Genomic DNA, 144,179 nt, shown 5'->3' on the forward strand with positions numbered 1-144,179 from the left:
TTGTGTGATGTAGTCTGTCGGCAGTAGTGGTCTAGTCCTGTCACGGTCGCTAGTGGGACGCAGTCGAAGGCGTCGACATGGGTCTCTGGTCAAAATGCTGAATGAGGTATATTGTCAATTAAGCTGCATTGCGCACATCAGATAATGTAAAGTTTATTTATTGTAATTAATTTTCAACAAGTGCCCCAATAATAATTTTGATTTCAAAGCAATATTTTTAACAAAAGAACTGTTTAATTGAACGAACGATTTCCTTCCATTTCCTTTAAAGAAAAGTTTCAATTAAATTTCAAAAAAAAAAAAAAATTACTTGCGATGCAGTTCCTCCAAGCAGTGGCCAACAATAAGAGCAGAAATTTGACATGCAGTTTCAATGAGGTAAGAAATTAATTATGATTTTTTGCACAGGGCCAAAGACCGATATTTCGGTTTAATAGAGTTTACATTGTCACTGAAGTCTCATTAGCATTGAATTGTTTTTCATTATTTTCGTGACAGCTTACACCAGGAGTCAGATTACGATTCTCATTTTTATTGTCATTAAATTTAATTGCTAGGGACCTTACGCTTGGCTCCCATTCATTTATTATTTCTGTCTTTTAAAATTTCGGTGGGGAGGTTACAATATAACAAAAGCAATTAGTCAGTAAAGAGGAAACATAGTACAACATATCAAAGAACACATATAAAAGAAAATACACTTTATGCAAAGCATAATTAATTAGAAGAAAAAAATTACATAACATCTTACTATGGTATTACAATTCAAATAAACATGTTGAGATTTAGAACGTCGTCCGAAAATAGCCAGTACGAATCCGTGTGAATGAAAGTGAACTTGAAACTAACACTTCTTCCACAGGATGAATTTAATAATTACATTGTTACGGACAATCCTTTCCGACATTTCACGTACCCACCTCGTAGGAGAGGGAAGTGGAACGAGGGAAGCCAGACCTGCTGCAGTAATACTTCCAGACAGCAACAGATCCAGACTGGGGTGCGGCGACGGAAGCTGACGCTCCATCCAAGCGGTCGGGGGCATTCCAGCAGCGGTCTCCACCTACCTTAGATCCAGCGGCTCGACGTGGGGGCGGCTACACGACGTCGTCGGGGAATGGTCATATGAAGTTTTGTTACTTTGAACTACATTAACTTTTCATTTTCGTGTTAAACCCCGCTGAAAGAATCCTTTTACCACTGATACAACTAAACAGAAACATAAATACTTGTCGCTATTTTGTCGAAAGTCGACATGTTAAGAAACGTGGCTGTTGTACTTAAGGTTTATAATTTATATAAAAAATAGGTACCAGCCACATGTATGGTTTAAAAAGGTTTATTATCTTCAGACCATGACCGGTTTCGGATTTTTCTTTACAAATACATCTTCAGATGGCAGATTACAAGCATTCTTAGTTGGACCTAGTTTTGTTTATGTTATTGTGTTCAAAATATTTTCTGTTATAATCATGTCAAGCCTGACACATAAGAGTAGGTAACAGTATTCTCTTGAAAACCCTTTGACGGTTTTGTTTCCGGTTTTCCGGCTCCAGCGAGCTCATAGGGGTGGGGGAATAAGTTAATCTGGGAAGTCTCAACGCATGTTACAAGATCTCACAGTTACTGAACTCATGTACACAAGCACATCAACACTAATTGTGTCATACGTTACTCAATGTTAGATCTGAAAATTTTCACAATGAGAACAGTGTGTTAATGAAGTGAAAGTGAATAATAAGTAACAGGGATGTGGCGGTATGGAAAAAAAATTATGTACAATACCATATACCGGGCCAAATATCTCACGAAATAAGCGTCAAACGAAAAAACTACAAACAACGAAACTTGTCTAGCTTGAAGGGGGAAACCAGATGGCGCTATGGTTGGCCCGCTACATGGCGCTGCCATAGGTCAAACAGATATCAACTGCGTTTTTTCTAAAAATAGGAACCCTAATTTTTTATTACATGTTCGTGTAGTAGGTAAATAAATATGAATGTTTTAGATGAACCAATTGTTTCGTTTTGTGATAGACGGCGCTGTAATAGTCACAAACATATGGCTCACGGTTTTAGACGAACACTTGGTAACAGGTAGGTTTTTTAAACTGAAATACAGAACTTAGGTACGTTTGAACATTTTATTTCGGTTGTTCCAATGTGATACATGTACCTTATCATTTCTGAGAACGCATGCTGTTACAGCATGATTACCTGTAAATACCCCATTAATGCAATAAATGCTCAAAATGACGTCCGCCAACCTCAATGCATTTGTCAATACGTGCAACGACATTCCTCTCAACAGCGAGTAGTTCCCTTCCGTAATGTTCGCACATGCATTGAGAATGCGCTGGCGCATGTTGTCAGACGTTGTCGGTGGACCACGATGGCAAATATCCTTCAACTTTCCCCACAGAAAGAAATCCGGGGACGTCAGATCCGGCGAACATGCGGGCCATGGTGCTTCGACGACCAATCCACCTGTCATGAAATATGCTATTCAATACCGCTTCAACCGCACGCGAGCTATGTGACGGACATCCATCATGCAGTGAAACATCTTGTAGTAACATCGGTAGAACATTACGTAGGAAATCAGCATACATTGCACCATTGAGATTGCCATCGATAAAATGGAGGCCAATTAACCTTCCTCCGCAGGCCGGAGTGGCCGAGCGGTTCTAGGCGCTGCAGTCTGGAACCACGCGACCGCTACGGCGCAGGTTCGAATCCTGCCACGGACGTGGATGTGTGTGATGTCCTTAGGTTAGTTAGGTTTAACTACTTCTAAGTTCCAGGGGACTGATGACCTCAGAAGTTAAGTCCCATAGTGCTCAGAGCAATCTGAACCATATCCTTCCTCCCACAATGCCGCACCATACAGTAACCCGCAAAGGTCGCTGATGTTCCACTTGTCTCAGCCATCGTGGATTTTCCGTTGCCCAGTAGTGCTTATTATGCTGGTTTACGTTACCGGTGTTGGTGAATGACGCTTCGTCGCTAAATAGAACGCGTGCAAAAAATCTGTCTTCGTCCCTTAATTTCTCTTATGCCAGTGGCAGAACTGTACATGACGTTCAAAGTCGTTGCCCGCAATTCCTGGTGCATAGAAATATGGTAGGGTGCAATCGATGTTGATGTAGCATTCTCAACACCCACGTTTTTGAGATTCTCACTCAGTTTGTCTGCTACTGATGTGCGGATTAGCCGCGACAGCAGCTGAAACACCTACTTGGGCATCATCATTTGTTGCAGGTCGTGGTTGACGTTTCACATGTGTCTGAACACTCCCTGTTTCCTTAAATAATGTAACTATTCGGCGAACGGTCAGGACACTTGGCTGATGTCGTTCAGGATACCGAGCAGGATACACAGAACACGCCCGTTGCGTATTTTGATCACAACAGCCATACATCAACACGATATCGACCTTTTCCGCAATTGTTAAACGGTCCGTTTTAACACGGGTAATATATCACGAAGCAAATACCGTCAGCACTGGCGGAATGTTACGTGATAACACGTACTTATACGTTTGTGACTATTACAGCGCCATCTATCACAAAGCGGAAAAAGTGGTCCAACTAAAACATTCATATATATTTACGTACTACACGAATATGTAATAAAAAATGGGGGTTCCTGTTTTTAAAAACGCAGTTGATATCCGTTTGACCTATGGCAGCGCCATCTAGCGGGCCAGCCATAGCGCCGTCTGGTTTCCCCCTTTGTAGTTTTTTCGTTTGATGCTTATTTCGTGAGATATTTGGCCCGGTCACAATCAATGGACCACCCTGTATATTAAATTACTCAGTCCTAAGAATAGTAAAATGCCTAAGTGGGGAATATTCAGATTTTAATATTTTCAACATTTCGCGGCCATGTCAGCAACTGTATAAATATTAATTTTAAATTAACAACAGCTTCAGTTGCAATGTTCACCTAGATTTACCTAGGTCTCAGTTAGGATAACACAAACTTCTTCAGAATAAAAGGAATAGGGCGTCTTCTAAAGAACCAGGGGTTCAAGACAATTTTTTCTACGGATAATAGCCTGCAGAAGAACCTGATTCACACTTTAAAAAAGCCTAAAGATAAATTGTCATTATCCGCAGTTTACAAGATTACATGTGGCAATTGCCGAAATTTTACATCGTCCAAACAGGATAGCCTTACTACCAAGATACAGTGAACATACCCCTACTAAAGTTGGAGATGTCACGCGTGGTTCGACATTCGCTGAACACTTAGTGCAAATGGATCATGCACCTAACCCTCCGGATAATAATCAGCTCTTGCACTGAGAAGTGAAGGATACGAGGTTGGATATTTTGGAAGAATTGCAAATTTTTAAACCCTTACTATATGACAAAAATAACCTTCTTAACGACCAGCTGCAGCTGCGAAACAAAAACTTTTTTGAAGGTTTACAACCGTTGCTCCATCCGCCATAATTTTAGGTAGTAATCATTATACCCTTGCCAACATGTTTTTAGCAGTCCCGTTTGTTGAATAGCTGGGATTATTTGGTATTTCAAACCAGTAGTTATTTGTCCTCATGCATTCAATTTCGATTATTGGCCCGAATAATCAAGGTTGGCTTCAAATAGTAAACGCATTGCTCCCTTCACTTTTGACGTCCAACAAAAAAAAAAAAAAATAAATAAATAAATAAATAAAATAAAATTACAAATGTTAAGACAATCGATATATCTTTGTTCCTTGCAGGATGACGTACACTTCAATTTCGTTAGTCGCACCTGGTTATTCATAAAAATTTTTAAGTTTAGGAGTACATGTTGGTACCAGTGTTAACAAGTACGCATGACACACTATCGCGCATGCGCTCTCGAGACTGCAGCCGGTTTCAGAACAACACCCGTTTCTGCCGTACTGCGGTCGCGAAGTGGGGCGTAGGCTGTTTCCCAGATAAGTTATTGCAATATGACGATGTATTACTATATTAGTCTGAAGTTTTTAGTTTTTGACGTTGTCCATTATGGACAAATCGTAGTTCCTTTTATTCCGAAGAAGGTTGGGTTATCCCAACGAAAACCTAGGTAAATCTAGGTAAACATTGCAACTGAGGCTGTTGTTAATTTAAAATTAATATTCAGATTTTGTCAGAAAGACAGCTTAGAAACCGCTTGTCCATATTTATATATACTCTTGGCATCTTTGGTTTTATATGAGTTTTCTGCGGGGAATAAACTGTCTTTCGTTTTTTAATTCAGAAAACTCGTAAACTGTGAGCCAGTCGCGTCGTGAACTTACTTCTGGTGTCCTTGGCTATATTCATCTTCTTCCGCCATAAGTATTTATCTATTGACCGTGTCTATAATTGCTATTAATCGGGCTTCCTCTTCCATTTAAGATTGCTGACATTGAGATGATGCGCGGAAGAAAGGAAAAACTTTCGTGGTTTTGCACAAAGTTCGGTGGCAGGAGGAACAAGAATTTTGGTCAGATGAATACAGGGTTAAAAATACAAAATCAAATAGGGGTAATGCAGGAGTAGGTTTAATAATGATTAAAGAAATAGGAGTCCGGGTAAGCTACTACAAACAGCATAGTGAACGCATTGTTGTGGCCAAGATAGACACGAAGCCCATGCCTACTACAGTAATACAAGTTCATATGCCACCTAGCTCTGCAGATGACGAAGAAATTGATGAAATGTATGATGAGATAAAAGAAATTATTCAGATAGTGAAGGGAGACGAAAATTTAATAGTCATGGGTGACTGGAATTCGATAGTAGGAAAAGGGAGAGAAGGAAAGCAGTAGGTGAATATGGATTGGGGGAAAGAAATGAAAGAGGAAGCCGCCTGGTAGAATTTTGCACAGAGCATAACTTAATCATTGCTAACACTTCGTTCAAGACTCATGAAAGAAGGTTGTATACATGGAAGAACCCTGGAGATACTAAAGGGTTTCAGATAGATTATATAATGGTAAGACAGAGATTTAGGAACCAGACTTTAAATTGTAAGACATTTCCGGGGGCATATGTGGGATCTGACCACAATCTATTGGTTACGAACTGTCGATTAAAACTGAAGAAACTGCAAAAAGGTGGGAGTTTAAGGAGATGGGACGTGGATAAACTGAAAGAACCAGAGGTTGTACAGAGTTTCAGGGAGACATAAGGGAACAATTGACAGGAATGGGAGAAAGAAATACAGTAGAAGAAGAATGGGTAGCCTCGAGGGAAGAAGTAGTGAAGGCATCAGAGAATCAAGTAGGTAGAGGACGAGGGCTAATAGAAATCCTTGGGTAACAGAAGAAATATTGAATTTAAGTGATGAAAGGAGAAAATATAAAAATGCAGTAAATGAGGTAGGCAAAAAGGAATACAAACGTCTCAAGAATGAGATCGACAGGAAGTGCAAAATGGCTAAGCAGGGATGGCTAGAGGCCCATATCACTAGGGGTAAGATAGATACTACCTACAGGAAAATTAAAGAGACCTTTGGAGAAAAGAGAACCACTTGTACGAATATCAAGAGCTCAGATGGGAACCCAGTTCTAAGCAAAGAAGGGAAAGCAGAAAGGTGGAAGGAGTATATAGAGAGTCTATACAAGGTCGATGTACTTCAGGACAATATTATGGAAAGGAAGAGGATCTAGATGAAGATGAAATGGGAAATACGATACTGCGTGAAGAGTTTGACAGAGCACTGAAAGACCTGAGTCGAAACAAGGCCCCGGGAGTAGACAACATTCCATTAGAACTACTGACAGCCTTGAGATAGCCAGTCCTGACAAAACTCTACCACCTGGTGAGCAAGATGTATGAGACAGGCGAAATATCCTCAAACTTCAAGACGAATGTAATTCCAATCCTAAAGAAAGCAGGTGTCGATAGATGTGAAAATTACCGAACTATCAGTTTAATAAGTCATGGCTGCAAAATAAGAACGCGAATTCTATACAGATGAATGGAAAAACTGGTAAAAGCCGACCTCGGGGAAGATCAGTTTGGTTCCGTAGAAATATTGGAACACGTGAGGCAATACTGACCCTACGACGTGTCTTAGAAGATAGATTAAGGAAAGGCAAACCTATGTTTCTAGCATTTGTAGACTTAAAGTAAGCTTTTTACAATGTTGACTGGAATACTCTCTTTCAAATTCTGAAGGTGGCAGGGGTAAAATACAGTGAGCGAAAGGCTATTTACAATTGGTACAGAAACCAGATGGCAGTTACAAGAGTCGAGGGACATGAAAGGGAAACAGTGGTTGGGAAGGTAGTGAGACAGGGTTGTAGCCTCTCCCCACTGTTATTCAATCTGTATATTGAACAAGCAGTAAAGGAAATAAAAGAAAAATTCGGAGTAGGTATTAAAATCCATGGAGAAGAAATAAAAACTTTAAGGTTCGCCAATGACATTGTAACTCTGTCAGAGACAGAAAAGGACTTGGAAGAGCAGTTGAATCTTGAAAGGAGGATATAAGACGAACATCAACAATAGCAAAACGAGGATAATGGAATGTAGTCGAATTAAGTCGGGTGATGCTGAGGAAATTAGATTAGGAAATGAGACACTTAAAGTAGTGGATGAGTTTTGCTATTTGGTGAGCAAATTAACTAATGGGGGTAAAGTAGAGATGATGTAAAACGTAGACTGGCAATGACAAGGAAAGTGTTTCTGAAGAAGAGAAATTTGCTAACATCGAATATAGATTTAAGTGTCAGGAAGTCGTTTCTGAAAGTATTTGTATGGAGTGTAGCGATGTGTGGAAGTGAAACATGGACGATAAATAGTTTGGACAAGAAGAGAATAGAAGTTTTCGAAATGTGGTACTACAGAAGAATGCTGAAGATTAGATGGGTAGATCACGTAACTAGTGAGGAGGTATTGAACAGAATTGGGGAGAAGAGAAATTTGTGGCTCAACTTGACTAGAAGAAGGGATCGGTTGGTAGGACATTTCTGAGGCATCAAGGGACCAGCGATTTAGTATTGGAGGGCAGCGTGGAGGGTAAAACTCGTAGAGGGAGACCAAGAGATGAATACACTAAGCAGATTCAGAAAGATGTAGGCTGCAGTAGGTACTGGGAGATGAAGAAGCTTGTACAGGATAGAGTAACACGGGGAGCTGCATCAAACCAGTCTCAGGACTGAAGACCACAACAACAATTCCTGGTTAACTTCAGAGTCGGTCTCGCGATCGTTATCGCATTTGTTCACAAAATACACCGTGGAATATGAATACTGTACTATGACACGGTGTTCTGGGTTTACTTTGTCATACCTTTTCGATGTGGTAATCAGGCTGATAGAAAGTCTTTGGTCCGTCACAAAGAAATGGCAGTTACCATTACCTATGTCTATTTGAGTTTTGTAGGTTCTAAGTGTGTCCATACCTATCAAGCAGTTGACTATAAGTTTGTCTACTATTAAAAAATTACACTGCACAGAAAATTGTTCAATGTTGACGGTGATAAGAGCTTGGTATTCTACTAATTTTGTTTTGCCACCTGTAGCGGTTTGTAGTTTGCAGTTTTGCACTGGCAGAACAGGTTATTTATTCCGTCTTTTTAATTCAGTTAAAAATGCTTCATACATTAAATGAGTAGTGGACCCTGTCTCAAGTATTAACTGTATGTCTATACCAAACATTTTCACTCTGATTACTGCTTGCACTTGTTCTTCCAGTGTATTTTTCGCCTATATTAGTTCATATTGGTATAGTACGTCCTTTATGTCTTCTTATTCATCGAATCGTACGAAACATGTTTGCAAATCTGGTTTGCCCCCATCGCTTATAAGGACTATAGTATGCGGCTCAACTACGACCTATTCGGGTTTTCCTGCGGGCTAGTCTGATCTACTTCGATACACGGGACATTTTCTGTCAGTTGTACTGTGTGATTGTTTCTACAGTGTGTATCATTTCCAGTTCGCAACAGTTCTCGTGTGTTCATATGGCTGTTGTGAAATGTTGCCGTATTGTGATTTTGCTGCACAAACGTTGGCTGCGGTTCAGCGTGTTGTATGTTATTGTTGTTGTAGCACGCCGGGCACCGATGCTCGAAGTCAAATGGCTCTGAGCACTATGGGACTCAACATCTTAGGTCATAAGTCCCCTAGAACTTAGAACTACTTAAACCTAACTAACCTAAGGAAATCACACACACCCATGCCCGAGGCAGGATTCGAACCCGCGACCGTAGCAGTCCCGCGGTTCCGGACTGAGCGCCTAGAAGCGCACGGCCACCGCGGCCGGCGGCACCGATGCTGCTGACTGTTTTCATTTACACGCGGTGCATAATTTTGAGAGGAAGGACTGAAATTAGCTTGTGGATTTTAATAGTTACTGTTACACGGGAAGTTTTGTTTAAATCTCTTGTTCCTACCATTTCCATCCCCGCATCCATTACCACGGTTAATGTATCCTTTCGGTTGAGCGTACCAGCTTTCCTATGGGTTCGTGTCTGGCTTTTTGTATTGACCATTCAAGTTACGTTGTTGTGGTGTTTGGCTGTCTGACGCCCTTTTTGTTACTACTTTCTCTTCATATATTAGGTAGATTGAATTTAAAATGGATAGAAAATATTCTGTGTCGTGCTCAGGTGTAGTAATTAATTTTTCACAAATGTGTGATAGCAAACGACTTTTTAAAATTTTTAAAACATCCAATAACGGGTTTTGTTGAGATACTTCTGAAAATACCTTCGCAAGCTACCATATTTGCTATTAAAAGGTGCGGGGTTAAAAAACTCTCGCCAAAGTCTCTCCTGTACGGCTTCTGACCGCCGGACATTGTGGCCGAGCGGTTCTAGGCGCTTCAGTCTGGGACCGCGCGACCGCTACGGTCGCAGGTTCTAATCCTGCCTCGGGCATGGATGTGTGTGATGTCCTTAGGTTAGTTAGGTTTAAGTAGTTCTAAGTTCTAGGGGACTGATGACCTCAGCAGTTGAGTCCCATAGTGCTCAGAGCCATTTGAGCTTCTAACCAGTATTTGTCAACAAATGCCCGTTCAGATTGTAAATATCTGGTACAACGCTCAGCTACCTCGGTCACCCACGAAAGTACACCGCCTTGCATGTACCCTACAACAAACCTGATCTTTTGTGCTTCCGTCCAATTTCTAGGAAACACATGTCGAAAAGCACTAATAAACACAACAGTATTCAACTTCTTACCTTCACTCGCAAATGTTGGAAATTGACGGTGTCTTAATAGACCTTCCTCAGAAAATATAGTGGACAAGCTGTTTACATTTTGTGCTGTGTTTACAGAACTGTCATAATTATTTACACTTCTCGTAGGTACTGGTTCTGGTGTTATGCCATGTAAACTTACACTCTGCGTTCTGTCATTACTACTGGCATTGTTTGTAGGGTTCGCAATGCTCTGTCTGCATACATTACTTTGGTTTGATGTGGCTGGCAATTTGTTTATGTGTACAACTTGTGTCTCTGCATCACTTTCACCTAAGTAGTTGCGTATCCTGTGCTCTGTAGCTTCCAAATTGGTGTTCACTTTGTCGATAATGTCATTTTCCTTTTGTTGAATAACCCTTTCAACTACATCATTGATTAATTTACATCCCTTCACTACCGTTTCCGCTGCGGTACTGGTTTTGTCTAAAGTACCTGCTTCAGTTTGTGAAATTATACGTCAGATAAATTTTCATTAATTTTGTCTCTTTCCTTTTTATCACAGACTGATTCGATTTCAAGTGATGCTATATTTAAAGTGAGTTCATCTATTGCTGCTTGTATATTTTCGTAATCCTTGTGCAGTTTGTTTACTACGGTAGAGATGTTCTTTACTGTGGAAGTTAACTGTGTTTGTGTAGCTTCCAGGTTCATATGTATGTGTGTCTTTCATCGCTTATATTTGCTGCTCTACTGTATCATTCTGCTCGTTAAGTGTGTCTAATTTCTGTTTTATACCCGTAATGTCATTGTTTACTTTGGAAAGGTCATCTTGTTTTAGGTATTTTTCCGTGTCTTTAGAATTTACATTCTTCTCCCCGCCAAAATTGTGTGTCTAATCACTGATCTGCTGTGTGAATGTATCCTCAAAATCTCTTAACACTTGTTTCAGCTCTTGCTTTATTTTGTTTATGTCTGTGTGAGTAAGGTAAGGTTTGGCGACAAATGTCAAATTGGTGTTCATGTTTTTTATTTCTGCACGCAAACTGCTGTTTGTATTTTGTATGTCTGCACGCAAATTGCTGTAATTGGTGTTCATACTACCTAGTTTTTGAAGTATTACGGCAAGTGCGTCATTTTGGTTGCTTTTTAACGTATTTTGGTTGTCTGTACTGTACTGTACTGTACTCTGCAAATCAATATTTGACCTTCGTGTGATGGGTGATGGTAAGTGTCGTCAAAAATCATGTTATCTGCGCTTTCTGTTTTCCTGTGCGAACAGAATGTTGCTCGCAGAGATACGTGATGTAATTTCATCTATTGTCATCAACGTATCATCAATGTTAGAGCTCTGTGTAAGCTCACTAGCATTTATCATTTCGGTTATGTTCATCTCTGAACTATGTAATACGACTAATTGTGGAAGACATGGCGCTGGCACTTCTGATGTTCTGTCCTGAAATGGTAAGCCATCTTGGCTCATTGCGTTTTCGCCATTGTCAACAATAATGGAAACTGACTTTTGTGCCATTTTGTTTGAATATTACAATTAAAACTTTTGGAAAACAGAAGATTTAAATATATTATTTTTGTGAATTTAAACATACGATTTACGTGTCGTCAAGCGTTATTTACATCCTTTTATGACGCACGAAATGTTCTAACACAAAAAAACTTCGAACTCTTCTCTCGTTACTCATTATGTAAAATTTCTAAAAAATTGACCACAATGGATTTAGGAAGGGAAATTAAGGAAAGGGAAGTCTAATTACAACGCAAGAGGCGCTACCAGGCATAGCTGAGCAAGCGGTTGCGTAGCGGTCTTACCTTTGTTGCCATAAAACAAATAGAGTATATCCAAAATTTTCCGCAAATCCCGGTTCCTTTTTGCTTCCTTTTTGAATTGGTTTTCTTCACAAGAATTTTTTGTTCTGGTTCTTTTGCTCTCAGTCGTGATGTTGCACATGAAAATTTGAAAATAATTAATACATGCAAAAAAATCTCGTACAATGTCATAAATAAGTTTGAATAATTTACACAACTGGTTTCATGGCCTTCTCAATGTCACGTCACAAGGTCGCCAGTTGTGCAAATTTAAATACCGTATACAGGGTGTTACAAAAAGGTACGGCCAAACTTTCAGGAAACATTCCTCACACACAAAGAAAGAAAATATGTTATGTGGACATGTGTCAGGAAACGATTACTTTCCATATTAGGGATCCTTTTATTACTTCTCTTCAAATCACATTAATCATGGAATGGAAACACACAGCAACAGAACGTACCAGCCTGACTTCAAACACTTTGTTACAGGAAATGTTCAAAATGTCCTCCGTTAGCGAGGATACATGCATTCACCCTCCGTCGCATGGAATCCCTGATGCGCTGATGCAGCCCTGGAGAATGGCGTATTGTATCACAGCCGTCCACAATACGAGCACGAAGAGTCTCTACATTTGGTACCGGGGAAGCGTAGACAAGAGCTTTCAAATGCCCCCATAAATGAAAGTCAACAGGGTTGAGGTCAGGAGAGTGTGGAGGCCATGGAATTGGTCCGCCTCTACCAATCCATCGGTCACCGAATCTGTTGTTGAGAACCGTACGAAAACTTCGACCGAAATGTGCAGGAGCTCCATCGTGCATGAACCACATGTTGTGTCGTACTTGTAAAGGCACATTTTCTAGCAGCACAGGTAGAGTATCCCGTATGAAATCATGATAACGTGCTCCATTGAGCGTAGGTGGACGAAACTAAAATGAGCTCTAACATGGAAATTAAGCGTTTCCGGACACATGTCCACGTAAGATCTTTTCTTTATTTATGTGTGAGGAATGTTTCCTGAAAGTTTGGCCTTACCTTTTTGTAACACCCTGTATATATAAAATATATATATAATTAAACAAATTGCTTGTATATTCTTGGCATATTTGATTTTTTATGAGTTTTTTGCTGGGAATAAATTGTCTTTCGTTTTTAATTCATAAATCTCGTAAATTGTGAGCCAGTCGTGTCGTGAACTTACTTCTGGTGTCCTTGGTTGTATTCATCTTCTTCTGCCGTGAGTATTTCTCTCTTGACCGTGTCTATAACAGTTCTGAATCGGGCTTCTTCTTCCGATGCAGGCTGCTGACATTGAGATGATGCGCGAAAGAAAGGAAAACTTTCGTGGTTTTGCACAAATAATAATTATTATTCAAACAAGACAAATGGCTCCCACACACATCTTACAAAAATACGTCATCTCCACTCGAGAACTAAACACAGAGTCTCTCTACTAATTGACAAAAAAATTGAATGAGGTTACCCTCATTTGTTACCGCCTTCCGTCGTAGTAAAATACACCTTTTGCTGACGCTTACAGCGGTCGCGCAAATTTTTTGTGCAAGTGATTTTCTTACGTACCAACACAAGCTGCTGAAAGAGAGGCGTGTGAAATACACTACTGCCCATTAAAATTGCTACACCACGAAGATGACGTGCTACAGATGCGAAGTTAACCGACAGGAAAAAGATGCTGTGATATGCAAATGATTAGCTTTTCAGGGCATTCACACAAGGTCCTCGCCGGTGGCGACACCTACAACGTGCTGATATGAGGAAAGTTTCCAACCGATTTCTCATACACAAACAGTAGTTCACCGGCGTTGCCTGGTGAAACGTTATTGTGATTGCCTCGTGTAAGGAGGAAAAATGCGTACCATCACGTTTCCGACTTCGATAAAGGTCGGATTGTAGCCTATCGCGATTGCGGTTTATCGTATCGTGACATTGCTGCTCGCGTTGGTCGAGATCCAATGACTGTTAGCATAATATGGAATCGGTGGATTCAGGACGGTAATACGGAACGCCGTGCTGGATCCCAACGGCCTCGTATCACTGGCAGTCGAGATGACAGACACCTTATCCGCATGGCTGTAACGGATCGTGCAGCCACGTCTCGATCCCTGAGTCAACAGATGGGGACGTTTGCAAGGCAACAACCTTCTGCACGAACAGTTCGACGACGTTTGCAGCAGCATGGACTATCAGCTCGGAGACCATGGCTGCGGTTACCCTTGACACTGCACTACAGACAGGAGCGCCTGCGATGGTGTACTCAACGACGAACCTGGGTGCACGAATGGCAAAACGTCATTTTTTTCGGTGAATCCAGTTTCTGTTTACAGTATCATGATGGTCGCATCCGTGTTTGGCGACATTGCGGTGAACACACATTGGAAGCGTGTATTCGCCATCGCCATAGTGGCATATCACCCGGCGTGATGATATGGGGTGCCATTGGTTACACGTCTCTGTCACCTCTTGTTCGCATCGACGGCACTCTGAACAGTGGACGTTACATTTCAGATGTGTTACGACCCGTGGCTCTACCCTTTATTCGATCCCTGCGAAACCCTACATTTCAGCATGGTAATGCACGACCGCATGTTGCAGGTCCTGTAGGGGCCTTTCTGCATACAGAAAATGTTCGACTGCTGTCCTGGCCAGCACATTCTCCAGATCTCTCACCAATTGAAAATGTCTGGTCAATGGTGGCCGAGCAACTGGCTCGTCACAATACACCAGTCACTACTCTTTATGAATTGTGGTATCGTGTTTAAGCTGCATGGGCAGCTGTACCTGTACACGCTATCCAAGCTCTGTTCGACTCAATGCCCAGGCGTATCAAGGCCGTTATTACGGCCAGATGTGGTTGTTCTGGGTACTGATTTCTCAGAATCTACGCACCCAAATTGCGTTAAAATGTAATCACATGTCAGTTCTAGTGTAATATATTTGTCCAATGAATACCCGTTTATCATCTGCATTTCTTCTTGGTGTAGCAATTCTAATGGCCAGTAGTGTATTTAGGAAGTGTGCCATGGGGGACTTCCAGGGAAAATAACTACTCGTCTTCGAGTAGATGACTTGCATCCTCTAACAGACCAGATTCCTACCGACTTCCCCACTCTACACTTGTCAATAGACTATTTTTCAGTCGATTTTGGGGCTACCGTAGGCTGCCCAAGAGCAGGGCATCATCGGAATCGCCAACTGAGGTAGGTTCTGCGGCCTCACTCTGCGATTCTCTGTCTTACTCCCTCTTAAAACTCGACAGGGTGCGCTAGAAGTGTGGTCCCAGGTGTGGGGAGACTAGTTAATTAATCGATAATAGAGGCAATTCCGAGTGGAGGAATAGGTAGAACGAGAGTGACGCAACACTCCATCGCAGTATCGAGAAGGACGTCACCGAGCGTCCTTGTAGCACAGCTCCAAGAAGGCAGCACAACGCGCCATCGCTGAACCACAGAGCCATCGCAGCACGCCAGCACAGCTCCGAGACGGCGCTGCACCGTGCTGCCGCCGTGGCGTCACTTCACGCTGGCACTGCCACACGACCGTGAGCATTCGACTCCCACATCAGAGGGAACACATCAGGCCGGCAACATGAGCACCAAGTCCACCACGCCAACGACAATCGACAAGGTTAATGACAATGGAAGACAGCGATAATCCCTGTAGCACAACCGCCAGGGACGTGACAGACGAAAATGCTCTTGATAGTGCTCCAGCAACCGAGAGGGGTCAGGTGTACCTGAGTTACAGTGAAGCAGCTAAAACAGTTCTGAGAAAATTTGATGGAGATAGGGACCAATTTTCTGAATTTATAGACAACTGTGATAATGCCTATAGTTTAATAGAATCTAACGCTAGGACAGTTTTCTTAAAATATACACTACTGGCCATTAAAATTGCTACACCAAAAAGAAATGCAGATGATCAACGGGGATTCATTGGACAAATATATTATACTAGAACTGATATGTGATTACATTATCACGCAATATGGGTGCATAGATCCTGAGAAAACAGTACCCAGAACAACCACCTCTGGCCGTAATAAAGGCCATGATACGCCTGGGCATTGAGTCAAACAGAGCTTGGATGGCGTGTACAGGTACAGCTGCCCATGTAGCTTCAATACCATACCACAGTTCATCAAGAGTAGTGACTGGCGTATTGAGAACAACAGTTAGTGAATGTTCACAGTAACTCACGCTCTGTCCTTCCTTCCTATTGATATCGAATCGTGCTCCCATTCTACCGTTTTCTGCTGCTGTTGATATTACCTTACATTCATTTGACCTTTCCATTTTACTTCACTGACCCTTACCATATATAGAATGATCTTGAGTATTTTCCTTTTCAGATATTCTTCCTTCCCTACCACGTTCAAATTTCTGACATTCACGTCCCGGTTCTTAGACTGTGACTCTTTCCATAGTCACCTCTCCATTGGCAGTCCCCTCTCATAGATCAGAATTTCTTGCCAATGGACAGATCATCATGACAGTTGTTCAAGTACAGGCCACATATCGTGTGGATACACGTTATGCAGCTGTTGCACTGTAGTTAAAATACACTTGGGGCAGAAAGACATAGGTGGAGAGGATCATATTGTGCACACTTTATCTATTACAAATTACGTCAGTTCTATTACGTCATTCGAGGTACCTCGTAGCTGTGTAAGTACTCCTAATAATTTTATGTATTTTTTTCCGCAACAAAAATCCTGTAAGCAACTCTGTGAGAGTTTGTGCTAGTCTGTACGACAATACTGAGCCAGCAGCAGCCACGAATTACTAACGGTAACAACTGTTCCAAAAAGGGACACTCCGGAGCGGGACGGCATGGAGGAAAAAGGATCAGTTTGTGACTACAACAATGTCATTCGAGGCACCAGACACATATATATATATATATATATATATATATATATATATATATATATATATATATATATATATAACTGCCAGGACAAGTTTTTCGTATTTATCGATAGCAAACTTCTATAATCATTACTGATTTCTAACCAAAGATAACGTATAAGAACTACCAATCCCTGATTTTTCTTGCAAAGCCATCCCTAAAATGCTAGATTGGGTGACATCGAATTCAGATCTTTAGCGAGTTACCTATTGTCAAACAAAGGTGCTGCGTAGCACTGCACTAGAGAGAAATACACACCTTCTATTCTCTGTCAAATTACGTTCAGTAACACCACTCAAGTTCTGTTACATCATTCGAGGCACCAACCAGATGTCTCACAATATTTATTTACGTATTTATCCGCGTTTCCGTATTATTTTCCATGATTCTAAAAAAAAAATCCACCGATAAACAAGAAGAAACACTGCAAGCCGTCGCTTGCTTTAATCATAAATATACATCCTAGTGATGGTTAATCTTATTATCTTTATATAAAGAAAAGTCTTATCTTCTCAATAACCTTCAAATCGTGAGCTACACCCTTAGTTTTTGTATATGAAATTAGATAACTTACTCATGGCAGTTTTGTTGCCTATATCTGCGGTCACTTTCAGAACTAAAATTAATAAACAAATTAACTCATTTAATAAAATTGAACCTTTAACTGCTGGTGTACCCATGTATCAGCACAATAAAATAAAAACAGTGAATAGTTGAGGGGGTAAGAATGAGAGCAGTGGCGTATTTAAATTTATCAAAATAATGACAAGTCTTTATTAATCCTTTTATAACTACAACGAGCTGATAAATCTTACAAAAAATGAGAAACATGAATCAGGAAAGGGATGGTACTTTATTGGCAAAGCATTCATTGGGGTGGAAGCTATACCCGGAATTAATCCCTTTTACAACGCAATCTCACCCGAATTCCATTCAAATGGAATCAACTACGACCAAGTACACCACAAACTGCGGTTCACTGGAGAACAGGGAGTGGTGAATCTCATTTAACAACCCTACGCCGCTGCAGCAGTATTTTACTCTTCCACTTTGATTCAGGCGGCAGCAGAAAAAAGCGTGCCGTGAGCTAGTGGTGACGCGCTACGGCAGCTGTAACGTTCTGACGCGTCCACTAAAACTCACAGACTATGCGGACTGGTGATCTGATTACTAGAGCGCGGGAAACTTTCAGAGCCCTGATATTCCTGCACATTTCAGTGTGAAGTGCACCCGATCGCTGGTGTGGTTAAACCAATTTGACTCACAGGCACAACGGTGCGTGCTGGAATTGTCAAATGTCAGACTGTCGACTCAGGACGAATAAATTCACTATCGTGACGTCTAACATGTCCGAGATGACTTGCGGATACACTGTCGGTACAGCTGGAAACTGCCACTGGCTCTTAGTTCACCACAAGTTGCATACCACAATTCACGCCCACCAGCGAAACACCTGAAGTTCTCCACCAGGGGAGGACCGGAAGACGAAGAAAGGCAAAGAATCACAACCACTTTTCACCAAGCCTCGGTACGGGGGCCGAATTAGCAAAAACGAAACGGCTTCCACATTGTACACACCAACTGAACTATCACCTACACACTGAATCTCCCTTCTTGGCAGTTCTGTTGGACCGGTAGCCAATCCAGACACAGCACTGGTGTTCTTACGCTGGGGGAGCAAGCCTACACCTCTCATGGCCTAAGAGGAGCCAACCAAAGATTCAGAATTTCTCTTGTCTGAAAAAGAAACATTTTAAAGTAGGGAGGCTTCATTGTCACGGTAAACATGACCATCTTTCGGCAAAAAAAGTCTGCCTAGACGGGACCGCAGTCCCTCATAGGAGATTTTAATCTTTCCAGGTCGACCTTCGAGTTTCTGAAAGAAGGCTGTTAAGCTTCCAGACAGTCGTACCCGTGAAATACATATTTTTGCCGCTCGCTAAAAGGACTTGACGACTTCCTAGCGTCAGGGGAGTTACAGCCTTGTCTCCACTAAACATGTCCAACAACTGCTCTGTCCGTATTGTCCCACGTTCTAACGTGAGAATGCACAGAGTTTTATAGCCTGCCCACAACAGTCCCTCTTAAATGACTTCCTCCACCCACTTTTCACCAACTGATCATCTTCGCAGCAGACTGTTGCCTGGCGCAGGTAAAATGTTTTGCGAACTGGCACCCTCCAGCTCTGACAGTAAGTGGAAAGCAGAGAATGCCATGGCCCAAGGTCCCTCTGCAGGTACAATCCACAGATCTCCGCTTCCCAGAATCACTCGCACAGCCAAGTCGTTGGCTTCAGCATATATGGCCCGCAATCCATCACCCCCCCCCCCCCCTGTTCTCTGTCGACGCCCCTATGGCCCCTAAGGTACAAGTTCCGTATAGACTAAACATGCAGTTATATGAACATTCTTGCCACAATTTCCTAATGTAAAAATGGTCGTAAACCACAGATGCCAAAAGTAGTGCTGGGGAACACAGGAACCATGATCCAAAATACGAATGTTAATCCGACTGACAGTGTTTTTAAAGTGAAAGAGTGGTGCGGCCCCTCTTTACACAGTATCACAAACACTATAAGTAAAGTACCACGAGACTGTGTCCTATGGTCTGCCCAGGACCACAATGCAATAGCACTGCCGCGTACTCCGCTGTAGCCGTAGTTATGCTATTATGTATCCCAACCATAGAATAGGGTGTGAAATGCACTTCATTTTAAAAAAGAATATATGTGTCGCAGTCCACAGACGACTCTGGCGGCATCTGGCTGTAGAAACAAAGAGAGAAGCAGTCACTGTAGGCTTCGGCTGAAAAAATAGAGGAAGCACAGAGTCACAAAACAATACAAGCAATGAATCAAAATACGCACATGCTACTTTCTCCGTGGATTATACGTCAGTTGCCCTCTCTGCCCAGCCACAGTGTAGAATAGGAAATGTACTTCATTTAAAAAATACGGTGTGAGGCAATTAAAAGTGGCCTGGAGAACAGAGTTCCAGGGAAAGGAAACAGAGTACTATTTATTTTTATTTTTTTATTTATTTATTGCCAAATTATAGACCTGTTACCTGATGTTTAAAACAGGTCGTACATCTTACAATTTTCGTTTTTCATCTTTTTACAGTTTTCTTTCCTTTTATTTTATCTACAACATTTACACAGAATGATACTTTTCAAAATAACAATAATTTAAGGTTGAAATATAAATAAAATTTCGTTGTTTATGACTGACGGTGAATACCTCGGAATGGTTTCTCCGAGCCGTTGACCGCCAGTCACACACACACACACACACACACACACACACACGCAAATGGTTTTTAGTAGAGAAATTATGTTGCTTATCCTATTTATTACTAACCCTATGTATTAACTACTTTAGGTGCCCATCCATGTACAGCATTTGGTGTTTTCTTTGCTAGATTTCCAGCACTTTTGCTTATTTACTGTCACATCTCAGCTTCCTCCTCCTGTTCCTCCTCATTGTCACTATTTTCGTTGTCACTGTGGGTATCGCTGTCCATCCTCTGGAGACTGCTGTTACGCTGCACATAGGCATGTCTGTAATGTCGTGTCCGCCTATATTCTTCATGTGTTGTTTTTGAAATACTGTTTGTCAGTGCGTTTAATTGTGCCCATTGTTCTTCGTCTCTTATTGCTGCATATATATCTATGTCTGTATCTGTGTAATCTAAGAGTAGTGTATGTCTATTGTTCGCGTATTGCCCGCAGAAAAAGACAGTGTGTTCTGGGGAACCTTCTTCCCCGCATGTGCATGTAGGTGTCTGCCTCAGACTCACGCGGTTTAAGTGCGTGGGATAAGGTCCGTGTCAGGGTTAAGAAATGTACCATGCCGCGGCTGGGATCGATATGTTTCATTCTCAACCGCTCCCTTATGTCAGGGAGGAAGTCGCGCAGTCTACGTCCCTTATCACTTACATCCCACTCACCTTGCCATGTATCCAAACGCCAACTTTTAAGGTGACGTATCGTCTCTATGGGCACACCGGTTATTGTGTGTACCTTATCTAGTCTCCCCACCTTTAACCAGTACCTTGCAGCTCTGTATTTGATAGTGATATCTATGGGGCATATTCAGAGCACCACACACAGTGCATCTGCTGAGGTGGTACCGAAGGCTCCAGATAGCCTAAGTAGGACACTTCTCTGAATTCGTCTGGCGGATGCTTTGTTGGTGACCACGTTCAGTCTATGTGCCCACGTGTTAGCTGCGAAGCTGAGTACTGATTCGAAGAGCGCACAGTGGTATGTACGTATGACTGGTAGAGGTAGTCTGTACTGTTTTGAATTTATCCTCATCAGTTTGTGGAGTATTTTTTCTGCTTTGTCTGTTGTTAGCCTTATGTGTTCGTGGAAATTCAAAAAAAAAAAAATGGCTCTGAGCACTATGGGACTTAACATCTTAGGTCATCAGTCCCCTAGAACTTAGAACTACTTAAACCTAAGTAACCTAAGGACAGCACACAACACCCAGTCATCACGAGGCAGAGCGTGGAAATTCAATTTTTCATCTATGTGTACCCCAAGATAGCGCGAAATGAGTGCTCGTTTGATGTTTGTGTCCCCAATTTTAACCGAAGGATTCCTTTGGAGTGATCCTTTCAGTATAGTGTATGTTGTTTTGTTTTCGGCTATCCTGAGTTTGTTGTTGTGACACCACTGAGTAATTGTTTGTGGTAATCCACTGGCTTTCTCTTCTAACTGGGCTCTGTTGTTTGCAGTGACTACAACTAACAGGTCATCTGCGTAGGCGAAAATTCCGTCTGACCTGTCATCCCCATCCAGAAGTTGTAGGAGGGGTTAGATTGTTATGTCCCAGAAGATGGGGCCGCAGATCGACCCCTGAGGACAGCATTTTGTAATTCTTTTAATTACTTTCCGGCTGTCCATCTGCCATTCGACTACTCGGTCTTTACAGTAGTCTAGAAAACTGTTGTACAGTGACTGCGGTACCTCCAGATGTCTTAGCCTCTGAAACAGTGCGGGCCACCAAAGATTATCAAATGCTCCGGCAAGAGTACTAACCAGACTTTGGCAGATGTTGAAAGTGACCTGCCGGCCGGGGTGGCCTAGCGGTTCTAGGCGCTACAGTCTAGAACCGCGCGACCGCTACGGTCGCCGGTTCGAATCCTGCCTCGAGCACGGATGTGGTTGATGTCCTTAGCTTAGTTAGGTTTAAGTAGTTCTGAGTTCTACTGGACTATTGACCTCTGAAGTTAAGTCCCATAGTGCTCAGAGCCATTTGAACCATTTTTTTGAAAGTGACCACCATTCGTCTCTTGGCACTTTTGGGCCCTGGTCAGCAAGTTGCCGAAGGTGGATCGAAGTTGGGCTGCTGGAATTGCTGCAGTCTCATCCGAAATGTTCTGCTGCAATTCATGAAGAGTATGAGATCTGTTGCCGTACGCCTCAAACTTGAGAGCTCCCCACGCAAAGTAATCGCACACTGAGAGGTCAGGTGACCTGGGTGGACAGCTAGGGCCACGACCAGACTGACCTCTGCTAACAACTCTGTCAGGCGTGAAGACTGTGTAAATGAGCTCCAAGATTCGACCGGCTGCATAGGCAGTTCCTTCATCGTGTTGGAAATAACTATAGGTCTTTCTTTCCTCCGTAATGCTCCCACAAATTCACGTCCAATCGTATCCACTCGTGCAGGCCACTTTTATTTGACCCATCTCGTATGTACGTCGCAGTCCTCGCCTGGCCCTTTTGGCAAGCTGATTGTAGAGAAACTGATGCAGTGTGCTCCGTCCGTGGACGAAGAACTCTCTGCTCCCTGACAGTGGGCACGAAGCTGCCAGTCATAAGAAGCACAACGCTACAGGCGTTAACATAAACTGTATGAAAACGTTAGTAACTTCTTATTGCAGAAATCTGTTTGTCACACAAAATGAAACGGTGAGAGGGAGAGAGGCAGCCTACGCGCAATAAAAATGTCATTTTTTGCAACAGAATCTACGTATGTGTATTTATCCTTTAACTGAGTTTGCTTTTTAAACGTACGATCCGTTCTCTGTACCGTTGTAAGATTCAACTGTGGAACAAACTGGTTAGCATCGATTCATTAGAACATCAAATGTACTATAAACTTGAGTGCTTGGTCTTGGGTTACACACACACACACACACACACACACACACAGTGGAATTAAAGTTCTATTTGATTTTAAGCAAACGAATGTTAAGAATATGGAAGATTCTAGTAACAGTAATTCTGACAATGCCAAGGTGAGCCCCATCTGTCTTGCCTTCCTGATTCGTAAAGGAGGGTTTGTTTGTCGAGTAGGCTTTAACCCATTATAAGGAGCTGGCTTATAAGGAGCTTGTTCGCCCGATTCTTGAGTATTGTTCATCTGTCGGGGATCCCTATCAGATAGGACTGCTAGAGGAGATAGAGAAGATCCAACAAAGAGCAGCGCGTTTCGTCACGGGGTCGTTTAGCTGGCGGGAGAGTGTTACGGAGATGCTAAACAAACGCCACTGGCAGACATTACAAGAGAGCCGTTGTACATCACGGAGAGATTTAATACTGAAATTTCGGGACAGCACTTTTCAGAAGGAGTCAGACAATATATTACTCAACATATATCTCACGTATAGACCACGAGGAGAAAATTCGAGAATTAGAGCCAATACAGAGGCTTACCGACAATCTTTCTTCCCACGCACTATTTGCGAGTGGAACAGGATTGGAGGGATCAGATAGTGGTATCGAAAGTACTCTCCGCCACACACCATTACGCGGCTTGCGGAGTATGATGTAGATGTAGATGCGTTAGCAGTTATGACTGACAGGTGTGTGTTATATGTCACCACAAAATGCTAATATCCATATAATGCTGTAAATATATACCTTAGAGTCCATAATTACCACATGCATTGGATCCTTAGGATTTTCGTGGTGTGTATTACGACAAAATACTTGATTTGATCAACTGTCGAATACACTTGTCAGGTTGGATTAATGGACGTGGCTGCCTCCATCGAGTCTATTTTAGTGTTTGCACAAGCATAATACGGAGCAAATAGAAGGCACATATTCGATTACCTGTATCGTAGCAGCACACACACAAAACAGCGTGTAACTGGATTTTCATGACCATTCACGTTTAGAAGGTGTGACCAGAAGAAGATGATATGTCGTCATCTTCTTGTCATGCTAAGACATAGATAGTCCTGTGTCTCTCCTACAGAGAGTTAAAGTACATACAACTGATTTCCACTTACAAATACAATGTATGGCTGTCCACCACTGCTATTTTCCTACATTAAATGCGAGCCCCCCCCCCCCCTGTGTTTAAACCAGCATGTAAATCTACATCGTATCCCTCCAACTGTAGTGTTTATAGTGTCCCTTAATCCAGTAAACGGTCTCGACTATAGTGCATTCAGAATTACTTAAGGATTGACAGTTCGGAAGTAGCACAGGTGAGCGTGGAACAGAGTTGTCAAGTCCCGCACAGAACTCTCGCGTAATCTCATTTTTCATTCAACTCGCTCACAGACACGAACTAGATCTTTAAATGTGGTGCCGACTGTAATTCGTTGTGAAATAGTTTCACTATGTGATGGTTTCAATTTTATTTTTAAAAAAGTTTATGTAGACAGTAAAACGACAGTTTTCAAAAACAACTTTCCGACGACATTATCAAATTTTCTACATGCGAGAAAGTTTTTTGTTATTGAAGTTAGGTGTACACATTATGCGAATGAAATGTCCAGAAAACATCAAATTTTCATCTGTTTCAAACCTTAGCGGTGTCGAAGATTCCTAACGCAAGATACAGGACTGTAAATAATATGACGCGCAATCGTCTGCTCGCGTACTGTAGCGACAGGCAACAGATCTCTACATTTGTAAAGACCTGATATATTTCTGATATGCGTCCTTATTTCTAAAACAACAAAAAATAAAATAATGTTTGTTTGGTATCTTAAATAGGACAACATCTATTCTGAGAAACAAAAACAATACAAAAACGGCCAATGTATTGCAGACATTATTTTGTATACTGTAATATTTATGCACAGATTCTATTCTGGAAATGTACTTTCTTTGGAATTAATATTTGATAATGCCGACATATTAAAATTTCAAAACTTAGTGTGAATTAATTTAGTTATGCCAGTGCTTACAAGTGCAAACTGTGCACTCCAAACGTGGAGCTGAATCCGTTTGTGCTGCATCTCTATGTGGATAATGGTAAAACTCCATTGACATCGCTCACGTCGCTATTACAGACACTTGAAGTTTCACTGTCACTATTGTCATTGATAATCATCTCTTCCACTGAAGTCTCCAAAGCACCTTCATCCAGCCATGCTCTTTCCATAATGTTGTGTGTGTGTGTGTTTGACGGCTTTCTTCCAGTCTTCAGAGGTAACGTGAGTAATAGCTTCTTTAGTGCGTGCTTCTACTGCGGAGAGCGTAAATTTTTTGTTCTTCGATATAAAGAGGAGGAGACAGTGTGGTACGAAACCTTGTGAGGTGCCTGCATGCAGTAGAATCAATCTGCCCCCCCCCCCCCTTACCGGACGGCGTCTGCATTGTTCCTTTCATCGAGCCAAACCACGTCATTAACATTTATGCTAAATATTTCCCTTAAAAATCGGCATCGTTATGCAGCAATATCCTCCGTTTCCATCAATAGCTTACGACCGCAAAACTTTCCGTAGTGAAATCCTACGTTGTGCAAAGCTGTGAATAACGATGTTTGACTGCCCTGAAAAAGTCCTGATTCTTCAAGTTTCACCAATAACTTTGAGAGTGTGGGATATTCCTCTCTGGGACAATAATCGTAAACATGTCGACGAATTGCATCCTCTGCAAATGAATCTAAATTGGTAACACACTTATCCATAGAACGTTTCTTCCTGGGAGTACCAAGTTTGGATTGTTCTCCAACTTCCTTTTCTGTCTCGAACAGTTCCTTCCCAATTTTTACGACAGTGTTTCGGTTGATATTCAGGGCTGCTGTCATGCTGTCTACTACCTTGCTAACGGAGAGAGTGGGCCACCATTAATTTTTTTATTCTCAAAGTAAGCTCTTAAGGAACAAACCATTTCTCTACACTGTCCTCGTAAAGCAATGACCTGTCAACGAAAACGACGTCGAACTTTGCTACTTCTTACTTTCGATGTACTTTCTTCTGGCATGTTAAATAAGACAGAACAAATGTCACAGAAACAATACGGTAGCTCCTAAACTGCAGCCGGCCGGTGTGGCCGAGTGGCTCTAGGGGCTTCAGTCTGGAACCGCGAGACCGCTACGGTCGCAGGTTCGAATCCTGCCTCGGGCATGGATGTGTGCGATGTCCTTAGGTTAGTTACGTTTAAATAGTTCTAAGTTCTAGGGGACTGATGACCTCAGATGTTAAGTCCCGTAGTGCTCAGAGCCATTTGAACCTAAACTGCAAAGAAACAAACACAGCGCGCAGCGATCGCACTGACTTACTCACTGCAACTAAATCGCGGCACCAGCGGAAGTGTTGTGGACTGAGATTTGGCAACTCAGGGATCACGTGCCCGCTGGGCTGCGGCTACAGTCATCACGGGATTGGCTGAATCCGAGCCGTGCCTCCGGCGCGGCATTCTCCCTACCACTTCCGTCGCAGCTATCAATACAAAAGTAATTTTGAATAGACTATACAACAGTTTTGATTAGCGCACAGTGTAACTGCAACTACTGCTTTTATATCTATGCACAGGGCTTAGTACATGACGTACTCTGATTCCCGCAATAAGATCGTCGTCACGTTTAGATGCATAAATTGTTTTTTCTCGTGTGCCCCTGCAGGTAGTAATCGTTTATGATTCCAAACGGTAGTCCAACTACTAGTAGCAGCTACTAAAGCTGGCAAAAGCATCGCTGGTTTTCTTTGCTAGTGTTAAGAATAAGGACAACTATCTAGTTGGAGAAATGTAAAGACAGCTGACGATAGGTCACCACAGCATTATGAACCGGTTTTAAACTCTGCAAACGGTTGTTATGTTTTTAGATGTACAACATCTCCAGTACAACAAGTCCAGATGTGTGTGGAACATTATAAACAAAGTTTTGTGTATATACCTTAATATGGTAAATGGTCTCAGTTCTAACATTTTTCACTAGTGCACTAACATATGGCCGCCCACCACTGCTGTTTATAGTATTTGCCACGAACTACCTGTTTATAGCTTTAATAGTTAGTTTCAGTCCTTCTTGCAAATCTTCTACCTGAGAGCATTCGGGAAGTTTAATTCACCCTCATACCTCCTGCATAATAGAGCTGTTAAAGCACGCCACGCTGCCAGCTCTTTTGTAGTTCATTCTTGAGGAATATCTACACTCCTGGAAATTGAAATAAGAACACCGTGAATTCATTGTCCCAGGAAGGGGAAACTTCATTGACACATTCCTGGGGTCAGATACATCACATGATCACACTGACAGAACCACAGGCACATAGACACAGGCAACAGAGCATGCACAATGTCGGCACTAGTACAGTGTATATCCACCTTTCGCAGCAATGCAGGCTGCTATTCTCCCATGGAGACGATCGTAGAGATGCTGGATGTAGTCCTGTGGAACGGCTTGCCATGCCATTTCCACCTGGCGCCTCAGTTGGACCAGCGTTCGTGCTGGACGTGCAGACCGCGTGAGACGACGCTTCATCCAGTCCCAAACATGCTCAATGAGGGACAGATCCGGAGATCTTGCTGGCCAGGGTAGTTGACTTACACCTTCTAGAGCACGTTGGGTGGCACGGGATACATGCGGACGTGCATTGTCCTGTTGGAACAGCAAGTTCCCTTGCCGGTCTAGGAATGGTAGAACGATGGGTTCGATGACGGTTTGGATGTACCGTGCACTATTCAGTGTCCCCTCGACGATCACCAGTGGTGTACGGCCAGTGTAGGAGATCGCTCCCCACACCATGATGCCGGGTGTTGGCCCTGTGTGCCTCGGTCGTATGCAGTCCTGATTGTGGCGCTCACCTGCACGGCGCCAAACACGCATACGACCATCATTGGCACCAAGGCAGAAGCGACTCTCATCGCTGAAGACGACACGTCTCCATTCGTCCCTCCATTCACACCTGTCACGACACCACTGGAGGCGGGCTGCACGATGTTGGGGCGTCAGCGGAAGACGGCCTAACGGTGTGCGGGACCGTAGCCCAGCTTCATGGAGACGGTTGCGAATGGTCCTCGCCGATACCCCAGGAGCAACAGTGTCCCTAATTTGCTGGGAAGTGGCGGTGCGGTCCCCTACGGCACTGCGTAGGATCCTACGGTCTTGGCGTGCATCCGTGGTGCGTCGCTGCGGTCCGGTCCCAGGTCGACGGGCACGTGCACCTTCCGCCGACCACTGGCGACAACATCGATGTACTGTGGAGACCTCACGCCCCACGTGTTGAGCAATTCGGCGGTACGTCCACCCGGCCTTTCGCATGCCCACTATACGCCCTCGCTCAAAGTCCGTCAACTGCACATACGGTTCACGTCCACGCTGTCGCGGCATGCTACCAGTGTTAAAGACTGCGATGGAGCTCCGTATGCCACGGCAAACTGGCTGACACTGACGGCGGCGGTGCACAAATGCTGCGCAGCTAGCGCCATTCGACGGCCAACACCGCGGTTCCTGGTTTGTCCGCTGTGCCGTGCGTGTGATCATTGCTTGTACAGCCCTCTCGCAGCGTCCGGAGCAAGTGTGGTGGGTCTGACACACCGGTGTCAATGTGTTCTTTTTTCCATTTCCAGGAGTGTATATACAACTTTAAGTTTACAACTTTTGCAAACGATTGTCCATTAAATGCAGTTATACCTTGTACTCTCCAGTCACAGTCACATTTCTACATACGCTGTCTTTAAAGCAGTATGTAAGCCTCGTCTGCAATAGGTGCCTCTTTTTCTCTAATTGCTATTTATATTCAGCGCTCTAGACATATACACCAGTTTTTGTTGCAATGCACATAACACATTAACTCGAGGGATAACATTTCTTGTGGTAGCCAGAGCTAATTCGAAAATGTCTATATTTGATGGTAGCGTGGAAAGCATTGTTCTAGACTGAGATAAATATGCCACCCCTGCTTTAATATATCAGTTCTGTGTAGTACGTATATCGTCTTTGTTGGAGTTGATGTTAAGATTCGCCAAGTAGTCTGCTGGTAGATAATTAAAACTGTCGGCAGTCAGGACATAATTTATAAGCTTATCTGATATGTGCATAGCAGTCAATTCTCGTGTTTTCTTATTACAGCTGCAGAACGTTAATAAACACCGTGCTGCAGCTATTCTGTAAGATATTCGTTCATTGACGCCACCTGGAAGCAATTGGCTTGGAGTACATTGTAAATACAACGTTCTTTTTTTGAGCAGAGGAGGACATATAAGTTTCTCGTAGTCTGAAACACTTTATAAAATCTATCAGGAGGTTACCGACAACTTTTCTCACTCCCAGGTTTTTGATTTGATATATAAATTTGTTATATATCTTTAGTCCGCACCTGGAGCTTAACCACATTACTTCACCTGCTCTGTACATTAGTAAATACTGTTTGTCAGCCTCTAATACATTTCCACAGTGAATTCTCTTCTATTGGGTTGTGGGCTGGTAGAGAACCACTAGCTCAATATTGTGGGAATTACATGTCTTTCTATTCTGTATGGGACCCATGTGAATTCCCTTCTATTGGGTTGTGGGCTGGTAGAGAACCATTAGCTCAATATTGTGGGAATTACATGTCTTTCTATTCTGTATGGGACCCATGGCGGATCTCATCCACAGTCACCATTCTCGCAGTATCGCATTTACGAATTTACGAGTCTTATATCATCGTCACAAACTAATAATATTTCCGGGTTTACTTGTGTAAATATCTACTTGTTGTAAGATGCGATGTTACTCATTATTCTTAGTAAACAGATAAATTTTCGTAGCAAATACTGTAGTGTCCACCGCGTTTCTTTGGAATTCTATGCATCTTTCGAAATTACTTTAAGAACGATCATCATACTCGGTTGTGGCCGACAAAAAGGAGTGCATTTCTCACGAAACACTATAGGGAGGGAATATATTCGACGAGTATGATTCCAGAAGAATATAATAATTCCAATCCCAAAGAAAGCAGGTGTTGACAGATGTGAAAATTACCGAACTATCAGTTTAATACGTCACAGCTGCAAAATACTAACACGAATTCTTCACAGACAAATGGAAAGACTGCTAGAAGCCGACATCGGGGAAGATCAGTTTGGATTCCGTAGAAATATTGGAACACGTGCGGCAATACTGACCTTACGACTTAACTTAGAAGAAAGATTAAGGAAAGGTAAATCTACGTTCCTAGCATTTGTAGACTTAGAGAAAGCTTTTGACAATGTTGACTGGAACACTCTCTTTTAAATTCTAAAGGTGGCAGGGGTAAAATACAGGGAGCGAAAGGCTATTTACAATTTGTACAGAAGCCAGGCGGCAGTTATAAGAGTCAAGGGGCATGAAAGGGAAGCAGTGGTTGAGAAGGGAGTGAGACAGGGTTGTAGCCTCTCCCCAATGTTATTCAATCTGTATATTGAGCATGCAGTAAAGGAAACAGAAGAAAAATTCGGAGTAGGTATTAAAATCCATGGAGAAGAAATAAAAACTTTGAGGTTCGCCGATGACATTGTAATTCTGTCAGAGACAGCAAAGGACTTGGAAGAGCAGTTGAACGGAATGGACAGTGTCTTGAAAGGAGGATATAAGATGAACATCAACAAAAGCAAAACGAGGATAATGGAATGTAGTCGAATTAAGTCAGGTGATGCTGAGGGTATTAGATTAGGAAATGAGACACTTAAAGTAGTAAAGGAGTTTTACTATTTGGGGAGCAAAATAACTGATGATGGTCGAAGTAGTGAAGATATAAAATGTAGACTGGCAATGGCAAGGAAAGCGTTTCTGAAGAAGAGAAATTTGTTAACATCGAGTATAGATTTAAGTGTCAGGAAGTCGTTTCTGAAAGTATTTGTATGGAGTGTAGCCATGTATGGAAGTGAAACATGGACGATAAATAGTTTGGACAGTAAGAGAATAGAAGCTTTCGAAATGGGGTGCTACAGAAGAATGCTGAAGATTAGATGGGCAGATCACATAACTAATGAGGAGGTATTGAATAGAATTGGGGAGAAGAGGAGTCTGTGGCACAACTTGACGAGAAGAAGAGACCGGTTGGTAGGACATGTTCTGAGGCATCAAGGGATCACAAATTTAGCATTGGAGGGCAGCGTGGAGGGTAAAAATCGTAGAGGGAGACCAAGAGATGAATACACTAAGCAGATTCAGAAGGATGTAGGTTGCAGTAGGTACTGGGAGATGAAGAAACTTGCACAGGATAGGGTAGCATGGAGAGCTGCATCAAACCAGTCTCAGGACTGAAGACCACAACAACAACATGATTCCTGTACGTTGCCACCATCGTATACCTGATGTAGCGATCACATGCGAGAACTTCTCGATAAGGAGAGCGCCATTTTGGTATAATCTGTGTTGTCAATGTCAGTAACACGTCAGTCCTATAATAAATACAATAGAAAGCATTCCACAATTGATGTCAGTAATTACTTTCTGGTTCAGTGTTCGTCGCACGTCGGAATTAAAGGGCTGACTACCTAGCAGGGTTGTTTGAGATGCAGTTCATCTCTCTAGATGCGTATTTGGTAGCGCTGTGAGACGCAACACAAAGTATCTTCGGTAGAAAGCGTAAGACTTTTTATTTTTGTTTATTCCCAGCCGATGTGAGAATGTTTCTTTAACACATACTGCTATTGACGGGATGGCTTTGTTAGAGTTTTTACACCGTGTTATGATATTTCTGCTAGATCTTCGCCTCTAAATCACTGTGATTGATGGATATGCTGTAATACATTTTTTAGGACATGGCTTCGATTATCGACTATAGGAATACTATTCTAGCAGCGACAATGTGTTATTTCCGTTTTATTTTGTGTGAGAAATAGCGGGCTTTAGTAATAAGAACTTAGTAACGTCTTAACACGGTATACGTTCACGTCTGCAGCGTCGCGCTTCTTAAGACCAGAAGGGTCAATCCGACTTATGACGGCACTGCTAGGGGGCACATAGTTCAGGGTCCACAGTCGAGCTGAGCCTGTCGGTTTCTTTCCAGCCAGCCCAGCTTACCAACAGGAACTGTGAGGTACATATTTTTTCAAAAAAACAAATTGTATTTCCTATCCTATGCTACGGCTAGGGAAAGACAGTAGGGCTGACTGAATATAACCCACGGAGAATGTAGCAAGTGCGTATTCTGGAGCATTGCTTTAATTGTTTTGTGACGCTATGCTTCCTCTTGCTTCCAGTCGAAGCCTCAAATGACTCTCTCTCTCTCCATCTCTCTCTCTCCCTCCCTCTCTCTACAGCCAGATTGCCAACATGGTCGTCCGCGGATTGTGGCATACATATTATACATATTCTTGGTTCAAATGGCTCTGAGCACTATGGGACTTAACTTCTGAGGTCATCAGTCCCCTAGAACTTACAACCACTTAAACCTAACTAACCTAACGACATCACACACATCCATGCTCGAGGCAGGATTCGAACCTGCGACCGTAGAGGTCGCGCGGTTCCAGACTGTAGCGCCTAGAACCGCTCGGCCACCCCGGCCGGCTCATGCATATTCTTTTCTAAACGAAGTGCATTACCCATCCCGTAGTAAGAGTAGGAGACATAGTGGCATAGCTGCAGCTACAGCGGAGCGCTGATGCGATGTTGCGTTCAGCGGAGCAGAGGACACGGTATTCTTGTTTATCAGTGTATTTTTCGTTAGTCCTTTTGGTAGTAGCCAACGGCCTTGCCGCAGTGGATGCACCGGTTTCCGTCAGATCACCGAAGTTAAGCGCTGTCGGGCATGGCGGGCACTTGGATAGGTGACCACCCGGGCCGCCATGCACTGTTGCCATTTTTGTGGGTGCACTCAGCCTCGTGATGCCAATTGGGGTGCTAATCGACCGAATAGTAGCGGCTCCAGTCAAAGAAAACCATCGTAACGACCGGGAGAGCGGAGTGCTGACCACATGCCCCTGCTATCCACATCCTCATCCGAGGATGACACGGCGGTCGGATGGTCCGGATGGGCCACTTGTGGCCTGTGGAGGGGGTGCGTTTTGGTAGTCCTTTTGTTTATACGCCACGGGGGTTAAAGAAACATGTATAAATACATAAAAAATATTGTGAGAGTACTTATACACCTGCCTAAAGCCTCGAATGACATAATTTGTTATAGACACAATCTGATCCTCTCTCGCCTACGCTGTTCCGCTCCAGAGTGCTCTTTTTTAGAACAGTTATTAGCGTGGCTATTGCTGACCCAATAATGGCGAGCAGACTGGTGCACACACGGTGCGATAGTGCTTATAGAATTTTTCCCATGGAAAATATTACGTAAAATAGTTGTGAATACTTACACATCTACCTGCTACCTCTAATGGCGTAATAGAACTCAAGTTACGTATTTTGTTATAGACACAGTCTGATCCTCTCCCCCACATACTGTTCTCCTCCAGAGCACCCTTTTAGTTGGAATGTAACAGCTATTACTGCTAGTAAATAGTGGCTTTTGGTATGCTGTTGTCGAACATATGGACTCTCAACTGCAGTGTCAGCGTATATAGGATTATGCTATGAATAAATATGTAAACTTGTGGGAGTACATACTTTTCTGCCTCGTGCCTCGAATGATGTAGTAAAGCTCAAGTAATGTGTAATCTGTTACTAACAACAAACAGACACTTGCCGATTCTCTCCCTAGGCTCCCTTACTCCAGAATGTCCTTTTTTATAACAGTTATTGCTGCTAGTAGGCCGGCCGGAGTGGCCGAGCGGTTCTAGGCGCTAGAGTCTGGAACCGCGCGACCGCTACGGTCGCAGGTTCGAATCCTGCATCGGGCATTGATGTGTGTGATGTCCTTAGGTTAGTTAGGTTTAAGCAGTTCTAAGTTTTAGGGGACTGATGACCTTAGAAGTTAAGTCCCATAGTGTTCAGAGCCATTTGAACCTTTTTTGCTGCTAGTAGTCCGTGTCTACTGGTACCACAGCACTGTCGAACAGTGAGTCCACTGCCTGATACAAAGACGCAATTGTAGTAGAGAACGCCAAATAATGCTGCCCTTGCAGCATTTTTTGTTTTTTTGTTTTTGTTTTCGACCCACAAAAAAATGGTTCAAATGGCTCGGAGCACTATGGGACTTAACTTCTTGTCATCAGTCCCCTATAACTTATAACTACTTAAACCTAACTAACCTAAGGACATCACACACATCCATGCCCGAGGCAGGATTCGAACCTGCGACCGTAGCGGTCACGCGGTTCCAGACTGAAGCGCCTATAACCGCACGGCCACACCGGCCGGCTTCGACCTACACCACTGTGCGTTAGCATTACTGCTCCTGACAGGTGTACTGTCATACGAAAGACTATTAATTTTTCAGCTACCAGCCGGCACCACAGTCGCATAATGACAGGTAGTGAAATACTAATTGTTTTCAACCACCTGGCTACGACACTGCATGTTGTAGCGAAAGTAAATTGCAGGCAGTGCCTCTCGTTGCTAACCCGGCTATATTCCCGATGCTTCACGCTCTGACATCCCGCTGCTGCTGGTGGAAGCAAAACTGCTGAAGTAAACAATTATAATAGCAACAGTATCAATGAGAAACAATGATAATAGCAACAATATGACTACCACATTTGACAAACATTTACTGACTACTGTTGGTGCCCAAAATGTCTTTTGTTGGTTTTGGAATTTATGTGGCTACTGAAGCTGCTGATAATGCTGACGTACGACTGGCGCTATCAGCACTCATCCGGCCACCAGTGTGAAATGCTACTCTCCACGCGGTGTCCCTGGGGTCAGGAACCCATTGGCCAATACTCAAACACTATTGGACTCCGCCCCCCCCCCCCAAAAAGAAAATAACACTAGGGAGTGATTGAGAGGAGAAAAGACGAGTGTGATTGAGAGGAGAAAAGACAGAGTGTGCTGTTACGTAAGAGACCAATTAGTAACCAATTATTCAAGTTGTTATCCTATCACGTTCTAAGCAAAGAAGGGAAAGCAGAAAGGTGGAAGGAGTATATAGAGGGTCTATACAAGGGCGATGTACTTGAGGACAATATTATGGAAATGGAAGAGGATGTAGATGAAGATGAAATGGGAGATATGATACTGTGTGAAGAGTTTGACAGAGCACTGAAAGACCTGAGTCGAAACAAGGCCCCCGGAGTAGACAGTATTCCATTGGAACTACTGACGGCCGTGGGAGAGCCAGTCCTGACAAAACTCTACCATGTGGTGAGCAAGATGTATGAAACAGGCGAAATACCCTCAGACTTCAAGAAGAATATAATAATTCCAATCCCAAAGAAAGCAGGTGTTGACAGATGTGAAAATTACCGAACTATCAGCTTAATAAGTCACAGCTGCAAAATACTAACACGAATTCTTTACAGACGAATGGAAAAACTAGTAGAAGCCAACCTCGGGGAAGATCAGTTTGGATTCCGTAGAAACACTGGAACACGTGAGGCAATACTGACCTTACGACTTATCTTAGAAGAAAGATTAAGGAAAGGCAAACCTACATTTCTAGCATTTGTAGACTTAGAGAAAGCTTTTGACAATGTTGACTGGAATACTCTCTTTCAAATTCTAAAGGTGGCAGGGGTAAAATACAGGGAGCAAAAGGCTATTTACAATTTGTACAGAAACCAGATGGCAGTTATAAGAGTCGAGGGACATGAAAGGGAAGCAGTGGTTGGGAAGGGAGTAAGACAGGGTTGTAGCCTCTCCCCGATGTTGTTCAATCTGTATATTGAGCAAGCAGTAAAGGAAATAAAAGAAAAATTCGGAGTAGGTATTAAAATTCATGGAGAAGAAATAAAAACTTTGAGGTTCGCCGATGACATTGTAATTCTGTCAGAGACAGCAAAGGACTTGGAAGAGCAGTTGAATGGAATGGACAGTGTCTTGAAAGGAGGATATAAGATGAACATCAACAAAAGCAAAACAAGGATAATGGAATGTAGTCTAATTAAGTCTGGTGATGCTGAGGGAATTAGATTAGGAAATGAGACACTTAAAGTAGTAAAGGAGTTTTGCTATTTGGGGAGCAAAATAACTGATGATGGTCGAAGTAGAGAGGATATAAAATGTAGGCTGGCAATGGCAAGGAAAGCGTTTCTGAAGAAGAGAAATTTGTTAACATCCAGTATTGATTTAAGTGTCAGGAAGTCATTTCTGAAAGTATTCGTATGGAGTGTAGCCATGTATGGAAGTGAAACATGGACGGTAAATAGTTTGGACAAGAAGAGAATAGAAGCTTTCGAAATGTGGTGCTACAGAAGAATGCTGAAGATTAGATGGGTAGATCACATAACTAATGAGGAAGTATTGAATAGGATTGGGGAGAAGAGAAGTTTGTGGCACAACTTGACCAGAAGAAGGGATCGGTTGGTAGGACATGTTCTGAGGCATCAAGGGATCACCAATTTAGTATTGGAGGGCAGCGTGGAGGGTAAAAATCGTAGAGGGAGACCAAGAGATGAATACACTAAGCAGATTCAAAAGGATGTAGGTTGCAGTAGGTACTGGGAGATGAAAAAGCTTGCACAGGATAGAGTAGCATGGAGAGCTGCATCAAACCAGTCTCAGGACTGAAGACCACAACAACAACATCCTATCACGGGTCAGCGTCAAATCGCAAGTCGGATAAAACTTATCGTGGAACATACACTGTCACTCTAGTGAGGCACATATTGCCTGTAACGATGGATGCGTAATTGTGTTGAACCGTTGTGCCTTCCAGAATGACAAGATCATCCAGGGAACGCCATTTTAACATTTCCCAAACCATAACACTCCCTGCTGCAGCTAGGTCCCTTCCAACAGCTGTTGCAGGGTGTCTGCTTTCTGTCCGACGGAACACAAACCTCACTCATCTGAAAACGCGACCCCCCACCACTCACTTGGCGTCCAGTTGCGAATACTGGAAAATTCCAGACTTCGTCGCCGATGAACCGTAGTCAGCATGGGTTTGTGTACCAGACGCTTCGGAAGCCCGTGTGTAGCAACTTTCGCTGAACGCTCGCTGAGGAGACACTGTTGGTAGATTCTTGGTTCGTCTGGCATCCTCAACACTTGCACCTCTATTCGTCCCTACGCATTGTAAGGTGGGCACGTCATTTTCATTTTTGTAAGTTATTGATTTGCACGTCAGAGAGAGAGGAAGTTATTTTAAACAGTCATTGGTCTTGTTTCGGCACAGTCTTTGCCTCTGCGCAGTCTGACACACTCGTAGTTGACGTGTGGCAGGTGCCGGACGTATTCAGGAGTGCTCTTTTGATTTGTGATGGTATCTGTTAGATGAAGAAAGTCAGCTAGTTAACTTTGTTCACTTGCTCAGAACTGAGAGTAAGACCACCCCACTTCCCTGAGTCACCCAATCAAATATCAATTTATTAAGCTGTTCTCTGTTGACATTTTACTCTTTTTAAATCACTGTTCACTTTGTTCAGCGTAGTATTGTTCAGACTAATGTTATGTCTCGAGATCACGAGAAGTATTACTCTGTATTTTTGAATACATATGGCATTCTGAATCGTTGTCTTGGAATATCATTTCATAGGAATAGTTGCTCTCCCCATCCCACTGTTTATGATTACATATTACCACATTACACCATGTGGTAAGCAACATTTTGAATACTGTTTGGAAATTTCATTTAGAAATTTCAATCTAGCTTAGCCGCTCCCTGATAGCTGTTTGCTTTAGAGAAATCTGCAACAGTGTTGTCAAGACGCGAGGTAAATGGAAATTTTGGTTTGGACTACGTAATTGTTTTACTTCAGCTGTACATTTAATATAAAGACAAGTTGTATTCAGATCAGTTACAGTTCCATTCAGGTTATTTGTATTTAGTCAAAGGTTAGCAGACGAGTTTAAGTTGGATAACATTTTGTTGTTTTGGTAATAAATAGACCTTTTATATAGTGGGAGGTAAATTTCGGATAACTTTCATACAGGAACACGTAGTGGGGAATGTGAACGTAGGCTTTCGCGGCCGTTGTCGCAGTCAATAAAATTCTTCTGGGTTTGAGGCCGCATTGTTAACTGTAACATTGCGACGTTTCGGCAACTATTGCAAGATGCCTCCGTCAGGGTGTATTGGTAACTACTGTATGAGCACTAATTTGGTTATTTATATACTATGGAGGAGTGCTGTCATTGGATATGAGGCTGAGGAGGAAGGGCATTAGGTGTTCTTTTATTGGTCTATGCATTGCTTGTTGTCATTGGCGCAAATAGGCGTTTTCCATTGGAGCTTCCTTCATTGCTTGCCACTGGTGGAAATCGGAGAATAGGAAACTGAGCGGCGACTGCAGCTCAGCGTTCTTTACTAACTGTCTAGTGTTGACTAGGGCGCGTCAGCGGTGGAGGGTACACAGAGTGCTGACGCGCTCTAGTGGATGCTAGACTAGTCGATGCTAAACTAGTGCTCATTCAGCAGTTAGCAATACACCCTGAGGGTAGCGCCATTTCGCCATGCACGGTCTACTTTAACGACGGCAGCGGCACGGAAATGCTTCCAGCTGTGGCCCGAAATCCAATGATGATACTCTTTCGGACGTCAGATAAAGCACTCGGTTCACGCATTCCGACAACGACTTCACTGCTTTCCGCGTTCCCCCCCCCCCCCCCCCCCCCCCCACACACGCGCTTTATGTACCCACCACTGCTGGTGCTGCCAGCTGCTGTCTGTGAGTGGTTACTGCCCGCTGAGATCGATCATAGCCGGTGATCACATTAATGTGACTGGACGGTGTAGTTCAAAGTGATTTTATTCAGTTACCTGTCGTTGTTCTGTGAATTTTATTCGTAACTGTACGCGATGGCCTTAAAACGTAGTACGCTACGGCGCACAAGTCGTCTGGTAGTAGATACTTAATGCTGCCCGTATGAAGCCGGGCCGGAGTCACTACTTACCGTGTGTTTTTAACCTCATCAGTTTTCGCTAACTCTCCCTTCTGTTCCGAGAAAAATAAAAAAATAAAAAACAACAACATGAAACGTCGAAAGTGATGGAGTTAACTTGTGGTGTCATCGCGTTCCCAGGTACGAGAACTTCTCAAGGCCAGCCACCTTGCGTGAAAAATAAGAAGACGGGAAAGCACCGCCGCTGAAGTAATGGCTGCTGCTGCTGCTGCTGCTGCTGCGGTGTTAAAAGCGCGCGCCGCTCTGCCCGCTGGTCATTATTATCCTGTGAAGCACCGGCTGAGCAATGCGCGCATCCCGTGTCCTGGTGTCGGCGCTGGCGCTGATGGCGGCGGCGATCGGCGTGGTGGAGGCAGCGCAGGCCATCAAGCCGCTGTCACCCAGTGCAGGTGAGCCCCCGGCGCTCGTACCGACCACAAACAGATTAACACTACGAGTAAAACCACAACTTAACCTGCCACTTAATTATGATTTACAGTGCGCTCCATCTACCGGGAGATCAAAAAGTCAGTATAAATTTCAAAACTGAAAAATCACGGAATAATGTAGATAGAGAGGTACTGCAACGTAACCTTCCAGTACTGGTGGTGGTATAAGTCCACCTAAGTAGGTAGATTACCGTCGCTTTGACATGTCCTACCGCTCTTGCAAGCTACCGTCTGTAGTAAATGGTTTCTTAAATTCGCGTGGTCCACGAAATTACTGACCCCTGCGAGTTATTGCTGGGTATTAATAATTTCTAACGGACGGTTTTAACGAACCGGTAGATTTGAACGCAACAGATAACCCATTTTTTTGAACCACTACAGAAGGCACCTACACAGGGCTTAATAGGCATTATATAGCTTTTATTTGCTTTCATGACCCAGAATTCGACTGTGGTACTGACTGCCGCCTATTCTTTATGATGGAAGGAGTAAATAATCAGTCGAGGGTAGAGATTAATTGATATTTATTCAGTACCGATGGTATTTCAACAACTAGTCGTGTTTCTCTTGCAATGTACATCATCAAAACTGGTCTCTAGTTAACATGGTTCAGTTTCGCCACGTAATTATGGAATGGGACAGAGGAGCGCAGACCTGGTTTCAATCTAATTCTATACAACCGCACAATTATACCTAAACCCTCGGTCATTACATTCAGTTACTATAGATTACTCAGAACAAGTTCCGCAAGGATAATACAAGCAAAACTAGATCAGGGTGGAAGAGTATTTTGCAAATCTTTATCAAATCAGTGGGCATTAAAATCCAATACTTTTCCTAGTGGAACGAGTATTTTACTTAACGCACAACATCGCCAACAAATCAACTCGTTATGGGGGTGCGCAAGAAACATCACTTCAATGCTGTTCAACCCACATGGCCAAGTTTCAGTAGCCAACAGAAACCCAGAAAAATATGGACACACACGATTATTCCTTCCCTATTTTACATTCGCTCACTATCGTATGATTATTCATCGTGTACAATATATTTTCAGACCGAAACTACAATTTATCAATGCGGCGGTTGCTCCAAACGACCACGTGGCGCGAAAGCAAGTTCACAAAGAAAACATATGGAAAATAAATAAAAACCCCCAAAATATTACTCTAAATGAAAGACCAGATTAAAATACATTGAATGAGTGAATTTCCGTTAAGCACAGAGCAATAACGTGACCGTGAGCTTAAGGCACATGGTGCGTTGCCTGAACAAGGCACTAACGCAAGGTCTGCTGAAATTCGAGTAAATTAAGAAAATCCATTCCCGTGTGGGGTTTCAGTGGTAATTTCGCACCTGATTTCAACATCTGGACTTCATTACAGAGCAGATTTCAGACAATCTAATACCTACGTTAACATTACCAAAACGAGAGCTGCGTGTCCATGTCTGTCCAGCACCACGACCCAGGAACAAGTGCTCTTCCAACCGAATTCGCCTAACCGTTCCACCTACAAACATGGTGGGGGTGGCACGCCAACCTGACAGAGCCAATACGCGCGCCTACGTGTCATCTTTGCCCTGACCTGCAAACTTGGTCTCTGCTAAACTTGTTCACGCTTGGGAGGTTGGTACTACCCTACCCCAGAAAGACCATTCATGCAGTGTTACAATCTGTGCCTAAAGCTTTCTGCTAGTTCACACACTCACTCATTTATACCGTCCAAGCCACACAAAGGAAAGGAAAATGGGAAACGAGGTACACAACAGAAAAAAATTCAATAAATAACAATGTTTAGTCCATTCTCTCCTTTTGGATACCAGCTGAGGTATTACCATCAAGAGAAGAAACTCTTGCTAATAATTTCTGCGTGCTAGAAATTTAATAAAACATTGGAGCGGTACAACAAGTTCTGTTTCAGTACAAATTGACACACATGCTTGAAATAACATGGGGTTTTATTAGAACCAAAAAAATGGAAACGTTCAAAAAAATTTCCGACAGATGGCGCTTCATCTGATCAGAATAGCAATAATTAGAATAACAAAGTAAGACAAATCAAAGATGGTGTTCTTTACAGGAAATGCTCAATGTGTCCATCATCATTGCTCAACAATAGCTGTAGTCGAGGAATAAAGTTGTGAAAAGCACTGTAAATCATGTCCGGAGTTATGGTGAGGAATTGGCGTCGGATGTTGTCTTTCAGTGTCCCTAGAGATGTCGGTCAATCACGATACACTTGCGACTTCAGGTAACACCAAAGCCAATAATCGCACAGACTGAGGTCTGTGGACCTGGGAGGCCAAGCATGACGAAAGTGGCGGCTGAGCACAAGACCATCACCAAACGACGCGCTCAAGAGATCTTTCACGCGTCTAGCAATACTTTGTTGTTGTTTTTTGTTCTAATAAAACCCCATGTCATTCCAAGCATGTGTGTCAATTTTTACCTCTCTATCTACATTATTCTGTGGTTTATTAAGTTTTCAAATTTATACTGAGTTTTTGATCACCCAGTAGATCCACACGTACTCTGCAAACATGGCAGAGCATACCATGCATCACTACTAGTCATTTCTTTTAATGTTCCACTTGCAAATGGAGCGAGAAAGAAACGACTGTACAAATTTTTTTCAGTAACACAGTAGTGGAAATCAATGTAACGGCCAGGTTCCTACGCATGTATGAGGGTCACTCCAAAAGAAACGCACACTATTTTTGTAAAAATACAGTTTTCAGTCTGCATGTGTGAAAGTTTTACAGTGTGTAGATACATCCTTCCCGCTTGTTTTCAAACTTAGTTCAACCTGTTCCCGTGAGTGCCGCCGTCACAGCATGTCTTCAAGATGGCTGCTACACTTCGTCAGAAGCAACGTGCTGTCATAGAATTTCTGTGCTGTGAAAACGAGACAGTGGAAAACATCCACAAGAGGTTGAAAAAATTGTATGGAGATGCTGCTGTCGATCGCAGTACAGTTAGTCGGTGGGCAAGCAGGTTACGTGATGAAAGCGGGCACGGCAATATTGAGAATTGTCTTCGCAGCGGCAGGCCCCGTACTGCACACACGCCAGACAATGTGCAGAGAGTTAACGAATTGGTCACTGCTGACAGACGCAACACAGTGAACGAATCGTCATGCTATGTTGGGATAGGGGAAGGAAGTGTTCGCAGAATACTGAAAGTGTTGGCGTTAAAAAAGGTTTGTGCCAGGTGGGTTCCCAGGATGTTGACAGTGGCTCACAAAGAAACAAGGAAAACGGTATGCAGCGAACTTTTGGAACAGTACTAGAATGGTGGAGATGAATTTCTTGGAAGAACTGTGACAGGTGATGAAACATGGCTCCATCATTTTTCACCAGCGACAAAGAGGCACTCAGTGGAGTGGCAACATGCAAATTCACCCAAGGAAAAAAAATTCAGAACCACACCTTCTGCTGGAAAAGTTATGGCTACGGTGTTTTTCGATTCCGAAGGACTTTTGCTTGTGGACATAATGCCAAGTGGAGCCACCATAAATTCTGATGCATATGTGACGACACTGGAGAAACTTCAAGCTCGACTGAGTCGTGTTCGACGACATCGGCAAAAGGAGGACAATGCACGGCCACGTGTCAGTCAAAAATCCATGGAAGCGATCACAAAACTCGGATGGACAACACAGTCCTGACCTGGCTCCATGTGACTATCATCTCTTTGGCAAACTGAAAGACTCTCTTCGTGGAACAAGCTTTGAAGATGATGACTCCCTTGTGGACGCTGCAAAACAGAGGCTCCAACAGGTTGGTCCAGAATTTTAGCGTGCGGGTACACAGGCGCTGGTTCCAAGATGGCGTAACGCAGTTGAGAGGGATGGAAATTATGTGGAGAAATGAAAGTATTGTTCCTAAAGGATGTATCTACACACTGTAAAACTTTCAAACGAGTAGAATAAAAGATGCATTAAAAAATAATAGTGAGAATTTCTTTTGGAGTGACCCTCAAAATACACAATGTCTGAAGCATACATGTATCGAATTTATTGTGAAAGTGGTCGCCTGCTTCGCTATGTGCTTGCCTACCATGCAGAGGGCCCGGGTTCGATTCCCGGTCGCATTGGAGATTTTTCACCACTCGTGGGCTGGCTGTTGTGTTGTGTTGTGTTGTCCTCATCATCTGCTGCAAGGCGCCCAATGTGCCGCCAACTTTGCACTTGGCGGCCAAACCCTAATGGGACCTCCCGCCCAACAATGCCGTACGATCATTTCATTTTTTTTCTTTCATTGTCAAAGTAGTAAATACACGGAAGACATAATCATGACGGAATTACGTAGTTCGTTTCATAAAACGAGTTACAAGATAAGCTGTTTGCATTTCTTGGATGGAAATTGATATGAAGGCACTCACTGTCCTGTTGAGTTATTGCACGGTTCGTAGCAGGAGGGTTCCTGTGAAGTTTGGAAGGTAGGAGACGAGATACTGGCAGAAGTAAAGCTCTGAGGACGAGGTCTGAGTCGTGCTTGCGTATCACAAAGTGTTGAGTGCTATTGACCAGGGATTTCAAATTGATTCCTTATTTCTGGATTTCCGGAAGGCCTTTTACACCGTACCGCACAAGCGGCTTGTAGTGAAATTGCTTGTTTATGGAATATCGTCTCAATTATTTGACTGGATTCTCGATTTCCTGTCAGAGAGGTCACCTTTCGTAGTAACTGACGGGAAAACATTGAGTAAAACAGAAGTGATTTGTGGCGTTACCAAAGGTAGTGGGATAGGCCTTTTGCTGTTCCTTATCTGTGTAAACGAGTTTGGAAACAATCCGAGCATCCGTCTTAGGTTGTTTGCAGCTGACGCTGTCGTTTATCGACTAGTAAAGTCATCAGACGATCGAAACAAATAGCAAATCGATTTAGAAAAGATATCTGTATGGTGCGAAAATTGGCAACTGATGCAAAATAACGAAAAGTGTGAGGTCATCCACATGAATGCTAAAAGGAATCCGTTAAACTTCGGTTACACGATAAATCAGTCAAACCTAAAGACCGTAAATTCAACTAAATACTTAGGAATTACAATTACGAACAACTTAAATTGAAAGGAACACATAGAAAAGGTTGTGGGGAAGGCCAACCAAAGACTGAGTGTTATTGGCAGGACACTTAGGAAATGTAACAGATCTACAAAGGAGACTACACTATGCTTGTCCGTCCTCTTCTAGAATACTGCTGTTAGGTGTGCGATCCTTACCGGATAGAACTGACGGAGTACATCGAAAAAGTTCATAGAAGGGCGGGACGTTTTGTATTATCGCGAAATAGGGGAGAGAGTGTAACTGAAATTATATAGGATTTGGGATGGACATCAATAAAACGAAGACGTTTTTCTTTCCGAAGTAATATTCTCAAGAAATTCCAATCAACAACTTTCTCCTCCAAATGCAAAAATATTTTGTTGACACCGACCTACATAGGGAGAAACGATCATGATAAAATAAGGGAAATCAGAGCTTGTACTGAAAGACATAGGTGTTCGTTCTTTCCGCGCGCTATACGATATTGGAATAACAGAATCGTGAAGGTGGTTCGATGAACCCTCTGCCAGGCACTTAAATGTGATTTGCAGAGAATCCATATGGATGTAGATGTACTTTGTCCACCCTCTGTTCTTTCTAATTACGTCAAAAATTCTCTTCGATATTGATTTTTGCTAAGGTAGTGAAACTGTCACTTTTCTCGTGTCGTTCACTTCAGCTCACATACGGGTTCAGATTGTCTTTTATTGCGACAAACGCGCCTTGCAAGTATTTCACAAAGGTTTGCTACGGGTTTCGTATCCAGGCTACGTGCAAGCCAATACAAGACATCGATATCTTTATCTTCAAACCACGTTTTTGTTGTACAGAAATCTGTAGAGATCCATTATCTTGTTGAAAAATTAGACTTTCGTCCCTTAGTTGCTTGTACATTCTAATCCATTCTGTCTCGAGAATCTCAGCACATATTACAGTTCATTTTAGTGGTCACCCAAGCAATGCGTGATTTACATTTAGTGCAGAATGCTGCCGAAATAATAACACTTCCACTGTTCATTTCTACCTGCTACTCTGCCCACAAATGACGTCAATCATATTTAAATTCATCCTACCTATCTAAATTAAACTTCTTGTTATCACTGAAGATGAGTTTGTCTCATTTTGAAGTCCAGGGCACACGTTTTTCAGCAAACTCCAATCTAACCTGTTTAGTTTTGGTGTTATACTAGATTTCTGCAACGTTTCTTGAATGCAAGATGTTTTCATCTGACAAAATTTGTCGTAAACGTAAGGCAGTTACTGGCAATTGTAAATGAGCAGCTAGTTGAGAAGAATAACGGTTTGTTGCCCTTACTTTGCGCAAAAATAACCGTTTCGATGCTTGAGATAATTTATTACTTTGCACATATTTTCCGTTTTGTCCGTATCGTGGGCCGAATCTAACCAAATTATAAATCACTGTATTTGAACGGTTCAAGAGTCCCATTGTCTTCCACGCACCGATTTTTGATTTTCCATTACATGATAATTGTTTTGCTAGTGGCTACGTCACAATCGTTGTTTGTGTACACGATTCGCAATGTCACTAAAGGTGTCTATTTCCTATCTGCAGGAAATGCATGTACGCACACACTAACATCGCACGGAGCCGACTGCCTTTATACTAAGTTCCACGTTCTGACATCTAAATCGTTGAGTTCTTGTTGTGTACTGTACTACTGACATCAGTTGCGATACTATCTGACTGCATTAGTCAGTATACTGTATCTCATACTATTGCAAATACACTGCGCGCAACTATCCCAACCGACAATGTTAATTTTTCTGGAAAAATCCATACATTTACACTATTTCCCACTATTGAAACTGCTGCCAGTCGCCTTTTTGACGCTACAGTTTTTATTTTCCCATTACGGGTTTCGAGTCGCCCACCGACCGATCATCAGATAGTACGCAGTTCTTAGTGATTGTAGCATTGTCAGCGTCGTTGTGTAGCTGCGGCAAGACGGGAAAAAATTTAAACAAATAAGAATTCATTGTGGTGATCTGAAAATATTTTCATTGTTAGATGGAGCTGTGGCAGTAATTGTAACTCTTTTAATTCATGGGATTAATCCTGCCACACAAAAATATTTGGGAAACATAGTTTATATTTGCTAGTTATGTTAATTACGCGGCACTGCATAAACTTTGCCATAGGTAACTGATTTATTTAATTCCGGTAATTTCAGGTGAGGGCTGTTTATCTGCCACTTTTTTCAAAAAACTAACAACTGACTAAAACACCTGCCGTTATTTCATGCAGTACAACGCAAGAGTACACACTGCAGATGCGTGTATAACAGTACATTATCTGATCAAATGGATCCTGACACCTGTTAGTGGACATTAATGTAGGGCCTCTGCACCCCTTGGCTTTATGACGGCTTGAACTGTTCTGGAGGCACTTTCAACGAGATGTCTGAATGTCCATGGAGAAATGAACGGTCATTCTTTCTCAAAAGCAAAACTAGAGAAGGTAAGATGTAGCAAACCGGTTTCGGGAACGAAGTCGACGTTCTAACTTATCCGAAAAGTGTCCTGGGCAGGAACATGTGTAGTTGTGCAGGCCAGTACATTTCAGGAACGTTACTGTCGAAAAACCATAACCTCACAGGTGCTGCTTTACGGCATCATGCGCTATCACGCCGATTCGAGTACAGTCATTGTCTCCTCTACCATGCGCGTAACACTATTCTGTAAAATGTCTTCATATCCTTCAGCATTTAGCGTTTTGTTAAGCGCAGTTTGGACACCGCGAAAACTCGCCGTACAGTAAACTACCCCTTCCGTACTTCACTGTTGGCAGTACACATGATGGCAAGTAACGTTTCCCAGGCATTCACTAGACCCAAAAACTTCGATTGGACTGCTACAGGGCCTAGCGTGATTCGCCATTCCAAACCACTTGCTTCCAGTTATCCATCGTTCAGTGGCGTTTACTTCAATCGTCGCTCAGTATTGAGTACAAAGATGTGCGGCTTATGAGAAGCTGCTCGAGAACTGTACCCCACTTTTCTTAACTCCCTATATAGTGTTCCTTTCCATATATTTGACATGAACAATACAAAATAACTACAAAAGAACTATACATGCATAATGTTGTGTGAACTTAAATGCCTAATTATAATACGGACAAAGTGACGAAATAACTTTAAAGACAATTTATCGATTCTGATAATAGAAAAAAGACATTATTCTCCGTGATATAAGATGAAATGTGTAAACTAAAGAACACTATAATCTTTGTTATATTATTAAAGGACGGAAAGACAATGAACTTAGTCGTCTTCTGATGTTTTCTTGTGTCTTAGCTATTGTTTGAGTGCAGAAAGTACGATTGTATTGCGATAGCTTTTGTCTTGCTCTCGTTTAATTACTAGAACAGAATTGATGTGTAAAAGAGTTACGAAAATATAATATCCTAATCTGGAGTGCAGAGTAATCATTTAAGGAACCCACGCAACATTTGTTATAACGTAAGAGTTTGTGTAGCATTTTTTGCAGCTGCTGCGGAGCTAGCTGCGATCATCTTTGACTTAGAAAGTTGGCCGCCATTACGCGGCGCATTTAAACTTTTTATTTCCACAGGAAATACGACGAAGCCGGAGCAGAAGAACTTATTTAAAAATACTATCAAAATTAATTAGCATCAAATCACAAGATTTATTTTATCATAAAGTGACTATTTTCAGTGATACAATTTATTAAGCGTCGGGTGCCTCTTTGCATAAATTTTATTACGCTAACGTATGTGCTATTATTTGTAGGGAACCTGGTGCTCGTTTTCAATCAGAATTTAAAGTTTAATTTGGCAAACTGCAAATATAGTATTGCTTATTTGTAATTGTTTCTTACGAGGTTTTATGAAAGACAGCTTTACGAAATTTCAACTTCACGAACTTAATAGAATCCTCATATAGCTTATAGCAGAAAGAGACATTACACCTACATACTGTCGTTGTTTTAACTGGACTGCCGTTGACGCTTTGCAACTCACGAGCGATTATTTCCATTGATTGTATCCCGTTTTTACATTCACCTTCAGCCGCGCTCGACAGTCTGTGTCCTTTAATAGGTGAGGTCTGTCTGATCTCGATTTAGCTGCAGTTGTTCCTTCGCATTTCCACTTCACAGTCACATAGCCAACCGGGCAGCCTTTACAGTGGTTGAAATGTCCCTAATAGATGTGTTACCCCGGTGCCACACAATGTCTACTCCACGTTCAAAGTCACCGAACTCTCATAAGCGACTTATTCTGCTCTTTCTGATTTTCTACCCTCAACACAATACTCTCCGCCATCTTCTGCACTGACAGGTCCTCCTCTCGTGGAATCTGGTGGCCAATATGCTCTACGTAGGGGTGTCTGGATACTTTTGTACAAATAGTGTGTTACGAGCTTGTTATCACATGGTATCTCCGAAAAAACCATGAATAATAGAAAAAATAGTCCATCTGATCAATGGATGAAGGAAGTAAAAATGTTCAGCGAAATTCAGCAATACAGAAATACTGTACAAGTCAATTGGGAATGAAATAAATCAGGAGCACAGGGCAGCTAAGGCAATCATGAAAAAGGTGAAGAAATCGAAGCAGAAATTACTGTTGGAAGGACTGACACAGCATGCGGAGCAGTCATAACAACCTTCGGTGAAATTAAAAACATTGATGGTAACGTTAACAGTGCAGTGAGAATACCACTATTAAATGCAGAGGAGAGAGCGGATGGATGGACGGGTTACAATGAAAGCCTCTATGAGGAGAAGACGTGTCTGGTGACTTGACAGAAAAAGAAACAGAAGTCGATAGCGAAGAAAAAATGGTTCAAATGGCTCTGAGCACTATGGGACTTAACATCTGAGGTCATCACTCCCCTAGTCCTTAGAACTACTTAAACCTAACTAACCCAAGGACATCACACACAACCATGCCCGAGGTAGGAATCGAACATGCGACCGTAGCGGTCGCGCGGTTCAGGACTGAAGCGCCTAGAACCGCTCGACCACAGCGGCCGGCGATAGCGAAGAGATAAGGGATCTAGTATCACAATCAGAATTTCAAAGAACTTTGAATGACTTAGCGCCAACGGCCCTGCCACAGTGGTAACACCGGTCCCCGTCAGATCACCGAAGTTAAGCGCTGTCTGGCTGCGCTAGCACTTGGATAGGTGACCATTGGTCTGCCGAGCGCTGTTGGCAAGCAGGGTGCACTCAGCCCTTGTGAGGCAAACTGAAGAGCTACTTGATTGAGAAGTAGTGGTTCTGGTCTCGTAAGCTGACACGGCCGGGAGAGCGGTGTGCTGACCACATGCGCTTCCGTATCCGCATCCAGTGACGCCTGTGGTCTGAGGATGACACGGCGGCCGGTCGGTACTGTTCGGCCTTCCAAGGCCTGTTCGGACGGAGTTTAGTTTTAGTTTGGTTTTGAATGACTTAAGATCAAACAAGGAAGAAGATACAGATAACAATCTATCAGAATTTCTAAAATAATTGAGGTAAGTGGCAACAAAACGATTATTCACGTTCGTGTGTAAAGTCTATGAGTCTCGCTATATACCAACTGACTTTTAGAAGAGTATCATCAACACAATTCCGAAGATGACAAAAGCCGACACGTGCGAAAATTATGGCACAGTCAGTGTAACAGCGCAGACAAGAAAAATATACAGAAAAGGAAAAGAAAACTGATCTGTTCGATGACAGCCAGTTTGGCTTTAGGAAAGGTAAAGGCACCAGAGAGGCAGTTCTAATGTTGCAGCTGATAATGGTAGAGGTACATAAGGTAAATTAAGAAACGTACATAGGATTTGTCGACCTGGAAGAAAGCGTTCGACAACATAAAATGGTGTCAGATGTTCTAAGGAAAATAAGGGTAGTCTATAGTGAAGGACTGGTAATATACAACATATACAAGAACTAAGACGAAACAACGAGACTGCAGTATCAACGACGAAGTACTCGGATTAAAACGAGTATAAGACAGGGATGTTGTCTTTCACCACTACTGTTTTAAACTCGTACATCGAAGAAACAGTGACAAAAGTAAAAGAAAGGTTCAAAAGTGGGATTAAAATTCAAGGCGAGAGGGTGTCAATGATGAGAGATTCGCTAACGACGTTGCTATCCTTAGTTAAAGGGAAGAAGAATAACAGGATATGCTGGATCGAGTAAACAGTCTGATGACAACAGAATATGGATTGACAGTAAACCGAAGAAAGACGAAAGTAATAAGGAGTATCGGAAATGAGAACTAAGAGAAACTTAACATCACAATTATGTACGATGCAGTAGACGAAATCGAGGAATTCGTCTACCTAGGCAGCAGAAATGGTTAACCGACCAAGGGGGGATATAAAAAGGAGACTCGCACTGGCAAGAAGGACGTACCTGGCCAAGAGAAGTCTACTAGTATCAAACACAGGCCCTAATTTGAAGAAGGAATTTCTGAGAACGTGCGTTTGGAGCACAGAAATATGGACAGTGGGAAAACCGGAACAGAAGAGACGTGAAGAATTTGGGATGTAGTGCTAGACATGAATGCTGAAAATTATGCGGATCTGCAGAGGTAAGAAATGAGGAGATTCTCCGCAGAATCGACAAGGGAAGGAACTTCTAGGAAACTCTGACAAGAAAAAGGGACAAGATGATAGGACATCCGTTAAGATACAAGGTAGCGACTTCCATGGTATTACAGGGAACTGTAGAGAGTAAAAATTGAAGAGGAAGGCAGAGATTGGAATACATGCAACAAACACCGAAGTACCAGGCAAAGGGAGGCAAGTGGGAACCACCCTTCAGTGCTCCTCACCATGTCACCGTCTGTCTAGGGGACATGCTTGGCTCTTTTGCTCCCAGCAAGTCCCTCCAGCTATTGTCATACACATACCCCCCTCCCCCGTCTGGGTATTTTTTCCCGCTTAATGCCACACATAGCACTAGCATCATACCCGATGCAGCCTGTAATTCTAGTGTTAACTATAATTTGGCGACTACGAAAGAGGATTTCTGAGGGAAGCAGAAGAAGCAAATCTGGCCCCTAGATACACAGCAACCCCCCTGTGAGCAGGTATCGAAACCGCTGTTTCATGCTTCCATGGAAGCAGAAGTCACAAACTGAAGTACAGATCGCTCATGTATTGTTCGTAATCGAAACTGAAATTATCTCATTAACGACATGATCAGCGAATTTATTAATTGCAACAATTACATGCACTTACTAAATGGAAAGCAAACAGTACCATATAGAAGTAATACTATCATTTTTTAATGGGTGATCCCGACAGCCCGAAACAAGTAGTGCATATAAATATAGGGAGTCCTGGGTATAAATGTACATATTTCTAATGATGACTGAGGTCGGTGTCTTGGACAACATTACATCAGTATTTACGCCGTTTGCAGACTAATAATTACAGCTAATACAAGTTTTGTTTTTAGGTTGGATAGTACCTACACGTACACGTGGCACAGGCAAGCCACTAATGCTTGTTTTCCCATGGACAGAAGGTCATGTATTGAAATGTGGACGTGTGTACGCAAAACTTACTTAGAGGTGTAGTTTCGGCAGTGCAGAAAACGTCAGGTCCTGAAGTTTCTGAAGTGTTTGTGTAACAACTTTTCGAGAAAGACCAACCAACACACTGATGTGCGTACATATTAAGGCTTCAAAGTGGTTCAAATGGCTCTGAGCACTATGGGACTTAACTTCTCAGGTTATCAGTCCCCTAGAACTTAGAAATACTTAAACCTAACTAACCTAAGGACATCACACACATCAATGCCCGAGGCAGGATTCGAACCTGCGCCCGTAGCAGTCCCGCGGTTCCAGACTGCAGCGCCTAGAACCGCTCGGCCACCACGGCCGGCCATATTAAGGCACCACGTATAAAAATATCTGTACTTACACCTGTTACACCTTGTATTTCAACTACAGCCTGATGAGTTATGTCTTTCTTCAGAGGTAAAACTTGCAACACAGTGCATGGAAGACGTTTTCCCTTTTATTGAAGCTGTCATACTTTACATACTGGTAACTTTGCACAACCATTTCACTTTCAGTCGTGCTTAGGTAGCTCAGACGGTAGAGCACTTGCCCGCGAAAGAAAATGGTCCTAAAATCGAGTCTCGGTCCGGCACAAAGTTTTAATATGCCAGGAAGTTTCATTTCACTTTTACCATCATCCACTTGCGTGTGTGTGTGTGTGTGTGTGTGTGTGTGTGTGTGTGTGTGTGTCTGACTCATCATCACTTACTTCAGATGTGATTGTTTTCAAGATAAATTCATCGACAGCAATATAGTCAACAACAGCCCAGCGTTATTCCTCTGTCTCTTGCACGCTTTTTGCAGTATCCGTCACAATCTTCAGCAGCAACTGATGGAAAAGAAGTGTCTACGAGACTCCGTACATTTGCGGCAGACACGTACCCTGATATGTTGCGCACCCTAACAAGCCCTTTCTTTTTCGCCGATGCTAATTCTGTTACGTTTAGACCGCAATTATAAGGCGACGAGTGTCTTCTTTCAGCCAACTAGTCCTCAGCATATGATTTTTCAGTTGTCCTATTCTCATAAACTAATACACGAAGTGAAATGATAATTAAATGAACACCCTAGCTGCAAACAGGCGTTGATGTTCTTCATTGGGGACATATTGAAAATGTGTGCCCCGACCGGGACTCGAACCCGGTATCTCCTGCTTGCATGGCAGACGCTCTATCCATCTGAGCCACCGAGGGCACTGTGCAACAAAATTAAAGGATCACTCACTTGAATGAACCCTTCGACGTACAGATTTTAAATTTGGCTCAAAGATTCCGAAAATCTTTCTCTGTACGCGTGGGGCCCTACGGCGTCACCCTCGGCCTCGTCGATGCTTCTAATAGTCAGGTGTCGACACATGCAAAGAAAAACCACAGCTCGTAAATTCACGTGAGCTGTAAAGTGAGTTAATGATGTCACATTGGCACCAAATTTTACTACAATTCTGCCCAACGCCACAGTGCATGTGTCACACGATGAGAAAGTTGTCAGAGCTCCTGTTACACACATTTCACCTCTTCTTCTGAGGTCCGAACAACGACACCCAGCCTTGAAGTCACGGAGCTTGCTAACGAGTAGAAGAGGAAAAAATTTCAGACACACCGCCGCTTAGAATCGACATGAAAAGGCCTCAGGAGGTGGCATAGATGTCCTCAATAAAACCACCCCTGGCCCTGGGGCGTTGGTTCCCACAACAGTTCGCAGAGTTTTGTGTGACAGGAAGATGTTCTTGACAACTTTTGGCACCGATGAAACCCTAGGGCGTTTCAACCCTTCTCGAAAGACATTGTGAGGCTGCATTCCAATTGAACGTGTTCACAATTTCTGCTCTCGTGTACAGGCTGGAACCACTATAGAGCGTTCAAAACCATTCAACGAAATATTAACGTGATCCGAAGCGGCAAAGGGTACTTCAGCTTTTTCAGCCTTCATATTGTCCGGTTTGCTGTGGTGCAACTACGCGGGAGTCCAAGATGAAGACGTGTGTGAATGAAACGACAGAGGGTCCCTCTAAGACCCCCCCTCCTCCCCCACCCACACCCCAGTACAAATGTACCTGTCAGAAACTTTGACACCAGTTTAGCTTCGCGGCTGCTCTAGCGCCTGAAGTCAGGCAAATCCCACCAAAGCGGTATCGGTTGCCAAATCCTCAGGCACCAGTCCTGAAACCAGGCCATTTGTTGTCGAAATTCCTGAAGGTACATTTCTAACGTGCTCAACAGTGGTGCGTGGGTGTTATCGAACAGGGGGGCGGTGTTAGAGGGAACCTTTGACGTTTTATTCACACACAAATTAATGTTTCACACCCGTGCGATCACGCCACAGGAAGATTGAAAAAGCTTAAGTGCCCTTTGCTGCTTCGGTTCACGATAACATTTCGTTGATTAGTTTTGAACGGTCCTTAGTGGTTCCAACCTTTACACGAGAGCAAAAAGAACAATGGGGATGCAGCCTCACAATATCCTTCGACAAAGGTTGAAATGTCAGACGTTGTCAAGAACTTCTTCCCTTCGCTCAACGCACTGCGAACTGTCGTTTTCAGCTACGAAATGTGCTGGAAACAACGCCCCAGGGCAAGTGGTGCTTTCATTGACGCCATTTATGCCACACTCTTAGGCCTTTTCGTGTCGATTCTTACCGGCGGTACGTCTGAGACGTAATCTTCTGCCACCCATTAGCAAACCGCATGACTTCTACGCTGGGTGTCGCTGTTCGAACTTCCATCGTACAGACGTTAAAAGAAGGAGTGAAATCTAGGTAAGAGGGGCTGCGACGAGCTGCTCATCGAGTGAGATCCACAGTGTCATTGGGCAGAATTATGGTGAAATTTGGTGCCAATGTGACATCATTAACCCACCTTACAACTCATATAAATTCCGATCTGTGGCCTTTTTTTCACAAGTGTCGACATCTTGCTGTTTGAAGCATTGTCGAACCAGAGGTTGACGTGCGGGATTCTACGCTTTTCTACTGTTACAGTAGAAATGGGAGGCAAATATTGGGTTTCGAAAAAGTGAATCTTGAATTCAGTTGGGCAGTGTACATATTCAGGTCTGTGGTGCCTATCACCGAATTTACAGTTAACACACTGTATACACTTTCAGATACCCCGGCTATTGTTTTAACTTTTCAATAAAAAACAGTGTCAAGAACTCTAAAATGAACCTTTATCTCAACGATGATCCCCTCATTCGAGCAGGATTTTTTACCACTGACCCATTTCTTCATAATTTCAGTTCTTCATATTTTAGAATGAGAGCACTTAGTGACTTAGAACAGAGTTTACGCATAATTTCAAAAAATTACGATACCTTTTTCTCGACGACGACCTCCAAAAAATGATGAAAGCAAAGAACTTTATTGCCTACTACATTTTCGTGGTCTTGCAGAAAACTGCCGTATTATGCGTGACGTTTAAATTTATTACTTTTTTTTACTACTACCGCTAATCACGACAAATTTTGCAGATTGTATTCATATGCGCCGCTAAATATTCTTTAAATACGAAATGAATTAAGCGTGTGGAATCGTTGGCTGTGAGGCCCCATCCGGGGAACTTCGGCCGCCAAATGCCAGTCTTATTTCAGTCCACGCCACATAGGGCGACTTGCGCGCCGGTGATGGAAATGAAATAAGGATGAGGACAACACAACACCCAGTCAACGAGCGGAGAAAATCTTCAACCCAGCCGGGAAGCGAACACGGGCCTGCTTGCACGGGAGGCAAGCACGCTACCACCCAGCTAAGCAGGCGGACAGTTACAAACTATATCGCTGTAGGACACATAGTTCAGGAGATATTACGTCACAAACTTTGAGCTGTGTCAAAACGAAACTGCAGGGCAATATTCGCTAGCGATACAGATGAAATATGAGTACAAATATCTGTGAAACCTAGACTACTGGCCATTAAAATTGCTACACCAAGAAGAAATGCAGATGATATACGTGTATTCATTGGACAAATATATTATACTAGAACTGACATGTGATTACATTTGCACGCAATGTGGGTGCATATATCCTGAGAAATCAGTACACAGAACAACCACCTCTAGCCGTAATAACTACCTTGATACGCCTGGGCATTGAGTCAAACAGAGCTTGGATGGCGTGTACAGGTGCAGCTGCCCATGCAGCTTCAACAAGATACCACAGTTCATCAGGAGTAGTGACTGGCGTATTGTGACGAGCCAGTTGCTTGGCCACCACTGACCAGACGTTTTCAGTTGGTGCGAGATCTGGAGAATGTGCTGGCCAGGGCAGCAGTCGAATATTTTCTGTATCCAGAAAGGCCCGTACAGGACTTGCAACATGCGGTCGTGCATTATCCTGCTGAAATGTGGGGTTTCGCAGGGATCGAATGAAGGGTAGAGCCACGGGTCGTAACACATCTGAAATGTAACGTCCACTGTTCAAAGTGCCGTCATTGCGAACAAGAGGTGACCGAGATGTGTAACCAATGCACCCCATACCATCACACCGGGTGATACGCCAGTATGGCGAAGACGCTTCCAATGTGCGTTCACCGCGATGTCGCCAAACACGGATGCGACCATCATGATGTTGTAAACAGAACCTGGATTCATCCGAAAAAATAACGTTTGGCATTCGTGCACCTAGGTTCGTCGTTGAGTCCACCATCGCACGCGCTCCTGTCTGTGATGAAGCGTCGAGGGTAACCGCAGCCATGGTCTCCGAGCTGATAGTCCATGCTGCTGCAAGCGTCGTCGAACTGTTCGTGCAGATGGTTGTCGTCTTGCAAACGTCCTCATCTGTTGACTCAGGGATTGAGACGTGGCTGCACGATCCGTTACAGCCATGTGGATACGATGCCTGTCATCTCGACTGCTAGTGATACGAGGCCGTTGGGATCCAGCACGGCGTTCCGTATTGCCATCCTGAACCCACCGATTCCAAATTCTGCTAACAGTCATTGGATCTCGACCAACGCGAGCAGCAATGTGGCGATACAACAAACCGCAATCGCAATAGGCTACAATCCGACCTTTATCAAAGTCGGAAACGTGATGGTACGCATTTCTTCTCCTTACACGAGGCATCACAACAACGTTTCACCAGGCAACGCCGGTCAACTGCTGTTTGTGTATGAGAAATCGGTTGGAAACTTTCCTCATGTCAGCACGTTGTAGGTGTCGCCACCGGCGCCAACCTTGTGTGAATGCTCTGAAAAGCCAATCATTTGCATATCACAGCATCTTCTTCCTGTCAGTTAAATTTCGTGTCTGTAGCACGTCATCTTCGTGCTGTAGCAATTTTAATGGCCAGTAGTGTATATGACGCGTGTATATGCGGGGAAAGGCATGTGAAAAAAGTCGTTCTAAGCCCGTGAATCGATTTGAACCAAACTTGCTACACATATTGCCTACCATCCAGAAAGAAATACTGTAGATGTAACTACCATCTACCTCTTATTGTACTGGGGGTGTTGACATGGTGAGAGAGAAAGGTGGGGGAGGGAGGAAGAGATGTGAAGAAAGAGGGACGGCGGACACTGACACAGATGTGAAGTGGGTGGAGAAATGAACAGAGAAAGGGAAGAGGAGCCGATTGGCAGATAGAGAAGGGGGAGAAATAGATTGACAGAGGAAGGAAAGAGGAGGACATGGATAGAGAGAGGAGGAGGAGGAGCAAACAGAGAGAGAGAGGGAGCAGGAGATGGTTAGAGAGATGGAGAGGAGAAAATGGATACAGAAAAGGCATAGTAGATGACCAGAAAGAGAAGGCATGAGGAGATAGTTGGAGAAAGGGGAGAGGAGATGTACGGAGAAAGGAGAGAGAAGGAGTGAGGAGGGTGTGGGGCGGGACTCAGTGGGAGGAGAAGGAAATCGGCAGAGGGGAAGCAGCAGACGGACATAGCAAGTAGGAGGAACAGATGGAAATTGGAGGAGATGAACAGAAAGAGGGGAGAGGAGATGAACAGAATGATGAGGGAAGAGATAGACTGAGAGGTGGGAAGAGGAAATAGGCAGAGAAATAGATGAGGAGATGGAGAGAGAGGGAAAGGAGAAGGAGGTGACAGAAGGAGGGGAGGTGGACAGAGAGAGAGGTCAGCAGGTGATGGAGGCAGGGAGGACCAGACGAGGCAGGAAGAGTTGGAGTCAGAGGAAAGCAGGAGATCTACAGAGGCATATGGACAGAGAGAGTGGATAGGAACATAAGTACAGAGACATGGTGAGTAGGAGATGGACAGAGAGGAGGAAGGTGATGCGCTGATAGAAATGTAATAAATACATACCCAGTCAATGCTGGGCACTCAGTCACCAGGCTAAAGTACCGAGCAGAACATGTCGCGTGTTCCTAGGTACACTATCCTCTAGGTACAACACTCTCCCATACTGAAAATCGACTCGCATAAGGATGAAAGTTTAATTAATAGACATCTCAGACATGGAAATGCTGCAACATTAGTTTAGTGACGTTCGGTCGAGGTGTCCATGGTGCGATATTACTGATTACCGTCATTGTAGAACGCCTACTTGCTTTAACACCAATGAACAAAGATTACAGCATTATGTATAAATCCTGCAAACACTGTATAATTTGCACCACAAACGTTTAGTGATAAATGCTTTTGTTCGAATGTCTCAGAATTCGAGTTGAGCAATTCAGGGAGAAAGTGCGAGTCTTTGAATGTAGTTACTACTGAACGTGATTCTCTTTCTAGACGATTTATCTCTCAAATCATTGCAATCAAACGACGCAAATATACGTAATTCCTGCAGCTACCGTGAGATGAAGGAAGCCTTCGCGCCACGACGCGGAATGGAATTTTATTCTGTGGTGACTTTGTTGTCGACGAGAGGTTAAACCTCAGTCTTCGTTTTTCGAAGTGCTGTTTGTCACGTGGCGAGATATTGGTTATTAGACTCACAACGTTCGTTTTATCTTTAGAGTAAGATGGCGTGTACATATGTGTTGACAATGAGATGTTGTAATGCTTATTACCGGGAGCTACGATTTATTACTCACCGACTCACCTCTGCCCTCCACAAACCGTCCAGTTACTGGCGCCAACTTTCGAAACAGCTGACCTTCGCTATTATTAGAGGCTGATCGCAGCAGCATTTCACGGTTAAACCCCACCTCTGAGAAATTCCAGCTACACGCTCCTCGGCGTCTTGTTAAAGTCACTAAGAAAACAGCATGAAAAATACTACCGTGATGCTTCAGAGACACTCTCTTCGCCTTATTTCTGAAGTCACTAACATAACAACGTGAAACACTTTAATGCCTCTTAGTTCGTAAATATTTAAAGAACGTAGTGTTTTACCGCCAAGAACTGCTCATAAAACGTATTTAATGAACAAGCAGTCTCGGTCCACAGACCATTATCAGATTCATAAAACGTTTGCAACATCATACCAGGCGATATAAAAGTAGTGGAGAATTCATCCATTTTATTGTTTGACGCATTGTTTGATGCAAATGATTTATGAATTTGATGGCGTTCCGTGGACCTAAACCAGCTTTTCAATAAAGAAACTTCATCAGCAGCTCTTGCCGGTAAACAGTTTCGTTCTTCAAAGAACGAAACGTACTCTTGTGTCCAACATTCTTTTCCCATTGACACAGGACATCCACAATTTTCCGTAACAGTTTTGTGAATGCCAGCTCCAGTTGCACCAAAAAAATTTATACAGTCGGTTATTGCCCCTTATGCAATTTTTGCTTGTTCGCATCAGACGACAAAAGGCAGAAAAGAAATATCTTCTTCTTTTCTTGCGTTACGGCCTCTGTAGGACCACGGGTGGACTGCATTTTCCTCTTCTTCACCCAGAATCTCTTCATTCTTTCTCTTCTTCTCTCCCGCTCTTCTTCCGAGATCTTCAGTGTCCGTTTCCCCTTCAAATGGTTTAAATGGCTCTGAGCACTATGGGACTTAACATCTATGGTCATCAGTGCCCTAGAACTTAGAACTACTTAAACCTAACTAACCTAAGGACATCACACAACACCCAGTCATCACGAGGCAGTGAAAATCCCTGACCCCGCCGGGAATCGAACCCGGGAACCCAGGCGTGGGAACCGTTTCCCCTGTCGACTCCACTGGTGACACTCTAATCTTTTCCTATATTCTTCTCTGTCATTGATCTCCGTCATATTGGTCGGTGTATATTTGTTCCTCCAATTTTCCTATCCTTCGATCCTGATCCCCAGTTCCAGCCAGTCCTTCCGAAGTTCAAAAACACACTTGGTTCCTGTCTTTCCCCTTGTCCTCCTTGTTGTTTCCCACACGCTCTTCGTCATTCTGTCCATACTCATCCTAACTACATGTCCAGCAAATCTTGCCCTTTTGTGTCTGATTTCCTCGGATAGTGTTCTCCTTCTTCTCGTACAATTCTTCCCTAGGTCTTCGCATCAACCTCTCCCCACCTCTTTTGGGACGTAGTATTTTTCTCAGTATTTTTCTCTCTTCTTTCTCTAGTTGTTCTGCCCCATTTCTCCCCAGTGTCATCGTCTCAGCAGCATATAATACTGCATTCCTCGCCGTTGCCTTGTAGTGGCTTATCTTTGCCTCTGTGGATATATTCTTTTTATTGTATATCTCTCTCGTCATGCAGAAGGCTGACCTCATCTTCTTTATCCTCTCTGTTATTTTCGAAAAGAAATATCCTAAAGAAATGCGCTTTCAGTTATTTGTGGCATACTTAGCATTAATGTAGCGTGACATCTCGTCTTCACTGATACACCTCCCTTGAACGTGCTTTTTGATATGGTTCATGAACAATTTTAACATGTAAAGTCTCTGTTTAGACATCGAAGCAATTCAGAGGCGTACTGCTATATTTGGTACTGGTAGGTTCGAACAACACGTAAGTGTTACGGAGATGCTTTGGAAAGTCAAATGGGAATCCCCGAAGGGAACGCGACGTTCTTTTAGAGAAACACTGTTGAGAACATTTAGAGAACCGGCATTTGAAGCTGACTGCCGAATGGTTCTACTGCTTCCAACATGCATTGCACGTAAAGACCACGAAGATAAGTCCGCCCCCGGTAGCTGAGTGATTTGCGCGGCGGACTGCCACTTGAAGGGCCCCGGGTTCGATTCTCGGCTGGGACAGGAGAGTTTCTCCGTTCAGGGACTGGGTGTTGTGTTGTCCTCATCACCATTTCATCCCCATCTCCGACGCACAAGTCACCCAATGTGGCGTCGCATGCAATAAGTACCTGCTCTCAGCGCCCGAACTTCCCCCAATGGGCGACATCCGACCCACAATGCCGTCTTTCTCTCGCTCTATTTGCGAGTGGAATAGAAAAGGAAATGACTAGTAGTGGTACAGGGTATCCTCCGCCACGCACAATATGGTGACATTCGGAGTAGCTATGTAAATGTAGATGTAGATGTAGATATGTCACTTTCAAACACTGTCCTATTTATACAGGGTGAACCAGAACTCCACTGTCAAAATTTCGAACGTTGTTCAGGGATATTTTTCGAGTATCTCAGTAAAAGGGACTGCGGTCTCCGGTGGCTGGTTATGAAGTAATGATTTAATTATCATTTTTTTGGTTTATTACCTCAGTTATCTTTATTTATGGGAAAATATCTTCACAACAGTGAAAAAGTCTGTAATACGATAGCACAAGACAAGGAGTAATGCAACAACAGACCAACAAATGCAAAAATAGGATGGTAGGGTTATGGCCGAGGGGAGAACGTTGTGACCGTACGTCTCACAAATATAGACATTTTTATCGGTTGGAAACAGTGAACAATATTGTTAAGGATGAACCAAAAATTATTTCTATTTTACGTATTTGTATTTTATGAACATAATTAGTACAAAAGATACAGTTAATGTTCTTGAAACAACTGATATGCAGCGATAATTTAAAAGTAGCATCTTTATTTAAAACATGTCTATGAAAATAAAAAGGGATAGTAAAGAGACGCGATTGTACGACCGCGGAGGAAGGACGTACTTTATGGTACTCACACTGTTTTGTTTCGCGATACGGAAGGCAGCCATTGAGCGGCTATACATATTTTATGTAAGTTATTCTGTATTGTGCTAAAATTAACTAATTATTGTTATCACAAAATGAATTTATTTGTAACAGTTGTCACCTCAAATGGTCACAGCGGCTAATTATTTTTAATAAGCATTGTTTTCAGTAATTTGTGCTGCGGGAAGCTCAACTTCCGATGCAGCCTCTGGTCGGCCATTACGCCCGGAAGTATGAATTTATTTTTCAAAGTGTTAACAGTAACTGTAATTGCGAGAGATTTCGTTGTAAGAACCTTTTTAGATTGCAACAGACAATTAATTTATATTAAAGTTCATTTTTTAAATTATACAGATTCCATGAGTTCAGTAAGTTTCATCTTGGCCGCTCCACGGCAACAATCGAAATTCTCTCAAGCCTTGGTTTGCAATCAATAAATAGAAATTAACAAAATTACATTCAATTCAGTTAACGGCAACTATATTTTAGTCATCACGTCCAAAACCTAAAGTTGGTACATGAATAACAGCGGCCCTCCAAGAACCCGTTTCACATTTACTTATGCACGTAAGTAAAGGTGATAACAAAAGATAATATCCCTGAGAGAAAGAATATGCTCTAACAAAAGAAAAATTCACCTGATAAATTAAAAATAAATAAAAATTATATATATATATATATATATATATATATATATATATATATATATATATGTATACAGGGTGAGTCACCTAACGTCACCGCTCGGTATATTTCGTAAACCACATCAAATACTGACGAACCGATTCCACAGACCGAACGTGAGGAGAGGGGCTGGTGTAATTGTTTAATACAAACCATACAAAAATGCACGGAAGTATGTTTTTAACACAAACCTACGTTTTTTTAAATGGAACCACGTTAGTTTTGTTAGAAAATCTGAACATATAAACAAATACGTAATCAGTGCCGTTTGTTGCATTGTAAAATGTTAATTACATCCGGAGATACTGTAACCTAAAGTTGACGCTTGGAACCTCCGACGTTCAGCTGCGTATTGTAACAAACACGGGCCACGGTCGGCGAGCAGCATCTGCAGGGACATGTTTACGATGACGACCGTGTTTACGAGTGTGGCTGTAGTGCACTGTTGTGATTTGGTCTAGCTGTCGCAGTGTCCGCATGTAGCGCTTGCTGCTATTATTATTCTGCATTCGTCTCCGCACGCAGACCAACTGTAGTACACCGTGTTACCAGACGTCTGTGATAGTGTAGTGTTGTAGGAACTGTGACCATGGTGTATTCGAACTCTGAAAAGGCGGAGATGATACTCATCTACGGCGAGTGTCGACGAAATGCAGCTGAAGCCTGCAGGTTGTATGCAGAACGGTACCCGGACAGAGAGCATCCAACGTGCCGCACATTGCAAAACATCTACCGCCAACTGTATGCAACAGGTATGGTCGTAGCACGCAAACGGGTCCGTAACAGGCCCGTCACAGAAGAAGCGGGTGCAGTTGGTGTGTTAGCTGCTGTTGCCATGAACCCACACATGAGTACACGGGACATTGCGAGAGCCGGTGGACTGAGTCAAAGTAGTGTCATGCGCATACTGCATCGTCACCGCTTTCACCCGTTTCATGTGTCGCTACATCAGCAATTACATGGTGATGACTTTAATCATCGAGTGCAATTGTGTCAATGGGCATTAACAGAGATTGCGTTGCAGTTCTACCTGTTTACCGATGAAACGGGTTTCACAAACCACGGGGCAGTGAATCTACGGAACATGCATTACTGGTCCGTGGACAATCCTCGCTGGCTCAGACAGGTAGAGCGACAGCGACCGTGGACTCTAAATGTATGGTGCGGAATCATTGGCGACCACCTCATTGGTCCTCACTTCATTGCAGGGGCCCAAACAGCTGCAACATACGTCGCGTTTCTACAGAATGATCTGCCAACGTTGCTCGAAAATGTCCCACTGGAAACGCATCGACGTATGTGGTATCAGCATGAGGGTGCACCTGCACATTCCGCAATTAACACTAGGCTGACCCTTGACAGGATGTTCGACGGGCGTTTCATAGGACGTGGAGGACGCATAAATTGGCCAGCCCGTTCTCCTGATCTTGCACCTCTGAACTTCTTTCTGTGGGGTACGTTAAAGGAGAATGTGTACCGTGATGTGCCTACAACCCCAGAGGATATGAAACAACGTATTGTGGCAGCCTGCGGCGACATTACACCAGATGTACTGCGGCGTGTACGACATTCATTACGCCAGAGATTGCAATTGTGTGCAGCAAATGATGGCCACCACATTGAACATCTATTGGTCTGACATGTCGGGACACACTCTATTCCACTCCGTAATTGAAAACGGAAACCACGTGTGTACGTTTACCTCACCCCTCATGGTAATGTACATGTGCGTCAGTGAAAAAGACCAATAAAAAGGTGTTAGCATGTGGACGTAATGTGCTGCTCCAGTCTCTTCTGTACCTAAGGTCCATCACCGTTCCCTTTGGATCCCTACGTAATTCGGTGCTCTCCGATACACACGATCGAACAGCGGAGGAGTGGTACTCAAGCGTCAACTTTAGGTTACAATATCTCCGGATGTAATTAACATTTTACAATGCAACAAACGGCACTGATTACGTATTTGTTTATATGTTCAGATGTGCTAACAAAACTAACGGGGTTCCATTTAAAAAAACGTAGGTTTGTGTTAAAAAATATACTTCCGTGCATTTTTTTATGGTTTGTATTAACCAATTACACTAGCCCCTCTCCTCACGTTCGGTCTGTGGATCGATTCGTCAGTATTTGATGTGGTTTACGAAATACATCCAGCGGTAATGTTAGGTGACTCACCCTATATATATATATATATATATATATATATATATATATATATATATAATTTTTTATACATAGAACGTAACAAGTGGCAACGTAACAACGTCTTCTTTTGTCGCTCTACCATTGAATTCAATGAGACCACTCACGAGCTGCATTTTAGCAAACTCGTCATCATTAAACCTATCCGTACTGCTATATACCGCTGTTAACGAACAACTAACTCAGAACCTAGCAGTACTAAATGCAGTCTAGGGGTTGTAAAGCAGGCTTCACTATTGTCAACAAGTGCCGTGAGTGAACGGAATATGTTTTACCAAACAGGACACACAGTGTGTACCGCCGACATTTGCAGTGTTATACTGATATTTTCAGTGCATTACAGACACAAATATAAATGAGGATAAGAAATGGACCAAGCTCCTTTCGAATAGGCATTGAAGGCCCAACGGAACCGACCGACCGCCGTGTCCTCCTCAGGCCACAGGCATCACTGGATGCGGATAAGGAGTGGCATGTTTTCGTGACGGGAGAAGCCACTTCCTACTCAAGTAGCTACTCAACTGGCCTCACAAGAGCTGAGTACACAGCGCTTACAAATAGCGCTCGGCAGTCCGAACGGTTACCCATCCAAGTATGCCCAAGCCTGACATCGCCTAACTACGGTGATATTACGGGAACCAGTGTTACCACTGAGGCAAGGCCGCTGGAGTAATAAACGAAATGAAGTGCAATTACTCTGTAACGAGCCAACGAAAGGCACGGGTTCCGTATACCAAGGTATTCGGAAAATATCCCTGATCAACCACTGAAATTTTATCAGTGTGGTTCGGTTCACTCTCTATTATATTGCTGTAACGTCATGTGATTTTAAATTGTGGTTGATAAGATTTATCTGTACTCAACTTTTGTTTAGTCCGATTTCTCTGCCCTCTGCTGGCTCACTCTGCTATTACCTTTAGTCGTTATTAGTATAACAGCTTCTCCTGCTACACCAAGCGCGTTTTCAACACTTCAACTGACAAAAGGGCTCCCGTTGTCTAACTTTTATAATTTTGTCAATACGCATTGTACTTATAACTAGTTGGACACATATTTTACTTATGATCAATTGTTGTGCAACATTATGCAAAATAGCTGTTGCTGATTGTTTTGGGATACTTGTCTGTCTTTTAAAGTCAGTTATGAACTCTTGAGAATGACCTAAGGGCCGGATCCGACCTTGTAAAATTTTATTTTTCAAGTAGAGCCTCCATTCGATAAGAAGAGAATGAAAAGCATTCCTTGTAAGGATAATTTGCCGACGTAGTAATAGTTAACCTGGAAGCTATATTGCACAGTACGGGAAGTATTGTTCCATTCATTCCAGCAGACAGCACTCACGATTTCTGTTTGTATATGACCCAGTCTTCCGCAGATGCGACTAGCAGAACCTGAAGTAAGAACATTCTTTCCGTAAGAACACTACCGATTGGTTGCCTGAGATGAAGGCTTCACTCTATGTAGTGTCACCACCCCCGGATATTTTGTGCTAACATTAAGAAGATTCTGAGGACACTGAGGCCAGAGCAGTGAAAGAGACAAGAGAATCGCCTTCCTGACACATGCTGGCGCAGCCTCCGAAAGAGCGTCTAAACAAGAGAGGAACCGCACCCATCTTCTGACCAGTTGCAAAAATAGAAAATGATTTTGGCACTGTGAAAAATAATATAGAGCTTCGGATAACTAGCTCTATTGCATTCCTTGCTAATGCATCAAGTCTTACTTCGGCTTGACACACTGCAGTTTGCACTGAATGTAAAAGTAACGTAAGACTCGTCCTGGTACGTAATTCGTCATCGGCTGAGGACAGCTCAACGGAGGAGCACTCATTAGATTTCGATGAGACCTCTGTTACGTGTCCTACGATTCTTTTCTTGGCCAGTGTTATTTAGGAGGCAACTGAATTGCGTGTGATACCAAATCTTGTTAATTGTGACAGGGGTTTCACCCTCAGTGTAGCTTGGCAACCACCGTTCGAAGAAATAAGGCGGAAGCGACGACAAGCTTCTGCATTTCGGTGTCCAAAGTGGATGGTATGACAGACATCTAAAGGATGTGCGTTCGTAGGCTTTTCGGGCGTCATAAGTCTTGAAAGTCTCTTCGGGTTTGCTGCCGGATCCTAAAATAAACCCGATTCAATATTTCGGCGATCAACTGTTCGCCAACTTCAGGAGAAGGCTGCTGCTGCTGAGTCCTGCTGAAAACTGATGCCAAGGCTTTTTTTTTTTTCTTTATTGCATTTCAATTCCCCATCGGGGCGGGCTGGCAGCAACATATGCGCTGCTCTTCAGCCGAAAGACATAGAACATACATAGAAGACATTTAAAAATAACATAAAGGAAAAATATGGTGTACATAGATATAAAAAGAGAGGGGAACTTTGTGGAAGGCAACAGACAAAAAGAGGGTGACTGTAAAATGGAGATAAAAACCGTAAATAAGTAGAACACACAAAAAATACACACTGTGACAATTAAAAGAACACAACGCGAAGTATCACCGGAGCATAGAAGTATTGACGGACGGCGTAGCACATAATAATCGTTGACAGTAACACTACGTACAAGTCCAGCACACAATTAAAATCACAGCTCTCGACGCACAGGAGAACAGCACCAAACACAACACTGAAGTAGCACACTGATGACGATGAGCAAAACACAGGATCTGCGAGGGGCGTGGAGATGAGGGAGATGGGGAGAAGGGTGGGAGGGGGGTAGAGGGTAGAGGGGGAGGGAGACTGGCGAGGGCGCGTCGAAGATGGCTGGGGAGGGAAGGACGTGTGAGGGACGCAGTATGCCAAGGCTGCAAATCGACGTCCTATATACGCAGTTACTACCTGCCTTCCGCATGGAACACGCCTATCTCACCAATGACTACTAGTGTTAGACACATACGGTTGCTGTCAACAAGTATGGGCCAGAAGATGATGATGTAACAACATCGAAACTAGTTGCCAATAAAACCAACACCTTAATACAGCTGGAGGAATTTTCTCATTTTTTAACATATATTACACAAGCTGACGTCCCAAGTCGTTCGTTTCAATTTTGGATATACGAAGATCCTATATAGGCCTCCGTACCGTACACGGCGCATGCGCCCCCCAACCACAGTTGCTGTCCTCCAAGACTAGGCAAGTGGCGCCAGCCTAGTACGAGGTGCATTCAAGTTCTAAGGCCTCCGATTTTTTTTCTCCGGACTGGAAAGAGATAGAAACATGCGCATTGTTTTAAAATGAGGCTGCGTTCATTGTCAATACATCCCAGAGACGGAAACACCGTACGGCAGATGGAATTTTAGCGCCAGCGGCGAGAATGAGAACTGTTTTAAATACTTAAAATGGCGACGTTTTCCTTACTTGAACAGTGTGCAATCATTCGTTTTCTGAATTTGCGTGGTGTGAAACCAACTGAAATTCATCGACAGTTGAAGGAGACGTGTGGTGATGGAGTTATGGATGTGTCGAAAGTGCGTTCGTGGGTGCGACAGTTTAATGAAGGCCAAACATCGTGTGACAACAAACCGAAACAACCTCGGACTCGCACAAGCCGGTCTGACGACATGATCGAGAAAGTGGAGAGAATTGTTTTGGGGGATCGCCGAATGACTGTTCAACAGGTCGCCTCCAGAGTTGGCATTTCTGTGGGTTCTGCGCACACAATCCTGCATGACGTCCTGAAAGTGTCATCCAGGTGGGTGCCACGAATGCTGACGGACGACCACATGGCTGCCCGTGTGGCATGTTGCCAAGCAATGTTGACGCGCAACAACAGCACGAATGGGACTTTCTTTTCGTCGGTTGTGACAATGGATGAGACGTGGATGCCATTTTTCAATCCAGAAACAAAGCGCCAGTCAGCTCAATGGAAGCACACAGATTCACCCCCACCAAAAAAATTTCGGGTAACCGCCAGTGCTGAAAAAATGATGGTGTCCATGTTCTGGGACAGCGAGGGCGTAATCCTTACCCATTGCGTTCCAAAGGGCACTACGGTAACAGGTGCATCCTACGAAAATGTTTTGAAAAACAAATTCCTTCCTGCACTGCAACAAAAACGTCCGGGAAAGGTTGCGCGTGTGCTGTTTCACCAAGACAACGCACCCGCACATCGAGCTAATGTTACGCAACAGTTTCTTCGTGATAACAACTTTGAAGTGATTCCTCATGCTCCCTACTCACCTGACCTGGCTCCTAGTGACTTTTGGCTTTTTCCAACAATGAAAGACACTCTCCGTGGCCGCACATTCACCAGCCGTGCTGCTATTGCCTCAGCGATTTTCCAGTGGTCAAAACAGACTCCTAAAGAAGCCTACGCCACTGCCATGGAATCATGGCGTCAGCGTTGTGAAAAATGTGTACGTCTGCAGGACGATTACGTCGAGAAGTAACGCCAGTTTCATCGATTTCGGGTGAGTAGTTAATAAGAAAAAAAATCGGAGGCCTTAGAACTGGAATGCACCTCGTAGAACACATGCGGCAACGACATATCGCACTCAGAGACTATTTTCGAACACTCGGACTGGCCGCACCGGGTAGTACAGGGTTCCACGTCCTCTTAAAAGGAAACCCATTGTCTCAATTAATCAAGTTATCTGCCAACCTAATTTCAATTGTCTTTTTATGAACACTGTAACAAAAACCGGAAGTATTGGCAACAATCACAGTTTCGTCAAATTTCATCCCGTGTCCCTCGTTTAAACATGAGTCATCTAAAGGCATTACCGTGAAAGCCATTAGTTATTATGAATGCATACGTACTTCCAGCATATTTCCTTCAAAAGTGGATGATAGCTAAAGTTATTATAGTCCAAAATCAGGTTAAGACTTGAAGCAGTGTTTCAGTTATCGTGCGATTAGCCTTCTAAACTCAAGAAAGATTACTTTAAAAAGAATAAATGTCATGTTATCGGAAAACGCTTCTATCCGTGCAAAACTGTTCGTATTTAATAGAAAACTGTCACAGAAATGTAGGTTCTTCGCCTTAGAGAACAGATAACCATCAATTTCAATGAATCAAGAAATGCTCGGCTCTTTTCCCAAACTGGGAAAGAGTATACGATAAAGTGTGGCGCACTCTGGAAACATCTGAAGACTGCAAAGACAGAGTAAGTTACCACATCATAGAACAGAAAGCCGGCCTCTGTGGCCGAGCGGTTCTAGGCGCTTCAGCCCGGAACCACGCTGCTGCTACGGTCGCAGGTTCGAGTCCTGCCTCGGGCATGGATGTGTGTGATGTCCTTAGGTTAGTTAGGTTTCAGTAGTTCTAAGTCTAGGGGACTAATGACCTCAGACGTTAACTCCCATCATGCTTAGAGCCATTTGAACCATTTAAAACAGAAAAACAGAACTAAATTAAATGCAGACATAACCACAGCGCTATATTTACCCAAAAAGGAAAAAGAATGTCCGCAGCTAAAACAAAATCTCCGAATATTAGACACAAACACCCATGGTCATCATCTGTTAATACTTAGGTAGCATATCAGACGAACAACTGTTTCTGTGTACAAAAGGCCAGTACACGTCGCCATTGTTCCTTAGCCTAGATCTTAAAACGAGAACATAGCTTCGTCTCTACAAAGTGACAAAAGTGCCTATCATGTTATATGGGTGTACAGTGTATGGAATCACATTAAAAACCCCAACTGAGCCAATTACAACAGATCGAAAACATCGAACTGTGACGGATTTTGAGAGCCTATCCCTGGGAGACATAGCAGAAGTACGTCAAGTTGTAGGTATATTGCACTGGTTATACAAATCAGAACCGTCACCGCAAAATTTTATCATAAGTTTAGATTTTAATTAGAGATAATACTAGTACTGAATCATTAATGCCGCCAAGCACAAAAACGAAACAGTGGTTCAAATTGCCAGCAACAGTGGTAAACCAGGGTCATGAACAGGAAAACAAGAACCACATACCGAGAAACCAGAGGACTTAAGACAGGGATCCTTGCAAGACACTCTCCTTTCTCTCCACAGTTGGATCCATACCCATACGTACTACACAGTCCGGTCGCATTAATGTGACAATCTGTAAAATGCCTGAATAACAACCTCTTGCTACGCGGACGTGCTGGAAAAGAGTCAGTGAGGTTCTGGAAGGTTCCGACAGGAGTATGGAGACATACAGACACTAGTGCCATAGGCAGCTGCGCTAGGTTTCTCTTTCGAGGACCCATGGCGCAAACAGCCCGACCGTGGTGGTACCATGGATTCTCGACTCGGTTTAAATTCGGGGAGTTTGTTGACAAGGGGAGTACGGGAAACTCATTCTGGTCGCTTGTGCTTTTCGAATAACACACGCACACTGCGAGCAGTATGACAAACGCTGCGCTGGTAGGTGTCATCGTGCCGAGGGAAAAAGACACTATTTTTAGGAGTGGACATGGTCCCCAAATATAGATGCATACACTACTGGCCATTAAAAGTGCTACACCACGAAGATGACGTGCTACAGACGCGAAATTTAACCGACAGGAAGAAGATGCTGTGATATGCAAATCATTAGCTTTTGAGAGCATTCACACAAGGTTGGCGCCGGTGGCGACACCTACAACGTGCTGACAAGTTTCCAACCGACTTCTCATACACATACAACAGTTGACCGGCGTTGCCTCGTGAAACGTTGTTGTGATGCCTCGTGTAAGGAGGAGAAATGCGAACCATCACGTTTCCGACTTTGATATAGGTCGGATTGTAACCTATCGCGATTGCGGTTTATCGTATCGCGACATTGCTGCTCGCGTTGGTCGAGATCCAATGACTGTTAGCATAATATGCAATCGATGGGTTCAGGAGGGTAATACGGAACGCCGTGCTGGTTCCCAACGGCCTCGTATCACTAACGGTCGAGATGACAGGCATCTTATCCGCATGGCTGTAACGGATCGTGCAGCCACGTCTCGATCCCTGAGTCAACAGATGGGCACGTTTGCAAGACAAAAACCATCTGCGCGAACAGTTCGAGGACGCTTGCAGCAGCATGGAGTATCAGCTCGGAGACCATGGCTGCGGTTACCTTTGACGCTGCATCACAGACAGGAGCGCCTGCGATGGTGTACTCAACGGCGAACCTGGGTGCACGAATGGCAAAACGTCATTTTTTCGGATGAATCCAGGTTCTGTTTACAGCATCATGATGGTCGCATCCGTATTTGGCGACATCGCCGTGAAAGCACATTGGAAGCGTCATCGCCATACTGGCGTATCACCCCGCGTCATGGTATGGGGTGCCATTGGTTACACGTCTCGGTCACCTCTTGTTCGCATTGACGGCACTTTGAACAGTGGACGTTACGTTTCAAATGTGTTACGACCCGTGGTTCTACCCTTCATTCGATCCCTGCGAAACCCAATATTTCAGCAGGATAATGCACGACCGCATGTTGCAGGTCCTGTACGGGCCTTTCTGGATACAGAAAATGTTCGACTTTTGCCCTGACCAACACATTCTCCAGATCTCTCACCATTTGAAAACTTCTGGTCAATGGTGGCCGAGCAACTGGCTCGTCACAATACGCCAGTCACTACTCTTGATGAACGGTGGTATCGTGTTGAAGCTGCATGGGCAGCTGTACCTGTACATGCCATCCAAGCTCTGTTTGACTCAATGCCCAGGCGTATCAAGGCCGTTATTACGGCCAGAGGTGGTTGTTCTGCGTACTGATTTCTCAGGATCTATGCACCCATTTTGCGTGAAAATGTCATCACATGTCAGTTCTAGTATAATATATTTGTCCAATGAATACTCGTTTATTATCTGCATTTCTTTTTGGTGTAGAAATTTTAATGGCCATTAGTGTACTTCTGTTGATCCATTCTGTCTTCCAGAACGACGAAATCAGCCAGGGAATGCCACGAAAACGTCCCCCATACCACGACGCTCCCTCATTGGGCCTAGACACTTACGACGATTGATGCAGTGTCACATACGCCAAGGGACATATGTCGGGTGCCCACAAAATGTGATTCATTTGAAAAGGCCACCTGTCGCTACTCAGTGGACATGCATTTGCGGTATTGGTGTGCAAATTCCAGTCTCTGTCGCCCATGAACAGCGGTCAGCGTAGGTGCACGAAAGCAGACGCCTGCTGTGGAGGCCTATATGCAGGAACGTTTACTGAATGGGCGTTGAAGAGTCAATACTGGTAGCCCCTTGGTTCATCGGGGAGGTCAGAGACTCAACAGTTATGCATCTTTAAACATGGTAAAGAGCAACAATCATTCGTCATTTCCGTTCTAGCTTTATTAGAGCAGATCCAGATTTTGGCTAGTAACTAGTCATTATCAGTGCATTATTTCGGAGTTGTTATACATACCCTACTACGTCTACACCTATTCAGGCTGCTGTCACAGTTCATCAAAGACTCGAGCCTTTAATAATGTGTGATAAGAGCGTAAACAACAGGTGTAACTGTACTAAGGCATGTATAACACCTCCGAAATGTAGCACTGATAAACGCTTGTTACTAGCCGAAATCTGTATCTGCTCTAATAAAGCTAGAACGGAAACGACGACTAATTATTGCTCTTTACCATTTTCAAAGTTATATCACAATCATCGAGCGCATTCCATTTCCCTAATGAAAGGTAGTTTGATGAGTTTCGCATCTATTTCACTGTACACATCTCCTCAACCATCATTCACCCCTGTCATCTATGGCTGTGGTGCGCCATAGTGGCCTCAGCACCGCTTTTGGATGGGACCATTTTGCCACGTATAATGTTACATATCACGTACTATCGAAATGTTCGTAGATATACAGAAAGTAAATATCCTGCATTGAACTAACTATTCTAGTGTTGTCAGCAGGTATATAATTTCGTAAGGGCAGAAATATTATACTGGCAGATGAACGTTAGTTATCTTTCTATGGCTGTCTCGTTGTCTAGAATGTCGGTTCCTGTTTATGCATTCCAATTAATAGACTCTAGGTTTTATGTTTCAGTGGAAGTCGCAGGAATATTGTTGCTTTTTGACATCGTTAGTATTTAGTGATAAAACGCCACACAAGGACTTGATAGTTACGTTGACCAATCTCGACAACTGACATTATTATGGCGCGTTTGGCACCTCAACTTTCTGTACGTATTACGAACGTAGCTTCCAGATGCTTCTAGAACAGGATGTAGTTCAAATGAATTTTATTTTGAACGTTTTAATTGAAATTATTTTTCAGATATAAATTACATAATGTTTTCTGGGACTAATTATTAATATATAGATTTATGCTTTTAATAATTAATAATGAAAGTTCCAGATTTTGACAATATAAAAAAATTCAGCTTCCCGTCTTTTTATTATTGTCGATAGAATTATGAATGGTAAAATTATTGTAGAAAAATTAAAAATTAAAACAGAGATATTGCTTGTATCAAAACTAAAGCATAGTAGCATTAGTTTTACTGTAAAGTTGTTTTTGACTCAGTTATCAATTGTGGTTACTAATTTTCAAGGTAAAAAGTCGATGTCACTAAACGGATCGATATGAAAAATAAAATTATGTTATTAGAAAAATAGGGCTTTGGTGAACAAATACACACATCAAGAAATGGTTTGCATCACCCCGGTTCCCAGAACTCCTGAAGATAGAAGTTGACTGTGGATGTTGTATCACAGACACAGTCCCTTTGCCTGTTCAGAGATGTAAATAACCCGGCCAAAGATGTAAACAACCATGCATGAGCTGCGCCTATTAGGCTGAGTGAGTCCGACAGCTGATCAGTTGCAGTCATACCACTAGGAAGCAAGTACACAGCTCGTGTTGTCTGTAGTTCAGCCATGCCAAAAAGGGCAATACCGTGGTTCGATCGCGTCCGCATTATCACTCTGTGACGGGAAGGGTTCTCAACAAGGGAAGTGTCCAGGCTTCTCGGAGTGAACCAAAGCGATGTTGTTCGGACATGGAGCAGATACAGAGGGACAGGAACTGTCGATGACATGCCTCGCTCAAGTCGCCCAAGGACTGCTACTTACGGATTATGGGTCGGAGGAACCCTGACAGCAACGCCACCATGTTGAATAATGCTTTTCGTGCAGCCACACGACGTCATGTTACGACTCAAACTGTTCGCAATAGGCTGCATAATGCGCAACTTCACTCCCGACGTCCATGGCGAGGTCCATATTTGCAACCACGACACCATGCAGCGCGGTACAGATGCATTCAACGACATGCCGAATGGACCGCTCAGGTTTGGCATCACGTTCTCTTCACCGATGAGTGTTGCTTATGCCTCAACCAGACAATCATCGGAGACGTGTTGAGGGGCAACCCTGTCAGACTGAACGCCTTAGACACACTGACCAACGAGTGCAGCAAGGTGTAGGTTCTCTGCTGTTTTGGGGTGGCATTATGTGGGGTCGACGTACGCCGCTGATAGTCATGGAAGGCGCCGTAAAGGCTGTACGATAATTGAATGCCATCCTCCGACCGATAGTGCAACCATATCGGCAGCATATTGGCGAGACATTCGTCGTCATGGACTACAATTCACGCCTCCATCGTGCACATCTTGTGAATGACTTCCTTCAAGATAATGACATCGCTCGACTAGAGTGGCCAGCATATTCCCCAGATATGAAACCTATCGAACATGCCTGGGATAGATTGAAAAGGGTTGTTTATGGACGACGCGAGCCACCAACCACTGTGAGGGATCTACGCCGAATCGCCCTTGAGGAGTGGGACAATCTGGACTAACAGTGTCTTGATGAACTTATGGATAGTATGCTACGACGAATACAGGCATGCATCAACGCAAGAGGACGTGCTACTGGGTTTTAGGGGTACCATTGTGTACAGAAATCTGGACCACCACTTCTGAAGGTCTGGCTGTGTGGTGGTACACCATGCAGTGTGTTGTTTTCATGAGCAATAAAAAGGGTGGAAATTATGTTTCTGTTGATCTCTATTCCAGTTTTCTGTACAGGTTCCGGACCTCTCGAAACCGAGGTGATGCAAAACTTTTTTCGATGTGTATATACGAAATCTACAGATGTGGAATGTATAATTTAAATATAAAAATTAACTCAAGTCAGGCCGAAATGTATACGGAATCTAACATTCAACTGAAGTACGAAAGTTCTGAGAAGGCAAGATTCATTATGCTTACAAGGTATATTTGAACCACGGCGGCATGAAAACAGTTTACAAACTTAGCCACTTCGAAAATGTTACCACATCGACCTGAAAGTTAATGATAATGTCATTTTGGACGCCAGATAAATTGCTCCATTTCCGCATGACGACAACGGCTACATTATTTTCCCCCCCCCCCCCCCCCTTTCCATGACTTACGTTGAATGTATGCGGTGGTCTCATTAGCTTGACTGGACCGTGTATAAAAATATATGTGTGTATGTACGTATGTTACACAACTCCTCCTAAACTACTGGATCGGTTTCAGAAAACTTGGTACACGTATCACTTAATGTATGGAAAGAACCGCTGTGGCGCTAAGAAGTACCTAACTCTCAAAAGGATAGTTGCGAAAGGAGCGCACCTCACGAAGCGAATACAGAGTATATCCAAACAGTATTTTCAAATGAGAGCACTTAGTGACTTCTAACCAAATTTACATATAATTTTAAACCTTTAAGAGACGTTTTCTCGCTGACACCGTCTCAAAATCGTTTTCTATGCATAAAACAGAGGCATTAGGCATGACCTTTCATTAGTTCTTTATTATGAATTAGATTTGCAACACACTTTGCTGACAGCATTCACATAGGCCACTAAATGAACTTTCGAACTATATCATTGTACGACACATAGTTCAGGAGATATGACGCCATTAACATTGAGCTGTGTGAAAATGGAACTGCGGGGTGAAATACGTCTACAAATACCGGGTGATCAAAAAGTCAGTATAAATTTGAAAACTTAATAAACCACGGAATAATGTACACAGAGAGGTAAAAATTTACACACATGCTTGAAATGACACGCGGTTTTATTATAACAAAAAGAAAAGTTCACAAAATGTCCGACAGATGGCGCTGGACAACAAAAACGTCAGTGACTGTGCATGACAATCGTGTATAAAAGGAGCTGTAATGAGAGAGAGAATCAGATGCGCCAGCAGTGGCAGCATGTTGACGTTACCTGAAAAGGCGCTTTTAGTGAAGCTGTATTGTCAGAATGGAGAATGTGCTAGTTCAGCGTTACGGTCCTATCGCCAAAGGAAAGGGATTCGAAGGGGGTAAAGGTCCGTTGAAAAATGCAGCTGTGGCGAGAATGATTTCGAAGTTCGAAGCCACGGGTTGTTTAGACGATACACCCCGTAGTGGCCGACCGAGCACAAGGCGTAATGCTGCTGAGACAGTTCAGGAAAAAATGGAGACTGTAGCGGGTTTGTCTATGCACGGGGAAATCAGCGCTCGTGCAGTCGCACGCCGCACCGGCTTCCCATACACTACTGTTTGGTTGGCACTGAGGCGTACCCTCCGATGCTATCCGTACAAAATCCATCGGCACCATGAACTGTTACTTGGCGATTTAGTGAAGCGGAATGGCATTTTCGGTGTGAGCATTTCAAAAGATGGCGGAAGATGACGATTTGTAGAGTAACGTGTTGTGGACCGACGAAGCTCGTTTCACGCTCCGAGGGTCTGTCAGCGCCCACAACTGCAGAATTTGGGCCACCGAAAATCCTAGAACTGTCATGGAAACTCCATTGCACGACGAAAAAGTCACGGTATGAGTTGGATTTACCACATCTACCGTTATCGGGACTTATTTCTTTTATTATAATAAAAAAAAAGTTCACAAAATGTCCGACAGATGGCGCTGAAGAGCAAAACGTCAGTGACTGCGCATGACAATCGTGTATAAAAGGAGCTGTAATGAGAGAGAGAATCAGATGCGCCAGCAGTGGCAGCATGTTGACGCTACCTGAAAAGGCGCTTTTAGTGAAGCTGTATTATCAGAATGAGGAATGTGCTAGTTCAGCGTTACGGTCCTAAATGCGTGATTCTGGTTTTGTAACTGCTACTGTGACGGGTGAGATGTACGCCGATATGTTACAGAATTGCATCATCACCAGCCTGGCTGATAAACACCTGCTGGAACGTATGATGTTTATGCAGGATGGCGCTCCATCCCAAATTGCTAGACGCGTCGTTTGGTGATGATCGTGTGCTCAGCAGCCACTTTCGTCTTGCTTGGTCTCCCAGGTCCCCAGACCTCAGTCCGTGCGATTATTGGCTTTCGGGTTACCTGAAGTCGCAAGTGTATCGTGATCGACCGACATCTCTAGGGATGCTGAAAGACAACATCCGACGTCAATGCCTCACCATAACTCCGGACATGCATTACAGTGCTGTTCACAACATTATTCCTCGACTACAGCTATTGTTGAGGAATGATGGTGGACATATTGAGCATTTCCTGTAAAGAACATCATCTTTGCTTTGTCTTACTTTGGTATGCTAATTATTGCTATTCTGATCAGATGAAGCGCCATCTGTCGGACATTTTTTTTTAACTTTTGTATTTTTTTGGTTCTAATAAAACCCCATGTCATTCCAAGCATGTGTGTCAATTTGTACCTCTCTATCTACATTATTCCGTGATTTATTCAGTTTCCAAATTTATACTGACTTTTTGATCACCCGGTATGTGTGAAAAATGTTAAATATACGTGATATTTGAGTATGCGGGGGTAAAAAGCTCCACCTAGACCCTTAGATCGATTTCAACCAAACTTAGTACACATGTTACTATCTGGCAATAAATACTGTCGATGTAAGAACCAGGAAGCTTCTATTCAGGTGGGGGGACAATGGGGAGAGAGGAGAGGGCAGATAGAGGAAAGAGCAGCACGTGGATGAGAGTTGTGGGTGGAGGAGATGGTGAGGGGGGGGGGAAGAGGAGAAGATGGACTAATTGAAGCGTAGAATAAATACTTATCCGAACAACGCAGGGAACTCAGCAAGTTTTTTAAGAAATAAAAACCTAGCCTAACATCAACATCATCAAAACGTGCAGACCGTTCGAACAGCAATAACTGAGAAAGCACGATAGAGAGCGATAGAGACAGGGAGAGAGAGAGAGTTGTTTAACATGCAGAAATTTTAACTACATACAAAAAAATGTCAGGCCACTAACGTTGGCCTCCAAACTTGGCGATCTTTCTAGACCTTTAATTTGAAATCAATTTTACAAGGAATTGTTCTCCAGCAAAGCAAAGTACAATATTTCAATTAGGAATGCTGATAAAAAATAAATTCATGTTCATGAAGATAATAATCAAAGTTCTTAAATGCAATGGCACTTTCTCTACAATTAAGTTTTACTCATTGATTAGAAATTACAGAATACAGATAACGAAGGAACCGCCAGTAAGGGCCAACATCTTAGCGATGATGCGATGTTGTGTTGAACCTGGGCCTCACGTTTGGTGACAGTGGGCTACATAAGGTCCCAGAGAACCACGTAGTACAATTCTGTCGTATCTCGGCGCCATTGCATACGTTCCTTGCCATATTGGACCAATGTGTGGCGTAGGTTATAGCAGCTGCCAGTCTGCCCACATGTGGGCAATAAAAGGCGCCAGCCAGAAGACAGATGGAGATTATATGCTTTTCAAAACATAGCAGACGTGTTGCGAATACAAACAGCAAGAAATCCAAATGTTAGAATGTTGCTTCTGTCCTCTTTATTTGAACAGAAACACTAGTTACAAGTACTGCACTGGTTGAAAGTTCGTCGTACAACCCAAACTTGTGGATGGCTGTTATGTCAGTAATCAACACTACGAAATACGAGGTGCATTCAAGTTCTAAGGCCTCCGATTTTTTTTCTAATTAACTACTCACCCGAAATCGATGAAACTGGCGTTACTTCTAGACGTAATCGCCCTGCAGACGTACACTTTTTTCACAACGCTGACGCCATGATTCCATGGCAGCGGCGAAGGCTTCTTTAGGAGTCTGTTTTGACCACTGGAAAATCGCTGAGGCAATAGCAGCACGGCTGGTGAATGTGCGGCCACGGAGAGTGTCTTTCATTGTTGGAAAAAGCCAAAAGTCACTAGGAGCCAGGTCAGGTGAGTAGGGAGCATGAGGAATCACTTCAAAGTTGTTATCACGAAGAAACTGTTGCGTAACATTAGCTCGATGTGCGGGTGCGTTGTCTTGGTGAAACAGCACACGCGCAGCCCTACCCGAACGTTTGTTGCAGTGCAGGAAGGAATTTGTTCTTCAAAACATTTTCGTAGGATGCACCTGTTACCGTAGTGCCCTTTGGAATGCAATGGGTAAGGATTACGCCCTCGCTGTCCCAGAACATGGGCACCATCATTTTTTCAGCACTGGCGGTTACCCGAAATCTTTTTGGTGGCGGTGAATCTGTGTGCTTCCATTGAGCTAACTGGCGCTTTGTTTCTGGATTGAAAAATGGCATCCACGTCTCATCCATTGTCACAACCGACGAAAAGAAAGTCCCATTCATGCTGTCGTTGCATGTCAACATTGCTCGGCAACATGCCACACGGGCAGCCATGTGGTCGACCGTCAGCAATTGTGGCACCCACCTGGATGACACTTTTTCGCATTTTCAGGTCGTCATGCAGGACTGTGTGCACAGAACCCACAGAAATGCCAACTCTGGAAGCGATCTGTTCAACAGTCATTCGGCGATCCCCCAAAACAATTCTCTCCACTTTCTCCATCATGTCATCATACCGGCTTGTGCGAGCCTGAGGTTGTTTGAGTTTGTTGTCACATGATGTTCTGCCTTCATTAAACTGTCGCACTCACGAACGCACTTTCGACACTTCCATAACTCCATCACCACATGCCTCCTTCAACTGTCGATGAATTTCAATTGGTTTCACACCACGCAAATTCAGAAAACGAATGATTGCACACTGTTCAAGTAAGGAAAACGTCGCCATTTTAAGTATTTAAAACAGTTCTCATTCTCGCCGCTGGTGGTAAAATTCCATCTGCCGTACGGTGCTGCCATCTCTGGGATGTATTGACAATGAACGCGGCCTCATTTTAAAACAATGCGCATGTTTCTATCTCTTTCCAGTCCAAAGAAAAAAAATCAGAGGCCTTAGAACTTGAATGCACCTCGTACAGCAATTCCGCAAATAAAATCCTAGTCCGTCATACTGCTAAGAGAAATCTAGCCAGTCGAATACCAAACATAGTCCAAACCCGCACCATAGGTTGTCAGCAAGAGGGAAGCCGGTGCACATGTCATGTGAATAAGATGCTGGTTTTCTGTCGCTGTGTGGCCAATTTATTCCGCTCCGTAGACCACGGTCATGACGTGACATGGCAAAGGAGACGCATCTCCGGGTCACTGTTATGTGTTCGCTGGCTGCTGCACCACACATTTATGTGCCCATAATTATTTTGTGTCATCTGAAGATGAAGCTTTAAGCTTCGAAACGGGTCGTGGAATAAATTAAAAAAATTACTCGCTACTGAAGCGGATTTTTATTCTATAAACAGACTGATTGTCATTGTCCGCTACCTGTAACGTAGGGCGTACACTTCGCTCTGATGCACCAACAATATGAATATCTCGTAGGTACCTGACAGCTGTTAAGCAGTGTAGTTAATAGCTTGTAAGTAGCTTGTTTCGTACTTTGTAGACCATCCGGGGAAGTGCTACGACCCAGAGAAACAGCTAGTGCTCGCCCCAGGTGAAAGCGCTCCCGCCAAAGAAGACTGCGTGCGCATCTCGTGTGGGACCACCGACACTGGCTTCCAGCTGCTCTTCAGCTCGTGAGTACTAATGTGCAAGTTGTAGTGGTTAATTACTCACTCAATTTCATGTTATGTAGATTTTTTTAGATTTCTAAATGCATTGCACGATTATGACATGAAAACTCTTTTTAAAATTCTGAGGCGTTCAGGGACAAATACAGGGAGCGAAACGTCATCCACGACTTGTACAGAAACCAGACTGCATTTGTAAGAGTCGAAGGATATGAATGGGAGATAGTAATTGAGAGGAAGTTAGTCATTGTTACAGCCTATATCCTATGCAATTCAGTCTGTACATAGAGGGCGAGTCGTTGTAGCCTGTCTCCCTAGGAATTTAGTCTGTGCATAGAGCTCTTATACCCAAGTATATAAAAGAATGCGAAAGAAATTTGAGGCTCTGTTAGATGACGGTCAGTTTGAGTTTAGGAGAGGTAAAGGCACTAGAATGGCAGTTCTGACGTTGAGTTTGATTCTGAAAGCAAAACTGAAAAAAAAGTCAAGATACATTCTTCAGATTTGTCGGCCTGGAAAAAAGGCGTTCTACAGTGTAAAATTGTGCAAAATTTTCGAAATTATGAGAGAAATTGGAGTAAGCTATAGGGAAAGACGGGCAATATAGAATATATAGAAGAACCAAGAGTGAACAATAAGACTGGGAGACATGAGTGAAGTGCTCAGCTTTAAAAAAAATTGTAATACAGAGATACAATGTTTCGCCCCTACTGTTCAATCTATACATATGAGCAATGAGTGAGAAAAGGAAAAGTTCATGTGTGCGATTAAAGTTCAGTGCGAAAGAATATCAATCATAAAATTCGCTGATCACACTGATACTGTCAGTGAAGGTATAGAAGAGTTACAGGAGCTGTCGAATGGAATGAACAGTCTAATGAGTACAGAATATCGACTGAGAGTAAATCGAGGACAGTAACAGACAGACGAAAATAATGAGGAATAGCAGAAACGAGAACACAGACAAATTTGAAATCAGAATTTGAGACCATGAAATAAACGAAGTTGAGGAATTCTGCTTCCTTGGAAGCAAAAAACCCGCGGCCGGCGAAACAACGAGGACACAAAAAAGCAGACTAATTTAGTCGTAGAGGGCACTCTTGACCAAAAAAAGTTCACTAGTTTCAAACTTAGGTCTTCATTTGAAGACGAACTTTCTGAGGATGTACTTTAGAGAAAAAAATAGTTCAAACGGCTCTAACAAGGGAACCTCCCCATCGCACCCCCCTCAGATTTAGTTATAAGTTGGCACAGTGGATAGGCCTTGAAAAACTGAACACAGATCAATTGAGAAAACAGGAAGAAGTTGTGTGGAACTGTGAAAAAATAAGCAAAATATACAAACTGAGTAGTTCATGGGAACATATGCAACATCAACAGCAGCGCCATGGTCTCGTGGTAACGTGAGCAGCTGCGGAACGATAGGTCCTTGGTTCAAATCTTCCATTGAATGAAAATTTTTATTTTTTATTTTCAGTTTATGTGACAAACTCTTATGTTTTCATCACTTTTTTGGGAGTGATTATCACATCCACAAGAAAACCTAAATCGGGCAAGGTAGAAGAATCGCGAAGTGTACAAGTTAGGTGGGTCGACAACATATTCCTGTCATGTGGTGCACATGCCGTCACCAGTGTCGTATAGAATATATCAGATTTGTTTTCCTGTGGAGGAATCGGTTGATCTATGACCTTGCGACCAGATGTTTTCGGTTCCCATTGGAGAGGCACGTGCTATCGTCTACTAATCGCACGGTTTTGCGATGCGGTCGCAAAACACAGACACTAAACTTATTACAGTGAACAGAGACGTCAATGAACGAACGGACAGATAATAACTATGCAAAAATAAATAAAGTAAAATTTTCACTCCAGGGGAGACTTGAACCAAGGACCTCTCGTTCTGCAGCTGCTCACGCTACCACGGGACCACGGCGCTCTTGAGCTCACATTGTGCATGATGTTGCCTATGTGGCCCATGGACTACTCAGTTTGTATATTTTGCTTATTTTTTCACAGTTCCACACAACTTCTTCCTGTTTTCTCAATTGATCTGTGTTCAGTTTATCAAGGCCTATCCACTGTGCCAACTTATAACTAAATCTGAGGGGGGTGCGATGGGGAGGTTCCCTTGTAAGTACTATCTGAGGTCATCAGTTCCCTAGACTTAGAACTACTTAAACCTAACTGCCCGAGGCAGGATTCGAACCTGCGACTGTAGTGGTCACGTGGTTCCAGACTGAAGCGCCTAGAACTGCTCGACCACAGCAGCCGGCTTGTATTTTAGAGCAAAACGTTATATAGCAGTAAACCATGGTCTGTAGAAAATGGGAACAGGGGAGAATGGGAGAGTTTGGTACGTGATGCACGTAAGGATGTTGGACTGATAAGGTAAGAAGTGAGGAGGTTTTCCGCAGAATCGGCGAAGAAACAAGCATATGGAAAATACTGACACGAAGGAGGAATAGGATGATAGCATTTGTTAGGACATTAGCGAATAACTTCCATGGTACTGGAGGGAGCTGCAGAAGAAAGAGGTCGCAGCACATCCAACAAATTGAAGGCGTAGGTTGCAAGTGCTACACTGAGATGAAGAAAATGGTTCAGGAGAGAAATTCGTAGCCTGCAGCATCAACCCGCCAGAGGACTGATGACTCAAAAAAGAAAAAGGAAACAGCGCAATAAGTAATAAAGGAAATAAAAATGGAAAGAAAATTGGAGTTCAACATAAATAAATAAAAAATTTTAAATTTTACAGTTGACTCTGTAAGTCCGTCGGAGACAGAAAAAGATTTATAATATCAATGAACATCACTGTTAGTAATTTGTAAAGATGTTATGTGATAAGTATCAACAGAAATAGAACAAAAATAGCGAACTGCAGTTGAAGTACGCCAGTTGATGTCGGGAGAATTTGAATCTTGGTCATTTAAACCTGAATATACAGATGATTTGCATTTCATTGATAAGATTGTAGGTGTTGCCACTGGATATACAATACAGTCACTTCTGGTAAGTATAACCAATAACTTGGATGGTAGCTACTACGTTTCTGAGATATTAAGCCCAGTAGCTTTGTCTTGCCTTTGAGACCTCTGTGACATCGTGCTTCAATTAAATAATACCAGACCGCATGTTGTCCATACTGTCGTAGGCTAGGATAGTGTATGTACTTTTATATGGATATCAATGCTTTCATTTGGCCTCCAGAAGGTAATTATTCCTAATCAACATTTCTTTTAATTTACCTTTTCTGTCCACTAAAGTTATTTCCCACAAATACATCAAATGTTAGGTATATGAAGTAGGAACAGTGAGTGACAGAGCCTTTCTTCCTTACAGATCAACATATTGTATAACTTATTTTGTTTCTTAACAAAGCTCTAACCTTCCAAACAATTTGTTGAATGCAGAGGAGCGTTCCCATATATATTATGTAGTGAATTATTTTAGAAATTTTGTCATATTTCTTTTTAGAAATAGGAAGTGAATGTTCAGGGGTTGAATTTCAAGTGTAATTACAACAGATGGAGTAGAACTGCTTGCTAAACTGTAGCAAAACATAGTGTCACTGAATTACGTGGTAAGTCCTGTTGTCAAAAAACTGTTTATCCAGTTCCGCCCACATGGCAGATGACCAAGGGGGTTCCTAGCAACGCCAATTTTTAATACGAAGTTCAAGTAATTTTTTTTAACTTAGTGTTTCAGTAGTTGAACATAAAGTAATACTCGATGGCCAAGTAAAAAAAAATTAACCTGGAACAACGTACGATTTTGGGTCTCTTAAAATACTAGTGTACCACAGTTGGAAACATGTCACGTCATTGGAATAAACCCACAACCTTCTGAAGAAAATTTATAGAGATGAGGTCATCAGTGTGAGTAAGCGCACAAGGTTTATTGCCCATTTAAAATGCAAAACAAGAGTTTTGACATCACAGTTACAAGAGGCTGAGTATTATGTGAACAATGTGTGAAGGTACCTGATGGTTACTGCGGAGTAGTTGCTCTTCAAAACAGCCTCCCATACGAGCAGACCAGTTGTCTCTTTACCTGTGGTTACTCCTACTTTAGGCACTTGGTCTATGTCCGGATCTGTTTAAAAAGAATAGCTTGACATAGTCATAGAGTCGAGCTGCGCACGTCTGCTTTCACGCCCCGCAGAAAATTCGCCACAAATAATAAACTGTAGCTGTGATTCTGCAGTCAAACAATCTATGCATTGGATAGAATTGAAAGTTAATGAAATATACAGAAATGCAAAATAAAAGTTAAATGAATAACTTAATAACAAAGGTTCTGTTCTAAAGTCTGTAATTGATTATGTTGAACAATGTTTATTCTAGAAAGGACATCTCAAATAAAAGGGAAGTGGTCCTACGATATATAGTTGAAATGCAGAGAGGAAATACCCTTATCAAACGCAGTAAAGCCGCGTTGATGGCAATACGAGGGTGGTAGCGAAATGCCCAAAGCAAATAGTCATAAAAGACTCCCTAAAACAAAGTCCATTTCGTTATCACAACACACGAAATATTCATCAGCTCAAAACAGTTCAAAGTTCAGCGTGATGATTCACAAACTGACACACGCAAAGCAACGAATAGTTACTCATACTCTGTCTATGGTCAGTTTCTTGATACGAGCAGAAGTTAGAGTTCTAGTCGGGAGCACATTCAGACCACCCGAAATATAAGGTCTCTTCACAAATATGACAGCGGCCGCTCACCACCCAGAATCAAACATCTCCTTCATCTAATCACGCACGCTACCGCAGGCAGGTCTGTCCTCTTCAAAGCCTCGACATAAAGTGTCCGGAATCTCTCCCTTGACTTCTTCATTCGAGAAGTCCCGGTCTCCAATCGACTCCTGTAATGTTCCGCTATTATCTGATTTGCCACTGGCTGAAGGCCATCCCCACCAAAAATACATCGTTCTTAAGTTCTGCAGACACGATTTCTACATTTACAAGGATACTCCGCAAATTACATTCAAGTGAATCCCAGAGGGTTTATCGAACTACCATCACAATTATCTATTATTCCAATCTCGTATAGCGCGCGGAAAGAACGAACATCTACATCTTTCCGCGTGAGCAATGATTTCCCTTAGCTTATCAAGGTGATCGTTTCTCCCTATGCAGGTCGGCGTCTACAAAATATTTGCGCATTCGGAGGCGAAAGTTGGTGATTGGAATTTCGCGAGAAGATACCTCCGCAACGAAAAAGGCATGTGTTTTAATGGAATCCATCCCAAATCCTGTATTATTTCATGGACACTCTCTCCCCTATTTCGCGAAAATACAAAACGTGCTCCCTTCTTTGAACTTTTTCAATGTACTGCGTCAGTCCTATCTGATAATGATCCCACACAGCGCAGCCGTATTCTAAAACAGGACGGACAAGCGTAGTGTAGGTAGTCTCTTTACTAGATCTCTTACATTTTCTGAGTGTTCTGCCAATGAAGCGCACTCGTTGGTAAGCCTTTCCACAACGTTTTCTAAGTGTTCCGTCCAGTTTAAGTTGTTCATAATTGTATTTAGTTGCATTTACGGCCTTTACATTTGACTGATTTATCGTGTAACCGAAGTTTAACGGATTCCTTTTAGCATTCATGTGGATGACCTCACACTTTTCGTTATTTAGGGTCAAAAAAATGGTTCAAGTGGCTCTGAGCACTATGGGACTTAACATCTGAGGTCATCAGTCCCCTAGAACTAAGAACTACTTAAACCTAACTAATCAAAGGAGGCACACATCCACGCCCGAAGCAGGATTCGAACCTGCGACCGTAGTGGTAGTGCGGTTCCAGACTGAAGCACCTAAAACCGCTCGGCCACACCGGCCGGCTATTTCGGGTCAATTGCAAATTTTTGCACCATACAGATATCTTTTCTATATCGTTTTGCAATTTGCTTTGAACTTCTGATGACTTTACTAGTCCATAAACGACAGCGACATCTGCAAACAACCTAAGATGGCTGCTCAGCTTGTCTCCCAAATCGTTTATATAGAAAAGGAACAGCAAATGGCCTATAACACTACGTTGGGGAACGCCAGAAGCCACTTTTGATGGAAGCTGACCACTTCCCGGACTAAACTAACGTATGACAGCAACATTTAAATTAAGGACTTTCATAAACATTGTCACACTCAGATAATTTATAGTAATTATAAATCAAGTTTTCTCCATAAATAAATATGCCAATATTCATGTAAAAAGGTGCTCACGAGAAAAGGACAACAGATTGTCCTTCTGTACTGTTAGGCCTGCTTGACGCAAGCGCCTTTTGGTTCTCTGTTCAATTTTGGTGTCGACTTGCACACGGGACTGGCCATTTTTAAATCAGCACAGTTCTTTTAATAGTAACTGCAATCAAGATTTAAATGGAGTTACTGGCAAAATAGTACACGCATTTCACTAAATAAATTCGCAAGTACGACAAAATGTGAGGTATTCTTGCTTTCTCATTTGCTGTGTAAATGTGGAGGGTAAAATGTTCTGACAAACATTTGCGTAACAAAAAACTTATAAAAGACGTCATAAGTCAATATACAAAATAGATCCAGGTGAGTGGCTTTCAGGGATGATAGCTGTCGTCCAATGATATCATCTGAGACATCGTTTGTTGTTATTGCATGAAGCAATTAAAATTGTTGATTCGGAAGTTCATTGTGAAAATTTTTATTCGCTGTGAAATATTAGCTTCTGTAGTTTTAAAGATATTGAAATATTGTTGTGTCATTGGATGTGCCTCATTTTTCTGAGATCGAAGATCAGATTTTCACTAATATTTGACTGTGAGTTATTATAGATTCTCAAAGAGATGTAAGAGAAAATCATTCAATTTGTCTCAGCCCACCATTGCTGTGAGGTTAGCCGGCCCCCCTAAGCTATCGATGCGTCGTCCAAACGGGATTTTCCTCATTTCCGAAGAAGCCTTTGTGCCCACCACACATGTGCTCGCCAGCAATGGTGGCTGCCTCTCGACCAGCTACGGCACTTTGAGATCAAAAATGGTTCAAATGGCTCTGAGCTCTATGGCACTTAACATCTCAGGTCATCAGTGCCTTAGAACTTAGAACTACTTAGGCCTAACTAACCTAAGGGCAGCACACACGTCCATGCCCGAGGCAGGATTCGAACCTGCGACCGTAGCCGTGGTGTGGTTTCAGACTGAAGCGCCTAGAACCGTTCGGCCACACCGGCCGGCCACTTTGAGATCCTGGGGCTGTCCACCAGCACTCAGGCGTGCAAGCAAATTCATCTCTTACCAGTACTGGGGTGTTGTTTAGCTCGCCTAATTTACGGGTAACTTTACAAAAGGAGGAAGGAAGGGAAGGTATCAGCATTGGTCTTGTTAAACAAATTGCTGCAATACTTGCCAGAAATGTTTTAGGGAAAACATAAATGAAATATCACGTGGAGTTATTATGCTGTTTCTCATACTGCGCACTCCATGCTTGGGAGACCTTAGATCTCAATAGGATCTTGCTTACCTGGTATAACTATTACCACGCTGTTGTTCAGTTTAGCTCATAAGAATAAAAACTAATAGTGTTAAATGTAAAAATTGTTAAGGCATTCGTGGCCGCTTATTGAGAAACTGCCTGCTCGCTTCTGTCTCGGGTTCTTCGGCCGACGTTGGTCTGATGATCTTTCCCACGTTTCGCCAGCATGAGTGGCTGGCATTTTCAAGCCCGTGTGGATTTGCTAGTCTCCCATCGGGCGCCTCCTCGGGTGGCGGATAGGGAAACGCTCACCAGATATGGTGGGTACTGGGGAAATAAAATACCCAGGGCGGACCAAAACTAGCAAGCCTCCGCTCCTCTAACAAGGGAAGGTGGTTGGCGGCAGGAAGGGCATACAAGAGAGCAGACTAAGGTGTTACGGACACTTACAGAGAAAAGGGGAAGAATATATCGGAAACAGAGTTGAAGATATAAAGATTGAAGGAGCGAGAAGGAGAGGAAGACCGAAGATGAGGTGGAAGGTTAAGATATCCGGGACCTAAGGGGGAAAGGATGGAAGAAGGAAGAGGCAATGGATAGAGTACTATGGAGAAGAAGGATCCAGAAGAGCAACGCCGACCCTACGTGACGTGGGACAACGACGATAAAGAAGAAGAAGAAGAAGTGGCTTGCATTTTCAAAGTTTCACCCTCCATTGCTGGTGGTTCACTGGAGCCGAGCTCGAGGCCGCAAATCATACCGTACATGGCACGCCAATGTCCAAGGGCTTCTCCGCGGTCATTTCCGGTGCGGTTCTCTTGCTACCTGCGACGTCGGCCTAAGAATCCGAGACAAAAGCCAGCAGGCAGTTTGTCATCAAGCGGCCATGAAAGCCTTAACAATTTTTGTATTTCGCCGCTACGGGGAGGAAATTTGCAGATTGTACCGACGCCTTGACCAACGACGGAGGAAGGAAGCGCGATTGATGTCCTCTCTCTCGCCTTTCTGTCGCGATGTCGGGATGAAGGTGCTACACCGAAGTTCTTGAAACCTAAGCGCCTATTCACTACCGATCAAGCACATCGTATGTACGACAGAGTGGAACAAGCTTTTCTTCGTGAGCGAATTCATACAACACGGAGAGACTTGGCAAGAACGGATCAGGAACTTTTGGACGTTTTCTATCAACTATACAGCATCATGCATCGAGACGACTGGGACAAAATCGACAGCATCACCCACAGGAGCATGCAGAACGAAATGTTCAAATGTGTGTGAAATCTTATGGCACTTAACTGCTAAGATCATCGTCCCTAAGCTTACACACTACTTAACCTAAATTATCCTAAGGACAAACACACACAGTCTCCCATAAGTCCAACCCCTCGTCCAAGTCGTGGGAGATGTGCAACGGCACAAAGTAGGGGACTGCCTATAGGGGCGATGTACAGCGGGGACTTCGTGTGCCCCAGGACCGCTACGGTAGCTGGGAAGGCCCTATGGGAACCCTGAAACGTGACGGCTAACGGGGCTCTGGTGAAGCTGTGATAGGCCTAGCAAGCCAGTAGTGGATAAATCAACTGCTTTTAAAAAGGGAACATGCCTCGGATCACGGAACGGATTTAAAGGAAACCGACCAAGCAATGGAAAAGGATTACGAGATGGTTTACGACTGGGCATCTTAAACGTAAGGACTCTAACTGGGAAGTTAGAAGAAATTGTAGAAATGATGGAAAGGAGGAAATTGGACATCTTGGGACTTGCTAGGACTAGGTGGAGAGGAGTTGGTGAAAAACCACTAAGTAAAGGATGTAAACTGTACTGGATAGGGAATGAGAGGGGAGGAAATGGAGTGGCAATAGTGGTCAGAGAGGGTCTGCAGGAGGCGGTGGAAGGTATCAATGATCGAATGATAAAAGCCAGAGTACGAGTGAAAGGAAAAAGCATTGAAATCACCGAAGCATACGCCCCACAGGTGGGGTGTACAAAAAAGGAGAAGGAGGAATTTGAAGATGACATGCAAAAGCAGCTAAATGGAGGTAATCAGATTATGATAGGGGACCTCAATGCACATGTTGGCACAGACAGGAAAGGATTCGAAGAGATAATGGGACCAGAGGGCTGGGGGAACCGAAATAGAGAAGGAAAATTGTTGCTGGAATTCTGCAAGAGGAATGGGCTGGCGATCGCAAATTCCTGGTACAAGAAGAGAAGTAGCCACAAAATAACTTGGTACAGTGGAGACTGGTCCCAAACTTCAGTAGTAGACTATGTACTAGTGGATAGGCAGATGATGAGCAGCCTCACAGATGTTAAGGTCATTCCATCTGAGGCCTTAGACAGTGACCATCGGCTGTTGGTAGCCACCCTGAGAGAGAAAAAAGATAGGAGGGCAACAGATATACAGGAGAAAAGGTTGAAGACATGGATGCTGAAAGAGGATGAACGGAGGACCCAGTACCAGACACTGATAAGGAAGAAGCTGCCAAAGGAAGATCAGAGAACAGTGGAAGAAGAATGGGGAGATTTTAAGAGGGCTCTAGTTGAGGCAGCTGAGACTGTGTGCGGAAGAACTAGCACAAAGAGGAGAAGTAAGGAAACCCCATGGTGGAACAACATATGTAAAGAGGCAGTACTTCGAAAGAACAAAGCCTTCAGAGAATGGTTCCAGACCCGAACAGAGGAAGCTAGGGTAAAATATAAGGAAAACAAGAAAGCGACACAGACCATAGTAAGGGCGGAGAAGAAGAAGTGGATGGAAAAATGGACAAGAATGTTAGAAGAGGACAGTGAAGGGAACAAAAAAGTACTTTACACCATGGTAAGAAATAAGAGGAACGACAGAAGCGAGTGCCTGAGGATCATGGATAATAATGGAAGAGTTGTGGAGGAAATGCATGAGCTCAAAAAGATTTGGAAGGAGTACTTTGAAGATCTGTTGAATGCCGGCAAGCGGGTAAATAACAGCGATGGAGAGCCTAAGGCAGCAGACGATTATAATAGTGGGGAAATTGATGATCTAACTTGGAATGAAGTGGAAGAAGCCATAAAGAGGATGAAAGGGGGCAAGGCACCAGGTTGGGACGAAGTAACAGTGGATATGATACGAGCAGCAGGAGACGTAGTAACCCAGTGGCTATACAGAGTGCTGAGGGTGGTGTGGAAAGAGAACAGAATTCCTGAGGATTGGAAGAAAGGAATTATAGTCCCGATCTTCAAGAAAGGGGATAAAAGGAGATGTGAGAACTACAGAGGAATCACCCTGCTATGTCACTGTGGAAAAATCTGTGAAAAGATCCTGGAGAAGAGAATAAGAAGCAGTATTGAAAGTAGACTGCAAGAGGAGCAGTATGGTTTCAGACGGGGAAGATCAACAACGGACCTCATATTTGCGGTAAGGCAACTGCAGGAAAGGCACTATGAGTACGGGAAGGACTTAATCATGGCCTTTTTAGATATTGAGAAGGCGTATGACAGTATCTGTAGGGACAAGCTCTGGGATGTGCTGAACGCAAAAGGGATAGATGAAGAGATAACACAAAAAGTCAGAAAAATGTATGAGGGAAGTGAGAGTTGTGTGAAAGTGGGGAGGGAACGTACTGCATGGTTCAAGCTGGAAAATGGGCTGCGACAGGGAAGTGCACTTTCGCCTTTATTGTTTATTATTGTTATGGATGAAATCCTACAGCAAGTATCAGATGCAATTGGAGATCATAAAATGAAAGCAGTGCTTTTTGCCGATGACCTGATGTTATGGGGAAATTGCGAGAAGGAGGTGCAAGAGCAGTTAGATGTATGGGAGGCAACGGCAGCACAATATGGAATGCATTTCTCTGCAAAGAAAAGTGAAATAATTGTCACAACAAGGAAGAAGAATAGGCCAAATGTGGATATAACTTGTGGAGGGGAAAAACTACAAGTGGTAGAGAAGTTCAAGTACCTGGGAAGCATGATTGAAAGTAAGGGGGGAAACGCAATGGAAATTAATGAAAGGTGCAGAAAAGCAGGGCAGTTCTACAAATGCATTAGGGGGCTTATTTGGAGCAAGGAGGTGCCACAGAAATCAAAGGGAATTATATACCGAACCTACTTTGTCCCCATATTGGCATACGGAAGTGAGACATGGGTAATGCACAAAAGCGACAAAAGTAGAATACAGGCTAGTGAAATGAAGTTCCAGAGGAGCAGGTTGAGTGTAACAAGACGAGACAGATTGCGAAATGTGTATGTGAGGGAAAGACTAAAGGAGGAACCAGTACAGGACAGGATAGAAAAATCAAGACTGCAGTGGTATGGACACATGAAGAGAATGGATGAGGGAAGAATTCCAAAGAGGATGTTTGATCTGCAACTGGAGGGGAAGAGGCCCAGAGGAAGACCAAGAGATAGATGGGTGAAGGGAGTGAAGGAATGTGTGACGAGAAGAGGAGAGAACTGGACGAAGGTGGAAGAGGGGGAATGGTGGAAGGACAGAACACGATGGAGAGGCTTGTGTTCCCGACAGACCCAGCCAGTGGCTGGAAACTGTCCAAGATGATGATGATGACAAACACACACACCCATGCCCGAGGGAGGACTCGAACCTCCGCCGGGACCAGCCACACAGTCCATGACTGCAGCGCCCTAGACCGTTCGGCTAATCCCGCGCGGCTATGCAGAACGAACTCGAGCGTTGCACTGAGCAGCAGAAGAAGAAACTTGCAAGATGCCGGCAGCAGACTGACAAGGCGATTCCCAACATGTCACGCACAGTGGTCAACCTCACTGAACGACAACTGACCGAAGAGGAAGTATCCGTGCTTCAAAAAGGAGGTAATTTCGTTGTCATCCCGAGAACTTTACCTATCAAGGACATCATTGCTAAAACCGAAGCGGCCATTCGGGGCCTTCCTTGTGAAAGAGCAGAGGAAATATGCACTGAAACAGCCAGAATACTGCGCCGAGCAAAATCACCAGCTTGGAACCTGAAGAAACAAGAGGTAAAAGCTATCAAGGATCTTAACGCCGACAAGAGGATGTGGTACTGCCTGCCGATAAGGGAAATGCGACCGTCGTAATTAAGACGGAAGATTATGAGCAGAACATCCGGGACCTATTAGATCCGACGACGTGCCGAAAACTAAGGACAAATCCTCCACAGCGTATCACAAGGGATACGAATCGGTTAAGGGGATACGGAATCGGATTTTGGGTTAAAAAATCGAATTTTTTTTTATTGGCGTATTATATTCTGCCATGTTTCCTCTTTAAAATGACGTATCATACATAGCTCTACTACAATTATAACTATTTTATTTTTATATATTTGTGAGATCGGGTATTGCGCTTTAGTTATACACGTCTCTCGTGGCTGACCATGAACTTTTTGGCAGTACCTTTAAAGTGACATGAATTCAAATATCCCGGTTTCCAGCGACTATTTATACACTAGTTGCCCGAAAATGTTTCTCTCTGGTTTCCTCAAGTTACTCTTTGACTTTGTGGCGGGACTGTTTTGTAAACAGTGTGATATAAGAAAGTAGTTGTTGTTGAGTTATTTCGTATTTAGTGCTTCATTTTTCGCAGTGAAAATGCCTAGAGCTAAAGCAAAAGTATTTAAAAAGCGTGTGAACTGGCAAAAGAAAAGAAATAATGATTCATTAGCAAAGCAAAGCAGTTCATCATCATCACTGTTGGAAAATGTGAATCCACTTGTTACTGATTTGCCGAACGAACTTACACCAAATGAAAACAGTGCTTCTCATAAAAAACTAAGAGATTTGGAAGAGAAATATAATTTACTTGATAGAGGGAATGAAGTTTTTGAACTCATTGATACGAATATATTGTGTGAAGCTCTTGAAAACAGTTTGTGCTGCAAAAAATGTCATGGAAACGTTTCTCTGAAAGTAGAATCCCATGTTGGCCTGGCTGCCCAGTTTAATTTAATATGCAGTGTTTGTAAATACAGCTGTAAGTTTCCAAGTTCGGTTTCAGTAACTGTAAATAATGGATACAAGAAAACTGAACTTTATAGTGTAAATATTAGGTTAGTTTATGGATTGCGAGCAATTGGTAAGGGCAAAGCAGCTGGTGATATGCTATGTGGTGTTCTAAATCTTCCAAGTGCACCTTCAAAGTTTGAAGCTTACAATTATGTACTAGGATCTGCAGTTGAAGATGTAGCACAGAAGTCAATGCAGGTTGCTGTGGAAGAAGCAGTGGAAGAAAATGACGGCAGTCGTGACCTCACAGTGGCGTTTGATGGCACATGGCAGAAAAGGGGCCACACCTCCAACAATGGTGTTGTAACAGCAACTAGTGTTGATACTGGCAAGGTTATTGATGTTGCAATAATGTCTAAATACTGTAGGTGCACAGGCAGGCTGAAAAATGAACACAGTGATGACTGTATTGCTAATTATTATGGTAGTAGTGGTGGCATGGAGGTTGCTGGGGTGAAGAAAATTTTTCATCGCTCTTCACAGTGGTATAATGTTCGCTATGTCAAATATCTGGGAGATGGTGACTCTAAAGCATTCAAAGAAGTTTTGGAAAGCAAACCATATGGGAACAGTGTAAATATAAGCAAACTTGAATGTATAGGACATGTGCAGAAGAGAATGGGTGCCAGGCTGAGAAGGTTAAAATCAGTTATGAAAGGGAAAAAACTAGATGATGGGAAAACCTTGGATGGCAGAGGAAGATTGACTGATTCCATAATAGACCACATTCAGAACTGCTATGGCCTTGCAATCAGGCAAAATACAGGCAATCTTGAAGAAATGAGGAGAGCTATATGGGCTTTATATTTCCACACCGCATCCACGGATGAGCATCCACAACATGGTTTGTGCCCCAAAGGTGAAAACAGCTGGTGTAAATACAATAGGGGACTAACAACAGGAGAGAAATACATTCACCACCACAGTCTACCATCAGCCATCATGGCAGAAATAAAGCCCATTTTCAGAGATCTGGCTGACAGAAGTCTTCTGATGAAATGTCTTCACGGAAAAACGCAGAACCCCAACGAGTGCTTGAATAGTGTGATATGGCATCGTCTCCCAAAAACAGTGTTTGTCGGAATTAATACACTACATTTTGGTGTGTATGATGCTGTGGCAACCTTCAATCTTGGAAATATAACTAAATGCCAGGTCCTTCAAAAGTTGGGTATGTGTGTTGGTTCCCGTACGGTACGTGCTATGTTCTTTTTAGATCAGCACAGACTAAGGCATGCTGATAATATAATCAAGACATTAGTGAAAAAAGCAAGACAGGTGCAGAGGGGTGCCAAAAGAAGACTTGAAGATGATTATGAAGACTGTGAAGGGGGTATTAGCTACGGATCAGGAATGTTTTAATCTTCTTTCTCCGTTTCCCGTAAGTTTACTTTTTACTTCATCTAGGAACATTATCTCAGGTACTGGTCAACCTAGAAGTCTGAAATTTTTATGACGTAGTGACGTAGGTCCCTATTACATACTGAAACAACGATTTTTTAATTACTTGATTTACAAAAGACTTAGGGGTGATAGTCTAGTAAAAAGCGATGGAAAAAATTTACTTAAAAATAAATGTACAATATCTCTGTAAGAAAATACTTTGACAATAAACTGTTGTTTCAGTATTGTTGTAACATATGAATGCACATACAGTAAAATTTTTACCTCTCTGTCTCCAGTAGTTTGTGAGAAAATGTTCCCTATAGTAGGCATATATTAACATTGCGGGGATAGGTGATTCCGTATCCCCTTAATCAGGGTGTCTTGTCTGCCTGCGGACATACTGAGGAACCTGGGCAACACAGAAGCCCAACCACCTCGGCTGTGTGGATTACCTAAGACGCATAAGAATAGCGCTCCACTAAAACCGATTGTTAGCGCTCCTGGCTCACCGATGTATAAACCGTCAGAACACTTGACCTCTCTGTTCCAGCAGTAGGTGGGGAATACTGGCGCATGCATAAATGACTCAGGACATTTCATTGAGAAACTGAAGGAATTCAAACCTGCACCAAACGACATGCTGGTCAGCTTTGGTGTTGTTTCTTTGTTTACGAAAGTGCCGCTCAGTGACTCTCTGAAGCACATCGGTTCATTTTCCCGCAAGATATCGTAAAGCTCTTTCATGCATGTCTCACCACGAGCTATTTCAAGTAGAATATTAACTTCTACAAACACTTGGAAGACGTCGCCATGAGTAGTCATCTTAGTCCAGTGGTGGCCAATTTCCTTGTGCAACATTTCGAAGCATAGGCACTGGATTTGGTACCTTGTAAACCTATGATCTGGTACAGATACGTCCATGATACCTTCGTCGTGTGGAGCCATGGTGAAGAACAGCTCGCTGACGTCCTAAGAAATTTGAACTGCCTCCATGCCAAATCAAAATTGACCATGGAAGTAGAAAAGGGCAAAGAACTGCCATTTCTAGATGTGCTGGTCACAAGGGATGGTGAAAGTCTGAGACACGGCGTGCACCGAAAACCGACACACACAGACAGATACCTGCACAAACTTTCAAATCAATAACCGAGCCAGAAAAATGGCATGATTAATACGTTCGTAACGCGAGCAAGACGAAAATGTGAGCCACTGCACTTCAGCCGCGAAACACAACACTTGGAAAGCGTTCTGAGGAGCAATGGATACTCCACAAGTTATATTAGAAGTACAACAGAACCAAATACTCGGCAAAATGACAAATTAGAAAAAGAAAGACAGACAGAATCGGCCGTATATGGCGCAAACACGGCGTAAAGACTATTTCAAACCGACAATGAAGATGAGTGTCTCAGATCGGCAGAGGAGAAAAGGGACCCACTTGCAATGTCGGTAATATACTGCATACCATGCACATATGGATAAGTTTACGTCGGAATGACTGGACGATCAATTAACACCAGGATCACAAATCATAAGCGGCATTGCAAGTTGGGTCAGGTGGAGAAATTGGCTGTGGCAGAACACGCGCTGTGTGATAAGGACCACGTAGTAAAATCCTCCGCCAAGGAAGTTGTGGCTGTAGAGAAGAACTAACACATCCGTTGCTCAGAGAAGCTGTAGAAATACATAAACACAAGTACAGCTTCAACAACAAAGAAGAAAGCCTCAAGGCACACGGGTCCTGGATTCCCGTGGTGCAGCGAACGACCGTCGCAGATAGCAAGAGGAGAACCGCACTGGAAATGACTGCGGAGAAGCCCTTGGACGTTGGCGCGCCAGGTACATAAAGTTTGCGGCTGCGAGTTCGGTTCCATTCCACCACCAGCAATGGAGGGTGAAACTTTGACAATGGCAGCCACCCGTACTGGCCAAACGTCAGAAAAATCATGTGACTAACGTCCGCCGAAGAACCCGAGAAAGAAGCCAGCAGGCAGTTTAACGGTGGTATATGTCTCACTGTAAATATCTCTCAATTGTCTTGAAACTAAGCTGAATTAAAGAATAAAAAATATCCTGTTGGCATTTCAATGATCCTACCAAACCCTTCAATTGCGAACGTCATAAAAGTCTAAAATGGTACAGCATCGAAGACGTTTCCCTTGTATTGATGGGGTAGTAGCTTCAGAACAGAAACAGGGTCCAGAAGAAAAACTAATTTCGGAAAGACGATACTCTTAAATGGTTTCCTCAGAGAGTATTATGCCTGGCGCACTCCTGTTCTTGACCTACATTCTCGTGATTTGTTTCTCAAAGACAGTGGATGACTTTTCAAGTCCAGTGACATTGGCTGATGATACAAGTACACTGATATGGAGGGTAAAACACATCCATAACAGTCACCCCAACGAGAATAATGGATAAAGCTACCAGTTCTGGTATTGCGCTTGTGCATTTCATAGTTCGTGCTAAATCCACTCAGTATTTAGTATAAATACTATTAGGAGTAAATGTGTTGCCACTCAAGTATGAGAATCACTAGGTCCCTAAAGATACTTTCAAGGTGTTCAGCTATCATTACACATGCCAGGAATACTGCTTGCAATTTCACACAGTGAGAAAGATTTGTAAGTGCAAAGCAGGCAGAACTGAGCTTTTTGGGTAACGTATGTACTCATATTCTCGTGCTACCTCAGATTATTATCTAGTTAGATTTGTAAAAACTTGACAAAAGTTTTGATTGACTGCAATCTAATTAGACATGGTGGGTTGCTTTTTGTACACTACCGTTTTTTTATCTTTGTAGTCATTGTCAGATTAGAACAAATTTTTGTTTGTTTCTCTTGTTATTAAAGGTTTTGAAATAGTTGGTTTTATGTTGCTGGTTATTCCGTTTGAAATTGAAAGTGTCACACATATGGACATGGCACGTTTTAGACAACCTTTTTGATGTAACTTTGTTAATTTATATATAGTCCACGCTTATCTGACGGTCATTTTCAATCTCTTAAGTAGAACCAACGACATATAGGATGCAGGGTTTACAGTACGCTGCAAGCTGACATTTATTTTTTCATGAGTGGTACATTTACTCTTATTTACTTCACCACTTTAAAAATTGTCATAAGTTCCGTGTTTTGTCTGTAAAATTTAACTTAAGGCAGTTTTCCGTTCTTAGTTTGCTCTCAGAGCAGAAGATACTTACTTAGTGAATTGATACTTGTCATCACACGTTATTGTTTTATAATGTACGTGATCTAGACAATTAAGAATATTTTCTTTTAATTTTTTTTTTACTTTTAAGACTTCACCACTGCCATTTCTAGCTCCAGTTGCTGGTCTACAGCATTCACTGCTTTATATATTTTATGTAGTTAAGTCATGGTTATTATATTCTCTTTCAAAATTTGTTATTTTGTTGCAGATGTGGTAGTATAGGTGTTGCGGCTGGATGTGTATTGGACACACCGAATCCCAACTTGCCATACCCACAGTGCTGCCCACAGTTAAAATGTTGATGGCAGCAACTGATATCTCACATTACTCCCACGGTGGACCTTACAGCCATGTGTATTCGTAGTAAATAATAGTTTTAGAATACCAACATTTCTTATGTAACTTTTTTACTATCTGTAGTGTACTAAAAATTTAAATAAAGCTGGATTTTCATTTCCATGAGTGTATAGCAATCAATAAACGTACAGCATTTTTTGAATGAAGGAAAAAAGCAACATAAAATACTTAATTACATTCTTTACTTACTGAAATAAAAATGTAATTGCTCTCTTAAGACACAGTTTAGAGTTGGGTAGCATGTAATACTTATGCTTATTTGATTGGTCTGTTCGCTACTACACAGAAATTTTCAACGGGTTTTCCTCACATCAGTAACTTACGACATATCAAATAAACAAACTTTCTAAATTATTTGTTTAATATATGTTAATGTTATTGTTATACAGTTGGGCAAGTCATTCACAGTACCAAAACAAAATGAAGATATAGTGAAGAGGTGATAGCAACATTTTAACCACAGTCATGCTACACCAACTAAATCATTTTATTTCGTTTACAGCTGTGTTGAGGAACCAAAGATCATGAAGCCAAAAAACAGAAGATCCAAATCTACATTATAAAACATGACAATATATTTCCTGATGTCTTACTCCAGTGAATACTTTATCTGTACCATTATATGCAACAAGTTAAAAATGGTAGAAATTGAAGTCATTCATTTCCCTATTTTGGTGCACAACGATTGTTTTCCAAGTCATAACACTTTCATCTCGTTCGATGCTGTTTCATTCTGAACATGCCTGTATACCAATCATCTCATCTATTCATAAACAGAATCATATGTTCCATTAGCTTGGTAAAGAACTCAAACAACTTAATACACTCGGATATCATAGCTCATCAAACCTCCTGACATACGAAGCCATTTCTGTTTTGGAAGGATCCTCTTACATACGTCAAATATTTGAGTTTTAATAGCTACAGTGTAAGGATCAAGATGGAATGAAGACCATCACTTTTCTCAGAATGCGTAATATTAGAGGAGCTGTATATGGTATACTTTCACGGCGGATCTAATGAATTTACAGTTTCAGGACTTACACCAGATTGGAACATTAGGTCAGTGTGAACTGGCAGGAGATACAGATCTGTTTATTCTGCATGCAGTGAGCCATACACGAACGTGTTTACAGCAGGACTGAGCATGACTGCCTTCCATTTTCACAGACTGTGTCAACAGCAGATATCTGTAGTAGAAATTAGATAACAGAAACAATTATGTGGTACCTGAAGATGCTGAATCTTGCTGAAATTAATTCTCGAACATTAACTTTATAAGGAAAGAAACTTTCTGTTCATAGTCACAGCACAATCTCTGACTATAATCAGACTGTAACTAACACAATCGGATTATTAAATCATTACTCACTATTCCCAACTATTACTGCAAAACTCTAAAGATTGATATAAGAAGGGTGTTTCCTCTTCAGCACGCACTGTACCAGAGTATACAATATATATATTATTCGATCATTTAAGAAATTTGTAGTGTATGCCTGTTTTTCAGGTATACATGGAGACTGAAGGAATTTATGGTATCTCATTCTATGCTTATAAATGTGAGAGGGCTAATGCAAAATTTAGTGCAGTTCTAGCAAGGATGTTTAACTACTGTTTTGTGATGGTCAGCTTAAAATTACAGCTTTTTAACCTCCATGAGAATCCAAGGCTAGGCTCAAACATTTAGGGTGTCGTCACCAGTTCTGGTTTAAGGCACAAGTGACAAAAGCTGACGCTTGCGGCGCCAAGTTGAGAGTGGTGCTAGAGGCTTACATACAGGACATACAACATTTAGTAGTGCCTGTGAGGTGCGCCAAGTTGACACAAGCGCCAAGACAGTCCACGTGCAAGACATGTACAACAGTGCGCATCAGAGCAGCGAAAATTTACATGGTTGAAATTGCGTGAGGGGAAAGAGGGAGACCGGTGGGTAGGTGGAGGGAGTCAGACGCCTAATGATAAGGCACGTGTGTGGAAAAATGGTCTCGAAACGGCCCCGATCATCACTACCAGATATTCTGCTTACAGTGTTATAGAGTTCACCAAATACTTAAAGCAAATAATATTTAATTTACTTTCCCTAATTAGCTTCGCTTACTAAGAGAAAGTGGCAGTAACAAAAGAGTAATAGGTCTGTGCTGTACCATGGTGCTGGGTATGGATTTTAACAAGTATGTTCTACGTCAGTTTGATGTTTTGTATTGTCCTCCCACAGTTGTTGTGCATAATGTCAACTACAAGAGATTTACTGTTACGTAACTGTCTGGGAGTATAGTAGATGACTTGAAAAAACATGAGGTATATGGTCTTACAGAGAAAAAGGAAACATTAAACGTATTTTTAGATCTGCAAGTCTGTCAGTTGTTTAAGTCTGATTCATCATCATTCATCATTACAGATATGGGTTAGTCAGGGACAACCATAAGCTTGAAATCTTCTATTTTTATAATCATGTCAGTATCGCCACACCACGGAGAATATTTTACTGTCGTTACAAGTAATGACGTCCAGATTGTGTTCCATCAGCTCATATAATCAGTATGCTGGAGTGCTGTTTCAAAGAAATCGAGCAACGCAAAATACACTGCCGAAAACAAATTAGTACTCCGCGAAAGACGACGTGGATTTTGCTCCGATGACAGCATGTGCCACTTGGAGACTAGTAGATGTAGTGATAATAGTTTTGTCGTTGTCCGCCAACAGGCAGCTTACAAGGGGAGGCCGCCAATTGTGAAATTCAGATTAGATTCATACGGCGCATGATAAAAGCTCATGGCCAGAGGTGTAATGTGGCAAAGCACCAAGATGCACTTCTCAGCCGTTGTCGAGAAAATCGACAGTTAAAAGAAACCGTTGCGGTGAAATACTCTCTACGATTAATAATTTTCCACAGCGTCGTGGTTCAGCGGTAAGCGCTCGGGCTTGTAATCCGAAGGTCGCCGGATCGAATCTCGCACCATTCGACTTTTTTTTTTAATTCAATTGTGTATACACACACACACACACACACACACACACACACTTCCCGGCAATCTGATGCAACAATTATGCATTTAATAAGTTGTTGAAAGTCGTTTGTAGTGGAAAAACTGGCGACTTCGAACATCATTATGTTATCCGCAAACAAAGTTGTATTTCACAAATGTTAGTAATTGTCTTCATAATGTTAACCACGTATAGTTAACGGAAGACGTAGAAACGATATTCCGAAACGAATATGTATAGCGTAAGTCAAACGTTCGAATTAGAATAGAGACCCCACGAACACAAATTCGCTGTGGCAGGTATGAAATGTAAACTCCGTTACTCGCTCGTTACACTTGAAGGCCAGATGTTGAATGGGCCGAAACGAGCCGCCGCATAACAGCGTAGTTGCCTGCTAACTTCGAAAGCAGGTAAATGCGGTCCCTAGCGCAACTTATAACATCGTCGAAAATCAGTGCGGACGGGAGAGCTTTCGTACACCCTGTTAAAAAAACGGAAAAATGGAGGCGGTACAATTGGAGAGCGATCCGCCTTCACCAACATGCATAAGCAATTCATTAATATATATATATGAATTACAAAAAACTAATAATAAAAAAATGTTGCATGGCGCGAGGTTTTTTTTTCATTTTGTTCGTTATTGATCGTTGTGTATGGTCGTTGCGGGCGTCGCAAGACATCCTGTTCAAGTTCGGTGGTTGATCCTTCGACTCAGTTTTTTTATTACAGAGGCCAACCGGCTCTCTGACCGAACACGCTGAGCTATCGTGCCGGCTATCACCTCTGGCCATGAGCTTTTATTATGCGCAGTATGAGTCGAATCTGAATTTCACAATTGGCGGCCTCCCCTTGTTAGTGGCATAGCTTCCAGAGCGCCATCTGCGTCTACTCTTTAATAGGGAACGCTCGCAGCCCGAAGGCTCAGTGTGGTGCAGACGTTTGAAGCAAGTAGACGACCATGCCATGGAGACGCACTCGTGTTTCCTACAGCTAAATGAGAGAGTCTGAAAGGGATCAAATTGTGGCCTTCCGAGAGGCAGTATTTTCCTTTCAGAGGACTGCCACCAAGTTGAACTTGCTGCGTAAGCTGTGCAACGATGCTAGTGTCAGTGGTCACGTGAACATTCTCACACTCGTACACAAGGTTCTGTACGTCCACGCAGTACAGATGCCCGCCAGAATCTTCGCATTGTAATGACAGCAGTGGCAGATCGTACAGCTGCCACAGCACAGATAAGACGGCTTGTGGGCCCAGACGTGGCAACACGAACTGTTTAGAACAGGTTATTAGCATTGGGACTACGAGCACGCACACCTCTTGCCCGCCTCCCACTCACACCACAGAACTGACGTGCACAGCTCGACTGGTGCCGTCAGATGATCGCTTCGTAAATGTGAGTTGTACTGACCGTAGCAGAGCCAGGATGAGGAAGGTCTAGGCACATTTATTTGGTCCAAGTCTTGTTGACACAAATATATTATTTAACAATAATTGGTTATACATCCAAGTTAATACAACTAACAGTTTAAAGGAAATTTCAGCAACAGAAAAATTTATTTTTTTCCTCCAGAAGAACATGCTGCCCCACTCTGAAACATTACATAAAGTTACTGTTAGTAAAAGGTATATCATGTGCAGTCATCAAGACCTCAAGAATACTGTTTTGGTTCAACATAAAGTGAAAACACCAAAAATGCACATCTTCAAAACAACTTGCAAATAAATAATTTAACGCATCACTCACAAAACTACACGAATTATTTCACACATGCAGTCTATTACGAGCTCAACAGTCATTTCTGCCAGCTGTGTGATACCTAAATTTGATTGATACAGAATAAACACAGCTCAAAAGAATGATCTTCCAACATACTATAAAACAACTTTATAATAAAAGATGACTGCTTTATCTCCCATTCAAATTTTTCCATAAAAGTTTTGTACTAACAACCTAGAGTTGCTGCCTCTTACTTGCTACAGACAGACAAACACATCCGTCAATAAATGATTGATTATCGAGGTGGCACTTCAGAGCTAGCAACTTCTTGTAACAACTGATTCTCAAATGCTGCCACGAAAAAACATTCTACAAAACAGAATCACACGAATTGAAGTTCCATTCACTACAAAATCCAACAAATCACGCAATATAAATAATGGTCAATTCGTAGCAATGGAACTAAAAAACATTACACACTCAAGTATGCTTCTCACTCACAACAGTTCTTTTAAGTGCTTACACAACACAGCTCAAAAACTACATTCTAAGCAATATTAGTAGAATTGTAAATTTTGCAGTTTAAACGCACCAAGTTTAACAAGATCTAATATAATAATAGTAAGTATGAAAATTTCGACCTTAGCCAGGTGACGAGAACCACACCAATGCTGTTTCCTGTTACACTCGAGTGCTAGGCCCAACAAACAACAGCTGGTCATGGAGAACCACGCTAAGCAAGCGAGCATTCCGTCCTCCCCACATGCTCGCAAACAGCCACACTAATCGCAGTCCTAAATCGGCAGGCACCAGTTGACTCCCAGCCGCTTCCGTCCTGTCGCCATCCGACGACCAGCCGATCGATCGACCAACGGCCTTCCGTCAGCGTCGACCACGGCCCCAGCGCGTACGTGCACCGAGCGGACCCGCCTGCTGCTGTCTGCCAACTCGTCCAACCGCGGAGTAACGACGAACTCGACTCACAAGGGGAGGCGGCCAATTGTGAAATTCAGATTCGATTCATACTGCGCATAATAAAAGCTCATGGCCAGAGGTGTAATGTGGCAAAGCACCAAGATGCACTTCTCAGCCGTTGTCGAGAAAATCGACAGTTAAAAGAAACCGTTGCGGTGAAATAATCTCTACGATAAATAACTTTCTACAGCGTCGTGGCATTGCGGTAAGCGCTCGGGTTCGTAATGCGAAGGTCGCCGGATCGAATCTCGCGCCATGCAACATTTTTTTATTATTAGCTTTTTGTAATTCATATGAATTGCTTATGCATGTTGGTGAAGGCGGATCGCTCTCCAGTTGTATCGCCTCCATTTTTCCATTTGTTTAACAGGGTGTAGTAAAGCTCTCACGTCCGCACTGATTTTCGACGATGTTATAAGTTGCGCTAGGGACCGCATCTACCTTCTTTCGAAGTTAGCAGGCAGTTACGCTATTATGCGGCGGCTCGTTTCGGCCCATTCAACATCTGTCCTTCAAGTGTAACGTGCGAGTAACGGAGTTTATATTTCATACCTGCCACAGCAAATTTGAGTTCGTGGGGTTTCTATTCTAATTCGAACGTTTCACTTACGCTATACGTATTCGTTTCGGAACGTCGTTTCTACGTCTTCCGTTAACTACACGTGGTTAACATTATGAAGACAATTACTAACATTTGTGAAATACAACTTTGTTGGCGGAAAACATAATGATGTTCGACGTCGCCAGTTTTTCCACGACAAACGACTTTCAGCAACTTATTATATGCATAATTGTTGCAACTGATTGCCGGGAATATTATATATATATGTGTGTGTGTGTGTGTGTGTGTGTGTGTGTGTGTGTGTGTGTGTATTCACACATTTGAATTACAAAAAACAAATACTAAAAAAAAAAAGGTTGCATGGCGCGAGATTCGATCCGGTGACCTTCGGATTACGGACCCGAGCGCTTACCGCTGCGCCACGACGCAGTACAAAATTATTAATCGTAGAGAATATTTCGCCGCAACGGTTTATTTTAACTGTCAATTTTCTCGACAACGGCTGAGAAGTGCATCTTGGCGCTTTGCCACATTACATCTCTGGCCATGAGCTTTTATTATGCGCAGTATGAATCGAATCTGAATTTCACAATTGGCGGCCTCCCCTTGTCAGTGCACAAGCCAACAGCGACTGAGACTTAGAGCCGACCGACTAACATGCGAGTGTCTGCCTTCTGACTGACTCTGTCGCCGCACTGCACCGACTCCCAGACTGGGCGACTAACCGACTGAGCAGACTCGCCGAGGCTGACTGACTGACCCTCTCGCCATCTCCCGAACGAGCCGTCCTCCAAAAACTCTTCCTTCGCGCACCAGCGCCCACAGCGCTCAGCGATCACGCCCCCTATCGCTGCAGCGGAAACAAGTGAATAATCTCGCGGGTAAATCAAATGAGCTGAGCCGTGACACGGCTCAAAATGGTATGGCGCGTCGTGGCCTTCAGCAATGAAAGCAGATTCTGCCTGCAGACAAGTGACGGTCGTCTGCGTGCACGACATAGAGATGGTGAGCGCTGTCTCACAGAGAGCGTTCTTCCAAGACACACTAGCCGTACCCCAGGCCTTAAGGTCTGGCTTGTGACAAGCTACAGTTCTCGTTCACCTTTGGTGTTTCTGGATGGGACGCTAACCTCCACTGGGCACAAACAGAATGTTATTAAACCCGTCCTTTCGCCGTTCTTGAAACAGGAAGTTGGTGTGTTGTTTACAACAGGATAAAGCTCGCCTACACAGTCCCCGTGAAGCTCAACGTGCTCTTCAAGACGGGCAGCAATTTCCCTGGCCAGCACAATCTCCGCACTTGTCTCCAATCGAGCAGGTGTGTGGGACTGACGGGACGAGAAGTAACTCGCGTGACTCGTCAACCAGCAACTCTTATAGAACTACGTGGACAGGTCGAGCAGGCGTAATGTAATGTATCCCAGGATAGTATTAGTCAACTGTACGATTGATTGGATTCCAGAGTACGTGCCTGCATTGCCGCCGTGGAGGCTACACCACGTGGTAATGCAGCATGGGTCGATACTTTGAACCTCAGAACCGTCGGTGCTACTTGAGTAGTGGCTGGCTCATGCTATGCGTTGGATTAACCCTTTGTTGATTTTCTGTGTTTATTCTCACGCGGTTATCGCGATTATTCTGTTATCCCTCTCTGCGCGGGTGGCAGCAGCGGTGTGCATCAATATTGGCAGCTTGGACTACCTTTGGCCTGGCGCTTATTGTTTCCAGCTGGGCTGTGTGCGGGCAGTTGGTCGGTTGGCGTGGAGCAGCGAGGAAAACTCCGCTGGCAGCCTCTATGCAGTGTCGGAGTGTGTGGTGCTGTTCCCATTGCTTCGAAGCTCGTGGCTCACCGACTCTGGACCCTGGAACAAACACTTGAAGGTTTAACAGCTGAGTTACTTAAAATCGAATCGAAATGTCTGAAAATTTGTAAAGATGTAAAAACACAATTTTGTGAGTATTTTCAGCCTATTTTTTTCGCGACATAAAAACGCATTACAGAATCGTAAAGCAACCATAAAAGAACTGCAGATCACTGTTCACGAAAATCACGACACTTTGCAGGCTAAAATTGACTCAGTTTTACCGATACGGTCGCGCAAGTTCTAAAAGATCAGGAAAACTTAAAGGACACAGTAGATACTCTAAACTTGATTTAGAAAAACACATGGATGAAATCAGCATATTATCCGAAAAAGTAGCCGAACTTTCGGACCAGTTAACAAATTTATCTACTAAGGTAGAGGATGATTTGAATGGTACAAGACCGGTAGCCTTCACTGACACACAGGAGTACAAGGAAATTAGGAAATTTAAACAAAGTCAAAATCTAAGTAATACGCTACACGAAAGAGAAATGCGGGAAGTACAAGATCAGTTGGCACATGTGACACAAGAATTGCATATTTCAGAGGTTATTCGCACTCCGACACGGGAAGTGGGATTTAGAAATATGGAAAAGTCACAAAGCAATAACGCAGGATATTTCGGAGATTCTGAAAGGGGTCGGCAAGGTGCAGCGAGCCTTTAAATGGAACCGCCGACACGAAGTAAGAATGACCGATTTGCGACTCACTTACATGATGGCTTTGACTATAAGGTCTTCATCACAACGCGCAGATTTAAAACATTCAAGAATTCCAGTAATGACATTCATCCGCATGTTTGTCTTCATCAGTATTCTCATTTTTTCCTCCTAATTGGTCATTAGAGCACAGATTAGAAATCATGTGTGGTTATTTAGAAAATGAACCAGCTGTAAGAATGCGTTCGGTTATTCGTGACTGTGACAATGAAGAAGATTTTTATCGTGCCTTACTTTCTTGATATTGGTCTCAGGCTACTCAAGATCGAGTAAAACACAGCATTATAATGATGAAGCATTTCTAACAGTCAGAATGTTCCAGCCCTATAAAATGTTTTGAAGATATGTTGCACAAGAATCAGTATTTATCAAACGCGTACAGCCCCTCGGAACTATTCGCAGCCGGCCGGTGTGGCCGTGCGGTTCTAGGCGCTTCAGTCTGGAACCGCGTGACCGCTACGGTCGCAGGTTAGAATCCTGCCTCGGGCATGGATGTGTGTGATGTCCTTAGGTTAGTTAGGTTTAATTAGTTCTAAGTTCTAGGCGACTGATGACCTCAGCAGTTGAGTCGCATAGTGCTCAGAGCCAACTATTCGCATTTGCTTCATTAAGTTGCCTGAACATTTAAGACACATTATTTTGGCAGGACGTTGTGAAGATGACATCGAAGCTTTTCAGGGACTTTTGCAAGAATTGGAAATTGACACCGACAATCGCATGATGCGAAAACGGGAAAACAAAAATTACAGGTCACATCAGTCACAATTCAGTGACAACGGAAATAATAACCGGTCAAGACAAGGCTTTTCTTATAACGCAAATCGTGATCAAAACAGACACCACTCGTACGACAACCATTGGCAAAATAATAATAGTTACATAGAAAGATCACATATCCATGGCGTTGACTACGACAGAGATACGGGAACCAGAACAATTATTATCAACGGAGACAAAATGACTTCAGACGCAACAGCCCACCTCGTAATTACGATTCTGGGAGAGATTCTCCACCATGTGATCGACAAGGAAGAAATTTCAGAAATTACCGACACGACGACAGACGCTATAGTCATGACAACAGACCTGAATTTAATCAGAAATGGCGCGATCAAATAGGGCAGGAGTCTCTCGACAAGCCTATATTGTAGAAATTAGACTTCCAAGTCCCAGTAACGACAAGCGACAACAAAGAGATAATATACCATGACTCACACCGCAAGCAGCCACAAAACGTACCTATGAAACTGACGACGTAGCAGGCATGAATATCAATTAATACAGTAAATTCACGAGTTCACTTTTATAGGGAACAGACGACAAAGTCTCATTGTGTGTACATTTTTTCTTGTTAGTTGCACGATTATGTAACGACTATAAGGTTTACATTCTTGGAAGATATACTGCTAATGTGGTTTTATTGCAACATTTTGGTTTACCTGAAAAGACATTTTTATTTAAAGTACTTTCTGAGAGGTCACAGATGATAGAGTATTTGGTTTGTTTGATAGCTACACGATTATAGTACGACATTACTTAGTAGTGTCACAATCTTCATTACTGCTTTTGCGCTGTAGCTGTTTTATGTCTGCACAGTTTTTCTACGTTCTTCTGGAAAGTAAAACATGTTTTGGTAATGACTTTTGTGGCACAGGTACAACGAGACAGGTATTTTTCATAACACAACAATACGTTACAGTATAGTACTTTCAAGGTCACGGCAATGAACGTAATACCCATGACATTTATATGCATAGTGCTTTACTTTTGTGTATGACAAAAGTACGTACAGTGATTTTTTGAGAACTTTGCTTATGAACGACGATAACTACGACACTTGGTACATTTTTACCGTTAGCCAATGGCAGATATTATCTTTCAGCAAGAACATAGTTTAGCGCTACAGGACACGCATTTGAGTGATTAATATTTGTACCTGGAACATTTTTAAAAATATTTTTGAACTACAACGGTAGAGAGAAGGTTTATGGCAATACATCTGATTCCACAGTCTTAATCTGTGACATCACATTATCCCTCATGGGGGTACACCTACTTTGTGTACCATGCATGTGGAAACCATAAGCAGCCCTAGCTAATATAGTATTTCCTTATACAGTTGTATACATCGGTACCATAATACTCTACCACAGAATTACACAGCTATCTGGTCATTTAACTGAGAGAAATAAACATTTTACTACGTCATTGACACATATTTACGTAATTACACAGTTCGATTACTTTGCATTTATGAAATTGTACTTTGTCTGTACTTTGTGAACAGTTCACATATTTTTAGAACCATTGTGACACTGCGAGAGCTTTTGAGAGATATATTTTGTATGGAATCATGATTATTGAAGTGCATTTAAAGAAGAGAAAATTTTTTAGGGGTTTTGAGATTATTGAAGGAAGCTACGATGATTTTGAGATTTGATTCATCTGTTATGATGATGTTGAGATATGTTTACGATCAATAAGGCGATGCCATATGAGGAAGTATTGAAGCAGTATCGACGTATATGTATATGAATAATGAGTAGGGGTTAGTGACTCTGGTTTGTGGAAAAGGATGTTGGAAACCAAGAATTGTACTTTAAGAGTTATGAAATGTGAGTATAAATGTGAACAAGAGTACCACGAAGCGGACGGAAATTTTTGGACGCTGTTATTCTTGAGAATTAGTTTCTACACACTTCTCCCATAATATTTCAACCTGTAAAATTTTTTTTTTATGAAACTGTCATTCTAGCAGACACTGTTGTCGTAAATATGTAACCTTGACATAATGCTCTGCTGGACCCAGCTGTGAGCTAGCCACCTGGAAAAACCCATTGTTGTGTTGTCTTTCAAATTTAACGGTGTTGCTTAAGCCGCTTTTAAGCTAATGTCACTCCCACAAGCGATCGCACAGCTGTAGGAAAGAGAGACCTTTGACCTTTCTATTCATATTTCTTTGCAGAACGCACCACAAGCATGACACATTATTACTTGGAAACATATGATTACACTTTGGTGGTTGTACTTTGTGCTACTTACTGAAATGCTTATGAAGTGATGAGAAATATTCTTACGTGTACACACCTGATTATTTAGCCATGGTAAAAATTGATGTTTTGAAGAGCACGCTGCAGCACGTAGTGTGAAGCAGTCGCCCTCCGTTTCTGGTAGTGGCGCCGCTGTGGCAATCGCAGCTTTGGTGTCTCCCTCTGGTGGAAAAGGGGAAAGGTTGCCTGTTCAAGTGCGTTTAAGGGGGCTTTGTGCTCGCCAGTCGGTCAGTCAGTCAGGCTGAGTAAGGAGTCAGTCGGGGTCAGTTTCTCGTCCCCAGCTTGCAAGTCTGTCTCTCGTCTGCATTGGTTAGGCAGCTAGTGTCTGTCTGTCTGTCTGTCTGTCTGCCGGTCTGCCATACGTTAATAGCTGCCTCTGTCATGTCTGTTGGATTCGGTACTAACGAATTTATTGCTTGAAGTGTAGCAACCGAATTCCTGAAATATATTTTTATCTTGCCTATCATCTTGAGAGGCGGTATATTTGTAATGTAAAGCATTTTTCTATATTTTATGCAAGACTGCATTTCATGGGTTTTTATTTAAAAGGTCATTTTAGTATATAAAGTTCCACCCTTCCACCATAAGAGTTTCTTTTAAATCTAGTTGCACCTTCGGTGGTAAGTTAATTCTTTAATGTTAGTGTTTTGTACCATTTCCATCCCTCCTACGGCGTGCATAGTTTATGTGCTTGTGTGAGTTGTTAAAATTATTAGTTTAAACTAATCTGGTGTATGGCAGATTTACACCAGTGTAGTCTTTCAGAGGCTGTTGTGAACGGTCATGACTACAGCCATGTCAAAAGGGAGCGGCAAGGTTCTCAATCCGAAAGCTCATACTGTCAAAATTTGTTCTTTCTGCCTCTGAATAAATTGTAACTTGATATTTAGAGGATGCTTTCTGATTATAATTTTAAATCTGTTTAAAAAAAGGGCTTTTAGCTATAAAATTTCTATTTGTTGAAAGAAATTTAAGTTGTTTTCATCAGTTACCCACTGGCAACTACTTCCAAACTCACACAGTGTGATTAAATGTGTTAAGGTTCCTGATGGATCGCTAGTAAATAAAGTAAATTCTTTAGAAAAGGTTTTGAAAGTAAATTCACGGTTCAGTTATGACAATTGTCTTTCTACGAGAGTTGAGAGAATTTTTACTGACTTGTGAAATGCCATATGGCCAGTGAATGGTGTTTTTATGTTTTGCTTTGTACATATTTGCTTATTTTATTTAATAACTAGTTTCTAGGTGCCCTACAGGATTAGTTTTATAAAATAAAATTTAATACATATGCTAATGTAAACCCTTTCTGTCAACAGATCCATTAAATAATAATTTTATGATACACATCCCTCAAAAAGAGCACTTGTAAAGGAAAGAACAATAAGAAGGAGAAGAGACTAGATACAGGAATTGCATGCATAATTTTCTTTTCAAGGACTTGGTAATTTTTTGGTAGAATTAGTTGTTGTGGTGCACCACTCTAGTGTTAAGATATGACATAGACATTAAGATGTTAATAGATGTTTCCTTTATCTGCATTGCTGTCTTTACTGTAATATTTTTTCTGCTTGTGCTTTCTCATGTTTATGTATAAGTTACTGCATTTGCTGCTGCTGTTTGTCAGGCATTGTCCTACTGAATTTTACTTTGTACTACTGTGTTAATCCAGTTTTACCACTGATTTATTTTTCTTGTTTTCCGCATATTGCCTTATATTAGTTGTAATCTTGCATATTCTCTACTAATTTAGATATCCTGCTTGCTATGCTACTTTGCATTTTTTATCATTGTTGTTTGTGCTAATCGTTTTGTATGGCTGCATTGCTTTGTTCTCTAGTTTATGTATCTTAGCTTTTAGCTTAAGAGGGAGTATGCTATATAAGAAAATGAGTTGGGAAGAAATGCGTTGACAGGCTATAAGGAAAAGGTTTGGACAAAGAGTATTGTACAATGAGCAATAATTATTTTGAACGAGGAAATGAATGGATGCAAGTAGAGAGTAGTGACAACAGGTTTAAGTGGGATTTTTTTTTCAAAAAAAATGGTGAGGTAAGAAGTATGCGAAAGTATAAATACAGACAGCGTGCTTAGATGGACTTTTTTTCATTTTGAACAAATGTTGAACTAAGGGTGACCTCTGAGACTCAAATGAAGTAGTTTTGGCTGAAAGTTATAGAGGAATCAGCATGAAGGATATTATTGAAAGGGGAAAAATGAAAAAGAGGTATACAATGCTCACCACAAGTACTGCAGTACCTAATGTTACACTGAAAACAGACCCTGTCCTTTCCTTCAGTGTTATTAGGCTATGTGTTTACGTGTACCCTTGTGTTTTTGTGTTCTTCGTGTGCTTGTGTGTTTACTTGATAAAATAAATTTGGTAGAATTTTTTTTCCTTCTAATACTAAGCTGCGTCCCCTATGACGAGGAATACTGTTATCCTCAAATGTAATCCGTTTTTGTAACATATTCTTTACTTTGGGAAGGTGTTCAGGCAGTATTTATTCTGTTATGTTTTCTTTTAATTCTCATGTGTCAAGTTAATGTTTCTAAGGATATTCTCATTTCTCATTTATTTGCTTATGTCATAATTCCTGTAATACTCATGTATATGTTTATTTTTATTCTTTTGTAAAGCCTGTTTTGCTACAAATGTTATTTGTATTATCATGTTCTTGACTGTAATGATGTTTTCTTTACCTTTGTAATCGTATTCTTATGATGTAAAATTGTAATCGTATAGACACCAGTCCTCCAAGTTAGCTAAATATTAGGGATTCATTTCACTGCACACATTTGTCTGTTGGTCATACTATATGTATAAATCTTAGTGGTTATATGACTGTGTTAGTGCTTGCACGTGTGTTGATAATTCAGCAAGGGAGTGGTTAACAGCATTGCTGCATCTAAGGATATTACAAAAATTAGTGAGTGCACAAGTGGTGGTTCATGGACTTGCTATATTATCCTCATGACTCGTCAATTGTGATTGTTGATTGTGCACCCACACAGTCGCAAGAGATGCCTGTTGGCCATCTCTACAAGGACTACAGCGGATTTGGACCTTTGGTGGCCCACTACTACCATAATCTCTACAAGGACTACAGTGGATCTGCACCTTTGGTCACCCATTACTACCAAAATTTCTACAAGGACTACAGTGGGTCTGCACCTTTGGTAGCCCAATACTACCATAATCTTTACAAGGAATACTGTGGGTCTACTCTGTGGTGACCTACCAATTCTACCAATACTCTTCAAGACTTCGACTGACTCTGCTGTGCATCTGCTCTGTTGTGGCCCTCCCCAATCTTCTCAACTGCAATCTTCATGTCAAGAGTCAGCACTGTGTTTCTGTTGGGAGGACAACACTACGTCTTCAAGACTGCTTGGAAGTCCGCTACTAACACGTGCATTTTCTTTTACTGCTCAGACTTTGTGCATAAAACTGTCAAACTACTCTTCTGATGAATGATTTTAACTGTCTTTAGGGACTGTGAGGCCAATTTTTGCTTTATTGACCAACAGTATATTACTAATTGTGTGCATCTGATCTATTTGATATCATCTTGTGGTGCAGTTCTTGTTGTCTCCGTGCTTGCTAAGAAAATGGGATGAGAAGTTCCTCCTTATGCAAGACTCCTTTTTTTCCTTTTGTTTCACCCATACATGTTTCAGCACTTTTGTGCTATCGTCAGTGGGCTCTATTTTTATTTTTAACTTATATTATGTTATTGTCCTCTTGTTTTGGTAGCTGTTATGCTACACAATATACAACATGTCAGTTTTGAAGTTGTGGTACGTTTTCTCATGTTGTTGGCGAAGTAAATAGGCTTACTTCTTTGCCTGTGTTCGCGTGGCAATGCAGTTTTTCGATTACTCAAAACATAGGCGGAGTTTTCGCTGCCATTACGTGTATTGGCCACTGCCTAAAATACTTTGTAAAATTTTTGAGAAGAGCAGGGGGCTATGTAAGTAGCATGTTTATATGTTTGTATAATGGCAACACTTTAGACTGCATTAATATCACTGACAGCACTGTGGCAAGTGTTAGTGCGAGCGGACGGTCTGGACGTGTCTCTGTCATTTGTTGGACATGGATTGTAAAATGTGGGTAATGCAATTATCGACGAATATATAATTTTCCGAACTGTATGTCACATGATTAAGGTAAAATCTGCTAAATACATTATTTGCTCTGCAACAAAATCTTTCCTTTGCTAACCACATGCCTGTTAGTAGTTAGAGCCTACAGTAGTTAGAATCTTTTTATTTAGCTGGCTGTATACTTGCTGTATTTGTTGTAGTTCGTGTCATGAAAATTTTATGTGAGGTAAGTGACTTATGAAATGTATGGGTTATTGTTAGGATTTCTTCTGATTCAGGGCCACTCTTTTGTGATACTTAAGGGGAGCCGTAATGATGAAAATGACAAAATTAACGTTTTTTGGTTTTTCACTATAAAATTATTTGGAGTTTTCTGAATAAAACAAATCAAGTTTCACCCTTCTAAGTGAATTCTAAGTGTGTTTTTTATCGCTGTAAACACCTAAACGGTTGACGCGACTTGCTGTGTCACCTCTGACAGCGCCACACTAGCTGCAAGCGGGGTATCATTGCGGAATTAGACAGGGTTTTGTTTTCCAACGATGTATGGCTTTATCTCTGTGACAAGTGACTGTTCATATCAGTAAACATAAACGCTATACTGTGTGTGTTGAGTTGTGGAGTTTGCTTTGTGTTGTTTAGCTGTTCAATTCTGCGTATTTGACGAATTTTGCTCGCACCTGTTTTACATATTTGGCTTGTGGATATCAATATGCCTCGTTTCAGCAAAAAAGTGTTTAAGAAAAGGCACAATGAGTGGAAGAAGAAATCTTTTGTTGTTTCGAAGGGAGATGCTGCACAGACTGCTTCACCAACTACTCCAAATGAATGTGATAGAACTTCTTCCAGCAAGAAACTTTGTGACAGCAAACAAAAATCTGAAAACTATGAAAGTGACAGTAATTGTGAATGAAATAAGTAACATTTCCTTGCTCTCTAATATTTTGAAACATAACGTATTATGCCAAGTTTGCAAAGAAAGAGGACTGGAATTGAAAATAACTTCACACATTGGTTTGGCATGTAAAATGTTATTGAAGTGTAACAAATGTGGTGCAGAAATTTCGTTTCCTAATTATAACAGTATTCCTCGTAGTGGTAATAGTGGAAAGAAGATGTATGATATAAAAGGTAGGCTAGTGTATGGTTTGCATTGCATTGGCAAGGGCAGTGCTGCAGGGACAATGTTATGTGGAATTATGAACTTGCCAAAACCACCAACCAAGTTTGGATTTTATAGTGAATTGGTGGGACCTTCTGCTGAAGATATTGCTCAAGCAACAATGAAGAAAAGTTGAAGAAGCTGTGACAGATGTTGGGAATTGTAGAGATTTAACTATTGCTTTAGATGGATCATAGCAACGTAGAGGTCATAAATCTCTAAATGGAGTTGTGACAGCTACCAGTGGAGACAGTTGCAAAGGTTGCTATTATCTCAAAACATTATAGATGTAAGGGCAATACCAAGGACGAACATAGTGAAATTTGTGAAACAAATTTTCACGGCACAAGTGGAGCAATGGAAGTAGAGGGAGTGAAAGCAATTTTTTCCAGATCACAGTAGTGGTATAATGTACGATATACTAACTATCTAGGAGATGGTGATTCTAAGTGATATGCAGCTGTAGAGGAACTCAAACCTTATGGCAATGAAATTCACATTAAAAAACAGGAGTGCACTGGACATGTGCAGAAGCGCATGGGGGCTCCTTGTGCAAACTAAAGTTGACATAAGGATCCCAGAAGCTTAGTGATGGTAAGACCCTTGGAGGAAGACGAAGATTGACAGATGAAGCAATTGATGGTTTGCAGAGGTATTATGGGTGTGCAGTTAGGCAAAATACAAGAAGCATTGAGCATATGAGGAGAGCCGTATGGGCATTAATTTTTCATACTGCATCGACAAATGAGAACCCACAACATGCACTGTACTGAGTACCAATCGGGAAAGGAACATGCCCATAAAAACAGTTTGCCAAATGCTGTAATTGATGTATTTAAGCCCATATTCAGAGATTTATCACAGCCAAGTTTATTGGAAAAGTGTTTACATGGGAAAACACAAAATCCAAATAAAGGTTTAAATAATTTAAGTTGCATTAGGAATCCCAAAAGAGTGTTTGTACAGATAAAAACACTACATTTTGGAGGGTATGATGCAGTGCCAACATAGAATGAAAAAAACATTATCAAGTGTGATGTACTGAAACGTTTAGGTTTCCAACCAGGACACAACACCATTTCCACAATGCACCTAATTGATGAAGAAAGACTAAGAGGTGCAGGAAGAAGAGACAAAAGCCTAACACATGCAGCTAAATGGAAGAAACGACCAGTGAAAAGAAACTGACACTGGAAAAAGAAGAGGATGCTGATAATCCATCGTATGGGGCAGCAATGTATTAAAAACTTTGGAAGCCATTTCCTGTAACTTTAAAATTTTCATCTTTGAATAACAATTTCCCAAAAACTGCTAACAGTATATCAATGAAGTTTATAAACTATATTTTTTACTTCTTTTCCTTCACTTTTATAACAAATTGTAAAAAATATTGTATAATTCAAGAGTTATAGAAGAAAAAGTGCAAAATTTTAGAGAAGAAAATAAGCATATGTTTAAAAAATTGTAAAACAAAAACCAATAGCTATTTCTTAACATGGCATTATAACTTTGTAGAGAAATATTCACTGAACATGTAGTTCAAATTTCAGAGCAATATGTCTAATTGTTTTACATAAAATGTTCCTTCTGTTTGCCAAAATTAACATGGAGGAGATGGATCGTTCTGGCTCCCCTTATTAGACAGATTGCGTTGCGTTTGTATATTGTGGCTCATAAATGAATAGTATAAGTTTGGGCTGTATTAGTCAAGCAAAAATGTTGAAACGATAAAGACAAGCAAAGTGACGGTACGTCCAGTTTCACTCAGCAGTTTTAGAAGGTTCAGTTGCTTTAAGCAATTTAAGTAAAAACTGTAGAAGTTTCACCTTCTCAGTTATGTCAGTTTAAGTAAAAAAAAATTATTTGGGAGTTTCAGAGTGGCAATCAAAATTATCAGATGATGGGCATAGTGTAATGGAGTTGGTTGGTTGGTTGGTTGGTTGGGGGAAGGAGACCAGACAGCGTGGTCATCGGTCTCATCGGATTAGGGAAGGATGGGGAAGGAAGTCGGCCGTGCCCTTTCAGAGGAACCATCCCGGCATTTGCCTGGAGTGATTTAGGGAAATCACGGAAAACCTAAATCCGGATGGCCGGACGCGGGATTGAACCGTCGTCCTTCCGAATGCGAGTCCAGTGTCTAACCACTGCGCCACCTCGCTCGGTAATGGAGTTGTGGCCTCTGCATGCAACAGAAGTATTATCTGAATTGTTCAGCTTAAGACAGTTAGATCTGTAATTTATGTACAAATAATGTCACGAACCGAATACTGTATGTTAATTTGATGACGTAATTATGTATATTCCGTGTATATTCAGACTGACGTCGATACTGAACTGCCAACATCATAAGACACAAGCCTAAATAAATGTGTGTCGTACATAAAGAAGTGTTCTGTTGTAAGTTCGGTATCGACAGCGTCTTCACTGCCACTCACAGCTATACGGAAGAAAGACGGCATTTCCAAGTCTCCCAACAGCAGGCCGCTGGGCAAGGTCGCACTAAATGGCTCTGAGCACTATGGGACTTAACATCTGAGGTCACCAGTCGCCTGGACTTAGAACTACTTAAACCTAACTAACCTAAGGACATCACACACATCCACGCCCGAGGCAGGATTCGAACGTGTGGCCGTAGCAGCGCGGTTCCGGACTGAAGCGCCTAGAACCACTCGGCCACCGAGGCCGGCAAAGGTCGTTTTAACATCGCTCATTGTGTACGATGGCAGACGTCAGGCATACACACCGCCAGACGACGCAGAATTCTGATAAGCTCACTGCCTTTTACGGCAGCATCTTTTTAAACACCTTTACTCAGAGCTTCACCCGAGATTCAGTGAACTTTCAGACTCAGATCAACCTCAGTAAGGAAGAGTACAGTGAGAAAATTATGACGTCGTAGTACAACACTACAAAGAATGATTAGTTGGCAGCGTCTCACTGCATTCTATCAGCGTACAAGACTTTTTCTACCAAGAATACTCTCATTATCAGCAGCACAAAAGAATCTCACAGATATATAAAGTTACGTATACTTCAATTATTAAGTGTACATATTGTAACTAAACTTATTAATGTGTTACCCTTTTGTAGATTATTGTACTATTGGCCACCTTATAAAATAAATAAAATATAATAAAGTATTAATTATTGTATATGAATGATAGTGATTGGTTGTAATTAATATTTGCTTATCTGGGACGTGGACGTTTAATTATTTGGTATCAGACGCTTGACAATGGCTTTTTCGTAAATGCAATGTTATTCGTAGTTGACCGTGAAATGTGATTCAAATAATCGGACTTCGTATATAAACCGTTTCCAAAGACTGCTGCGGTAGGTGCGGACTCAAAATCTAAATCTCAATATTAGAATAATTTGCGAGCCACGTCAATACGTCGTACAGAGGTGACTGTCTACTAAACATAAAAAAGTTTACACAGTTAGTTAAATCAGATATATTCAACGAATAAGCCTACAGTGGAATAATTCTACTTACTTTCATGAATATAAATTCTTTACAGAATCGAGTGCCTAGTAAGATTGCAACTCGCAGTGTTCTTATATAACTTCAAATATGGCGGTGTGCCAGTTAATAAAATATACGTGCTTTCCGCACCAGTTGTTCTGCAAGACCTCCCCCTTCTTAATCAAGCATAAGAGTGTCCTAATTGTAATTTGTTTTATCAGCGGCATAGCGCTGCAGTTCTGTGTCATAGGCTTTATTTATTTGTCAGAGATTAATTATTTAATTAAGATTTCGCGTTTCCGAGGAAACTCACGCACGGCATGCAAATGTGCCTTTATAACCTCAACCACTGATACACCACTAGGTAGAGTAGAATAGCCAATTATTCAGCCAAAGTCTTTCTGCTACATAGTATGAAAGTCACAAAATGTCACGGAACAACAAAACAGATGCTGCACAGTAGGTGACAAGCAACAGTGCAATGCTGCAGCTTCAATGGACAGTGTCAACAGGTATGTGAAATAATATAGATTGCACTATTGTTTCATAAGTTTGCTGATGGAGAATAAGCAAATCAGTGTCATCCACAGACATGTATTAAGGAAGGATAGACTCTGTAATACACATTAAGGACGTATTGATACCAGGTTCACTGAAATTTGTGATACCTCAGTAGTTGCTGCGTCCCTATACAATTTCCGTGTTTCCAATGTTTTGTATTATTCACAAACAACAGTTTGGGATGTAATTATTTTTTTTGTTTTTTTTTTTGTTTGGGGTTTAAGGGCGTTCAACTACTGAGGTCATTAGCGCCCAGTCACAATTGTTAGAGCACATAGACTCTAGTAAAACTCAAAGGGGCGGTGGGGGGGGGGGGGGGGGACAACAGTCTTACAAAGATGCAGATAAAATAAGTGAAGGAGTTAGATGTCTTTGGACAAGACAGTCAAAGTAATGAAACGAAGAACACGAGCAGCTGCTCGAGCGTCATCAGCTAAAATATCCTTTAAAGTAGATGGCAGAGACAGGACAACACGAGATTGACTAAAACGGGGACACGACAATAAAACATGGCGCACTGTTAATGCATGACCACAAGGGCGCTGCGGGGCTGGGTCACTGGAGAGCAGGTAGCGGTGGCTAAACCGGCAATGCCCAATCCGCAACCTGGTCAGAAGGACCTCTTCTCGCCGAGATGGTCATGAGGCAGTTGTCCAAGCAGTTGGGAACGGTTTCACTGCCCGAAGCTTGTTTCCTTGAAGTGATGACCAAGTATCCCACCACAAAGACACAAGCCTCTTACAAACAACCCCACTAATGTCAGATGACGGGACACAATGGGAGGCTGGCCGAGGCAGGAGGACTGCAGCCTTGGCTGCAGCATCAGCAGCCTCATTCTCAGGCACTCCTACATGGCCGGGAACCCACAGAAAGCTGACAGGAGAGCCATCAGCAGCAGAAGAATGGAGGGACTGCTGGATCCGTTGCACCAAGGGATGGACTGCATATGGAGCTCCAAGGCTCTGAAGAGCACTGAGTGAATCAGAGCAGAGTACATACGATGAATGGCGGTGGCGGCGGGCATACTGAACGGCCTGATGGAGAGCAAAAAAGCTCAGCCGTAAAGCTGGAACACTGATCGAGGAGCCGGTATTTAAAGGTGCCGGCCCCGACGACAAAGGCACAGCCGACACCATCGTCAGTTTTGGAGCCATCAGTGTAAATAAAGGTGTGACTGGCAAGTCGCGCACGAAGTTCGACAAACCGTGAGCAATACACTGCAGCCGGAGTACCATCCTTCAGGAGCGAGCTGAGGTCGAGATAGATATGAACCGGAGCCTGGAGCCACGGTGGTGTCGGGCTCTCACCCTCTCTGAAGGTGGTAGGGAGGGCAAAATCCAATTGTCGAAGCAGGCGACGAAAGCGGACTCCAGGGGGCAACAGGGCAGACACATACAACCCATACTGATGGTCGAGAGAATCGGCGAAGAAGGACTGATAAGAGGGGTGGTCGGGCATTGACAACAGCCGGCAGGCATACCGACAAAGCAGTACGTCGCGCCGGTAGGTCAATGGTAATTCGGCAGCTTCAGCATAAAGACTCTCGACGGGACTGGTGTAGAATGCTCAGGTCGCAAGACGTAACCCCCAATGGTGGATGGAGTTGAGATGGCGTAAGAGGGATGGCCGAGCAGACGAGTAGACGAGGCTCCCATAATCCAGCTTTGATCGGACTATGGACCGATACAAGCGAAGCAGGACAGTGCGATCCGCTCCCCAAGATGAACCACTAAGAACTCTGAGGACATTAAGGGAACGTGTACAACGGGCAGCCAAATAAGAGACGTGCGGAGACCAAAAAAATTTCCTGTCCAGTGTGAGCCCTAGAAACTTAGTTGTTTCCACGAATTGGAGAACAACGGGACCGAGATGTAAGGATGGCGGAAGGAACGCTTTATATCGCCAAAAGTTGATGCAAACCGTCTTCTCTTCAGAGAACCGGAAGCCATTTGCCACACTCCATGAGTATAGGCTGTCTAGACAACGCTGAAGGCAGCGCTCCAGGAGGCATGTTCTCTGGGCACTGCAATAGATCGCGAAGTCATCGACAAAAAGAGAGCCTGAGACATTAGGTGGAATGCAATCCACAATTGGATTGATCGCTATGGCAAAAAGGGCAACGCTCAAGACGGAGCCCTGAGGCACTCCGTTCTCCTGGAGGAAGACGTCGGACAATACGGAACCCACACATACCCTAAACTTGCGATCTGTTAAAAAGGAATCAATAAAAAGGGGATGGCGACCGCGTAGACCCCACCTGTGCATAGTGCGGAGGATACCTCCTCTCCAACAGGTATCATAAGCCTTCTCCAAATCGAAGAACACGGCTACCGTTTGGCGCTTTCGCAAAAAGTTGTTCATGATGAATGTCGACAAGGTCACAAGGTGGTCATCAGCGGAGCGGCGGCGACGAAAGCCGCATTGAACATTGGTAAGTAGCCGTCGAGATTCAAGAATCCAAACTAACCAAGCATTAACCATGTGCTCCATCACCTTACAGACACAGCTTGTAAGAGAAATGGGGCGGTAACTAGAAGGAAGGTGTCTATCCTTCCCGGGTTTGGGTATAGGAACAATGACGGTGTCACGCCAACGCATGGGGACGTGACCTTCGGTCCAGACGCGATTGTAGGTACGAAGAAGGAAGCTTTTGCCTGCCAGAGAAAGGTGGGCCAGCATCTGAACGTGAATGTCATCTGGCCCCAGAGCAGAGGACCGGGACAGTACAAGTGCATGTTCGAGTTCCCGCATAGTAAAGGGGGCATTATAATTTTCCAGATTCAGCGAGCGGAAGGAAGGTCGCCGAGCCTCTTCTGCCTTTTTCCTGGGAAGGAAGGCAGGGTGGTAATGGGCGGAGCTTGAAACCTCCGCGAAAAAGCGGCCAAAGGCGTTGGAGACATACACAGGATTAACAAGGACCTCATTACCTGAAGTCAGGCCAGGTACCGAGGAGTGGGCCTTAATGCCCGACAGCCGGCGCAGGCCACCCCAGACGACAGAAGAGGGAGTAAAACTGCTAAAGGAGCTGGTGAAAGTGGCCCAACAAGCTTTTTTGCTGTAGCTGATGACTCTACGGCATTGCGCTCGGAGTCGTTTGTATCCAATACAATTCGCCAACGTAGGATGGCGGCGAAAGGTGCGTAAAGCACGTCGTCGAGCACGGATAGCGTCTCTACAAGTCACATTCCACCAGGGGACGGAAACGCGACGTGAAGAAGAGGTAGTACAAGGAATGGAACGTTCGGCAGCATTGATAACAGCAGTGAGGTATTCGACCTGACTGTCACAACTAAGAAAATCGTGGTCCGGAAAGGTCGCCAGGGAGGAGTAAAGTCCCCAGTCAGCTTTCGGTATGTTCCAGCTCGAAGGACGTGGGGATGGGGTGTGGTGCAGGAGATGAACGACACAGGGGAAGTGGTCGCTCGAATAGGCGTCTGAAAGGACATATCACTCGAACTGACGGGCAAGAGTGTTAGAACAGATCGAGAGGTCCAAGTGGGAGTAGGTATGAGTAGAGTCCGAGAGGAAAGTCGGGGCGCCAGTATTGAGGCAGACAAGATTAAGATGGTTGAAGACATCCGCCAAGAGGGAGCCTCTCTGACAGGATGCAGGATAGCCCCAGAGGGGATGATGGGCATTGAAGTCGCCAAACAATAAAAACGGCGGAGGAAGCTGAACAATCAGGTGCATCATGTCAGCCCGACTAACTGCGGATGACGATGGAGTGTAGACAGTACAAACGGAAAAAGTAAAGGCAGAAAGAGTAATACAGACAGCTATTGCTTGGAGTGGGGTGGTCAATGGGATGGGATGGTAATAGACATCGTCTCGAACGAGCAACATGACCCCACCATGAGCTGGAATACCGTCCACAGGGGTGAGGTCAGACCGCTCCGAGGTATAGTGGGTAAAAGCTATATGGTCAGTTGGGCGCAACTTGGTTTCCTGGAGACCAAGGACGAGTGGACAGTGCAGGCGGAGGAGCAGTTGTAATTCTTCCCGATTAGATCGAATACCTCTGATGTTCCAATGTAACAAAGCCATCGCTAGTCAGAAAAAAGGGGGAACGAAACGGGTGAAGAGCTGGTCATCTTGACGGCCGCACAGGGCCAGGTTTCGAGGGAACAATGCTACAACTGGCGGGAGGCGCATCCTGTTCCATCGAGTCGTCGCCAGCTGCGGCCGCTTTCCCGGGTTGCGTAGGAAGGGCAGCATAGGAGGCGGGACGTAAGGTCACACGCCGCACCGGTAGCACATCACCTTTACCTTCTCTGGGAGAACGTCCCCCTCGAAGGCGAGAATAAAGGCCCCGGTGTCGACGCGACGGTCTTTGGGGCCGCGCTGGACTCGCCGGACGAAATGCACGCCTCGGCGCTCCAGGTTGGCCCTCAGCTCCTCATCAGATTGCAGCAGGAGGTCCCAATGAAAAATAACCCCCTGCGTCCTATTCAGTGCCAGATGCGGGACAATGGACACTGGGATGTCCCCTAGTCGGTCGCACGCCTGGAGCGCCGCCGACTGAGTGGCGGAGGTAGTCTTTATAAGAACGGACCCCGAACGCATTTTACTGAGAGTCTCGATTTCCCTGAAGATGTACTCGATGTGCTGGACAAAGAACATGGGCTTGGAGATGGCGAACGTCCCCCCATCGGTCCGAGAACAGACTAAATAATGGGGGAAGTACTTCGCCCCAAGCTGGTGGGCCTGTGCTTCCTCCCAGGGAGTGGCCAAGGAGGAAAGGGCAGGAGAACCAGAACCAGAGACAGTACCTTTCTTTTTAAAAGACTCGGCCGCAGAGCGACCTGATACATGTTGACGTTTCATCTGCGAAACGTCCGCCCCATACCATCCACTCCGACCAGGGGCTCTCCCCACGGGCGCCACCCAGCCTCAGCAAGGGCCACCTGGCAGGATGACCGTTGCCGGGAGTCCTGATGCCCCAAGGAGACGGGTATCTACTCCTTGGCTGACGTGGGGAGGGTGCAGCTCAGGTATCGGCAGTACGATCCCTGTGTTGTCAGGGGGCTACAACCTAGGGGGTACATGACGACCCCACCACAACGGGCTGGCTACCGTGCTGGATTTCGGGTGCCATGGAAAGTCCATCATGATCGTAGGTGCAGATAGGGACGCACTATGGGCATAACTTGTGCAACCCATCAGGCGCTTAGGCCCAATTTGAGGAATAGTGGGTGTGGTTACAACGCCGTTACAATGCTGAGTGCCAAGGTCTTAGTGCACTGAGGACCAGTGATACACCACGTAAGGCGTCCTTCCCGAAAAGGCTCGTACTTCTGTAGAATTTTGAAAAATGGAGGTCAAACCCCAAGGGGGACCATCACATGAAAGGCCGAAACGGTTGAAATTCCTTTGTCACCTCTTACGACAGGCAGGAATACCTCGGGCCTATTCTTACCCCGGACTCGCAGGGGGAGAGATGTAATTAGTCAATATACTCGGTTATTTCAATGAATTTGCCTCCATACTGTACTGTAAGGATCTTTGTTGATGCCAATAATGTAAAGAAACATAGTTATTCATATACTTACAAAACCAGCAGAGCCGCGCGGAACTAGCCGAGCGGTCTCAGACGCTGCAGTCGTGGACTGTGAGGCTGGTCCCACCAGAGGTTCGAGTCCTCCCTCGGGCATGGATGTGTCTGTTTGTCCTTAGGATAATTTAGGTTAAATAATGTGTAAGCTTAGGGACTGATGACCTTAGCAGTTAAGTCCCATAAGATTTTTAAAAAAAAACGCCAGGAGAGTAATTTAGCATCAGATAACGTATAAGAAGAGTGCAGGAAATGTACACTAGGAAATATTACATTATAGAGAATTAATTAACATTTTATTGTATTGTTCACACAACTTAGATCTCATATTCACACAAGTTAGCCAGTGCATTTCTTTTAAGCATATTACGTACGAAAGTTCATATAAAACATCTTCTACATTTACTAATCAATTATTTGAAATTATATAACTTTAATTTGTGATAATACAGTAAACAACAATATATTGTTGGATATTCATTATTGCAACTTCATATAATCTACGATTGGAAGCAGCTTTGTAATACGTTTTGTTGTATCGAGACTGCGTTTCGTGATGCTAAAAATCTGTAATAAATGTTTTAAAGCCACACATACTGGATTCCGAGTTAATCATTTTATAGGTAATGCGTCTCAAGTAGCCTGGCAGTGCAAAAAAGATGGAAGCACAGGCAACATTTTTGGGGTAGCTAAAAGACAAACCATCCACCCATTATTCAATGATGGACAGCAAGTGAAGTATTGAAGTGTCTCAATTTGACATGTTAACATTTCAAAGTAGTGTGTAATTCCGCTAGGCACTGGGAACTTCAGATATGACATCCAATGAACAAGGAAACAACAGTAGTGGTTATATTACAATGTGTTGCGACATCCCGTCCATCGTATCTTGCTGGGATCGTCATTGGCATGCTGTAAACAAGATTTACGAGACGTTGCTCTTCCATCTTGCCTTCTGTTCGATAGCGTGCTTTGGTTCCTTGGACGACGTACTGGCAATTTTAACCTGTAAAAGAGGAAGAGATGGAGCATAAGCTCGAAATACTTCAAAGTCGGGGAAGGAAATCGACCGTTCCATTTCAAAGGACAGTTTATTGTATTTTAATTTTTGTTCTTAATTTGGATCAAGCATGTTGAAAAGTATTCGTCTCCTCAGATGCCGCCGGATATTCCATTTATTTTATCCATGACTCGTGGAGGAAGGCGTCCACGAGGTAGCCGAGATTTGTTCGTGCGTTGTCGTTTCGAAAGCATTGCCGAAATGTTGACCGTATGGCTAAACAATGTTGGATGATCCCTACCCGATACTGCACAGCCCTCAAACTATCCTCGGCACTGATAAGAGGCCTCCGATATTCAGACAGGATGCTGGTGCTAAACACGACTTAACCAGCTTCATTCACTGTGGGGTTCCACGTTAAAAGTTAAACCACACTGGTGGTTTGTCGTAATAAAATTGAGTACACCCAAAAGCTGTTTGTCAGAAACTACTAAACGAGTTAGACTTAGGAATAAATCACGGAGCAAATAGTGAATAGGACGCCAATGTGAACAGGGATCCAGGTATGCGGTTTTTGGGAACAACTATTCATTTTTGACTTTTTTAGTTGTTATAATTTTTGTTACAATTGGTTGTTTATTGAGTGCTTTTCCTCTTATTCACAATTTCCCTCAGCTGCTGTTGCCCTCCGCTGCAAAGTTGCTCTGTTATGCAGTGTCTGGGCCAGCATCGACCCCTGAGTTGCCTTCAAAAAGGGAGTGGCCTTTTCTGTTCCTTTCTACTCGAAATGTCTACTAGCCATAATATCTGGGTACTGATTGTCAGCTGGTGTTCTCGGTCGCGAGCGATGACTTCTAGACCAATCTACGACGAACTGTGTCTCGTAGCATCGGCATTACTGTAATGTACAAGTCTGCGGGCAGCTTCTTGTGCTGACAACCCTTGTAACGCAAAGTTCTAATGAGTGCACAGTCTAAGCTACGTTGGAGGGGTATCGACCCACTGAACAGTATACTGAAGCTGCGTTGTCTCGTTCACGATTGGAAAACAGCACAGTCGATTACAGTGCACAGAGAGTACATGTTTACTGTTACCATCATTATACATTCAATGTACCTAGTTATTTTTTGTGGGCAGAAGAATACTGATAAAACGGTCTCCAATCAACAAAACAACGTGAATTACGAGGATGGTGTAAAACCTTTCTTAGGCAGCTAGGAGTAATACTGTGAGACTGCTTTACAGTAGTAACATAGGCTACATAATTAGCAGTTCTCTTACTCATTATTTATTTTATTTAACTAAATTTTGCGAGGCCCAATCTGTTCCAAGTTTCTATAATCTTGTAATGAATACACGAAGTCCGAAAAAAAGTGAAGCATCCAGAAGAGAAAACCAACTGAAACTTCACAGACTGAGATCGTATGCAATGTTATTTCAGTAATCATAAAATCGATCCAAATTTACAAGGAACTTGACAACATTAGTCCTTTTATCATTATGAACATTAGTCCTTTTATCATTATGACGTTGCAACCCCTACGGCCTGCTGATGAGAGTTTTGATTGGGTTGGGAAAGGTGTCATAAGACTGTAACATCCTCTTGTGGATCGAGGTGCCTCACGACTGTTAACTGCTCCTTGATATCCTGAAAGCTGGCAAGGGAACGGAGCTGATGACTGAGCTGGTTCCACACATGCTCAGTGAGCGACAGATGGAGATCTTCATAGCCACGGGAGTTCCTCAGCATCAGGCAGTGTGGATGAGCGTTGTCCTGCTGAAAATGGCACCACGATACTATCGCGCGAGAGGTTACATATCTGAATGCAGGATGGTTGTCGTTTACCGTTTGTGCCGCCAGAGTTAGTCACCAAGGGCCTTGACCTGAAATCAAACCTGATGGCTTACCCCACCATAATGCCACGAGTAACACAGCTCTCACTCTTGGAATAAACAGATCACTTCTCAGTTCGCCACCATACCCATCGGCGATTGTCATCTGGGGTACTACATAACAGCGATTCATTGACGAACATCCTTCCCGGTCAGGTCACCAATCCAAACGCAGCCGTTTCAGTATTATGTGGCGATCCTCCCGTATGGTAGTCAAACGTGATCGACTGGAACCTTGATGGCGAGTAAGCCTGCCCTCATGTTCCAGTGCAGTGCGACACCTGACCACTGTCACACTGGAATGTCCCACAAATCTGGATGTTGCTTGAATCGCCAACTGGACAAATAGACACATCACTATGCCCCTGCCAAACTGTATCAGATGCTGAAGTTAAAATCTTCTAGGTTATTAGGCCGCGACATGTTTCTTGTAAAATTTTCGACGTTTCGACCACTCTGCTGGGATATTCCTCAGGATATTTTTGTGTCCACTACTGCTAGAACACTCTAGCAGGGTTTTAGCAGTAGTGGACACCAAAAGACCCTGAGGAAGATCCCAGCAGAGGGGTCGAAACGTCGAACATTTTAGAAGAAACATGACGACGCCTAATAACCCAGAAGATTTCAACTTCAGTGACAACGGCCACGAAAGCCTGCAGACTTCAATCAGATGCTGCTAACGCTGTCTCACATAAGTTCGCAGCCTCTTCATGTCCTTCACACCGGTCACTAAAAATGGCTCTGAGCGCTGTGGGACTTAACATCTGAGGTCATCAGTTCCCTAGAACTTAGAACTACTTAAACCTAACCAACCTAAGGACATCACATACATCCATGCCCGAGGCAGGATTCGAACCTGTGACCGTAGCGGTCTCGCGGTTCCAGACCGTAGCGCCTAGAACCGCTCGGCCACATCGGCTGGCACACCGGTCACTCAACATCTGACACTGTTCACCCCACTTATATACCTTTCTACCTGTCACAACTGTTTACAAACTGGCCGATGGTGTGTATGACTATGAAGTTACACTGACATTCGACCGCGTTTTCTGGTTTGGGCGCTTATTTCTTTTTTTTTTTTCTCTCTTTTTTTAGGGGGTGGGGGTGGAGGCAGTGTAGTAAAAGGCAAAAAAATTACAGTGTATCCTGCATCGGCACATGTTGTTTACGCACCACCTTACCAGTGTCTCCTTTGATATACTTCCTGTTATGAAATTGCCCAACGGTAAGCACTATCTCTATGCTGCGACTGACAACCCCTCTGCGTGGCGAAGTCATGGCGATATACCTGCTGATTTCAGCTAACAATGTTCTTTTGATTGAGTAAGTTCAGTCTGAAGCGGAGTCTAGCAACTAACACTGATAACATTTTGATGTCCAGACTTCGTTTAAAGGTTACTCGTTCGTCAATCTGGAGGTAAGCAGATTGGCATTTTCATCACTCTTCAGTAACAATGACTAGTTACATTACAAGTCACTTGTTTTCTCCATAACCTATCAAAAATCTGGTCCATTAATTCCAGAATGAGATTTTCACTCTGCAGCTGATATGAAACTTCCTGGCAGATCAAAACTGTGTGCCGGACCGAGACTCGAACTCGGGACCTTTGCCTTTCGCGGGCAAGTGCTCTACCGGCTGAGCTACCCATGCACGACACACACGGCGTCCTCACAGCCTTACTTCTGCCATTAATTCTCTTGAAAAAGGGTGGCCCGTTGATGAAGATTGGTGTGTGTTTCCTGGGTTTCTATTCGTGCTTTCGTCACTGTAGGAAACTCAAGTCATATGCCCTTTATTATATGTTGTGTACATAGTTCTGCGTAGTCAGCGCGTACAAAACTTTCCCAATAGAGCGCGCCCCGCAAAGCACAACAGCGCAGGCGCAGCGCTCGTCCGTCTCCGCATTACGAGATGGCGCTGTCTTAGAGACGGACCAAATTCTGCTTCCGCCGATCCGCGTATTAATATGTAACGCAGCCAATGAGATTGTTGCTAACGTAGAACCTTTTCTCCTCGCGGATCACACTCGCGCAGTGATACCTGAACACGCGAGGTATTATAACGAGTGTACAGACCTCCGATTAGCCTGTCTGCATTTGTCTGCACCAGTCTGCATTAGTCTGCATTAGTCTCTAGTCAAGTTTCAGTCTGCGCCTAATAAGATTACCATATTCCTGTACAAAGCCTTGAAGAGAAATGTATAGACCATTTGTCATGTATCAGACATATGTGAGAATAAGATTAACGTACCAAGACCAAAGGAACTTCAGATTGTCGATTGTAAATAGCATCCAGAACTAAGTTAAGTTATTTTTATGCTTGTTATTTTAATAAATGTGTGTGAAAATTAATCAAGTTCTGTTTAAAGTTGGTCACCGTCAATCTGCTACTCTAAGTGTGCAAGTGGCATTTCTATCGTCTGACTAACGGCAGAAGGTAAACACGCCACGATAAGACCATGAGACATATTGCTGACACTCGCCTACTTCGTTAGAGCGACAAGTCAAATAATCTGATGGTGTGTGTACCGAAGGTCTTACAGTACGCACACCACATTATATTAATTTGTTTAGCAGATCTCTCATTACTCGCAACATTTAACAGGTGTAGCATTAACCGTAAACAGAGGACAGACGTTACCACGTAATACTCGCGGCAACGTCACAGAGGTAGGATCTAAAGATCAGCAGGCAGCCCAGAGGATCAGCCGGCCTTTGGCGGCCAGCTAAACAGAGAGCCTCTAAACACGCTACTTTACGGCGGCCCCGCAGTCCGGCCGTCGCTTCCAGAGCGCCGCTAAGTACGTAAGAGGCTGCGGCCCTGCGAGCCACTCCGGGTCGCCCTTTCTGCCTGCCTAATTACGGAGAGCGGGCGCGTGCGTACAAAGGCCGTCACTGGAGCAGACTAACACAATAAAGTCGCCGGTGGCCACTACCGGCGCACGCACGACGCGCCAGTTGCGTCTCGCCTGCCGTGGACACTGGCTGTGCAAGCGCTGATGGACAAGATGACTCAACGTCGATGCTTCGTGACCTGCCCCGCGTTCCATAAACGCCCCTTCCGACATTGAGATCGTTTTGCTTAGGCTCTGTAAGCTCTGCATTACATTATTTACAACATTGATTACACGTTCAATTATTTCTTGTTGGCTAAAATGGCTCTGGTCCGCTGCTCGTGGTCTCGCGGTAGCGTTCTCGCTTCCCCAGCACGGGGTCCCGGGTTCGATTCCCGGCGGGGGTCAGGAATTTTTCCTGCCTCGAGATGACTGGGTGTTGTGGCGTCTTCATCTTCATCATTCATCCATTCATTCATTCCCATTACGGTCGGAGGAAGGCAATGGCAAACCACCTCCACTAGGACCTTGCGTAGTAAAGCGGTGCGGGTCTCCCGCATCGTTCCCCTACGCTCTGTAAAGAAGCATGGGACTTCATTTCCATTTTTTTCAAAATGGCTCTGAGCACTATGGGACTTAACATCTATGGTCATAAGTCCCCTAGAACTTAGAACTACTTAAACCTAACTAATCTAAGGACATCACACAACACCCAGTCATCACGAGGCAGAGAAAATCCCTGACCCCGCCGGGAATAAAACCCCGGAACCCGGGCTCGGGAAGCGAGAACGCCACCGCACAACCACGAGCTGCGGACTATTTCTTGCTGATCCACGCTGATTTTTTCTTCTTTCACCCAACTTACCTTTGCTTTTTATCCACTGAGGTCGATTCGCACAATACGTCAAGGATCTGAACGGAACGTAATTGAGTATCAAAACACTCCACAATGCATTTCAAACGCCAGCATTCACACATACCATCAACGAAACGGGGCGCGAACATCGAGAAGCCTCTGGAAAAACGTTTTGACTTTGATGTTTGTGGGGCAACTGTGATGTCATCTACTAACATCAGAAGTTACCCGTTTACGCCGTACTCACTCTAGTTTTGTGTCTTCTTAATCTTCGTTTTATTTCTTTGCGTTTTTTCATGATTTCGATAGTTACGTGAGGACTTCGTAGTTTTTGCTTAATGTTTCTCTACAATAGAGACCAAATATTTGAAAGCGTGTAAGCTTTAGGTTTTATAAGACCTGGACAAAGAAATAGCCAACACTGTGCATAAATAAGAACATAAACAGAAGAAAAGGTTTCTTCAAGAAACGCCTTGTAACAGTTAAACATGGAAGGAGCGACAAACAGTTACTTGTGAGACACGTTGGTACTTAGAGAGAAAACAGAACACAATGGATTAGATACAGAGACTGTATTTATTACCTTATAAATATTCTTAGACGTGCGACTATGTACACTATGTGATCAAAAGTATCCGGACACCCACAAAAACATACGTCTTTCATATTAGGTGCCTTGTGCTGCCACCTACTGCCAGGTACACCACATCAGCGACGTCAGTAGTGATTAGATATTCTGAGAGAAGAATTGGGCGCTCCGCAGAACTCACGGACTTTGAACGTGGTTAGCTGATCGGGTGTCTGTTGTGTTATACGTCTGTATGCGAGATTTCCACACGCCTAAACATCCATGGGTCCATTGTTTCCGATGTGATAGTGGAAACGTACAGCACAAAAGCGTACAGGTCAACCTCGTCTGTTGACTGACAGAGACGGCGACAGTTGAAGAGGGTCGTAATGTATAATAGGCAGACATCTACCCAGACCATCACATAGGAATTCCTAACTACGCAATGTGGCGATCCGACGGCAGGGTATGGGTATGGCGAATTCCCGGTGAACGTGATCTGCCATTATGTAGTGCCAACAGTAAAATTCGGAGGCAGTGGCGAGTGGTGTGGTCGCGTTTTACACGGAGGGGCCTTGCACCCCTTGTTCTTTTGCGTGGTACTTTCACAGCACAGGCCTACATTGATGTTTTAAGCACCTTCTTGCTTCTCACTGTTGAAGAGCAATTCGGGGATGGCGATTGCATCTTTCAACACGATCGAGCACCTGTTCATAATGAACGGCCTGTGGCGAAGTGGTCACACGACAATAATGGACTGTCTTGCACAGAGTCCTGACCGAAATCTTGTAGGACACCTTTCGGATGTTTTCTGACGCCGACTTCGTGCCAGGCCGACCGACATAGATACATCTCTTCAGTGCAGCAGTCCGTGAAGAATGGGCTGCCAGTTGGTACGAGAAGTAGCGTGGATGTCCGTCCGCAGCAGAAACATCGCTGTGCGCAAACCACACTGCCCGTGATAATCACGCCTTCTGGGGCGACAGAGCAACCAGGAACACACGTGCGCTTAAATAAACGTGCACCAGCAGAAGTCAGTTGCAAGTTGTAAGTCAGTCCGGGTATTGCTAAGGAGTTCTTGCAGAAAGTTCGTCGTGCATTCGCCTTAAAGTCGTCGAGTCAGATAGACAGTGGCCGACAGGCAGCGTTTAGCCTTCAGTAAGAACAGTTAATAGAATTATCGTGTATGCTCATAGACCGCCTGCCTGGAGATTTATCTAAGCGCTGTTGGTCTGGAACTGTTCTTCAAATAGTACATCAAGACAGAAGCTTAGTTTTCTTACGACTTTAGACCAGAGAACATTATTTAGTTTTTGTGTCTGGAATCGTAGTCAGAGCAGGACGGCTAAGTTAAACTTGCAGTCTTGTTGAAACCAGTATTACCACGGTTGAGTAATATATTTTACTATTCACTATCCTGGGTTACTTTCATTGTGTATGTGCTGTCCTAGAACCCACGAATCCATCCTACCAGGACATTATTATTAGTCTTCTTCAGCGGCAGCGAGATTTGCATCAAAGTGGATGCCTCTAGACCAAAACAACATTGTTCACCGGCAGGTCTCCGTCGGCATTCTACTAGGGCCTCTGAATATCTGCGATTCTGTGGTTTTCCGCCAAAAAAGTTCAATGACAGCTCTCTGCTCGGAACGCACCTCAGTTATAGAAGACATTTTGGAGGCTACATAGAGCGCCGCCGTCTATCGGAACTTTATAAAACTATAGGGGCTGAAGTGAGAACATTCCATCATGTTCCAGAACTAATTATACATTTTGTTCAATAGAAATTGGACGAGAAAAAGAAATGATGGTCGGCCGCAGTGGCTAAGCGGTTCTAGGCGCTTTAGTCCGGAACCGCACTGCTGCTACGGCCGCAGGTTCGAATCCTGCATCGGGCATGGATGTGGGTGATGTCCATAGGTTAGTTAGGTTTAAGTAGTTCTAAGTTCTAGGGGACTGATGACCTCATATGTTAAGTCCCATAGTGCTTAGAGCCATTTGAACCATTTGAAAATATTATGCGCTACTCCCTGAACGTCCTTCGTGTCTGTAGTTGTGTGAAAATACTACCGGCATTACATTCCAGGTGGCGGTTGTCGAAGTTACGAGCAAAGACAAAATTAAACACAGAAATGTTCACAACAGGAAATCTTTCTTTTATTCTGATTCAAAACCATGCCAAGCTAGAATATAACAAACAACGAACAGTTGAATTGTTATATGTGGAGTGACACTGCAATGCGGGAAGTCATAGCGAAACTCATGCTCAATTAAATTGGAGTATGAGACAGAGTTTCCGACACCACGCCAGCAGTTACGTTGCAAGCGAACGAGGGGAGGGAAATCATGTAAATTGTAAGGTATTAAGTTGCATTTACCGCAGAGGGCGGATTCGATGCTCAGCAAAACGCGTACTGCACGGCTAAGAGCTGAGCTATCACGTTAAACCTCTGCGCTTCAGATTGCGTGATTATCTTCCTCGTGCAATTCAACACTGAGGCAACTGCTGCTGCGTTAATTTAGAGCTTAATAGTAGATGTAGTAAATATCCCTCCTCCCAATCACACATTTAAAATGTTTGATTAGTGTTCGCTAATTTGAGCAAAAACCAATCGAAAATTAATTAGTTGGAAATGAAGCTACATACAGGTGAACAAAGGAAGTATAAGCGCTGTGATCGTGTGCCTAGTAACAACCCTTGTTCGAGTTTTTAACTTTTGATGTAGTGGCACTATCGTTCGTTGTTACGTAACAGGTTAGAACCTGCACTATGGGGGAAACGTCTTTGACAAATGATCACGCCGCATCAGTCCCTGATTCGAACATACCACTGCCACAGATTTTAATAAAAATCTCCAGCAATAGCGGCCAAAGACTCCTGATCATTCTACAAACGGCCGTGTCAAGAGGGCGGTGTAGTGGATACAGTTTCAGGGCAAACATTTGCCCCAGTGGTGGGCAATCATCAACCACACGACGATGCAGGACGCAATGACGCACAATGCACATACACGGGACGTGTGGCTTAAAATAGTAAAAGTGATATGATAATATCGTCACTGGCAAAAGGTTCCACTTTAGTTCCTTGTTAGTGTCGCAAACAGGGGGCTGGCAAATGGGAAGTGACCGAGAAAAGAAGACTGAATAAACAACGAAATGGAAACATACTAAGGGTCTGACTGTAGTACGTCAGAAGTTTGAACGTGGTAAGGAAGATAGAAAATCTCAAAAGGGCAACGCAAATGCTCAGTCTAGATATAGTGAAATGGAAAGAACATAAGGATTTCTGCTCAGATGAATTAAAGGTAACGTCAACAGCAACAGAAAATGGTACAACGGGTGTAGGACTCGGTATGAATGGGAACTAGTGCACAGAGGGAGTTACTGAGAAGTTGTCAGTGATAGCCTAGTTCTGTTCAGAATTGACAGCAAACAAACACCAACAACTGTATAGGTACATATGCCGAAGTCACAAACAGATCAACAGGTGGAGGAATTATGATGTCACTGAAAGTGTACTTCCGTACCTAAAAGTAAATGATAATCTAATAAACATGACGTACTGGAACACTTTAGTAGGAGGATGAATAGGAGAAAGAGCAGCAAACAAATATGGATTTGGTAGCAGGAATGAAAGAAGAGAATGCCTAATTGAGAACTGCAGTTACGCTTCAGACGATATCACATATTGGAATTGTAAGGAGCAGATGTAGCCTCTGATGGCTACATAGTAATGATGAAGAGTATGCAAGAGTGTAATAGACTTGTCGCGAAGAATCAATGTGCAAAAAGAGGGGCCCTGTGAAACGTCCCCTTAGAAAAATTATACATGACTGTGCTTAAACTGACATACAATATTTTTAGCGCAACGCAATCTGACTTTCAAAAATCCCTACAAGAGAATGGCCCTGACTAACATTAACCTATACGTTTCACAAATCACTTACCTCACAAAAATCTTGGTTACTCGAACTACTGCAATACAGCGAGCACCACTACTGCCAGCTAAATAAAAGATTCAAACTACGGAAGGCACTAACTACTGATAGGGATAGTTAGCAAATGAAAGATATTAATAGAGAACAAACAATGTATTTACCTTAATATCATCAAAAGTTATAATATATATAGGAGTTCATAACATCCATTCTTACAAATATCAAAACTCCGCCATTTCTCTCTCCACATCCACCACTGCTGGAGGCTCACCTCCAACTGCGCAACGCTACGCGCTGTTCACATCCAGCTGCCGCTGCCCAACACTACAATGGCAGACAACAATGCAAACTAGCCACAGACTGCACACAGCATAGCCAGTGATTTTCATACAGGGCGCTACATAACGTTGCCAATAAGAAAACATAAACAGCCTACTTACATAGCCCCCATGCTCCCCACAAAAAATTTTACAAATTGTTTTGGGCAGTGGCCAATAATGATTTGATAAAATTTTTCATAATTACAATAATAAAGAAATCTAATGCACGGACTTATTGATACAATGTTGGTCAAAAGCTAAAATTTTCTCTCAGTCCTAAAGACAGTCCTGATCGTTCATCACAGTAAAATAGCAGCGTTTTTCTCAAAGTCTGAGTAGTAACAGAATATGCACACGGAAGTAGTGGATTTCCATGCAGTCTGGAAGAAGTAGTGTTGTCCTTCCAACGAAAAGACAGTGCTGACTCTTGACATGCAGACAGGTAATGGGCCACAACAGAGCAAACTCACCGCAGAGTCAGTCGAAGTTTTGAAGAATATTGGTACGTAGGTCATCACAGAGTAGACCCACTGTAGTCCTGGTAGAGATTATGGTATTGGTGGGCCACCAGGGATGCAGACCCACTGCAGTCCTTGTAGAGACGGCCAGCAGCCATCTGTTGCAACTGTGCAGGTGCACAATTACCATAGAAGAGTCTTGTGGACAATATAGCACGTCCATGAACCACCACTTGTGCACTCACAAAAATTTTTTTTGAAATGTTCTTAGAACCAGCAATGCTGTTATCCAGTCCCTTGTTGAATTATTAACACACGTGCAAACACTAACAGGCCCTACTTCTCACATATTGTCCATATACTATGACCAACAGAAACGTGTGCAGTGAAATGTAACTTACAAGTTACTTAATTTGATGAACTGGTGTCAATTACAATTTTATAACATAAGAATACAATAACAAAGGTACAAATTACATCATTAAAGAACATAACAATACAGATAACATTTGTGGTAATGCAGGCTTTACATAAGAATAGAAATAAACATGTACATCAGTGTTACAAGAATTATGACATAAGTACATACATAAAAGTTCAGAATAACTTTCGAAACATCAACTTCACATATGAGCAACAGAACAGAACAGATAAATAATGTATAAACATCTTTACAAAGTACATAACATAGTATTAGAAAATTTCTACAACGTAAATCTCATCAGCAAAACACAAAGACAGGAAAAACACAAATACACATGTGTACAGAAACACATAGCAGGATAACACAAGAGAAAAGGGTAGGGTTTGTTTTCAGTGTAATATTTGGTACTGCAGTCCAACCCAAAACTTCATTCCATAGATCGTCCCTCTTATTTCAACATTTGCTCCAGCCAAAAAAGAATCCTATCCAAGCATGCTTTCTGTATTCTGTTCACATCCTCTTTCAAAAAATAGTTTTTCTCCACTGTACACTACTTTTTTGGCCAAACCATTTTCTTATAGCTTCTCAAAGCATTTCTTCCCATTCATCATAGTTAGTTTCTTATATAGTCTACCCCCTCTTAAGCTAACTTAAATCTACTGAGCTCAGATATATATACCAAGGTACGAGGCAATGCAGCAGCACATAACAAATTTGTGGTGTCACCGCCAGACACCACACTTGCTAGGTGGTAGCTTAAATCGGCCGCGGTCCATTTAGTACATGTCGGACCCGCGTGTCGCCACTGTGTGATCGCAGACCGAGCGCCACCACAAGGCAGGTCTCGAGATACGGACTAGCTCTCGCCCCAGTTGTACGACGACTTTGCTAGCGACTACACTGACGAAGCCTTTCTCTCATTTGCCGAGAGACAGAATAGCCTTCAGCTAAGTCCATGGCTACGACCTAGCAAGGCGCCATTTGTAACATTGCATGTACCTCAAGATAGAGTCTCACTTGTATCACCAAGAATGCTGTATACCAAAGGACGATATAAAAGTTAAGTATTCCCAAAGCAACGTACTTTTCTTTATAGCAATTCATTGAGTGTCCTGTTTCAGACTTCAAGATATTCTGCGTGAGCTTATAGCGTGCCTATCGGCCCCCTCAAAATAACACTGTGTTGGCACTTCTGTCGACACATCAAAATTAACACAAACAGCAATGATATAAAATACAAATGCCAAAGCAAGCAGCATAAATTAGCAGAGCAATTGCAATATTACAACTAATATAAGGCAATGTGCAGCAAACAATAAAAATGAATCAGTAGTAAAACTGGCTTAACAGAGTAATACAAAGTCAAATTCAGTAACACTATGCCTGGCAAGCAGCAGCAGCAATGCAAAAACTTATACCTAAACATGACATAGCTCAAGCAGAAAAAATATTACACTAAAAATGGCCATGTCTAATACCTATGTCACATCTTAATACTAGAGTGATGCATCACAATTTATTCTAGAAAAGAAATTACCAAGTCATTAAAAATAGTATTTATGCAATTCCTGTAAAGGGAAATGTCTATTTGTGCTCTCTATTCTAAGAAAGTTTATCAGAAACGTATTCTTTACTGGGTCTGTAGACAGAAAATAGTGATATTAGTACATCTATTTAATTTTATAATAAGCAATGCTGCAGTGCAGCTAGAAACTAGATATTAAAGAAAATGAGCAAATATGTACAAAGGAAGGCATGAAACATCATTCATTAGCCATATGGCATTTCATAAGGTAGTAAAAAATTCTCTCAATTCTCGAGGAAGACGCTTGTCATAATCAGGTGAGCAGATGTAAGTATCTTTCCAAGTAATTAGCGTGTCGTATTTGCGGAGATTCTACAAAGGAATGTCAATAGCGAGGATAATGGCCTCCCTTTTTTTCTCCACCTGTGCCTCTGAAAGGGGCACATGCCAATGGCTTTTTTTCCAGGCGACTGTCGCCCAGCTGGGTGCCCACGACGCATTACGTGCAGGTGGTCACTTAACTTTCTTACCGAAATATTTACGACACCAGTTTCCGCTACAGTGACAGTCTCATATAAAAAAAAAATCACAGGTTGAGAATTTGCGTCACAAATGTGTAGAAACAAAATCCTATGAATATAACAGTGTTCAAAAAATTTTCGCCGGCATTGTGATACATTCACGCATTTACACACATTTCATAACTCTTAAAGTACGATTCTTGGTTTCCAACATCCTTTTTCACAAGTCAGAGTCCCTAACCACTACTCATTATTCCTTACCTTATTACACATATACATATTCGTCATCGTAAAAATAACATCAAAACACCTCAGTCAAATCTCAAAAATGTCGTAGCTTTATGCAATTATTTCAAAAGCTAAAGAAAATTCTCTGCTCATTTCAATAGTGTCATCTACCTCAAACGTACTTTAAAATCATGCTCCCTTACCAAATACATCATTCAAAGCTCTCATAGTATCACAATGGTTCTGAAAAAATATGAAGAGTTCACAAAGTACAGACAAAATACAATTTCATAAGTGTGAAGTTACCCAACTGTGTAATTGCGTAAACATGTGTCACTGATGTAGTAAAAAAAGTTTCTTTCTCTGTTAAATGATCAGATAGCTGTGTAATTCTGTGTTAGAGATATATGGTACCGATGTGTAAAGTTGTATAAGCAAATACCATATTAGCTAGGGCTCCTTGTGCTTGCCAAACACATGATACACAAAGTAAGCGTGTACCCCCCTGAGGATTAATGTAATTATACCCTCAGGTGTTACAGATTATTGCAATGGAATAAAATGTATCACAGAAAATTTTCTTTGTAATTCAAAAACCTTTAAAAATTAATGTTTTAAGTATAAAATTAATCACTCAAATACATGTAATGTAGCGCTAAACTGTGCATCTTGTTGTAAGATAATCTCTGTGGAAGTGTCGTAGTTGTCGTCCTCCGAAAGTTCTGCAGAAGTCAATGTACTTACCTCATGATAAAAGTGAAATGCTTTGCGTATAGATATCTTAGTTATTACGCTTATTGCCATGATGAAGAAAGTACTGTGCTGTAACGTATTGTTGTGCTACGGAAAAAGCAGTCTCATTTTAGCTATACCACAAAAGTTACTACTAAAACATGTTTTACTTTCCAGAATAAAACAGAAAACTGTGCAGATATAAAACAGAAACACTGCAAAAGCAACATTGTAAATTGTCACTCATTAGTAGCGTCGTGATAAAATCGTGTAGCTGTCACATAAACTAACCACTGTGTCATCTGGTATCTGACTGAAAGTACTTTAAATCCAGAATGTATTTTCAAGTATACCAAAATGTTGCATTAAGATCTCATTAGCAGTACTGGTAAATGTCCGAAGTATGTAAGCCTTATAGTCGTTACATAATCATGCAACTAACAAGCAAGAACGTACAAATACAACACTGTGTTGTCTGTTCACTATAACAATGCATTCGTAATTTCTGTTTAAATAAGTTCTCTTGGTTCTTGATTGGATATTTAACTTCAAACATTGTTGTATGTTAACAGATTCTAAGTCAGGCAAAGCATACTAGCAATGTAAAGTGAAACGTTATATGGCAAAGACAAAGTTAAAAAGCAGATTATCTTTCAATAAACGGTTTTACATGTGAAATGTGGTGTAAACCTTTACTCTTCCTAGTACGCAGAGTTTCAACTTCAACGCAATTATCATGTGGTATACGTCGGATTCTGTAAGGTCCATTGTAAACTAGAAAGAATTTGTGACTCAAGTGTTTCTTCTTATGTGACAATGAATGAGCTTTAATGAGAACTTTTTGACCAATATACAATTTCTTTGCATTTGCTTTACCGTGTAGTTTTCTCCTTTTGTCTGCTGCAGATTTTATATTTTTAAGAGCCAAATCAATTATGTCTTTGTGTCGAAGTTTACGTGTATTCGGGAAAGGTACAAGCTCTCTGATTCTGTTCGGTGGTTCTTCATTCTTTAGTACAAGAGTAGGTGGTAAAGCAGTGGAATCATGAGGCATTTCATTCAGCACATTTTGAAATAAGTGTAAATATCCGTCCCAATGCTGATGCTTTCTGTCACAATAAAGTCTGCAAAGCTTACTGATTTCTTTCATAATCCGTTCATATGGGTTACAATGTGGTGAGTACAATGAAATAAAAACAGGTTTGATATTATGATTCCGAAGCATGCGTGACCAAACAGCAGATCTGAATTGCGGTCCGTTATCTGAAATGACTTTAGCAACGTGGCCAACTTCACGTAAGAAATTTTTAACAAAGGCGTTGGATTCAGACCGTCCAGTGGCTTTACGTAACGGAGTGAAAGAAACAAATTTTGAAGTAAGTTCAACAGCGACTAGAACGTACGCAAATCCATTAGATGTTCTGACAAGCGGTCCCAAGAGATCAACAGCAGCAAATTCTTTTAATTTAGAAGGAATGATAGGAAACAGCGGAGCACGATGGGAGATGGTAGATGGTTTCGCCTTTTGACAAAGTTTACAAATAGACAAGACTCTTCGAATTCTCTTTTCCATATTGTTAAAATAACAAGTCGTTCGAAGAATATGATAACATTTTCGTGGGCCAAAATGTGCATAGCTGAAATGAATGTACCAAATGAGCTTATTAACAAAATCATCTGGAATGCAAAGTACCCATAGCTTGCCATCAACAGTGTAGCGTTTGAACAGTATGTTGTTTCTAACCAGATAATAATGCCGAATCTGTGTGTGTGTCTTCCCATGCCATTTGCTCTTGATGTCTTTCCAAATCGGATCTTTATCTTGTTCATGAGCAATGTCCTTTAAAGATGTGGTGATGAAGTTTTCAAAGGCGACTTTCTGAATGTAAAGAATACTGAAACTTTTTCGAGGTTGCCTTCTGTGTTACTTTTCTCAAGCCCAGCCGGTGCGCGTGACAGTGCGTCCGCAACAATGTTCTCCTTGGCGGGAATGTAGACTATTGTGAAGTGGAATTCTTGCAGAAACAATGCCCAACGTTTTAACCTTTCATGATTTAGTTTTGAAGACATAAGAAATTGTAATGCACGATGATCACTGTATACTTTTACGTGCTTACCAGAAAGAAAGAAACGGAACTTGTTAAATGCCCAAACGATAGCTAAAGCTTCTAATTCGGTAACGGAATAATTTTTTTCTGATTTTGTTAGCACTCTGCTAGC

At 42.8% G+C, this 144,179-nt stretch overlaps 1 protein-coding gene, 1 non-coding gene and 1 pseudogene across 2 annotated transcripts; 2 read left to right on the top strand and 1 right to left on the bottom strand.

Moving 5' to 3' along the window:
- Positions 1 to 32,718: 32,718 nt before the first annotated feature.
- Positions 32,719 to 32,836, top strand: LOC126417879 (5S ribosomal RNA; annotated as a pseudogene).
- A 6,342-nt stretch (positions 32,837 to 39,178) lies between these two features.
- On the top strand, positions 39,179 to 100,039 carry LOC126416319 (uncharacterized). The gene is made up of 3 exons (XM_050083981.1): positions 39,179 to 39,317; positions 81,423 to 81,555; positions 99,791 to 100,039. The coding sequence occupies exons 1-3, from the start codon at positions 39,215 to 39,217 to the stop codon at positions 99,882 to 99,884; spliced, it is 330 nt and encodes a 109-aa protein (XP_049939938.1). The 5' UTR covers positions 39,179 to 39,214; the 3' UTR covers positions 99,885 to 100,039.
- On the bottom strand, positions 53,067 to 53,141 carry Trnaa-ugc (transfer RNA alanine (anticodon UGC)). Its single transcript has one exon. It is a non-coding gene; the product is annotated as a tRNA-Ala (tRNA).
- Positions 100,040 to 144,179: the final 44,140 nt, after the last annotated feature.

This window comes from Schistocerca serialis, chromosome 8 (genome assembly GCF_023864345.2).
Source record: "Schistocerca serialis cubense isolate TAMUIC-IGC-003099 chromosome 8, iqSchSeri2.2, whole genome shotgun sequence".
NCBI classification, from domain to species: domain Eukaryota; kingdom Metazoa; phylum Arthropoda; class Insecta; order Orthoptera; family Acrididae; genus Schistocerca; species Schistocerca serialis.

Excerpts from the sequence above, each read along its gene's own strand:
- LOC126416319 (XM_050083981.1), top strand. The coding sequence starts at position 39,215 with ATGCGCGCATCCCGTGTCCTGGTGTCGGCGCTGGCGCTGATGGCGGCG. Across the intron at positions 39,318-81,422 it reads GCCGCTGTCACCCAGTGCAG|ACCATCCGGGGAAGTGCTAC; the intron begins GTGAGCCCCCGG and ends CGTACTTTGTAG. Across the intron at positions 81,556-99,790 it reads TTCCAGCTGCTCTTCAGCTC|ATGTGGTAGTATAGGTGTTG; the intron begins GTGAGTACTAAT and ends ATTTTGTTGCAG.